The 144179-nt window shown below is 36.9% G+C and overlaps 2 protein-coding genes and 2 long non-coding RNA genes across 4 annotated transcripts; 3 read left to right on the forward strand and 1 right to left on the reverse strand.

Annotated features, from left to right (window-relative positions):
- The first annotated feature begins 17281 nt into the window (after nucleotides 1–17281).
- On the forward strand, nucleotides 17282–24011 carry LOC116724601 (transmembrane protein 230-like). The gene is made up of 4 exons (XM_032570379.1): nucleotides 17282–17414; nucleotides 19612–19726; nucleotides 20568–20690; nucleotides 23363–24011. Exons 2-4 carry the CDS (start codon nucleotides 19646–19648, stop codon nucleotides 23501–23503), a joined length of 345 nt encoding a protein of 114 aa, XP_032426270.1. The 5' UTR covers nucleotides 17282–17414; nucleotides 19612–19645; the 3' UTR covers nucleotides 23504–24011.
- A 1338-nt stretch (nucleotides 24012–25349) lies between these two features.
- igsf9a (immunoglobulin superfamily, member 9a) lies at nucleotides 25350–89674 on the forward strand. Its single transcript, XM_032570137.1, has 21 exons — nucleotides 25350–25576; nucleotides 36459–36553; nucleotides 36651–36851; nucleotides 52813–52959; nucleotides 55336–55484; nucleotides 57654–57765; nucleotides 60401–60542; nucleotides 64688–64833; nucleotides 66911–67053; nucleotides 70450–70590; nucleotides 72323–72433; nucleotides 74607–74757; nucleotides 75671–75782; nucleotides 77117–77307; nucleotides 78989–79215; nucleotides 79460–79544; nucleotides 81013–81174; nucleotides 82494–82530; nucleotides 82753–84816; nucleotides 85637–85710; nucleotides 86748–89674. Exons 2-21 carry the CDS (start codon nucleotides 36493–36495, stop codon nucleotides 86909–86911), a joined length of 4620 nt encoding a protein of 1539 aa, XP_032426028.1. The 5' UTR covers nucleotides 25350–25576; nucleotides 36459–36492; the 3' UTR covers nucleotides 86912–89674.
- Nucleotides 44741–61419, reverse strand: LOC116724700 (uncharacterized). Its single transcript, XR_004340255.1, has 3 exons — nucleotides 61316–61419; nucleotides 60211–60218; nucleotides 44741–44755 (listed from the first exon to the last, which is right to left on the reverse strand). It is a non-coding gene; the product is annotated as an uncharacterized LOC116724700 (long non-coding RNA).
- A 6792-nt stretch (nucleotides 89675–96466) lies between the features above and the next one.
- On the forward strand, nucleotides 96467–111229 carry LOC116724691 (uncharacterized). The gene is made up of 3 exons (XR_004340246.1): nucleotides 96467–96504; nucleotides 110102–110106; nucleotides 111150–111229. It is a non-coding gene; the product is annotated as an uncharacterized LOC116724691 (long non-coding RNA).
- The last annotated feature ends 32950 nt before the right edge of the window (nucleotides 111230–144179 follow it).

A 144179-nucleotide genomic window follows, 5' to 3' on the forward strand; every position in this document is an offset into this window, starting at 1 on the left:
TTTTTTCTACAAAATTCTTGAGATTAGTCTAAAAATTTCTGAGTTTTTTTTCTCTCAAGCATAGAAATGTTCAAATTTTCTCGAAGATTTCAGATTTTTCTCCTGAAAATCTTTTATTTAAAGCCCAGAAATTTCCTAATTATTTTCTACAACATTTCTGAGATTAATCTAAAAACTTTTGACTTTTCAAACTTGGAAATTTCCAAGAGATGAACCGCAAGTATTTTGGTAGAAGTTTACTCCAGTTTTTTTGTTTTTGTTCTGTCTGCAGCGACCCCGATGCTGCGTTGAGGTGCTGCGCTGAAGTGGGCACCAAAACAATGGTGTAAATATTATTTCTCGTCAGCATTTCCTGTATTTAGCAGCTGTTTGCGTGTGTAAATGATGTGTACTTTCTGCATACACCTCAGAAAGTACACAGTTGCGCTCCTGCGTGGAGTTTTCTGTTACATTCTCCGTCTGAGTGTCGGTGTGTTAGAGGGAAATGAGGGTCAACTAGGAAATAAATGAACGCTGAGCAGAGGAAAAGCAGCATCAGTGATGCTTCGCTCCTCCACAGCAACAGGCTGTTTGCTCTCTGGTTTAGAGGCGATTCATGGGCGGCGCAGTAAGTCAGCGGCAGGCGACATGTTTATGGTGAAGCGATTTATGCTCCTGCTGTTGTTGCAGGGTGATAGTTTGGTGCACACCTGAATGTTTTTGCAGAGTAGTTCACCTCCTTACAAAATATCGCTTCTATTCACCAACTAGAAACTGCTTCTGATTTTACATAGTTGTTCTTAAAATTAAATTAATATCAACAAGACAGTGTTTTAAAATTTTACTGAGGCTGTAAAATGACTGTTTTCTGGCTGGAGTTGTTTCATATTTCCTAGCATTTTTCTTTTACTTTCCAAGCTCATTATTTTCTACAAAATATTTTAGATCAATCTAATTTTTTTTTCTAGGAATTCTTTGACCTTTCAAGCTAAGAAATTTCCAAATTTAAAAAAATAAAATTCTGAGCCCAATCTCCTTTTGTTTGACTAAACATGTAATTGAATCCAGATATACTTTATTTCTCCCAAAGGAAAACTAAATGTTGTCTTGACAGGATCTCCGGTAGCAGTCAGTCTTGCAACCCATCTGAAGAGGCTTCTGACTGAATACTGTTTCTTTCTTTCTCATGATTATTATGACATGCTAACGGCATTCATCTGAAATAACCCCCAAAATTTCAGAAATCTCCACAAAAATAATAAATCAGAACTGCCACAACAGATGAATCAATCAACTTCATTACTTTCACAAGTTTCTAATTCTAAAACTAGATGCAAAAGTAAAGCAAGTAAAGATAGTTTGCAAACAACTTAAAGTGTAAAAAAAAAAGTCAATATTTATGTAAGTCATAGCCAGAAAAAACGATTTATGCTGCAAAATGGGCAGATTTAATGACTTTGTGTTCCAAACAAAAAAATATTGAAGTTGTATTTAAAAGCTTGTGTTTAGTCTCCATAGCAACAAGCGGTTTTAACCCTTCAAGTCCTAAGTTTCTGGATATTTTTGCTTATTTCAATTGTACGCAGTTCTTTAATTGTCCTGTGAGTAAATATATTTGCACATTTATTCATAACAACTGGAACTTTCCATGTCTAGTAAGTTATTTTTGCAATTTACCGCCTATTAAAAGAGTGTTTCATCAGATTAATATCCCTTCCTGCTACGGCGGGAGTGAAACTCCTCCCGCCATAATCTGCCTCCGATTCCAACCAGATATTGGCTGGAAAGTGCAACGTCTCCCCTTTCAGAAACCGTTGTAATTTTTCAGATAGCCAAAGATTGGTGGAGTTACGGTACCGCAAATTTGTCTGGATCGTCACCAATACATTCGGTCTGGAAGGGTTTTAAATTGTATGCCATTTAAGATAAAAAATTTGCTAAAATAAAATGCGCAAACACTAGAAAACAGCCCCAGAAATTGGAGAAAAACTGGTGAGAATGGCCGCCATCTTTTAAAACTTAATGGGCGGAGTTTCTCCTCCTCCTTCCTGCATTTGCTGCTATCTGCTTTGTGAATCTGGTGCATAAATGAGTCAATTAGCATAAGCAATGGAGCTGCACAACATTGAGGAGATTAAATGGCTTCATTAATTCCCGGCTCAGCACGGCGGCTGGTCGTGATGCAGCCAAACTCTCTCCAATTCATGTTTCATTCATGTACAGTGAGATTGTTGCAGGGCAGCAGGCGGAGAGCAGTACACAGATGAAATGATGATGGGTTATAATGTGCGAAATGACCTTTTCAGGCTGGTCATCGCCTCCCTGCCCTCCCAACCTTCATCGCTTCACTGGAAGCAGAATCACACTGCCTTTCTCTGCAGACACTTCGTTCTTTCTCTTCAATTTGTGCTGCAAAAACACGACAATAATGGAGATGTTACAATGATACCGCCCAAGAAAACAGCGTTTTCTCTGCTAGAAACTGAACACCTGCTCTCGTCCTCCAGAGATGAGATTTGATTAAAAGCCAGCAGCCAGCGGTATAATTTACATGTGAAATGTAAAGGCGGATCTGCTCTCGTTGCTGCATTGGAGGATGTAATGGACTAACGGTTTGTCCTTGATGCTTGGAAACCATCATGGGAAAAACACCGTTCAGTTTGAAACGGATAGGGCATCAGGGGGGTGTTAGTCGGACTAATGTGGCTTGAAAAAAGCCGAGGGAACGTCGTTATCACACATGGTATGGATGTACTGTAAGGCGGCCATGTTTTTTAAAGGCTTTCTGAGAGATTTTCCTCTAAATGTCATAGAAGTATTCATATTTTGTTAGTGTAGTAGCCAAAAAATAATAATTATGTTTTAATATTTCCTGGACTGTCGCTTTAAGTCTTTCATGCATGTTTGAGAATTTTTTCATCTCCATGGCAACCATTCAGCTGAACAAAACACCTATGTGGACCTAGCTCCGCCTTCAAAGCGCAGCTCCTCCTCAGAGCTGCAGTGTTCAAGCTTCTGCATTACGTATCAGCTCCTTCAGACTAGTCAGCAGCAATTAGCAAACCATTGGTGCTCTCTGCTTCAGCATGAGTATTTTTCTGAGAGATTATCCTCTAAATGTTGCATGGGGTCTGGTAGAAGTATTCATATTTTGTTAATTTGTGCATTTCAGGTGATAATTGAACAGAGTTGTATAAAATGTTGGGATCTCATGATAAAGACCTAACTCAGCTTTAAACGTCTCCAAAACCTCATTCCTGACCTTCTTCATCAATGTACAAGACTCCAGCAAGGGTTTTTAGAGAATACTTGAAAGGTTGAGGGAATAAGTTGCTTTGTCTTCAAAGAAATAAAACTTCTGAAAGTTTGACATGCATTTGTGTTTGCCCGTTTAAAGATGCTGTATGTAACTTTCATGAAAAATAGGCCTTAGCGATGTCAATAATGCATGTGTATATGCTGTTCACATCCTCCTCAATGCTCTCTTTTATGCTGCGATGGCAGAGCATGTTTTCCTTTAACGATACGTTGTTTTTCCACCATTAACACATTTAGCAGCGCATACATAAGGTTGATTGACAGCATTAAGACCATCCTCCTGGCTCTGATTGGTTGTTTTTGGATAGAAGCGATGCATTTCCTCAGATTATCTGTCTTATACCATACTGTCAGGGCCAGAGGTGCTCAAGTAAGAGTATCACTACTTTAATATATTTTTACTCTAGTGAAAGTAAAAATTAGCCGTCCAAGAAATTACTCAAGTAAGAGTAAAAATGTAGAGTAACTGTTCAAATGTTTCAATCATTTAATATTTAAAAATGACATAACCTGCAACCTGTATAAAGTTAAGTGGAAATGTTGGTATTTTAAGGACAAAAATGAGAATAATTCATATAATAAACAAAAAAATAACAAAATCGGGCAAAACAAATGTTTCCAAATCAGTTTCTTTCTATAAAAATCTTATGAAACTTTAACAAAAACTGCAGGTGAGTGTCTGTGTCTGGTGAATTTTGGTTAAAACATGTTTGTTTTTCATTCAGTGGGTAGAAAATCCCAAAATTTTACTCAAGTAAGAGCAGAAATACTCAGTAAATAAAAGTAGTTGGTAAAAAAGTCTAGTCAAGTACTGAGTAACTGAACAAATCATGTAATATTTAAAAATGACATCATCAGAAGGACCAAAATGTAAAGTTAAGTGAACATTTTTTGGTTCTTAAAGGAACAAAATTACAATAATATTTAAAAGTAACAAAAAATTAAGAGAATTTTTTCCAAATCAGTTTCTTTCAATAAAAAACTTTAATAAAAGCTGCAGGTGTGTGTCTGGTGAATTTGTTTGTTTTTCATTCAGTGGGGAGAAAATCCAGAAATTTTACTCAAGTAAAAGTAAAAAGTACATTTAAAAAAAACTAAAAATGTTACTCAAGTAAATGTAATGGAGTAAATGTAACTTTTTACTACCCAACTCTGGTCACGACTTAACAAACATGTAAAAGACAAACATATTTCTGTAAAACTTAAACACTGCAGCTTCATAAAAACTCACTTTAGGGTCGTCGGCGCGTCTCCAAATTCTGTGATGCTAACAGTTGTTGAATTGTCTGCAGAGCGAAAAGCACTCGAGCGATGAATTGCATCAGAAGAAGTCCATTTCCTAAAATGTTGGCCATTCTCCTCAGGGATGAGTCGCTGCTTGAAATTCATAATTCAATGCCTGAGCGACATCCGTGATTACGCTGCACTCGCACTGATGGGATGCATCTGCAGGAATCCACTGCTACATTTAAATGAGCATTTTGTTGTAGGGATTTTTAATCTTAATTTCCAACTCCTAAATCAACCCACCTGTTGTTTTTTTTAAGGATTACATTTCATGATGTTTAATCATCCCAAATTACAAGCAAAATATTTAGAAACTGGAAGATTCACTGCACTGATTGGTAGGTTAGTACAGGAAGGAAGCTGCAGGATGAAAGGAGAAAAACAGGAAAAAGAAAGTCTTACCTTTTTTACATTTTTTTTTTTTGAGAGTGAGAGGAGAATTGAGTTAATTTTCTCAGAGGGCAGCCATTCGTCACCGAGGCAGCCAGAGAAAACCCGGAGAACGCAGTGGAGGAAGTGATTTTCCTTCCTGCGGTCGGTCCTGCTGCCTCTTCTGATGGAAAATACAATCAGAGTGGACCACCAACCTGATCCGCTTTGGCTCCGCCTCCCACCGGCGCACTCAGACGCTCTGAGGTGTGAGGGGCTGCCTGCATCCTCACACACCAACAACCAAAGTACCTCCTGTGGAGTGCTGCTTCTCTGGTTTTGCATGTTTAATAAGAAAATTATGAGCTTTATCTGATAATTATGGTTCCAGTAATGAGGCTAATAGAGATAAAAAACAGATTAGAAAACGTCTTGATTGATACTAAATAGTAGCAAAACATTACAACCACTTAAAAGCCTAAATAAGCTCATAAAGTGCCTCACATCTCATTGGATTATCTTTTTCCATTGTAACAACTTGTTTGTTTGAATAATTAAATTGCTTCACTGTCAACAGAAATAATCAAAAATATCTACATTTCTTTAATTTGTTGCCTCTTAATCTTTTTTTAGGTTCATTCTTCGTTTTTATTGTTTCTACAATAAAGAAAACAAAGTTTAAGCTAATACTTGCTTTACCAAGTTTTTTAGTAAAAACTTGTTAAAACTGTGCAAGATTTTATCATTCTATGGAGGACTGATGATGCCAAAATTGGTGATAAAAATAGAAATAATAAATGTCTTTCTAGAATAATTAATGTAGCAAATATTTCATGCAAAAAATTAAAAATAATAACTTTCCCAACTTAGAGCATGAATCTTGATGTTGATCCCGCCTCCATATCTCTGTTGGAGGGCAATAAGCTGCTGGTTGACGATGGCTAGCATTGGTTTGAGCTGTTAAGTTGTCAATATAATGTGCTAAATCTCTAATATATGCATGATATATTTAAGAAAAAGCAATGCTTTATCAACCCTATGACAAGGTCAGAAAAAGAATAGTCAAGCTAGCATAGTTCAGTTATGCTAGCTTGACTATGACAATCTGATATGAAGATGTGATGTGGGATTCTGTGTTTCGGTTCAGTTAAAAAGTTTAGAAACAGGTCGACCTGAACACCAGCTCTGGCAGATCATCAGTAGATCAGGTGTTTAAATTAGCTAATCAAGCTCCGCAGTGTTAGCTCAGCTAATAGCAGCGATAGCCAATCTGCCACAGCGATCACTTATTACTAATCAAAAAATAAACACCAAGCCTGAAAACATAAAACTATAACTGACTGAATGTTCTGTACTCTTTTTGTGGGAAATGTTTGAGTGTTTTTCGGTGTCGAATCCTGAAACATAAAGTGGCGTTGTTGTCGGTTGCTATGGCAACGAGCCTGCGTGTAGCGTAGCCGACACGGAGAGTGAGAAAAACTGTGGTTTTGAATTGTTATTTCCACATTAAATCTTTTGCAAGACGCTCTTCATCTTTTAAATGTTGACGCTGGCCTTGAAACAGGATGACACATTTTCCCGGAGATCTGTGAAGCTGACAGTTTGTTTTGTGCAGCGCTGCATGGGTCGGCGGTTTAGGAGAAACTTTAATTTGCGTCTGAAGCGTTCGCCTCCGCACTAATGTCAAGAATAAGAACCTGACCGTGGCGGCTGTGTTTCTATGAAAGCTTGGATCAAAAACAAGGTTTGAAAAGGAGAAATTCACAAATGAAGCCGGAAGCAGGAGCTGCAGAGGCAGAACTAAAGAATCCAACAACTGAATTAGGTAAAAGGAAGAGAAGTGAACTTTACATTGAAGCAGCAGTAAATGGTTTTAAATTTATAGGGGTGGAAAAGCAGATAGATAAGATTATTTAAGGTCAGCTTTCAACAAATTGTATGGTTTTAAATATTTTAAAATTAAAACTAGTACAATAAACCTTGTACACATGCTAACTTTCTTTACATGCTGGAAAGTGTAGATCCTTTGTTTTCTCACTCGACATTTTCAGCTCCAGCCAAATCTAAACGAGTTTACCTGCACAGTCTCCCTTACGAAACGGAAAGCAGTCTGTAAAATTCAATCTTACTTGTCATCCCTTTTGATTTGGGACCAAGGAAATTGCAATTGCAAGCTTCGCTCAACTGACATTTTGACAAATGATGGTTCCGAGAGTAATAACTGGAAACAGGAAACAAAGCTTTTGGGTTTTCTTCAACTGGTTGCTTTATTGTCCATGGCAAAAGAAATGACTGTTACCTATACGCAGAGTGGGGTAGTAACTAGTTTTATTTACTCAATTACATTTACTTGACTAACTTTTTTAAAACAAATATGGAAAAAGAATTATTTGAGAGTTTTGGGGCCTTTTTCCATCTATAGAAATAGTTTTGTTGGGTTCTTAGAGTTGGTTATATTTACTTTTTTTGAAAAAATTTACTTTTTCAGTATTTTTACCATGCGGTATTTTCTTCTTTTACTTGAGTAATATTATTGTGAAGTATTACTACTCTCACTAGAGCAAAATTTCTGGATTTTCTACTCGCTGAATGAAAAACAAACATGTTTTAACCAAAGACTCACCAGACACAGTTTTGGTTAATATTTCTGGAAACATTTTATTTTGCGTGATTTTGTTATTTCTTTGTTACTTATGTGAATTATTGTCATTTTGGTTCTTAAAAACCAAAATTTCCACTGAACTTTATATTTTGGTTCGTCAAATTATGTAATTTTTAAATATTAAATGATTGGTAACTTGATCAGTTACTCAGAACTTGAGTAACTTTTTACCAAATACTTTTTTACTCTTGAGTAAAAATATGTTGGAATAGTGCTACTTTTGCAACACATTTACCCATGTAGCTGCTATTCTCTGTTTTTAATTTTGTATAATGTTATAAAAATAGGTTCAGTTTATTCATGGATGGTCTCTCTAAGCGTCTGTTTTATATTGGTGATCCATGTCCGTTCGTTAGGTGATGATCATCTGTTCTCAGATATGTCGGTTGTAAGGTAGTGACTGATCAATTAGACGTTCGGCTGATTGGAGTGTCTAAATCGCCCTTTACTGTGAGTGGCTGTGATTGAATGGTGACCTCTGCAGAGTCTTTCCCACTCATCGGCTATGGATCATTTGACTCAGGCTTCATCGTTTTCTGTCGTCTAGCTTTGAAAACATATCTTCCTTCTCAATAAACAAGCACATTAACGGAAAGTTGAGTGGAAGGAGAAAGTGTTACTGTGTAGCTCAGCAGACACCTTCCACTGCAGGAGTCAGTTACAGACATAAAAGATCTTAAATGAAGAATTTGGCTCTTCACAGTGGGTTGTATCTAGGTGTATAAAGCAGGAAAGTTGAGGGGAAGGAAAAACTGTGGTAGTATAGATGTAACTTTGTGTAATGAGTTTTCACTTTTTAATTAAATTAATTAAGTAAATTACTTTTCCATAATATTCTGTCTTTCTACAGGAATTTTTGCATTTTCTTCAGGCATTCGTAGTTTCTGTCTCTGTTCTTCAGCTTCCTACAGTCCTAAAACATGTTAGCTTAATCTGTTTCTAAACTGATATCAAGGATTCACATCAGCCCGGTTTAGTCCACTTTAATCCAAATCACCGGTTCATTTGGTGAGGTGCGAAGCAAACTCAGGTTCGCCTAAAACTACTACTGTAACTAATCAAAATTAACCTAAAAGTAAACAATGTCTAACCAATAACTAATTAATATAAACTAGTAAATAAACTCTAACTAAAACTACTAAGACTAACTTTTTTAACAATTAAATAAAACAAAACTATAAACCTTAGTTTGGTTGAAGTGAATTTTGGTGTGGTTCAAATGCATATGTGAACGCCAAGCGCTCCAAAAGCAGGAATTGGACTACAACGCAGGGCATTTTGGGTAAATGCAACCAAAACAAACGTGTGAGTCTGGTGCTAGCTGGAGAATTAGCTTGTAGTCTTTTTACCAAAGACAAAAGATAAATCCTAACCACTAAAATCTGACTCTACTCCATTTTTGTTTACATTTTGTGAAGAAGGAGTTTTTGTGTCGTTTCCTTCAATAGTTCTTTGTGCAGCGCCCCCACAGGTGAGGAGGGGAATAGCTTTATTCAATTAATTTGGATCGTTTCTTGCATTACGGTGTGAAAGCGAACTGCAGCAGCTGAAAATGTAACAAATATTGCAATTTTGGTTCCCAACCCAATCAAATCTACCAGACTATGAGGCATGAAAACACCCACTGTACCCTGTGCATTCAGGGTTGTATGGCATATGAAATAAAATGAAATTATTTCGAACAAGAAGAAAACATTAGCAACAATTAAACAAAAACAACACTTCCATATCCGAAAAGAAGCACGAAGAAGACAACACTTATTAAATCCAAATTACCAAATATGTCCCATATTTTACATATTTACACATCTGATTTTTCACTTATGTCACAATTTCTACTCTTTCCAAATTATATCTGTTGCCTTGGCAACCATGTCTCCCAATGACTGATTGAAGTTTCCTGTATGTTAAAGGAAGTCTACTCTATTAGATTATCTGTGGCTCTTTCTCAGAATTAAAAGTGAATAAAATATTATGCGAGTAAAATTTCCCCACAAACACAAAAACTGCTCTTGAAAAACTTTCCCATTTGTAATATGCTTCCTTAGTTCTCACGTATTTTCAAATTTATTCATACTTTCATTGAAAGAACAGTGGAGAAAATAGTACAACTAACAATCCTGACAATACGGACAGTTTTTGGAGTTTTTTTCATGAAAATAATAAATCAAAAGTCTTATCTTGATCATGATAAATGATAGGCAAAATGATAAATTCCTACCCTTAATTTCCTTTTAACTTGATGTTCATTGAAAGACAAATCGTCTCTGTAAAAGGCACAATTAGGTGCTCTAATCTCACCAACACAAGCCTTTACCTACCTATGAATAATTTAGTATTTAACCAGCTGATAGCAACAAAACATATTTCTGTGCCACGTGGAGGCTGTGTGTTTGTCTTCCCCTGGCAGCAGAAGTGGAGAGAGAGAGGAAGACTCTGCCGAAGTGTAATCGGTTTAATGCCTGCAGTCGGCCAAAGCGAGACAACATCAGTTATGAGTGGATGCAGTGGGAATCGTGGCGCAATAATGCTTCTTCCAGATGCCCGTCTGCCAAGACGGCGAGGAGTCTGACCTTTAAGGAGTTCTGATATTTGGTTCTAGAAAGGTAGCGAAAAATACGCAGGAACTCCCCAAACAGCGGCTCGGCTGCAGGTTATGTAAAGTTTATGGTTTCAATCGTAAAATCTGCAGAGAAATGGAAGGAAAACGGAGGATTGATCAATTAAATGTAACACTGAGTCGTTTTTTTTAAACCACAGGAATACTGTCTGAAATCTAATGGCAATAAAAGTTTGACCAGTGGGAGAGTTTCAGAAAAATAAAAACAAAAAAGGAATAATATTTAAAACCCAGTAATATTTAAAATTTTCTATAAACATAATTTAATTTGTATTAATTTGTTTAATACAGAAACACGGAGGACCAATTCGGTGTCTCGACCGTCAGGATTTGCATCACTAACCTGCAGAAATATTTTCATATTTATTGATACCATAATTGTAAAAACAGTGGAGACAATAGCAAAGCTAACAATCCTGACGATTTTAAACATCATTAATTGGAATTCGAGGTTTCCCCCAGTGTACTATAAGCCTGGCGGGCCACCAGGCTTTAATTGTGTCCCCACCAGGCTAAGCGTTGCTTATTTATTTAAGATTTAAAAAATGTTTGCATTTTCTAAGACTTTGTAGTTGGTGTTCAGGCATTATTCTTCCAATAACATAAATTATCAAGTGATATTTTCAAATTTCCTGTCAATTTTAAACGTTTTTTTAACTCAAAAACGCGGCGGGTTGCTGGATGTACGACTGCCTTTGAATGCATCACCATAATAGCAAGTTTTCTGGGGGAAACCCTGGATTTGCATCACTAACTTGCACAAATATTTTCATATTTATTGATACTTTAATTGTAAAAACAGTGGAGAAAATAGCAAAGCTAACAATCCTGACGATTTTAAACATCATTAATTGGAATGTTTCATGACAACAATAAATTAAAATTCTTATTTTGATCACGATGAATGGTAAATGATGCAATAAATGCCCACCTTTACTCTGTCATCTAGTCAGAAATGTTAACACTTAATATGCAAACTAAAGCCTGTAGAGTCTCAGATGGACATCTTGGGTTTTTTTGCAATTTCAGAAATCATTACATGCGGGCGACCTTGGAGTAAATTTGCTGGAACGTCCAATTCTGAGAAAATTGGTCGCTGTTTGAAAAGCTTTCTATTTGCTATCCTAGACTTTATAAACCTTCCCAGATAGACATCAGTCGCTCTTAACAATTATACGTCTGCTTCTTAACAACCATCCCCATCGTTTCCCCCATTTTTACGCAACTGGAAAACACAATGCAGAGTTCAAGGAGGACGATGTGAGAAAAATGCACAACAAAAAAGTTGCAACAGAAAACCACACAGCAGGAAGATCTATAACTTGGATCGATGCGGCCAGAGGCAGCAGACACACGAGACATTTCTGTCACTGAAGATAAATATATTACCTCTGCGTCTGAGGCAGAGCTGAAGGAGGGGAAAGTTTGATCACAGGTGCCTCAGACACCTGTGGTAAAGCTACTGACCCGTCGAAGAGTCTATAAATAAATCAGCCTGAACAATAACCCGAGAGAAGAAGTAGCCTGTTTATCATCCTCTCCATGTTATTGATGCGTTCGGCGCGTCCTGACCTCCGTTAACGGTTCACATCGTCACGCCGCTGGCTCAGGAAGAGGGGAACCAGAACTGGGTAGTAACGAGTTACATTTACTAAATTACATTCAGAGGTGGGCTGAGTAGCATTACCTCAAAATGTTTTTAAACGTAGAGTAAAACGTATTTGGTATAAAGGCGACTCAAGTACTGAGCAACTGATCCAATTATTTAATTTTTTAAAATTACATCATCCGACGGACCAGAATTTAAAGTTAAATGGAAATTTTTGGTATTTTAAGGACAAAAATGACAATAATTCATTTAAGTAACAAAAAGGAACAAATCAAGTCAAATAATTTTTTTCAAAATCAGTTTTTTTCAACAACAACAACAAAATTATGAGACTTGTAAAAGTTGTACTCTAGTAGTACTTTTACTCAAGTCAAAGTTTAAATTACTCAAGTAAGAGTTAAGAGGTATTTGGTAACTGATATAATTATCAAAGATTTAATATTTTAAAATTACATCATCAGACAGACCAAAATGTAAATTTAAGTGGAAATGTTTTTATTTTAAGAGCCAAAATGACAATAATTCACATAAGCAACAAAAAATAACAAAATCAGGCGAAATAAAATGTTTCCAAATCATTTTCTTTCAATAAAAAACTTATGAAACTTTAACAAAAACTGCAGGTGAGTGTCATCGTTTGGTGGATTTTTTATTTTTCATTCGGTGTGAAGAAAATCCAGAACTTTTACTAAAGAAAAAGTAGAAATACTTCATAATAAAGTCAATTACAGCGTAGTAAAAATACTTTAAAAAGTAAATATTTTCAAAAAAGTTACTCAAGTAAATGCGATTACTTAACACCCAACTCTGGTTACATTTACTTGAGTAACTTTTTGAACAAACTTACTTTTATGAGTATTTTTATTACTCTGTACTTTTTACTTTCATTTCAGTAATTTTATTTTGAAGTATTTCTACTCTTAGTTGAGTAAAATTTCTTTATTTTCTACCCAATGAATGAAAAATAAACATGTTTTAGCCAAATATTAACCAGGTACACCAAACTCATTTTCATTTTGGTCCATATGTAAAACCTGACTGTTCTTAAAGGGCCGGTTGTGCCAGAATATGTTGATAAACCCAATGAAACTTTAAAAATACCAATAAATAGCTGTTCCTCCAGGATTTTGTGATTGTTATAGTGGTCTTTTCAATCAAAATTACAGATTTTGTTCCAGTATAGAAATGTTTGTAAGGAATTTTTACAATATTTGCATTAACGTTTGATGTTAAATATGACTTTTTATTACTTGCCGTATCGGTTATGGACATCAAGTCACGTAAACCCAATGTTTTTGACCAAATCTGAGAAAATTTCCATTAAAATGAGAGAAAATGATTTTGTGTGACTTTTGCAGATTTGTGAAAAATTGCAAGGACTCTTTGGTGAAATTTGAGCCTCATAAAAAGCTACAGCTTGACCTGGAGTTTGACACTTGCGAAATAAAAATAAATTTGAAAAAATATTCTTGTTATTATTGTAATTTTTGTCCTTAAAATACCAAAATTTCCACTTAACTTTATATTTTGATCCGTCTGATGATGTAATTTTGAAATATGAAACAATCAGTCACTCTTTTGCTTTTACTTGAGTAAAAATATGAAGTTGAAGTAGTGCTACTCCTGAGTATAATTTTTGCGTATTCTGGCAACGTTTCTGTTTATTTCTCTAAAACCGTCTAAACTACGTAAATGTTTGAGGCGTCTGCCATCCGTTCCTGCATTTATTTGATGATGTTGGTGCATTTTAATGCAGTCAGTAATAGTCATTCTCCCACGGCAAGCAAGTCAACCTTCAGCAGAGTAGAATTTATTTTATCTGCGTCCAAATACAAGAAAGAATAAATACCACCCTGTTAGCAGCTTCCAATGCTGCTGGTTGTTTTTCTCAGCGATGAAATCCACAAGGTTAAAATGTGGGAATGGAAAAAAAGGAAGAGGGAAAAAAAGAAGAAAAACTGAAGGAAAACGGGAAAATTAAGGATTTTTTTAGCAAAACATTTATTTGTACATTTATTTAAGAAGGCACCGTTAAATACATAATCAGGACAAACTTAATAAATAAATAATTTAGAAAAAAGGATAAAAGAAGAAAAAACTGAAGGAAAAAAAGAAAAATGAAAATAGTAAAATATGGGTTGGGGAGCCAACTTACACATTTCATAATATAATATAAATAATCAAGTTTATTTGTACAGCAGATTTCAGCAACAAACCAGTTCAAGATGCTTTCCATCATAAAAACACAGGAATCCTCCTGGACGTTTCCTCCTGCGCCGCATTTCAGTGTTTTCCTCCCTGCAGACGCGGCTAAATGTATTCCAGAGAGATTATATCGATCCTAATTTAATTCCCTGAGATGGAAACATCTCTGGAGAGAAGTACGAGCATCTACATTATTATTTAACCTGCTGAATTAATGCGTACTATGTACCCAATTATTCAACAAATGCATTTAGAGATGAGCCACACAGGATTTGAAATGAGCCCTTTGGTTTCATTAACTTGTAAAGACTCTGGGGTTTGCTAAAGACAGAAGTAAGTAAGAAGGAAATGAAGTGGAAACAATGCTTAAAGCCAGATGCTAATGGCTGGGATTTATCTCAAACGTCCTCAGGATTGTATTAAACTCTGCAAACAGAGGGATTATGTTCATGCTAGCAAGCTAGAGCGGTTCCTTCTAATCTCACACTGCAAAACATTAAAGTATAAAACTAACCTGTTTGCATGGAGTTAGTTTATATTAAGCTTAATATTGGGCCGTTTTGATTGGTTTCAGATTTGTTAATTTATGTTTTAGGAATATATTTCACTTGATATTTTTGCATGGAAACACTGCAGCTCACAAAGACAGGCTGCACAAACACAGAAAATGGCTGAAATGAGTGAAAAAGCAACAGAAAGAAGGAAATAACATCGAAGGATATTCAGAAAGTTTGGATAACCAATTTTAAAATCTAAAGAAATTAGGATTTTTACTGAGTATATATGGAAATAAAAAAAATCTTGCTACATTACGCTGATTGGATGATGTTTTGCATGTTTAAAACAATCAGTTTTGGTCTTATTTGACATATTTTGGCTTCTTTATTCTTTACCACTCTTTTGTAAATGGCAGATTTTTGGAGTTCATAGCTAATAGTTGTCGTTTCAACAGGTTTCCACCCATTCGTCCAGAGGAGTTCATGCAGTTTAGGTCAAATCTGATTTCCTAGACGCAGAATTCCTGCAGAACTCACATAGAAATGTTTGTTTTACTTCATATTGGGTTACAAGTCTCTAACATGATCTCTGAGAGCTAAAATGAGACTGAGGGATGCTCAGATAAATCAGAAACGCAGCAGCCTGGACTCTCCGTGGTGAGCCGAGTTTCCTGCCAGCCCTCCCGCAGCGAGAGGAGCCTTTCTGCCTCACAGAGGTTTTTATTTTTAACCGTCACAGCAGCAGGAGCTCAGGTTTTGTCAGCGGTGAGAATAGGACCTTGCTAGACATTTGATATTTTCCATACCAGCAAATGCGGCTTGGAAGAAATGCAGGGATTCGATTCCAGCAGCCACTTTTTAGGGAGCAGAAACCAGAATGAGATAATATATTGATGCCTTAATGGGGCAGCAAAATGTAAAGTTTATTTCTTTGAGCTTCAGATCATGTCATAATGTAAAAAAAACCTGGAGAGTTGCTTTGATTCTTTCATGCATGTTTGAGAAATCCTTTAATCTCCATGGCAACCATTCAGCTGTACAAAACGCCTGATTTTACCTAGCTCCGCCTTCGAGACGCAGCTCCTCCTCAGAGCTGCAGTTTCTAAGCCACAACTCCCCCACTCATCTCCTTCAGACTAGCCAGCAGCAATTAGCAAACACCTGGTGGAACCGCTGAGCTCATTAAATGAGATACTTCTCTGTGAAACGCTGGTAAAAATTCACCTAAAGGGTTAAGAGAGGCGGAGTTTCAGGAAGAGCAGGAGCTTCTTACAGAGACAGAGGCCCAAAGGCGTTAATTTACAAGGTAAATTTTCTTTTAAGTCAAATTTTATATATAGCATTTTTACAACAACTGAAGGTAACTTAGTTACTTAATTGTGCTATAAAATGGCACTATGTGCCTGGAAAACACATAATACTGCCCCTTTAAGAGGTTTAGTTCATTTACTTGTGTCTGTTTTATTAATTGTAACAGCGCGGATGTTAAATAACAAGTATCAGCTCGTAATTCAGGAATAGGATTACTAAACATAGACTGTCATGTCTCTTCATAAACCCTCAGCTGTGCAGATGTTGAGTCTGATGTAATATAGAAACAAAATGCTGACATGCAGTTTGGAGTCTGCAGTTCTTCCTTCCTGCAGTAGTGATGGTCAAAGCTTTTAACATTACATTTTTTTTATTTTTTTTTGTTTGTGGTTTTCACAATGATTAAAGTGTTGCTGCTTTAACTGTGTCGCCTTATTTATGACGGTAAGGAGTTTGAGTGCCGTTCGTTTTATGGGACTTCCTTGGTTTCCTGCCATGTGCAGAGACAGACGGTAAATTTTAGATTGTTCCCTGCAGTCGGAGGTGGGAGGCTTGTTCATGGAACAAAAGTCAGCATATTGTTTCCAAGCATGCAATAGAAGTGTCTCAGTAAACAACGCTTTAAGCTGAATGAGCAATCATTTTTCTACACATCATTCATCCATCAGCAGATGTAAAAAAGCAAATAACTACATTTTATTACTACTGACATTCAATGAGATTTAAATGTCCCTGTTTAGTAATGTTTATATTCAGAAACCTCAGGAATAACATCCAAAATAACTAAATCAGCATGTCCCAATTCAAAGTCCAAAAGCCCTTCAGAAATGCTAGTTAAAGAAGCTAATATTGCTGACAACACAAGCTAATATAAAATATTTTTCTCACTATTTTGTAGTAAATCTATGGCAACAAGTGTATTTGGGGCCAGATATGTAAAAAACTAATTAATTTCTGCAAAAAAAATATCTGAGACATTTTTCAGAAAAAACACAGACATTTCTGGGTTTCAAAAGTTAAAACATTTGCTAGAAAAATCTCAGAAATGTTGAGATTAAACTCAGAAAACGTGGAATTTTCTGAGTTGCAAAAGTGGAATTTTTTTTTTTTACTTTTGAACCTCAGAAAATTTACAAAACTAGAAAAATAACGGTACAATTTACGGTATGGTAAAGTACCGTACACTTTACCGTACTTTACGGTATCTATAATCAGCTGTTCATCCACGTGTATTAGTTTATGTAGTGGTAATATTCAACCTTAAAAGACATTTATTTAAAAATATATCTAAAAAAAATTAGTTTTATTCACAATAACACCGTAATGCTGATAATTATCTTTCTAAAAACTAATTACAGATTACTCTAAATGTTTACTTCCTCTTTAAATCACGGCTCGACGTGACCGCGACCAGGCGAGAAAACAAACGGGATTTGCATGTGCGCATGCGCCGTGAAGGAAAAACAAGGAAGTTTTTCCCCCAATGGAAACACTGTGGATGGGACAGAACTTAGCAACAGAGCGACGCTAATTGGGTTTATTCTGCCTCATGTGAAGGTAAGAGAGTCACCCGCGGAACCAAAGCAGTCGTGTCCGTCTGTTTTTGTACTTCGTTTATTTCTCCCAGCAAAGCTTGTTGGAGGCTAATGCTGGAGCTAATTAGGCAATTAAAACGGTAAACTCAACCAAGAGCCTTTTAATTGAGTGAATAACCCTTCATATATTAGCTAAGCGTTTTAAAAATGCTCCTAATTCAGTATTAAAAGACCCGGGGGCCTTTTAAAAATATCTTTAGTTTGACGACTGATTAAACTTGTATTAAAAATCTCATCTTATACTGTTACGTCATTTTTAAGACGATTTGCAACTTAAAGCTGCTACTCAGATTTATTATTATAACCAATAAAATGTACTTTAGCTTCAGCTCCTACCTATAGAACCTGCCTTATTCAGTTTTCCTGCTAGTTTTGTTGTAATTATTTGACCAAGAGATAAACCACCTTCACAAGACAAGCTTTAACGATGACATCACAAAAGGGACAAGGCAACTAATCCCCTTATTAGTGATCTTAGTAAGCTAGAAAATAATGAACAACCCAAGTTTTAGCATAAAAACGCACAAAGATGTAACTTTGCCAGCACACAAACACAATTTGAGAATATTTTCAACCCATTGGGTATAAACTAGATCCCTGTTTTTCCATTTAGATGAATGAATGGAGTCCTAGATATCTCTGCAGACACAACACATTAAAAAGCCCGTCAGTTAGCTACGAGGGTTACTTTTTTTCTCCTGTTTACATCCTGGCCTTTTCCAAAATGTTTTTTAACATATTTTTTTAGCAAAATGTTTTTTAAGGATTTAAGCTCAACAGCTTCAGAATGTTTTGATATCACTTCTTAAACTGCAGTTTCCTTTGCAGCCTTGATAAGTGTGATATTTTACTTCTAGAAGTTTTTATATCTGCCAAAAAGGTCAAACTGTTAATGTTTCCACACTTTCTCTTCTGGGCTGCACAGTGGCGCAGTTGGCAGCACTGTTGCCTTGCAGCAAGAAGGTTCGATTCCCAGCCCGGGGTCTTTCTGCACTGAGTTTGCATGTTCTCCCTGTGCATGCGTGGGTTCTCTCCGGGTACTCCGGCCTTCTCCCACAGTCCAGAAACATGACTGTCAGGTTAAATTATCTAAATTCTCCCTAGGTGTGGATGTTTGTCCTGTCTGCTTCTGTGTTGCTCTGCGACAGACTGGCGACCTGTCCATGGCGACCTGTCCATGGCGACCTGTCCATGGCGACCTGTCCATGGTGACCCCGCCTCTCGCCCAGAACGTTAGCTGGACATAGGCACCAGCACCTCTCCTGACCCCACTAGGGACAAGGAAGTTAGAAAATGGATGGATGAATTGACTTTCTCTTCTGTCCAGTTATTTTTGGAAGTTAAAAACTTGAATTTCGTGAAATAATTTCTACAATTAGTTGTGTAAACTACCCTAACATGGTGCACATTAACTTATTGTCTCCAACTTGGTTTAAATATGTCTATTTAAAGTAGAAACTGGTAAAATCCAAATGCATTATTCACCTTTTCAAGTCTTTGTCTAATTGGGAACCCAAACTTGTTCCAAATTCTGTTCCTTTTTCTTTTTACTTCAATAGAAAATTTGGATGTTATAGAAAAATGTTTCAATAATGTTATTTTACTCTGAAAAGAACCTTTCAATCTGTTCATATTTAGATTTTAGATGAATGGTTTAGCTGTCATTGTCTTGTTTTGTTGTCCTGAGAACTTAAATAAATATGGAAAGCAGTAAATGACCATTTAGATAAGGAATTATTATTAACTGAATTTCATAATGAAAATGTTTAAAATATTGAAAAGGAAAATCTGTAGAAACCTCGTTGTGTTTAGTAAGAGTTTGCTTTTTTTTTCATTCAAATTTCTGGAGTCCTCCATTCAGGTTTTTCCGTTTTATAAGAGTTAATATTTAAAAAGTTAAAGTTTCAAAAGTTAAACTTTAAGGAGGTGGACGGTTGAATTCAACGTTTAAGCAATGGAACAGGAAATAAGCGTTATAAATACAGATGTACTTCCTGATTTATCCACACCGGGATGTTACTAAACTACTACTAAACTTTTCCAGACTTTATATCGACCTTGTTCATTTCCCAGGTTTCTATTTGTTTGGCTCAATCAGAACTTGTATAAAAAGCTGTAAGTGACTGGGACTACCGGCCTGCGTTTCTCTCCCCAAACAGCTGTTATGCTACGCTAACGGCAGCTGGAAGCAACATGTTGACAGCTGGATTATCCAACAACAAGGCCAAGTATTCCAGACTGGCAGCTGACGACGATGGCTACATCGACCTGCAGGTCAGCGCCTCATCGTTAAGTTTTTAACATTTTTATTGATTGATTATGCCGTTAGAATTGGCTCTGATTCACTAATTTCACTTCTGATTCAATATCTGAGGTTTAGTATCGTCTGATACCGAACAGACACAGGAAAACAGCCTTAAATTGACTTAAAACGTCTCTTCTTTTTTTACTTAAATGTATTAAATTACAAATTTATTTGATAACTTTACACCATTAACTTAACAAATTTGGTAAAACCAACTTTAATTTGTTCAGTCAGTGCTATTATAACTATAATAGCCAATTAAAATAAATAATAAAAAATTGAATGTGACAAAATCAATAAGTTGATCATTTTGGTCAAATATGTAAAAATAAACTAGAGATATGATATATCGGCATTAACATTGGTATCGGCTGATATTAGTCATTTTTTAGTATATTAGTATCGGCTAAAATAAAACTAAGGATATTAACAACTAATATTAATTTCCATCTTGTTGCTGTTTTTTCCCCTGAAGGTGTCAAAATGATAAATATATATAATATCAATAAATATTGTGTATTGGCAATAAAAGCAATATTAATATCAAATATCGGTATCAGCCATAATATTCGTATCGCCGCATTCCTAAGATAAACTGCAACAAACTTGTGTTAAATGGTCAGAAAGTGTAATTAGGAATTATAAATATAATGTAAAATAAATAAAGCATAGCATCAGAACCGATACAGATATCGATATCGGATATCAACTTTAAGGGCAAAATGTTTAATTGAATTGGTGCCAAATTATATGCTGATTGAAAAGCTTTTCTGTTTTACTGCATAATAATTACACTTTCTGTGTTACTAGTTCAAGAAGAGTCCACCAAAGATCCCTTACAAGGCGATTGGCGTGGCAGTAATCTTGTTCCTGATTGGCTCCTTGCTGATCATTTTGGGAGCCCTGTTTCTGGCCGGGATCATCAATGTCGAGGTGAGTTTGAAGTTTCTTCTTGAGTTATTCGGCTCAATAACTTGAAGTTTTTCACATTTAAAGTCTGGAAATTATGCATTTTTAGCACTGGTTCGTTTTAGTTTTGTAGCATTTTTATGCCTGCATGATTCCTATGTCAACATTTGCCTAAAAATGGTCAAATATTAGGAAAAAAATTAAGTTAAAGCAAGTAGAGTACAAAGAAAAACCCTAAAAGACCTTCAGAAATAATTTAAACAAAATTATAATTACATGCACTTGTTAAATAAAACATATTGGATGTTTTAATAAATTATTAAATACAATAATTAAATAGTTAAATGTAAAAGTAGTTAATGAAATGTGTATACATTTTACAGAAAACCAAATAGTTGTATTTTTATTTAATTTTATCATTACAGTCCAGTGACGTGTACAGGTTGTTGCTAGTAGCAAGGGGAATATTAAATAACAAAATTTTATTTCAAAATACTTTTATTTTACTGTATAATGAATTCAGGTTTAAATATGTAAATATTTAACAATTATATATTGAATTGTTGCACTTGTGGCCCCACAGAAGAGTGAAATAATTAAAATATGCTCTTAATCATGTTAAAAGATGACAATCCTTAACATATCTATTATCAGATTAAGAAATTATTGAAATATTTTACATTTTATATGGATTTTTATTGGATTGTGGCATTTTTGAACCATTTAGTGAAAGTAGAGTCTTTTATTTTATTTAAACAGCTTCATGGACTAAATAAAGCAGTAAGTCAGGTACCCTAAGCTACACATTAACTGTTTTTATAATTTATGCCACTGGGTGCTACAGATATTTTTACCGTATCGTAGCAGGAAAAGCCCAGGTGGAGCAGAACTTACCGCTGGCTTGGTCCCATTAGTCGACCCGGTGAGCTGTGAAACCTGACGATGCTTCAGCCGCCTCACCTGCATGAAACATGGCTACTTTCAGACTGATCATTGGTGCCACGAGTGACGTCTGCCTCTGTTTTTGGACAAACGTTGGAAATGGACGCTTCGCAGCTGCAGCTACAACAACCAAACCTCAGATTGGACAAAGAAAAAGCTTCACTGATGTTACAAAAATGACAGAAATACATTTATTATTCAGGATTTGACAAATATTTAAATTAGACACAAGTTGCTCCTTCAGCTGCCTTTTTACTCACTCACTCACTCACTCACTCACTCACTCACTCACTCACTCACTCACTCACTCACTCACTCACTCACTCACTCACTCACTCACTCACTCACTCACTCACTCACTCACATTCAGTCAGTCATTCAGTCTCTCACTTGCTTATTAACTCATTCAGCTGTTTGCTAACTCCCCCGGTGACTCACTCATTCACTTACTATTAACTCGTTCACTCACATTTACTCACTTGCTCAGAATCATTCACTCACTTGGCGTCTCACTCTTTCATTTGGTTAGTCATTCAGTTTCTTACTAACTCACTCAGTCACTTGGTAACTTGGTAGCTCACTAACTTTCTCACTTACTAACTCACTTGCCTTCCTTTGCTCACTCACTCACGACTAACACTTTCACTTATTTGCTCACTCGTTAACTCAGTCTCTAATTCAGTTGGTCTCACTTGTTAACTCACTCAATTACTGACTTACTCGGTTGCTACTAACTCTTCTACTCACTCGCGTAGTAAGTCAGTCACTAACTCATTCAGTTGTTCACAAACTCACTTGGTGACTCACTCTCTTACTAACTCACTAACACCTTCACTCACATTTACTCGCTCACTCACAATCCTTAACTTATCTATTATCAGAGTAACTTGCTGAGTATTAAGTAGTTAGCAAGCTAGCAAGTATTAAGCAACTTGCTAGCTTGCTAACTCACTCACTACTAACACATTAATGCGTTCATTCACTTATATTCACTCACTCAGTCAGTAAGTTGCTAATTTGCTGGCATGCTAACTCAGTTACTGACTCACTCAACTACTACTAACTCTTCTACTCACTCTCAGTAACTCTCTCACTCGGTAACTCAGTTGTTTGCTAACTGACTCAGCCTCTCACTAACTCAGTTACTCAGTAACTCGGTCATTCGCTAATTCACTCACTGACTCACTAACTTGCACCAAGTTTTAATTTCTTTAAAAAAACGAGTAAAGGAAGTAAATCTACCAGCATCAGATTACATGATTACAGTTAAAGTAGAAGTTCTGTTTGGTGAAAAGTTGTCAGAGTTGATTGATGAATGAGTTTTGTTGTATCTGTTTGTTTTTTTTTTAATTAATCTCAATTACAGTTTTTGAACAGCCAGCACTGAAGGAAAGAGTTTGTCTACCAAACAAGATCAATTCCTTTGTTTTTAGTCAGGATAATTAAAGATGTAGCGTTAACGTTCTGCACTGCGGCTTTAGTTCTGCACCAACACAGAAAACCAGATTGTTTTAAAGCCTTAATGCTGCAGTGATGCTGCAGTGCACCTCTGAAAACCAGCAGGGACACCTTCCTGCTTCGACTCGGTGCATGATGCTGCCATCTGGTGGTGGAGCCCAGCGCTGCACCTTGACTGACTCATGGTTTACATAAAAGCAAAGCCTCCTGCTGTGCTTCTGTTTCACATTTTCCTACCTTGCTTTTTCATTTTCACCTTCTCTATTTGATGTTTATTTGTTTTGTTTGGCTCCTAGAATCCCGACCGCACCATCCCTGTCATTGTCATAGGCCTCCTGGTCTTCCTGCCCGGCTTTTACCACCTCAGGATCGCCTACTACGCCGCCAAGGGTTACCGCGGTTACTCCTACGATGACATCCCGGACTTCGGCGACTGACCCGAGCGACTGGTTGCTCTCTGAATCGAATGTAGCAGAACGAACGGAGCAGTGGAGGCCGACATGTTGGCGCTTTGCTGAAATGTTGCAGAAATGTATAACTGAGATGTTTCTTCTTTGCTCTGTTTGCTTTTGTTTCTTCTTCGCTTTATTAGCCTCCACGCCGAAACGCGACCAAACTCAGAGACTCAAGCTGCTTTAGTAGCAGCAGAGGAAGCTGGCCTGCAAAAACTCGACACAGAAATCATAATGTATTTCTTATTTACCGTCGCTCCAAAGCTCTATATTCTCAGCCTTACTGGTTCTTCTGGGACAGAGTGTTTGCATTATAATCCAAAGTAGATTTTTTTATGGTGTGCAGGTATATTGTTTTAAAGTGTTTGTACTCTTGCTCTGTGTTTAGGTTGTTTAAAAGCAGTGTTTCTTTTTGTCATGCTGGAGTGACAATAAAGAATGTTTTGACGTTGCTGCAATGAAGCAGGAAATAAAATGTTGGGTGTTTATTAAATGTTGCGAGTTTTGAACTTCATCAGTATGTCAAGAATATTAGCAAATGTGGTTTATTTAAGGTTTTAATCAAAGCTGTGATAGCACGTTAGGGTAATTATAGATGTGTGGGAAATAAGGGAGTAAATTTCTGCCAAAAAATCTGAGATTTTCTAGAAAAATCAAGTTTAAAAATTGGAAGGTTTGCTAGGAAAAAAATCCAAAAATTTTGAGATTAATTTCAGAAATATTTGGGAAAAAACTTGGGAATTTCAGAGTGTGTCAAAAATTTCTGAGGTTAATTTAAAAATTTATTTCATTTTTGGCTTTTCAAATTCTGAAATTTTTCTTGATTTCTCTGCTTTTGGCAGAAATTACTCATATGTATAAACAATGGCCATAGTGTGCTGTTTTACGTGATATCAGTATTGCTAATAATACTAGTTATTATATAAAATACACATATACTGTGCTAATATTACTGTTTATTTGTTACATTTTGTGTTGAAAAGTGTAATTTGTGTTTTTTTTCTTTTAAAATTTTTTAACTAATAATTTGGAGTTATTTATAATGTAAAATATAAATAAAATGTGATTCTAATCTTTAAAATACCAACATTAGTTGGTATTTTAATTAAATACCAAATTAATTAAGTTGGTATTTAATTAAATTAAATAAATTGGTATAACATGTAGAAAAACTTTCTTTTTTGTGTCCAATTACATCATTAATATGTCTGTCGCCTTTTTAACAAATGCTCTGTCGCTCAATTATCTGGATAATTACTTTAACTTGAGTAAAATTGTGTTGAAGTATTGTTATTCTTATTCACCTTATAGTTAATTTTACACTAAAAATAGACGAAACGTTTTTTTCTCACTGTCTTACGTAAAATCAGACTCATTTTTTCAACTTTTTAGGCCAGCTGAGATAACCAAAATTATTTGAGTTTGCTAAATCTCAGAATATTGTTTGCATTTTTATTTATTTATTTAACAAACAAGCGAAAGAAAGTTGAATTTTGTGACAAAATGTGGGGAAATTTTCTCAATGCGGAAAGAAACGTGTTTTTAGAAAAACTGCTTTGATATTTTGTGACATTTTTCTTCATAGCTTTTAACGGAAGCCCAGCAGTTTGGCCTCCACCAGGTAAAGGGCGCCCTCTGGTGGTTGCAGCTGAGACGGACGTCATCAGGGGATTGGAAATGCAAAACGTGTCAGCTTGAACAAACAAACCCTGGATTTAAAATTCAGGAGCTTCCAGAGTTGGGATGTGCTCTCTGTTCATGATGATGATGATGATGATGATGAGTTGGGCAGAACAAGGAAGCAGCAGCGGTGGGAGGGACGGAGAGGTAAGAGGGGAGGCGTCACCTGTACGTGAAGCGAACACCTGTTGCCCGGTGGGCTCTTAAAGACTCATGAGAAAAGAAAAGGTTCGCGTTACAGCTGGGGATCCCGGTGGCTTTTGTCGCTTAAAGGAACAAAAACCTTCATTCTGCTCGGTTTCAAACCGTCGCTTCAGTTGGACCGGAGGGAACATGTAGAGGATTTATTTTTAAAGGGAGTCCACCAGCGAACCACAGGTAAGGTTAAAAACACGATCAAAAAGTGTTTAAATGTCGATAAATTAACCATACTGAGCTGTGTGAAGCATGTAGACCATTTAAACTAAACTAATGAACTTTCTTTGGGTTATCAAATGTTAAAAGAGACAGTTTTATATATATATTCTTGGTATAAATCCACAAGCCTCCTGTTTTTTCTCCTTTACTAACTGGGTTCGCACTTTGGACTCATAAAGGCCAGACAAGGTGCCTAATTACTGATAAGGTGGATCATAACATCGACTCTTTCAAAATGGCTACTAAGAAGTGTCGACGAGTCGCAGCTAGCTAGCATTTAACGTTGGGCGAACGTTAGCTAGACGTTAGCCTGATATTCTTAGATTGTTTGATATTATAGGAGGGCGATGTGGACGTTTTATCGCGATATTTTGTGGTACTGTTTTGATAAAAGATAAATGACACTATTTCTTTTTTAATTCAAAAAGAAATTGTGAATGCATGACAACAATCGTACATCACAAACATAAATACTGTTCTTAAAAATATATACTAATTTGTAATTAGCTTCTTTAGGACGCCATAAAGAAGTGTGATTTGTGTCACTAAAATGCATTTAATCGTATTTATTTGTCCGAATAAATTCGTCCGAAAGTTGTTAGCTTGATATTCTTTGATTGTTTAATGGTTTGGGTGGGCGATATGGACGGTTTATCGCGATATTTTGTGGTACTATTTTGACAGAGATAAAGTCACTATTTCTTTTTTAATTAGTTGCATGGTTTGGGTCTGCATGACAACAATCGTACCTCACAAACTCAAATACTGCTCTTAAAAATACATACTAATTTGTGATTAGCTTCTTCAGGATAGTGTAAAGTTGTGTAATTTGTGTCACTAGAATGCATTTAATCATATTTATTGAACAGTGGAGAAAATAGAAAAAAAATAATCAAAACAATACTTTGCTTTTTTTAAACCTCACAATTGGAATTTATGTGACAAAAAAATCAAGATTCTTATCATGACAAGAAATTTATATTGATAAATTATAAATGATGCGATAAATTCCCACCCCATTTATCGTATTTCATTTTCTGTCTAAATGTCGTCTGCTAACTAAATAATTACTTTAACTCCACTTTACCAAATGACATCATCAGTGAAACTTTTTTACTTGAAAAGTTTAAGTGGTATACAGCGTTAATTTTAATTAGTGGGTTGTAATAAGACATCCAATATAAAATAATTAAAAATATAAAGGAAAACGTCAGAATTTTATAACAATAGTGCTTAGGATCAGAGCTAATGATCTCTACTTAATTTTTTTTTTAAACTTAAGTAATAAGTGTCCATCAGAACATTTAATTCACTATTTTTAAAATAATATCAGATGGACAAAAACTATGTAATTTAACAAACAATCTGTAAAGTGCCTGGAAAATACCAAATTTAATTACTATCACTTAATTACCTAAAAATATATTTTACAGTGTTTAACTATGGTTTCATCAACGGCTGAAACCTTTACGATGTGTTATTGAGCACTTCGGACTTTCTGATAAACTGAACTATAAAATGTTCAATATAAAAGTTTTTTAGGTAGCAAAGTAAATGCATATAAACAAAAGGTACTTTCTGGATTTTTTTTTTGCTTCCCAAATAAAAAAAAATATTTGCATTAATATGCATTTGTCTGTAGTGTTGAGTCTATCATCATTTATCTTCGTTTTCCAGCGTTAATTGGACAAAATGTCCATAAAGTCCCCAGATGAGCCCCGTTGAACAATTTCAGAAACTCTCGTCGGTTTTTATGGAGCCTCTCGACGCACCAGCTGGTCTCCCGGTTTAATGGATCATTTTTCCCCCTCACCAAGTTTACGTCATCAGAAAAACGAACTCAGTGGAAATTAATTAACCTGAGGAGGAGAAGAGCCCGTATGGTGCCTCTTGATCTGCAGCAGTACCGTAAACACTTCATTTTGACAACTAAAGCAGAATGAAGTGGAATTAAGTCACCGATATAACAAAGGTCACATTAGCCCATTAGCTGCTGGTGTCAAAATATTGACAGGGGCTCTTTAAAACCTTGAGAAACTGGAATTAAGGATTTTATAAAAGCTTCACCTTGCTTCTTGGGCTATAAAACATGGCTGTTCAAATATTATTTATATAGAAAAAATGTAATTTTGGGCATTAGTAAAGCTTTACAGAGATGAGCTTGTTGCCTTGAGCAGTTTCATATTTGAGCTCTCAGGATCTGAAGGAGGCGGCTCTGACTTTAAATTAAAACCAATTAATTTCTGGGTTTCTTCTCAAACACCCTTTGGCTGAAATATTAAAATCCTAATCGTAATAATCTCTTAATATTTCATGCAACAGCTTCGCCTTGAATCACTTCTGAGGTGAGTTTTGCAATGCAGATCAACAGAAAGACAATTATTTTATTCAAATGATGAGATACTGTTGTTGTCCACACAATACAAATGGGAAAAAGCAAATTTATTTTTTTTTCTATTGATAAAAACAATCATTAAGGTCAGAAACGTTGATTTTAGCTTAATCAGACACAGGGAGGGGCATTTATAGTATCTTGTATCATTTATCGTGATATGCTACTTAAAAGAACTTTAACTTATCGTTGTGGTAAATTTCAATTAAAATTTACACTTCAAAAACACAAAACCTTACCAAGTATTTTTGTCTAGTTTGTAGTGCAAATATCTTAGTTTTGTCTTATTTTAATTGTACTTACTTACAAGTAACTTTTCAGCTTGTTTTAAGAAAAGCTGGACGTTTGTCTTAATTTCCAGAAGACTGTAAATTATTTATTCCTTCGCCAGATTATTTCACTTATGAGAAAAATGTCTTGTTATAAGTGAAGTAATCTACCAATGGAACTAGAACTGGGTTGCTAGGTAACGGTCTGGGCTTGTCTGGGGTTGCTAGGTAACGGCTCAGTGGAATAATCTACCAATGGAACTAGAAGTTTTGGCTCAAAACTAGCTTCTAGTTCTTGCTAAAAAAGTTACCTGTATGTTATTTTTGTCTTATTTCAAGTGTACTAAGATATTTGCACTATAAACTAGACAGAAATACTTGGTGAGATTTTGTTATATATATATATATATATATATATATATTGCTGTGTAACCCCCCAAAACTATCCATATTGTCTGGATTGTTAGTTTTACTATTTTCTTCACTCTTTGTTCAAATAAAGCATCAATAAATATCAACAAATTTGAAAATATGACTAGATGCAGTTACTCTGTGCAGCTTGGTGATACAAATAACTTTTTAAATATAACTAGTGTTCTAAAGAAGCATTTTACAAATGCAAATTTTTTTCCAAGAGCAGTATTTTTTGTCACAGCCACACAGTTATCTAAAAAGGTGTAATAAATAATCACCATTTTACCACAAAATATTGTAATAAAACTTTAAGTCCATGTTGCCCCAGATGAAAGTTTCAAATTGAAATCTGTTGTCTGCTTTTTAGAGTAAAGTCGTATTCTGATTGGCCTTTCAGCTCATGTTGGTACACGACTCGTTTCACTGTGGGTAAAGACACTATGACTAGCTTTCAGATTGTTTTTTATTTTAAGGTTTATTAAAGGTTGATAAAGAAGACACTGTAAATGGGGGGGAAATGGAGTAGCGTCAGGTTTTAGCAGTTGTAGGATTTCTCTTTCGTCTTTGGTAAAAGATTACGAGCCATTTCTCCTGCTAGCGTAGTTTGCTAGCGCACCAATTGTTTTGGTTGTATTTACCCAGAATGCCCTGTGCTGTAGTCCACTCCCTGCTTCACATACACATTCCAACAGCTCCAGAGTTCACTTCAACAAAATCGAATCAAGACCGAGGTTTGTAAGCGGACCGGATTTTGCTTTTTTGAGTTTGATTACGTGTTCACACCTCCCCAAATGAACCCAACTTTCTTGGCAAAACAACTAGACTCTGATTGAACTGGCCGACCAGACGGGGTCGGTGTGATTGCACCCTTATTGCAACATTTAAAGAAGCAATTCGTGACCACTGTGAAGTTACAGACTGACTTTGTGACATTGGTTTGACCTCCATATTGCTGCTCTTTACTTTCTACGCCAGAGCTTTACAGTAACTCCATCTATGGGGTCAACAAGAGATTGTGGCGTTCACCTTCCCAGAAAAGATGCCAAATATTTGCACTCCAAGCGTTTGTATGGCCACTAAAGTGGAACCCTCTTTATTTCGCCTGTCCTATTTTCCCCCTAAGTGCACATCAAACCGAGCCAGACGGAGAGTACCCATTGTGATGGAAGGAGCGTGTTTGGATTTATAAAAACCAGCCTTTCTGACACGTGCAAGGATGGGGAAAAAAAAATAAGATGTAGATTAACAGGAGCCAGGCTGAATAAAGTAAGCTCCCTGGGGAAAACTCTTATCACGGTAACAAAGACGAACCGGGTTGGAGCAGGGTGAATGCCAATGAAGAGCATTTTATTTTTTATTTCTTTCTTGAGAGAGATGGCTGACAGTAGATGTTCCAACATGACATTTTACAGCCTCAAACGTTCTGGTGATGGAGAGTCTGGCAAAGAACGACATGAAACTTTAAGTACAAGCTGGAATAGGAAGCTATAAAAGATAAGAGAGGAATTTGAGGCCAAATTTAAAAAATGTACATTTTGACATTTTTGAGTCTTTGACCTTTCATATGAAAATCATGTGTTAAACGTTTTGAAGTTGGATGCTGTTGGTTCTTCAGATTCATGATTGGCAGGCAAGGTCAAATACTGAAAAGTCTCTACTTTCTTTTTTTTTTTTTTCCTCGTCATTAAGTTCTCTCCTAAAAATAGTTTTTCAATCTGAAAATACATTCTTTGCTGCACTTTGTTTTGAAATTGGTAAAAATTAACCTTGCATTCCCTTAAATTGTTTGTTGCACGATCAAGATTTCCTTAATTTAAGGGAGGAAATCTTCCTTGAAGGAAGATTTTAAACCTTGTGAAAAGTTTTATTTGGAGAAGTTTTAAGGTTACGCTGATATAGCGACTACTGTATCAGCAAATTTGCTCCGATATAGCGAGAGCAATTTTGCTCCAAATTTGTTCCATCTTGTGCAAAGTTTTATTTGCACACATTTTAGGAACCTTCAATTTGCTCTCGCTGATATAGTGAGAGCAATTTGGAGGAGTCCTAGGATTAAGCCTTGTGGTACTCCAAGTTGTCTTTACAAATTATCTGGCATCTAATAAGCCATTTGTGGAAAGTTTGTTTTAAATCAAACTTGTTTTAAATCAAACTTTGCACAAATGGTTTATTAGATACAAGCTAATTTGTAAAGACAACTTGGAGTACCCCAAGGTTTAATCCTAGGACTCCTCCAAATTGCTTTTTCTCTTTCAGGTTATATCAAGAAAAAATAAGATTAGTTACCAAAACTACGCTGATGAAACACAGCTCTACGTTTCAATGTCACCAGCTGACTTTCTGCAGCTGAAGAGAAACAGCTGTTCACATTTTTCTTTGTATTTTCATGTAGAATTTATCTCCAAATTATTTGCAGAAAATCTTCCTATTTGTTGTCTAATTTTTGTGGAGTGTGTCCAAAACAAATTAAACTAGAAGATAATTTTCTCCAGCTTTCTTATCATTCCAGGTAATCAGAGAAGCGGAGTAGGAAATAAAATCCAATCGAGTGATGAGGCGAATCTTTCATCTTTTCCTTCCCTCTCTAAAAAGAGAGTTTGCTAATGGCGGGTTTGCATTTGGGACATTTAGTGATCACGAAATCAGCTCCCAAAATGACAAACAGCAATAGCTTCAGCGCCTTTTCTGGCTTATCTGGTGGAATATTTGGGTTAAAGACGATAATCCTTAAAAGCCACAGCCGTACTTTGCACTTGGTGCTTTTCAATCCTTTCTTTTTCTTTTTTTTTAACACAATTGTGTCAGCACCATTAACATTTATGAAGTGAAATCTCCTGCCTAACAAATTAGCAGCTCTATTAACTCGTCTTCTACGTTGCTGCTGATTTCCACATTTTAGAAAAATAAAAAGAGGTTTTTACATCTGCTGATTCTCTGGAGTAATGAATCAAATTCTCAAACTCTAATTTTCTTTCTTACATTTGAGCTTTAATGTTGAACAGAGCAAGCTATGTTTAATTTAATTAATCAGTTAAAGTACAATCTATTCACCATTGATTTAATTAAGCTAAAGAAACAAATCTTTAAAAAAAACCCATTAACACCAGTTTCACCCTCAGTCTCTTTGCTTTCCTGATAATGGTTTTATCTGGCCCAGTTGTTTTTAAATGTTTACATTTAAGACTTTTAAACATTACATGAAATTAAGTTAAAAATGTAATTAAAATTAAATTTTAACCATTAAATTTTCCTTTGGTATTAATGAAGTATTTTTGAATTTGAATATAGATTCAAAATTATGTTCACCATGAATGGAAAAACACCCTCATAAAAAGATAAAGTGACAATAAATATCTGGAAAGAAAAATTAAAAGCAGTTTAGCGTTTAATTTATAGAAACACATTTTGTAATTGAAATTTGACCCTGCGATCAGGAGAGGAGGCGTCGGTGGGACCTGATGGACCAATCAGAGGTGGAGTTGGGAGAATGATGTCATGCTTACATAGCCAATCATCAAAATTAGCCTTTTGGTTTTTAAGTAATTGTCAGATTGGCCTTCAAGTTCTTTTTAGTCACAGGGTTTTTTGCATTGGAAGTCTCTCTTTTTATTGATTAATCATAAATATTTGAATTATGCATGTAGTGAAACGTTGTTCTGGTATTTGGAGTATTTTTTGTAGACTGACTTCTCTTTTGAAGGTCACTGCTGTGGATAATGGCTCTGATTGTGGTTTTCTGGACTGGATTTGTAACCGTTTCCAGGCTCATATATCTTAATGATTTTGTTTCTCATTTGTCTGTAACATTTTTTAAGATCCAGACGTGATATTTACTTAATGATTTTAATGATGGGATAGCTTTTTTTGGGAATCTTTAAGCCTCCTTTGTGTTGTCTGACAGGCGCAATTTAATTCAATACTAACCTAATTTCAAGTTTTGAAATTAGCAAAGCATAATTCAGCAGATTCAATAGGAGACACAGGAATGTTAATAAAAACCTCACGTCATCCTCCAGCTAATATGCTAACAGGCTATATAGCATAAGCTATAAAGTGCGTTATGAATAAAATCTATTTTTATTATTTGTCTGTGAAGTTTAAAGCACATCTGGATGCAATGTTTTTTTATTTTAGTTTGTTTGCTAGGAAAGCAGAAAAACTTCATTTTAGGGGTGAGCAGTTAGCCATTAGCCTAGCTAGCATTCATCCAGCAGCCCGCCATGTTTTTGAGTTAAAAAATGTTTAAAGTTGACAGGAAATGTGAAAAATATCTCTCAGTAATTATGTGTTATTGGAAGATTAATACCTGAACACCAACTATAAAAATGCAAACATTTTAAAAAGACTTGAATAAATAAGCAATGTTAAGCCTGGCGGGGGCACAAGTTAAGCCTGGTGGCCCGCCAGGCTTATAATGCACTCAGGGAAACCCTGGTATTTGCTTAATGATTTTAATGACTGCATTTTTGCAAAATATAATTATGTTTTATAACTAGTTACTGTATTACGTTTTTATAGTGTGAAGCAGAGTTTAGATCTTTTAGATGAAAAGTCAAAGTTGACTATGCTATATGCATATTTCAGACTTTTGATCTTGATTATTTCTAACGTTTCACCCGAGTTGTACATATTTTTACCTTTTTCCAAGTGTTTTCTGTTTCCGTATAGAGGTTAACGTCCAATTCTGTTTCTGGTAGACAGAAATGCTGCACATCCTCTGAGGAAAAGTTTAATGCTTCGTTTTCCTTAAAGGGTACGGCCGAGTAAAAATCGATAATCTGGCATGGCGTAAAAAGAGCTGGGAGAACTTTTTCCTGGAGGAGAAACTCAATCTGATGGGAAAAACATTTGTTTCTGTGATAAATCTGAGCTTCAGTCCTGATTATTCAGCCTGTCTCCTTACGCAGATGGAGAAGGCCGCAGCAGAATCTCAACAGCATGCCTGTCACTGACATTTCTATTTCTGTCAGGTGATAAATCAGTGAGAGACAAGCTGCTTTGCTTTGGGAGCTACCTGCTCATTCATTATGTCTTTAGAGCGAGTGCCGGCGCCGCAGCTGTGCTATCGGTGTCAAGACGGAGGCAGAATACGTCTGAGGGAGACGCTCGGAGTCACCATGGCGTCCAAACAAAGCCGCCGTGCGTTTGTTCGGCAGCTCTCACAGTTTTTAGTTCTGATTTAATGACAGAAAATGTCCTGCAGCTTAATGAGATTTTTTTGTGCCTCTTATCTTCCCTCTCGCTGTGTTTGCCTCTCTGTCTGTCCCTCGTATCTTCTTTCTTTTTTTTTTTATTGCTTTCTGTTTTGCCGCAGACACACAGTTCTGACCAATAACGCTGCGAGAAACCGATTTATTTATCTGGAGCTGTCAGTTGTTTTTCCTTCTTCTCATTATTATGCTTCCTTACAACTTTTATGTGTAGTTGTGTGTTTGAAAAAAGCAAACTGTAACTTCACAACACTTTTAGTGTTTGTTGAAGCTGGCTTTTCAGAGTGATGCGTTCAGGCATATTTGTGGAAAGTTGAGTGGAAGAAAAAGCTGTGGTGGGGTAAAAAATCTGCAAAATCAACAAATGAAGATCTTAATGCTGTATTTATAAAGTACTTTAAAAGCAACAAGCACCCAACAAAGAATGAAAAAACATAATTTCTGATACCTTTTTTGTGTTTAGTATTTTGGGCTTTTTCTCTTTTTTACCTTAAACTCCAATAAAAATTCCATCCAAATAGTTGCAGATATTGATAAAATAACACAAAAACCCAGAAAGCTTGATGTTTGGCACATTAAAACCAACTACTATTACTTTCAATGCTACTAGCTATAGTTAGCCTTGTTAGCTTGCAGAAACAATGGCGTACTGTTTGGGTGCTCCGGCTTCCTGCAGTCCACAAACATGACTGCTAAAGTGATCGGTATGTTTGAAGCCCTACCTTTTTCCTTCCACTCAACTTTCCATTGCAACACTCCATTATCCATTTTTATCACTCCTCTTTAAAATAAAAACTTCAGAGAAATTGAATTTTGAGTTTTCAAAAGCGGAAAGCTGCATTTGTGAAAATTAACAGAAATAAATGAATGATTGTCGGAACTACATTACCGTATGAAAGTTTTGCTTTTTGAAATTAATTACTGACTTATTGTCAAACGCTCCAAGCTGAAGAAAGACACTAAGTGATGGACTGCCAGGCTTGGAGTTGCAGTTTTTTCTTCTTCTTCTTCGAAGCGTAAAGTTGCGGCTAATCTCGACTGCCTTTGTCCACTTTAAATCAAATGCAGTTTGTTCAGCATAAAGTTTTTCTGTGAGGCGGCGAGAAGCCAGGCAGGTGAAGGACTGTGGATTGGTGTGTTTACGCTCCAGCTGACGGTGATGAACAGAACGGCTGCAGATTGAGTTTTAACTTTCACATTAATTCTGGGGAATGTCTCGTTCGCCGTTTGCTGAGGCATGGGAGCGGGTTGAGCGGAGCACGGCGACTGTTGACAGCCGGCGTAATTGTTTTGCACCGGTTCAGACTTTGCCCCGGCCCTAAAGATGAAGACGGCTATAAAAACTAGCGTGGGAGTGGGGACTGAAAATGGGATCTGCACGGCTACTGCCGCGGCGTTGAAGTTTGGCTGATCACAATCAGAAAGTGGAGAAATCATTGAGAATGTGACAAGCTGATCGTTCACATTTATTTGACTTTAACTCATGTTTATGTCAATTGATTTTAAGATGCTGTCCTAAATTAAAAACAAACAAAACACTAAATTTGACACCTTACCTGTCTAGTTTACTCTAGTTCAGTTCCTCTTACCCAACAGGGGTGAACATTTATCGTGATAAATTTCTTATCTTGGGTATTTTTGTTGTTACAATAAATTCCAATTAATGTTTGTGTTGGTTAAATAAAAACTGAACAGAAACTCTCCTTTTTGGTCAGTTTTTCTTTTGCACAAAAAAGACAAAAACTCTCCTTTTTTCAGTTTGAAAATCAGTCATCAATTTTCCAATACTGAGTAAAATTGAAGCTGTTATTGACGATACCAATTCAATACCAATACTTTGTGCAAAAACTTTTAGTTTGCCTGTTAAATGACAAAACTGAGATTTTCACTAGAAATTACACCAAAATTGAGTGTTTTTGCAGAGTAGGACCCTGAAAACCAACATCATCTTCTAATTTTGTACTAAGAGCTGGAACAGCTGGTGGTACGACCTTTCATAGTGGGAACAGATGGTAGCTTACAGCTGCAGCTTTTATTTTTCTAACAACATCACAAATATTCAGGATGTGTGACAAGTATGTGCAAAGCTTTGCTGTATCCCAATCTAGACGGAATGAAAGAATGTTTTAAATTAAAAATTCATCGTACATTTCAAACACTGAAGCAAAACTGAACCCTTTGTTGAACTTTATTGATATGGTTGTCCCTGTCCTTGACTGCAAAGCCTTCAGCCAAACACCTTTAAATAAAACACGTGACTCCAGAGATTTATTTGGCATTTATACCATCAGGTTGTATAAAAAGGAGAGTCAGGCCAGGCTTTCTGGCTGCAGAAGCTGCGCTTTCCATTTGTGTAATGATATGGGATGAGTTCCAGTTATCGGAAAACTATAGAAAAACCCCCGAGTTCTCTTCTCTCCCCTTCCTGTAAAACGATGACAGAACTGACAGCTCGGTTAGAGTCTTCTTAGGTTGGAAAGCTGTCACAGATGGCTGTCATCTTATGTGCAGCCAAGGAAGTAATGGGAATGTGACAATTGTGTGTCTTTTGCCAACAGGCTGAACATGCTGCAGGTTGTTTGACTGACAGATATGGGGTCAGGAAGATCATACTGGCAGACTTTCGCTGCAGTTGTACTCATTTGCCACTTTTGTAAGTATCTCTTTATTGATTCCAGTGGAAATATTGTAGCTGTAATACCTGGATACCCTAACCTAGCCTTTCATTTCGCTGCTTATGAACTCTTTAGTGACCACTGATGGTGGGAAGTCAGAGGTCCGTGGAAAGGTTGGAGGCTGGGTGGATCTGGAGTGCAGTTTTTCACCAGCAGGGCGGCAGTCTGGGTTATCTGCAACCCAACATGTGGTGGAATGGGTGCGGCAAGGCGTTGACATTCCTGTCCTGATGAAATTTGGATCCTACACACCCCGAGTCCATCCAGGGTTTGAAGGTGAGTGTCACTTATTAAAGCAATTTGTTGCTTAAAAAAGGACAATAGACACAAAACAAATATTAGAAAACTGCTGAAAGAGTTTTCAGACTGAACATCTGAACCTCATCTTTGACTGAAGAAACAGCAATTCTGCATGAGAGATTAGGTTTCTCTCAGTTAAATGTGGTACATTAAGCTCTAGAGAAGTGTTTTAAAGAGAAACGTTCAGAACCAACAAGTTTAATATAGTGATACAACATGCTAACAGTTGCTTGGTGCTAGCATGTTAGATATAACCTACTACTGTACTATTGTTAGCTGCTAACATTAGCTGTAGTGGTAATGTTGGTATGGACCCCTTGCGTGTTATTGTTTACATCCAGAAATTTTGTGCATGCGCATGATGTTGGAGGGTGAAAAGACGATTCTTTCCCTTGAAGTTCATATCTGCGCTGCCGCGATAGAACGACTCCGTTAACCAAATAAAACCTGGAGATGTAAGGATTATTAATTAATGCAGTGTGCCACAGCAAAATGCAAAGGTAATGCAGAAAAACCATTAAAGAATAACTGAAAACCCCTGTTTTCTCTCTCTCTATCTGCTGCGCTATACACAGACTCGTTGCCATAGCAACTGACAAACAACTTTGTTTCAGGATTCAACACCAAAAAAGCACTCAAACATTTCCCACACAAAGAACAGAACATTTAGTCCGTTACAGTTTTGTTTTTAGTTTTTATGTTTATTTTGCGATAATAAATGATCGCTGAGGTAGATTAGCTTCTGCTGCTATTAGGTAAGCTAACAGCGGTGGTGAGTTAGGTAATTTAAATACCTAGTGATCTGTCAGAGTTGGTGTTTAGGTTGCCTTTTTTTATGTTACCTGAACTGAAACACACAGAATTACACCACACATCTACACGTCACAGTTGTCATAGTCAAGCTAGCATAACTAGCTTTCTTGACAATTAGTAGCAAAGTACTGTGTTCCTTTTTCTTTTACATATCAGACATACATTTAAGATTTAGTACGTTATGTTTACAACTTAACTAAAGTAAAAACCAATGGTAGCCATTGCTAGCGATCAGCTTTTTGCCCTCCGATAGAAGGATCGGGCCGGATCTTGCTCACTTGACGTCATATTGCAAAAGGTCCATATTAGTTGCTAACTGGTAGCACTAGCATGTAACCTTACGTGAGCTATCTATAATACTAGCACCTTACAGTGGACCTGTACTTATTCGCGGGTTAATTTCCTGTGTGCTAATGGTTGTCGTTTTGTTTTTGAAAATAAATGAATAAATAATTTCCTAATAAACGTCTGAACATTTTAGCTTTTAGAATTTTTTTAAATTCTCAAATATTTACACTGCTTTAATATAACAGGGTGACTCTTTTTACCAACCAGATGGAGACTTTGTGCTTTATTTAGCTGTAAACCATTCATAAGTAAAAGCTTAAGATTTGTCAGCCATATAATACATAAAATTATGGAATTAAATGAAACTATTGTGTGATATTCTAACTTTTAGAGATGCACCTGTTTGAAGAAATGTGTGTTAGTTGGAGGTTTTTAAACTGTATTGCAATTTACTGCCCTTTAAAAACAACCTGTGGACAGGTTTTGAAATCTGAAGAATGTTTATTGTAATAATCTCCATAGGCAGTTTTAGAAACTGAAATTTATGCACGACTGTAAAAACGGCCATAAACCCTTCTACAGAAAAACCCGAGGTTCCCTGAGGAACGTTTTTCTGTTTGCCAGCACGCTGATGTCTGCACTTAGCACCATGCCTGAAATATAATTATTCCTGCCAGCATTATTATAATGTTTATCTGTGAAAATTTTCTCTCATTAAAGGCAATACAGGCGGTGAAATGAGTGCAGCTCTGGCTGGAGTCAAAAATGAAACGAGACTCTTGTTCTCGGATTTCATTCTGCGCCACACCTTGGTGGCCTTTCAAACAAACTCTCGCATTGCATCACCACTTATTGTTCACGATCGAAGCCGCGGCACGGCGAACAAAGACGGTCGGAGGTGAAAAAAGAGCCTCAATGGGCGAGGGCTACCTTTGTTTGGCTTTAAAGTCACAAACAATGGGACAAATGTGGACAAAAAGAAAGCTTGTCTGGGTGGCTCAGATCTTCGCTTTTGTTCAGGTCCAGTTTTTCGCGCTGTGGAGATTCCTGTAGAGATTTTCACTCTGAACTTGTGCAGGGTTTTTGTTTTGTATATCCAACAAAAACACAAATCTTACCAAGTAATTTTGGTCTAGTTTCTAGTGCAAACATCTTAGTTTTGTCTTATTTCAAGGGCAGTAACTTTTTAGCAAGATACACAGGTGTGTTTTACGTCAATAATTCCTTTATATTGATTAAAAAATTCTAGTTGCACTGGCAGATAAATTAACTTATATGGGAAAAATGACATGTTATAAGTGAAATAATTTGCCAGTGGAACTAGAACTGGGTTGCTAGGTGATGGGCTGGGCTTGGCTGGGGTTGCTAGGCAACGGCGCAGTGGAATATTCTACCAATGGAACTAGAACTTTTTCATAAATTTTAAGAAATTATTTACTTAAATAGGACACATGACACTATTAGATATCAAAAGAAGGTTTAGTACATAATTAATGACAAAAGGTATGACTTTAGGAAGAAAAAATTACCAGTACACTGCAAAAACACAAAATCTTACCAAGTAATTTTGTCTAGTTTTTAGAGCAAATATCTTAGTATACTTGAAATAAGACAAAACTAACTTTTCAGCATGATACAGAAGCTCGTTTTAAGTAAATAATACCTTAATATTGATGAAAAAATATTAGATCTATTGGTAGAACATTCCACTGCACCGTTGCCTAGCAACCCCAGCCATGCCCAGCCCGTTACCTAGCAACCCAGTTCTTGTTCCATGGGCAGATTATGTCATTTTTCCTATATTATAAATCAAATAATCTGCCCATGGAACTAGAATCAATGTTGAGGAATTATTTACTTTAATCACTATATCATACTAAAAAGTTACTTGTAAGTTAGTTTGTCTTATTTCGAGTTTACTATGATATTTGCACTATTAACTATACCAAAATTACTTGGTAGGATGTTGTGTTTTTTGCAGTGTATGTTCTGCCGCATCAGGCAAAGTTCTAACCAAAGTGCAATTTTTTTTTTTCTTTTTAAAGCCTGAAGTTTCTTGGAAAAAAACATCAAAGCGTGAAATTAATTGGTGCATTTTAACTCTCAGGTGGGAGGTAAGCAGGCCGCAAACTGGTAGTAAGTTTAGCTTTTAACCTAATTCGTTTATTTCCATCAACATGAAAACCGAGGAGGGGTAGCCAGCGCCGATTAACATTTGACTGCATAATTACGGCTCTCTAAATTTTCTTCAACACCCATCTTACTCCCTGTTGCATCACTCATTACATGCTGTGCAACTAAAGGCGGTTCTCACCCACACCGATTGATTTTTACATCCAGCTGAGACATCTGATATGTCTAAGTTTAAGAGAATTTCTTCAGAAGAATGGAAAACAGATCTAAGGTGATATAATCTGATGGACGTTTAAATTTTTTATCCCAACTGAAGTTGTCTTTGACAGCAAGTCTGCCTGGGTGAAAAATGTGCATGAACTGTGCAAAGATGTAGTTTTATTTTTTTCTGTTATTTTCCAAAATCAAACCCGTCTTTGAACTATGTAGTAGCTCAAGAATGGTAAATAACGGTGGGAATTTATTTTTAACCTCCTTTCTTCCAATCTTTTTTTCTCGCAATTTCTATATTTGTTGATGTAGTTGGTATTAATTGGTAATCAATTATTGTATTTGAAATAATAAAAAAAGAACTGTCTAAATTAGGAATGCACTGATCCACTTTTCTTCACTGCTGAGGTTTAGTTTTGACCGATATCGATCAGATACAGATAAACTCTGCTGAAACGAATTAAAATGTTTATTTTTTTTAAACACAGACATAAATGTACTGAATTATAAACGTATTTGAAACTCTGCACCAGTGCAGCACATTTAGATACATCAATAACTTCACAGACATGTTAAAACAATGCACTGCAATTAGGAGAATAAAATAACAGGCAATGTGAAATAATTAAATATTAAATAGTTTGACTACTTTGATCAAACATGCGAAAATACAAAAACAAATTTCATTTATTTCAATGGTTTAGGAAGCGCAATTAGAAATTGGAAATATAATGTGAAATAAACCACAAAGCATGACATTGTTCAGATCAGAAAGCATAGAAATAGACTGAATAGATCTGCCCTTATGCCTCACAAAGACTCAATCTAGAATTTTTGTAAATAACCTCTGAAATTAAGAATACTTGTCTGAAAATGTCTAAGTTTGGACTCTAGTGGGCTGCATACAATTGTACTTCACACTTTTATTTGTTAAAATATTGAAAACCTTTCACCAATTCCTCCCATATCACAGTTATGCATTATTTTGCTTTGGCAAATCAAACTAAAATCCCCCAAAATTAGAGTTTTACTGCTTGTAAAATGTTAAAATGTGAATAATGAATAATTTTGCAAGGCAATTGGAACAAGTGGAGTCCATTTTTAAAGAATGTTTTCAAATATTTCAGTATTTAGATCAAGATATTTCACTTCTATTGCATATCCAAATTTCTAGTATATTGTAACAATATTCTCAGATTCATCTCTTGTGCTAACAGAGAGTAATGTGCTGTAATCTCCGCCATTAGTTTTGTGTGTGTCAAAGGATCAGGACCTGCTTTTAGTTGAGTCACAGCCTTTGCCCTCTGAGTGGGGAGCCACTCCCACTCCCACGCCCAGCCTCAACCAGGAAACCCGATGCTGACATTTACATAGCAGTAAAGTCAGGGTGAACCTTAGCTGATTGGCTGAATTATCAAAAGTGGGAGCAGTAGCCACTTTAACACTAGGACTACCAGGATTTTGAGAAATTCCTATCTCTACCAAGAGGGGCCAGATTGGGTATCTTCCTAGAGCTACCGAGAGGGGCCAAACTGGGTTATTAGCATCCAAATGTGGCCAAGCTGACGACTCTGAATGGTCTAATTAGCATCCCTGTAGATGAGCAGGGGGGAGGAGAGCCAAACTCACTACATCAACTTTCACGCTCAAAACACAGCAGTTAAAGTCACCTTCTCCCCACTCCCCAATTCAACATTTAGGCGTATGCTCACATTTTATACATATAAAAATGGCTGCAAACAGACGTGCAATTGCACTGTCTCTCTTAATTTTAAAAAATTTCAGTGGATAATTATGTAAATGGAATAGAAGATAATTTATTTTTAAGATTTTTTACTCAATTTTTACCATTTGCATGTGAAAAAGGCAGAATTTTGTGTTTCATAGACTCAAGTGTGCTCACCAAAGTGTTTAATGTAAACATTTTCATCAAATCCAAGGTTCTTTATTGCATTTACATTTTTATCAACCCTGATGGAATTGAGTTACAGAGACCAATACCTTTACCCAAGCAATTCAGAAATGTTCTTCTGACATTTTTACTGTACCAGCTTACATCTTATTCAGGCCCAAAAACTGGATACAGTTATCTGTCGATGATAGGCAGAATGTATCTAAAGGAGAATTTAAAGTTCAACACAGGGCTAACACAGAAACACACCAAGATGGCTACTTAGATGTACTAAATCAAGGTATTTTGAATATTATTAATATTTATGCTTTAGCACTGCTAGAGGAAGTCCAAACACTAGGGCACGAGAGAACGCAAACTCTACAGAATAAATCCAAGGCTACGATTCAAACTGGAGATCTTTTTTTCCAAGGAGACATTGGTAATTACCACACCGCTGTGCTGCTTCTGTGTAACTTTGTATTTATTGATATTGTACATGAAAAATGTTTGAAATGTATCTTTGTTCAATGCATTTGTGATTTTTTTTTCACAAGTGAATTGGATAAAATACACAGCAATCTTCAGCATAAGATAGCTCATCTTCTCCACAAGTTGAAAAAAATTGCATTTCCTTTCCCACTTATAACACATTGGCATGTGATGTACAAGATATTGAGAGTGGATTTGCACACATCTGCCACAGGTTCCCAAAATTTCAGGAGAATTGGGGTAAATTCACACCAGCCCTCTTTAGCCCACGTTAATACTCTTTTTCATTTGCCTAGAAAATTTGGTTGATTTAGGGAGGTGTGAATGTGTACTCAAACTCTAATGCGGACCAAAGAAGTGAACTCTGGTCCTCCTAAAAGCCTAGGTCTCGGTTCAGCTGAAGTGAACTGTAGTGCGGTTTGAATGTATACGTGAATGCCAAGTGGTCCCGAGACCGCTCCAAAAGCAGGAAACGCACTACAGCAGAGGGTACTTGTGTGAAAAACAACATTCTCCATAGTTTGATGCCTCATCCCCGACTCATGCTGAGCAGATTTTGTTGGATGTTTATTTTGTCTTTGGGTAAATGTGAAAAAACAAACACTGTTCAACAACAGCTAAAATCTGAGGCCACCCCACTTTTGCTTACATTTTACATTGAAAGGATGTAGATGACCTGCATGGAACAAGTACGCTTAGTTTTCCTGCTAATTACTCTCTGATTCCAACTGAACACACCTGGAAGATGGCAGCTAACATCCTTTCATCGACATCATTAAATTGACTTTTCACCATAGTGTGCTGTGAAACCCCAGTCCTCTATTGCAATTTCAGAGAAGAAATTATAGAAAAGACCATAACCATCCACCAGTCACTACAACAGCTTATTACTAAATAATTAATATAGGCTAGTGGACAGACATTTCTGCCTATAGTACACATTTAAAATCAATTAAATGGTGCAGTTGTTGTTGCTTGTTAGGTTAACAACTGACCTAACAAAACGTATGCAGTAGATCATGAACAGTTTATTAGCTGATAATTTAACCACTAAGAAAAGACATTTAATTTTGTTGTAAAGTTTGCAAAAAAAAAAAAGCCGTAAACAAAGGATGCAAAATATACAAAGTTTTAGAGCGCATCCGCTATTAAACTGGTTAACATGTTGTTTAAAAAAGAAAACTGAGAGTCAAGACAAGATACTAGAGCGACAAAACTTAGAAAACAACATCAGGATTTGTTGTAAGAATTACCATGCAAAGAGAAACTATGCATGGGACTTGAAATATACTGCATTTGGTGAGCAGGGGGGAGGAGAGCCAAACTCACTACATCAACTTTCACGCTGATTGTCCTTGGAACAGGATAGTAATGGCCGTATTTACATAACAAAGGCGCCTCTTCACACCCTCTCTTGGAGGGCCAAACTGGCCCCTCTTTGGTAGCTCTAGGGACAGGGCCAAACTGGCCCCTCTCTGGTACCTGGACGAAGATTCCCATTTTGGGAATCTTTGGTAGTTCTAGTGTTAATTCCAGCGCAGGCTCGTAAAAGACAGTCGGCTTTTGCTGCTGATTCAGGCGACAATCTGCAGCATAAATCATCGTCCATGTCAGAGGAAGCAAGGCAATCTGCTGGTTGCTTATAACCTTTAAATTTGCCTACCTTTTGAATGACAAATTACACGTTTCTGCACACCTTACTCATTCCTTGTCTTTAAATGGACAAGCTTGGTAACAACAAACAGAAAACCGTTTCTCCCCCGATTCAAAGGGCTTGAAAAAGATGCTTTGTCCTCGCTGATGCGGAGCTTGAGCTTTCTCACAGGTGCAGCATGGGATACCTGGAGTCTTTAGTGTAGAAATGAGCAGTGTGCATTTCAACCCCTCAGGCGTGTTCTCGGGTGTCGGAGCAGTTTGGCTTCAAGAGCCAAACTGCCTCCAACTGATGTTTGGCTGCTATGACTCAAATGCAAGTTATCCAAGTGAATCAGTCTGCAGAGGCTGACGTTTCGGTTCCATCTCTGCCCCACATTAGTGGTTTTTCCATGTTTTTCTGTGAAGTGGGTTTGTGTAGAGTAGTAATGAGAAGTCAGTACCTTAGAGGCATTAGGCAAGAGTCTCGTAGGGAAGTCAAATAGTGAAACTGATGGATAATCTGAGTCAATAAGTCAAAAATGGATGATTGAAGTATTTTCTTCAAATTGAAGCTGTATGTCGATGAGTTCATCACTATAAAAAGATAGAAATATTTATAAAACTTCACAACTATCTAGTACAATATGCACTTTTTGATGAAACTGCTAGGTAAATTTTATATATTTGTTCTTCTACTCTCTGAAATTAACCCACTTCCTATGATGCTAGCTTGTACATGTTGTACAAGCTAGCATGTACAAGCTTGTACATGTTAGATGTTAGCTTGTACACTTTTTAGCTTGATTGGCTGTCGGCTTAATGGTCTGTGAGCTCAGGTAGCTGTTAACTTGGCTAAATGTTAGCATCAGTTGCTCAATTTGAATACTTGTTGACTCATGTAGCTTGTTAGTTTCAGTGACAGCTTGTACACCTGCAGCTTGAATTAATGATATCTCAAATAGCTGTTAGCTTGAGTAGCTGTTAACTTGGCTCGAATGTTGGCATGAATTGCTGAATTTGAGTATTTGTTAGCTCAAGTAGTTAGCTTGCACACCTGCAGCTTGAATTAATGATAGCTAAAGTAGCTGTTGGCTTGTATAGCTGCTAAATGAAATAGCCATTATCTTGAGTAGCTTGATAGCTTCAATGGCAGATAGCTTGCTCCAATTAATGATAGCTCAAATAGCTGTTAGCTTGAATAGTTGTTTGGTTGAGTAGCTGTTAGCTTAACCTAGATGAATTTCTCCCTGGTTTATGAAAATGGTTGGATATAAAGATGAATCTCTCTCTTTTTTTGTCCCTCAGTGCCAATTCAAGCTTATTTTATTTCGATATACTCATAGTTTTTTTTAATATATATATATTTTTTATAAAAGGATTCGTTGGCGTTCCCCCTGCGTTGTGAAAACAGCTAGCAGAGGTCTAAGTGTTTGTTGTTGCAGAGCAAGTGATCAAAGCATTAATGTCAGCTCTGTGGACAGGAAATGTAGTCCCAGGTTGGCACCGTGCTTCTGCTGACTTTATTAAAAGCAAATACAGCTGTATAAATGCGCTGTCCCACTGGAAGCAGGAGCAACTTAAAACACTGTTAAAGTGCTTCCTTCCCAAGTGGACAAACATGATAGCCTGGCGCTGGGTTGTTCAGCGGAGCATCAAGCTAGGCCTCTTATTTAGATTTAGATGAATTGCTTCAATTCAGATTTCCAGCCGTAACACGGTAACCCTGCGTAAAGCCACAAGCAGGACGGAGCGTAACCCGAAACCTGAAAGCATCTCCTCGACTTGCCGAGAGCTGACGACATCTCTTCGAGATGATGTGGGCTCTCTGCCCGTGGATATCACATTTTCAGGGACATAAATGTCTGAGGCGCTCAAAATGGTATTGAATTGAAGTAATTTTTGTCTACAGGCTCTTGTCAAACCAAACAAGACACTTTGTGGATGATTTCCCTAAAGGCTTCTTTTTATAATTTGAAAACTTCATTTCTGAAATGTTGCACATCCATTTTGGAAGATGGAAAATCAATATGTGTGATGCGTCTTTCGCTCTCAATAAAATGTTATAAAATCACAAGCCGTGGTCTTTGCAGATATTCCTTTTGTCAGCGTTGTTCTGACTCGTTTGGATGCTTTATGAAGGGCATCAAACTGGAACTGAGAAGAATGGGAATATTGGCTTTTTTCTGACAGTCACCCCGTGATAAAAAATGTCTCAATAAGTTACACAGATGATGATGATATTCCCTCTGCTAGCTTTTGTCTTTTAAGAAAGGACATCAATGACTTCGTGTTATAATTCATGCTCTAATCTTTAAAAGCAGTTCCTTTCTGAATTATTTTCTTTACTTTTGGAGTTTCACTCCATGGTTTTCTGTTTCAGTGTCACCTAAGAGTATGGGGGAAGGAGCCTTAAGGGGGATTCACTCAAAGGCAGTTTGACAAATAAATGCATTGTGTGGTTGAATTGTGCTGACAAAGGGTATTGTTTGGTTTAGGCTTTTGAAAAACCCACATAGCTGCTACTTTTGATGGCGAGTGCTGTGCGCAAACAGATTAGCATAAAGAGAAGAAGTGAATATTGTTTTGAAAAAGTTTATTTGTAGAAATGTTAGGCCTTGTTGTGGTGGTTTTGATGATATATTTAGCATATTTCTGTCCCAAAAGAACACGTTTGAAACATCAATGTTTGCATATAACCTGTTGTTCCAAAGTTATTTTATGTATTTCAAAGTTGGGTATTAAAATGAAGTCAGTAAGAGATTGTGTGGACAAAAAATTCCCAGTTTCACAGCGTTCGCCATCGTCAAAAATATTCTAGAATGATACATTCTTAAGTTTTTACCTCAAAAACTTTAGAAGAGATGTATAACTGAATTTTAACACAAAAACGGCTTTTCAAGATGTTAAGTTATGCCAAAGTGAGAGCAGGCGCAACAGAAACAACAAGGACACCAGAGCAGAACCTTGAGGAACTCCGTAATTTAGTGAACTCATAGAAGACCTGTAAACTGAATGAGCTGCAGAGACAGATTGGTCCAATTCTGTAGATGTGAAGTGACCAGAGTAGATCCTGATAGACTGACCCAATACTTCTTGATCTCTACAGTAACCATAATAATGACTAATTATGTATTATGAGATTTTAGTTGCAGATACCTTCTGGTATTCATACCATGACTGCGTTTTTAAAAAAAATTATTTTTATTTTTACAGTAATATAAAATATTTTACAGAAATAAAGTAGACATTATTTCTGCAAATTCAAAAATATTTTATTGATTCCAAAGTGAAATTAAATGTTGTTGACTCAAAGTCTTCAAAGCCTTGTTGTAGATGGCGATGGCTGTTGGCAGGTAGCAGTCAGTATTACAGCGAATCTGAGGAAGCCTCTGACTGAACACACTCATGAAAACACTGGTCAGGATTGTCCATTATTTTCTTGATTTTATGCAGAATCCTTCTCTATATCATTCCACAGTCGTCCCCAGAACAGAACCAGCCTTCTCCATCAGGCTGTGTTCACTGCAAAAACACAAAATCTCACCAAGTAATTTTTGTTTGGTTTCTAGAGCATCTTAGCGACAAACTAACTTACATGTCATTTTCCAGCAAGATAAATAAGCTTGTTTTACATAAATAATGTTGGCTCAAAATTCTGCTTCCATTGGTAGAACATTCCACTGAGCTGTTACCTAGCAACCCCAGCCAAGCCAGCCCGTTACTTAGCAACCCTGTTCTAGTTCCATTGGTAGATTATTTCACTTATAACACATTTTTCCCATGTTCTAAGTGAATTATTTACTCAAAACAAGCTTCTATGTGTCCTGAAAAAGTTGCTTGTAAGTTAGTTTGTCTTATTTCAAGTGTAATGAGATTTTCAGCAGAAACTAGACTAAAACTACTAGGTACGATTTTGTGTTTTTGCAGTGTTGAGCCTTTTCAGGCCCCTGGTTCTGATGCTGCAGGAGAGACGACGCTCTCAACAACGTATTTACAGAAGGGCTGAAGGATAAAAGTTGTGCGTTTTCAACAGTGAAGTTGTAGTTTGGGCAAAGAAGAAAATGGAAATCCTGATGTGTGTTTTTACATCAGTAATGCAAAACTAAAGCCATCTCATTTTACTACATTTGTGATCTGACAGCTTAATAAGTTTCTTCCTACGTACACACAGACTTTACCCTCTCAGGTTCACATAGTCAAAATTTACTTTTAGTGTCATGATGGGGAAACATAATTACACCCAGATATACCAACGTAGTATTTTGACCCACTCTTCTTCCCATCATTTCTTCAGTTCAAATTTTTGATTCAGTTTTAAAATTTTATCTTGATTTTTTTTCTCTTTCAGTCCTTCTGTTGTGGATTTGCATTGGTAGTTTTGATGACCCAGTTTGGACCAAAAACGGCATGTTTGTCTATAGTACTTTGGTACGGAGTGGAGTTTTTAGTCGGGTGAATCAGTTAAAGGTGCTGAGTCTCCAGAGGAGCCAACAGTTGTGTGTTTGTGCCAAAATGTTTCTGACCAAACGTTTCTACTTAAATCTATGCAAAGGACAAAGTCAGATTTCAAATAGACTGAAGTGGCGTTACAACCCTTCCCAGTAATTGTGTCTCTAAGATCATTACTGATGTTTTTCTTTTGCGTTTTGTTATTGTGTTAGCTCACTTAGTGTAGCAAAGATTAGGGTTACTCTAAGCTTGAATTTCCCCTCTCGGCCTGAAAATCCTGGATTTAAATGTTATCTGTGGTGTTTCTGTTGGAAGTTGGCAAGTTTCCCTGTGTATCCTCTCAAAAACCAAAGATATTTTAGCTTTGAGAAAGTTTCTGTTGATTCCTGATTCAACCCAACCTTTTGTCTTAAATACTGAAGATGATTTCCAACCCTAAAAAATATAAAATTGCAATTTTCTCTTTCTATTTTGACACCTTTTGTTGTTCATTTTGTATCATATCTCCTTTGAGAGTTTTTGTAGTAACTAGTTACATTTACTCAATTACATTCACTTGAGTAACTTTTCTGAAAAAATGTACTTTTTACTTTTACTTGAGTAATTTTATTATGAAGTATTTCTACTCTTACTTGAGTAAAATTTCAGAATTTTCTACTCACCGAATGAAAAACGAACATGTTTTATCCAGAAATTCACCAGACAGAGACACACACATGCAGTTTCTGTTAAAGTTTTATACGTTTTTTTATTGAAAGAAACTGATTTGGAAAAAAATAAATCTTATTATTTTTTGTTATTGATATGAATTATTGTCATTTTCGTCCTTTAAAATACTTAAATTTACACTTTATATTTTGGTCCTCATGTAATTTTTAAATATTAAATAACTGTTACTCAATACTTGAGTAGACTTTCTACCAAATACGTTTTTACTCTTACGTCATTTCTTGGATGGCTTCTTTTTGCTTTTACTTGAGTAAAAATATGTTGAAGTAGTGATACTTGAATACTATTTGTATTCACTTTAGTACCTCTGATACAAAATGGTGTCGTCTGCTGTGGATGTTTGGTCGTGACCGTCTCTCGGTTTGGATTTATTTATTTTTTTTTACCACTGCAGCCTGGTGTGAAGCTCCTGCCTGCATTCAAATTCAACCACTAAACTTTCTTTACTTTGAATATTTTATTGTCTCCACCTGTGCTCCAATGTGCTGCCGACGTGAAGGAGGAGAAACAAGGCGAAGAAACATTTTCTTTTGCAAATATACGGATGTTTTTCTGACTCTACATCACGCGGAAAGAAACGACGCTGCTTTAAGTCCTTCACCTCCAACCGTGTCGCCTCTTTTCAATCCGCCTGCAGACAAAACCACGTCGGTTAACATCCAGCTGGATTTCTGCTCCATAAATTGTCCGTTTAACTTGTAAAAATGTGTTGGACAAGCATGTGGTTGAGGTTCTGCTTGCATAAAAGTTTGGGTTCACTGAAATGTAGCTGGAAACTAACTAGTATAGATGTTATTAAATTATGTTCTTAAAGGTGTAGTGTTATATAAAATCAACTTTTTTGAGCATCGTGTTATTATATTATTTCCTGGAGTGTTGCTTTGATTCTTTCATGCTTGTTTGAGAAATCATTTACTCTCCATGGCAACCATTCAGCTGAAAACGCCTCGGTGGACCTAGCTCCGCCTCCTCTGAGCTGCAGTTTCCAAGCCGTAACTCCGCCTCTCAGCTCCTTCAGACTAGCCAGCAGCAATTAGCAAACGTCTGACAAACATCTGATCTCATTATAAGAGTTTCTTCACAGTGAAAAGCTGGTAAGAAAGTTGTTGAAGGGTTAATGGAGGAACCATGTTGTGACAACATTCTGAAGGCATGAGTTTCTTAAAGAGACAGAGGCCAAATTTCAAGCCACAATCAAGTAAATATCTGCCTAGAAAATACATAATGCTGCCCCTTTAACTAATGCTCTCATATTGGTTTGCTGTTGTTCTTGACTCGGTTCCAGATTAGATAGACTTGGCAACAAGAATACTTACAATTCGACCTAATAATGGCTTAATGAGACAATCTGTGGGCTCACCTAAAGATAGAAGGTGTAGATAAGAGATGATATTTAATTTTTGTTTTGTAAATTTCATATTTTGTAAGTTCATCGGCTCTTATTCAACCAGGCAACCCGACCTTTTGTATTTATTTTTCTTTTAACAGATTTTCTTGTTTGTTTTATGCTTTGTACAATTTCAAGGTTGATTTTTGTTATACGGCGCTTTGTCATATTATGTCTGTGAAAAGCACTTTATAAATAAAATACTTGCACTGTAAAAAAAAAACACAAAGTCTTACCAAGTAATTTTGGTCTAGTTTCTTGGAATAAGACAAACTAGCTTAAAATTAACTTTTCAGGAAGAAATGTGCACTTGTTTTGAGTAAATACTTTAATATTGATAATAACGTTCTAATTCCATAGAACTGCGTTGCTAGGTAACGGGCTGGGCTTGGCTAGGGTTGCTAGGTAACGGGCTGGGCTTGGCTAGGGTTGCTAGGTAATGGCACAGAGGAATGTTCTACCAACGGAACTAGAACTTTTTCATCAATATTAAGAGGTTATTGACTTAAAACAAGCTTCTATCTCTTGTTAGAAAATGACTCATAATTAGTTTGTCTTATTTCAGGTGAACTGAGATATTTTCACTAGAAACTACTTCAAAATCTTGGTAAGATTTTGTGTTTTTGCAGCACTCTTAATAGATTTCATGTTTTGTAGCTGAATTGTCATATTAGTGATGGGATAAAAAATACAGAAACTTCTGAGAGCTCTTGTATTTCAAGAAATTACTAAACGACAACAGAAAACAAACAAATCTGGAAAAAACTTCCAGAAAATTTCAAAACAGCCGAAACACTGAGTTCTTTTAAATCAAGACTAACCAGTTTAGCTTTTCTTTTGACGCATAATAAATGAATCATTGACCAACATATTTGATGATGTCACTCAACAAAATGTTAAGTTTGTTCCTGGTTTTTAATTTGTGTCTGCATGTTTTTATGATGTAAAGCACTTTGAGCTGCCGTGTTGCAGAACAAATAGTTTAATACAACCCAGTTTTTAGTTTCATTCCTGCTTCAACACCCTGAATGGTTTCTGCAGAAATTGTTCCTCCATTTGATGAAAGTTGCTGGATAGTAGCTCTGGAGGGATTTTACAAATTTGATCACTTTTCTGTTCTGCATCTCGTCTCGCTCAGATTTTTTTCTTTTCCACTTCTGTCCATTTTCCCCTGCTGAAATCCAGCAGCGTTTCTGCCTCTCCCGCTCAGCGCTGCACTGACCTATATCACAGGAAGGCAGCGGAGATAAAAACCAGAGGGGGTCAAAGGGCAGGGTTTTGAAACAAGCTAATCCCTTGAATGTACGCTGATGTGTGTTTTGCTCCACTTTCGCTCCCACTTCTGTCCCCCTCCCTGTGGATTTGATCCACTTTGGTGGCGAGGAAAAGTAAACAGGGTGTGTTATCTCTAGAAGCATACCTGGCTCAAACTTCCTGGTCTATTTTTTTTACAGTCAGGCCAGTCCCTCGCCGCCAGGCTCCCTCCAATCCACTGAATCTGTTAATAATTACCATCACAACAGTGGCTTCCCTGTGGTACAGAGCAATCCTGCAGTCTGTTTGATGCTTTCACGTTTTATTTTCTTCCTGAGGAGGTGCAGGTTTTTTCTTTCTTTCTGTCGGATCTATCCGTTAAGGTGTGAAATCTACATGGACAGTTAGTCTGCAGCCTCCGAGAGATAAAGGGTTGATGTTACAAGCGGCGCTGGCTCGAGGGAGCCGTCACCTGGCAACCAGCAGATCTGGTTTCCAAGTTTGTCTGTGCAGCGCTCGTTGAGCGTCTGTTTCTGTAACTGAAAAATAAAATAAAATAAAAAAGAAAAACTTGAACCTTTATTTTTTGTTTGTTTGTTTTCTCCACAAATGAAAAGTTGAAGGATGAAAAGTGAAGTCTGCCTCTGTCTCTGCAGGGAGGGCGTCTCTGCTCAGCAGCGCCACCCTAAGGCTGGAGCGCCTGCAGCTGGACGACCAGGGTCCCTACAGCTGCCGGATATTTCAGCTGGACAAACTGGAAGAGGAAACGCAGAGCAGCAACTGGACTCTGCTTTCTGTGACTGGTGAGCTGTATCCTGCTGGATTAATAGTTCATAGTTTTAGCTATTAGCTATATGTTTTAGCTACATATTAGCTAAAACATATAGCTAAACACACGTTTGTTTATAGCTAAACATATAATTTTAGCTCTGTGTTTACAGCTATTTTTAACTATATTTTAGCTAATGAATAGCTAAAACTACATATTAGCTAATGTTGACAACACAAACAATGCTCAGCGCTTAAATAAAAGGCCACATGATCTATTCTTTTGTTTCTTGAAGATGTTGCAGCTTCTTCATAACATAGTTATTTCTAGTCATTATAAAACATTTTCATATTTGAAAGTAACTCTGAATTTTATTTTGAAAGAACACAGAAGCTTTTATTATTCCGAGTTTGGTTTATCTTACAAAGTGAGCTTTTATTGGTAATTGGATGTGAAACCTAATTTGAAAGTCCAGATTTGTAATTCTGTTGATGCCTAATTTAGGCTAACTAATATTTCAAATGTAGTTCTACAATAATTGCTTAAGAACTCTTTTAGTTTTGGTTTTTAGATTAAATAAAAATATATTTTACATGAAGACACAACCAAACCTCTGCACAGCGGGAAGCTGGTCTCATTTCCTGGTTAAAACTTGCATCATGTTGCAGAAATCTCGCCCCATTCAGTCAGAAACAAAACAATCCTGACCCTGACAGAGCTGATCAACGGGGTGCAGCTGCGGCAGAAAAACACATTAAAGATGCATTTATCCAGAATTTAAATAAAACCTTAAACTCCTGTTCCACTTGGTGGGATTACACCAGAGCCTCCAGCGTTTGCTTGTATGAAATACCCACCTAAACGTAGTTCTTTAGTTATTTATAATGAGCCGTAGTGATTTAAGGGAAAACATTTTACCAGAAGATATCCGGCTTCTCTGCTCCTCTTCAGAGGTACATTGTTTTGATCCAATTTCACAGTTTTCTGTTTTTTCTAAACACATCAAAGTCTAAATTTTATTTATTTATAACCCAGAAAATCAAAAGAATGGTTTATAGCCTCATTAGGTGGTTTCTGCCTCTTTAAAAAGTGAATCTTCCATAATATCTGCACTTATGTTGCGTTTATTTTGCTCTCCAAAATAAGCATTATATGACAGATGCTGTAAATAATGTAACTTCTTTAAACTTCCAACTTTTGAATACTGCTTAAAGAAGTTGGACGTGTGTAAAGTTTCTATTTGCATCAGGTAATATTTAATGATCTGTGTTTTCAGGGGTAAAATAAGTAAAGTTATGCCTGTTGATGGGTTTAAATATTAAATCTGGGTATAAAATATGGATTATTATCTTTTTTTCCGTGTGTGTGCTTTGAAGTCTGTTTGTGTTTTGGAAAACCTTTTTTCGATCGTTGCTCAGAAGAAATGATCAGATCAAAGCGAAGCTGGACTGCGGGAGCGATGACGGGTTCTGGCTCTGCTGGTGTGATCTTGACCCGATTCTTCCTCAACAAATCAAACCGCCTGCGAAGCAAAACAAGAGTCCAGCAGTCAGCAGAGTTTTCTGTAAAGGCTCAAATCGAATATCTGAGAAATATAGATTTTATGATTCATATTATATCTTGAATTCTGTCCGACTTTAAATCCTTCAAACTTGATTCAGAAAATGATAATCAAATGTGTTTTTATTTTTAAAAACAGAACCGTTGGTGCTACTAAAACTGTTTGTATCATATTTGATACAACAGGCATTTAGGTATAGAGTTCAGCTAAACTGCTTTTTCACAAAATCCCAATTTAGTTTAGATTTTTTTTTTTTAAATTTTAATAAGTAAACATCATTTGAAAACTAGTTTGATCTGGAAAAGTAATTGTTACAACTGTAAAGTTGCAGATGTGTAGCTGATTTTGTTTTTCTCTGGGTTTTATTATTTTAAATCTGTAACCAAGTGGCAGCAGGAAAGCTTAATTAAAATAAAATAAAAATAATCAGCTGCATTTCTGTGGAAAAGTTTGACACAGATCAACTTTTTGACCGAAACATTTAAACATTGTTTATTATTTATTATACAGTTATTCCAGTAATTAAGTAAAATTTATTATAAATTGCACAAATATATCAATTGTGATTGTTCAATGAATTTGCAATACTAAATAAATTTAAATTAATTTATTGATTAGCAAAGTATGTCTGTAATCTACAAATTTAAATACTTTCATAAATCCATGTTGAAAGGTTAAAAAATACATAAAATTTTTCTTTTGTAATTATATGTAACTGTAAGTATTTATTTGATTACAGTCAGGTGAAATGATTGACAGATAATGTTTTGAGTCTTTTTGATAATCCTTTGATTACTATCTTGTGGGGGAAATTTTTTTATTTCCAGCTTGTTTATGTTTTCTTTTTAGCCCCGCCCACTTTCACCAAAGCCCCGCCCCCTGTCGTCCAGGCCCTGGTGGGAAGTCGCCTGTCTCTTGACTGCGTTGCTATTGGCAACCCTACGCCAACCATCACCTGGCTAAAAGACGGCAGCGCCGTTCCCAGTGCAAACATTCAGGTACACAAACAATAATTTACTGGATTTCTCCTAAATAAACAGAATAAACTTTAAAAAGTTTCACTCACAAGCTATTAAATAAACTTTTTACTCACTTTTGAAGGTAAAATTTATTGTTTCACTTTGGTGATTCTTGTTGCGGTTTTCTTGTGATGGTTGGACGTTTAGTGCGATTTCAAGGGGAGTTTTCAGGGTCTGAATCGTTCAAATTTCCTGCAGTGAATGTAAAATATTCATCTTTTCTGCGGCGTTTTCCCTCTCAGTCAAGGCCGTGTTCGGGTTCAGCACTCGTCTTTTTCCCTTTATTCTTCTGTTTGTTGTGTAAAACACAAAATGTTGAAAAGAAGCGGGTGCACCTGCTATTTCTTAAAATTTCTCTTCTCTGGATGTCTGTATTGGTATTTTATTTCAAGAGTCTTGTTGCTGGAAGAATAAGAGCAGCCATTTAAACAACACTTCTGACCTCTGACCTTTGTATTGAATTCAAAATGGCTTGTGCTTTGAAATTCACCCATTCATACACTGAGCCACTCTTTTCTCCCTGCTTAAAATTATATTTGTTATTATTTTCAGTTATTCTGTAGGGAAATATTGAGAGTGCATTTAAACTGGTACTATTAAATATATAAATCATTTAAAATATAATTTAATTTATATTGGTCAGAATTAAAATACAAATGGAAATAAATTCAAATATTAAAATAAATATATTTCACATGTCAGTAATTTTGCTTTTTTTCTAATTATTATTATTTAATATTAACTTAAGTTTATAATTAACTTTTTTGTACCTGTATTTGTTTACAAATATTCAAAAAATATTTAGTTAATTTTTTCTATTTTTTATGTATTTTTCACTATTATTACTTTAAAATAATAGTGTAATTATATGTAGCTACGTTAGTTACATATAACCAAAATAAGTAACTATACTAAGTTACTTAAAGTATTTTTAAACAAAATTTATAGTTATAAACAAAACTATTGTCTTTCTTTTTAACATAAAATTATATTTTTAAATAAATAGTATTTGTTTAAGATATTGTTTTTAAATAATATTGTTAAAATATAGATTGAACAATATTTGAATTTTTAAAACAATATTTAAACAAATGTTTGTTCAAAAATACAAAATAAACAATATTATTAAACAAATACTATATGCTTAAAAATAATAAACAAATACTATTTTTGAACAAGAAACCTAATAATTTTAAACAAATTTTACTATAAATATAAAACTATGAAATTTACCGTGTTTTTCTCAGTAGATGATGCAAATAAATATTTGTAGAAACCAGATTGTTTTGACTTATAAAACAAATCATGAATATTTTATAAGTTCTAGTTGTAATAATTGCCTTTAATGTTGATTTCTTCTTCTTCTCTTTTTAATCCATGTATTTTTTTTCTCCTATATGTAGTTAGCTGTGTATTTATTTCAGATTATTTTTGTTTTGTTTTTGGTCTTTTGCATTAATATTTTTTGATTATTATTATTTTTTTAATTGTTTTTTTATTATTAATCAATGAAGTGTGTAGACTGTTGCTACACCTAATGTTGTCCTTATTTAAGAGATTTTATGCTGCTAAAAATAAAAAAATTGCAGACATAAAGGTTTTCTTATTTTTCCCATTTTGAAGAGCATCATGCTGTAGAAATGTCGCTCCGGTCGGATAAAAATAAATGACACTGTAGTTTCTGGTTTTTACTCATCATTGTCAAAAAACATTTATTTTACGGTAATTGACAGGTAAACTGGTGATTTTCTACTTTCTTTTCCTCCAGGAAATAAATGTATTAAAATCAATATTTGATTTTTTTTAATTTTTGATGCTTCTGCTGCTGCAGTAAAATATTGTTTTTTCTCTCCAAGTATCTTTATTTTATTAGAGTTTAATTAGTGAAGCAGGAGTGAAGAACATTGTTTCTTTTGACAGCTTTGTGTCAATTTGTTTGAAATTAACTTGCAAGAATTTCTTAATTTTTCGATGAGGAAACATAAAGGAATGAAGTATTTATTTGCTCTGCAGCCGCTGGCAGAGAATAACGGTGAATATCAGCGAGTTTCTGACGCGAATGTTGCATTTTTAATGTGCGTAACTTTTTCTTAAAGCGCCTCTCATGTCAAATCATCCTGAGTTTCTCCGTCTCGTCGCTCTCACCAGGGAGGAGCGTTGTCTCTGCCGGCGGTGACCGCGCAGGCAGCCGGGCTCTACGCCTGCCACGCCTCCAACGCCGAGGGAAACGCGAGCCGCGTGGCGAAGCTGGAGATCAAAGGTCAGCTTTCGCCGCCTGTCTGTCTTTGTGCCTGAAGACGCTGTGATTTACATTCCTCTTTCTCGGCCTTGCGTCAGATCACACTGTTGTATTAAAGCTCAAACTGAAGTCATCCTTATTTTATTTCACTTTGAAAGCAAGTGAAAGTTTAAAAAATGAAACGGGACTTATTAGTTTTGTGAAGTCTTTCTGTTTTAATTTGAGGTTTTTTTTATGCAGTCATGACTGGCTGTCAGGAAAATGTAAAAATGAGTCAATTTTGAGGACAAAAGCATGAAGAATATGCAAATATGAATCTGTGCATCATTGGATTACACCGACACAGCTCTGCATAACAAACAGTGGGATTTATTTCTGACTTTCTCCTGTACTCCTACTCCAACTCCTACTGCAGATCCCTTTCCTCAGGAGAGCCAGGAAATATATTTACATCATTTTTCTAAAATATTTTACCACCGAATCTCATCCAGGTTTAACTTAATTTGAGGCTCTCGGAGTCGGAGTGGTCACATTACAACTAATAATCCTCATGAGCCGACTGAAATCACTTTATCTGGGCTTTGGCGGCAGCTTCCTGCTGCTTTCCCACAACGGGTGGATTAATCCAGACTAATATCTGATCTGCATGAAGTCGGTCTGAAAGCCGTTAGTGACCTCCGACCTGTTACTCACGCACAGATGTTGGATTACGAGCCTGATGTGTAGCGACTGCTGCAGAGATTATTGTTGTTTACATGTAAAGCAGGTGGAGAGACGCGCTTCTGCTTATTAGCCTTCTGCAAACGGCTGACTTCACTGCAAAACATTATTTTTTTTCTCACATGTTGGAACATTTCCCTTATTTTAAGTGTTTTGCTTCTTAATTACTGCAATATAATATTACAGTTTGAATGTATTGCTTACTATAAGTATAATAGCTACAAAGTAAAGAATTTATGTTTCAAAGTAAAAAATTAATTTTGCTAATAGTTGTTGGCGCTAACTTAGCTGCCAATGCTAGGTTAGTACTTGCTAGGGTCAACGGTAACATTATTTCTGCTAATCCTAAAGCTCTACACCAGTTAATAGTGTTAACTTAGCTTGAAAGTATATGGCTTCAAGGGTATAAGATATCCTTGATGAGACATGATATCCTAGGTAGGTTAGCATCAGCTAGCAATCCCAGCATTAGCTAACGTAACTAGGATAGAAGATATCCTTAATAGGACTTAAGCTAAATTAGCATAACGATTAACTAGTGTAGAGCTTTAGGGTTAGCGGAACCAATGTTTCCGCTAACCCTAAAGATCTACACCAGTTAATAGTGTTAACTTAGCTTGAAAGGCTAAGGCTAACTTAGCTTGAAAGTATATGGTTTCATGAATATAAGATATTCTTGATGGGATATAAGGTATTCTAGTTAGCAATAGCTAGCAAATCCCAGCATTAGCTAACTTAGCTAGGATAGAAGATAACCTTGATGGGACATAAGCTAAGTTAGCATACCTATAAACTGATGTAGCGCTTTAGGGTTAGCATAACTACTTTTAAAGATAGCAGTGTCCATTACTGTAAACGTCAAAATATGTTAGGAAACACGCAGGCAGTTTTAAAGGTGTCTTCGTTTTTCTTACGTGACAGACGTTCACCTCATTTGTTCAGATGTCTCCTGTATTTATCCCCATTTATTTATTTTTTATTTATTATTTATTATTTATTCCCATCCGTAAGAAAATGTCCTCATGGAAGAAACTAAATTTCTGCTCCAACTTTCTTTACCCACTAAACTTTTTACCCCAACAATAATCATTTTAAGACCCCAGAAACATGACAAAACCAGAACAAACCCACACAGAAAATAATTCCTGTCATGTTGCAGCTGTCTCCTTTCTGTCATTGTTTGGGCCCAACCTGTTTGTTTCAAATAACCACTTCCCTCAGGTGTCACAGTTTGATTTTCTCCTTGTCTATGTGTATTTTCCAGCCCGTGAGACTGCCCGATCTCCCTTTATTAGCTTCCACCATCGCCGTGTTTCTCTCAGTCTCGTGTCTATATGCGGAGCGGTCCAACATCTTCCCTCTGTCAGGTGTCAGCTTGTTGTCAAATCTTCTTCAGACCCTCCAGCTTTTTAAACTTCGCCTACTTTAGTTGCCGTTTTCGTGTATTTTGGCCAAATCTGTGAATAAGCACTTGCTTCCTTACTTCCTTAATCTGGTTATCCAACAAAATATGCTGAATAAAATTTCAAATTGATTTAAACTGTTGAGGGGGAAAATAGTTCTTCAAATTAAAAAGTAATGTTCCCCTAAATCTAGTAACCGTCTTTGACTTTTTTTAAGTTGGAAAACAAATATTTGTCCTCCAGAAGTTTGTATCTTCTTGTTTTCTAAAGGTTTTAGGTTGAGGTCGCTATGAAAGAAGGTCAATTAACTGTAACTGTTTTCATTAGAAAAGCAAATGAAAACTGAAAAATCTGAAATTTTTGCATGAAAAAGTTCCAAAAATTGTGAAATATTAGCCTCTTGTTTAAAATGTTGGCACCCACTTATAAGATTTAAATGTTTTTTCTACACAGATTTTAAAGTTGTTCTGAGCTAGTTTTTAGTTTCTTCACAAAAAAGAAGCATAAAAACTCTGTCATTTCCTTCTGTCCAGGTCCGCCTGTCATCATCGTTCCTCCTAAAGACACAACCCTCAACATGTCCCAGAATGCACTGCTGCAGTGCCAGGCGGTGGCCGACCCTCCCAACATGACGTACGTGTGGCAGAAAGCCGGAGAAAACGTCCATCATATCGAGTGAGTGGAGTACTTTCTTATCTCGGTTTTACTCGGGTATCTTACTCGGTTTTAATCTGTATAGATTCACACTAAAGCTGCTTCAAGCTGAATCTATAAAACCATTTTCTAAAAGCTTGTTAGGTTTGGATGACAAACTTTTGAAAATTGATGATTTTGACCTTCTTTCTGTCCCTCCTGTGCTGTAAAAATGATTCTGTGCGAGTAGCAGTAGTGCTTCTTATTCTCGTGAATCATCTATTCTTGTCTTTTTACAGCTTCTAGTTGATGTAAATAAGAGCTGCTAAAAACAGAATTGCTCTTTAGTCTGACTGAAATCTTGCTCTTGTGATGTAGAAGATGTATTTATGTTTTATTTTGTTTTTTTACAAATAACAATGAGCATAAATTTACATTGTAACTACATTTTTGGGTGCGTTTCTACCATGTTTGAACATCTTGACTGCTAAATTCCTGCTGCTCCTCCAGTTATCTTGGACTACGTGGCACAAAACACCAAAATATTACCAAGTATTTTTGATCTAGTTTGTAGTGCAAGTATTTTACTACACTTGAATTAAGACGAAACAAACTTAAAGTAACTTTTCAGCAAGATGTGAGCTTGTTTCAAGTCAGTAATTCTTTAACATTGAGGAAAAAGTTCCATTGGCAGATTATTTCACTTATAAAATATTGTCTTGTTGTAAGTGAAATAATCTGCCAATGGAACTAGAACTGGGTTGCTAGGTGATGGGCTGGGGTTGCTAGGTAACGAGGTAACCTTGTGTAGGAACATTCTACCAATGGAGCTAGTACTTTTTCACCAATATTAAGGAATTATTGACTTAAAACAAGGACATATTTCTTGCTGAAAAGTTACTTGTAAGTTAGTTTTGTCTTATTTCAGGTGTACTAAGATATTTACATGATAACTAGTCCCGAATTAGTTAGTAATATAGTAATATTTTGTGTTTTTGCAGTGCAGGAATTATAGGTGGTCTTTGTGTGGCTAGTTAAAAAAAAATAAAGATTAATGAGACTTTAAACTGTTTTTCATTCACCAGTTTCATTCAGCTGTGCTCACCTCAGTTTCTCGTGTTCAATTTCATTGTAAAAAAGCGAAAATGTGCAGCAAAGAACGAGTTTGTTAATGTTTAACTGGGAGACAGAGGATCTGAGTGTAAATGGTTGTGATTACCAGCGTTCGCAATCCAGCAGCTGCTGAATACGGCAGAGGTCAGACGAGCAGATGGGGGTGAAGAGGGTTGGGTTAATTTCTGTTAGGGCTCCCCTCGTTAGCGTTTCTCTATTGAACGCATCGCGACTCATTATAGTCAAGCTCAGGTTAATTCTCTACACGATTTTAATGAGGGGAGAAATTCAGAGGGGCATTTGGAGTTGATGTGCAGGAAATAGCAGGCAATACTGGAGTTCAAACCATGAAGATGATTTAATTATCTGTTTCTAATTCTGGAAAATTAACTCCTTTGGAAGTTTGGGTGAAAAAATAGTCGAGGAAATCCAGTTTTTCTTTCTGTTTGAATGTTTACCTTCAAGTTTTTACATCTTATTTTGATAAGTTTGGAGTGAAAACCGAGGACTTTTATGAGGCTAAACAGGAAAAGAAGGAAGGAAATATGGGGAAAAATGGCAAAAAACAAAGAAGAAAAAGAAATGGAACAAATGGAAGAAGGAGGGAGTGAAGGACAACAAAAGAAAGAGAGGAAAAGGGAGCAATGGGACAAAAAAGCAGAAAACCAAAGGAAGAAAAAAGATGGAAGGAGGGAACGTAGGAAGAAAAGAGGGGAAAGAAGAACTGATGTAAGGAAAGCTAAAAGAAAAGAAATGAGGGGCATTAGGAAGGGAGGAAAAAGGAAGAGAAGAAAATGATGACAGAAGAAAGGATCAAGGGAGTAAAATGAAGGGAGGTAAGAAAGTGAAAAAAATAAGAGGAAGCAAAGAAGGACGGAGAAATGGGAGAGGAAGAATGACATGAAGGAAAGAGGAGGAGGAAAGAGAGAAAGGATGGAAGAAAAGAGGAAATGCAACAAAAGGAAGGAAAGTGGGAAAGATAGAAGTAGAAAGAATAAAGAAAGGAAAGACTGAAATAATTTGGAAAGAAAACAAAGGGAAGCAGAAAGGATAAAGGAAAGGATGAGAGGAAGCAGGAAAAGTAAAGAAAAAAAAAGAGAATAGTCATTTTTTAAAACATCCTTGAATTAAAGCGTCGTTCTGAGCCAAGGTGAGCAGCTGCCTAAATACGACAGGAAAACCTTGTGTTGTGAACTCTGTTCTGTCTGAACGCCGTAAACCTGAAGGCTGTTTCCCAACGCCGCTGTCGGCACGGCCAGAACCGGGTCGGGCCGTAAATGGCTGCCATTCCTCTGCTGTGGGGCAACGGCACATTGAACTCAGGAGATTTACTGCCAGGCAGGACGGATCCACGTGACCCACACAGTCCTGCTGCTTCTGCCGCTGCTGGGAAAGTAAAACCAATGGGGGAACTGGGACTGGAGGAGCTGGGGGAACTGGGAAGGCTCTGGTCGCACCTTTTCTTCTCTCCATCAGATTCTTGCTGTTTGTTTCCCTGGAGAACGTCTGTTACTGTCTGACGCAGATTATCCTTAAAAAGTCTTAAATTCATGAATGAAAGATTAAGACATTAAAAAATCTTAAATAAATTTCACATGTAAAATTAAATTAATTTAAGATTTTTTTAATGCCTTAATCTTAATCAGGCCTTAAATTCACATATGTAAACTTAAGGCCTGAAATGTGTTTAAAAAAAAATGTGTTTCATGAATGAAAATTAAGGCCTTTAAAAAAAATCTAATTCACCTAAAATATTTTAAAGTCTTAATTTCATGCTTAAAAAATTAAGGTCTCAAAGTCTTTAAAATGGGTATAACTTCATATACCTAGAATTCAGGCCTCAAATGTCTTTAAAAACTTGAATTTCATGTGTAACATTAAGGCATTAAAAAAATTAAGGGCTTTGTAGTCTTTAAAAAGTTAATTTAAATTCATGTAACTAGAATTCATGCCTTAAATGTCCTTAAAAGTTTGTTTCATATATAGAAAATTAAGGCCTTAGAAAGTCTTACAAATTCAATCCACATATTTAAAATTAAGACCTGAAATTTAAAATCCTTCAATTTATTAATGGAAAATTAAGGCCTTAGAAATGCCAAATCCACATACCTAAAATTAAGGTCTTAAAAAGTCTTGATAAAAGAAATTTTAATTTAAAAAAAATGCATACCTTAAATGTCTTTAAGTTTCATGTATAGAAAATTAAGACCTTAAAAAATCTCTAATTAATTAAAATTATGTAAATTGGCCTTAAATGTTTTGAGGTCTTAAATTTTGTCATAGCAGGACTAGATGCTAAGTTTTTATTCTTGTGGGATTTTTCTGTCAAGCAAAAGTTTGAGTCGTGGCCTTGCAACTTAAATGTATTCTGCGCTACCTCACTGCTAACATACTGTTGCTAGCTAGCTAGTTCTTTGTGTCTGTCATGAGTGATAGGTTGGACAAATGACAGTAAAAAACAAAAGTCTGCTTCTCAGGGTGAAATCCAAAATATCAGAGGCAATAGCAATGAAGCGACAAAAGTTTAAACATTTTTCAACTTTCTTTTGTCTTGTCACAGTTCTACATGCCTTAAATTTTGATTTAATCTTGTATTCGTAGCTTCTTCTCTCACTGGACTTTTCTGTCAGGCAAAAGTTTGAGTCCTGCAGACATCTTCATCGTGTTCTGCAACTCGAGGCAGTTAAGACTTCTGGTAACCAGCTGCTAATGTACCCTTGCTAGTTAGCTAGCTAGTTTTTTGATGATAGTCTCGATAGGTAAAAGTCATCGCCAACAATGGCGACGAAAGTTTTAACATTTTTCTGGTATCTTCGTCACGTGTTTGCTTTTATTGTAAGCCCCAAACACTCCTTTTTTTGTCTTAAATTGGAGGTGACATTAAAAGGTCTTACAAGGTCCTGAAAACTTGAATATACCCTGCTGATGAAGTAATATAAAAAATGTTTTCATTAAGGTGTTTTATGTCCACTTCAGGCATAAACAAACCTCCACTGCTGTGTTTTGGTTTTTATTCCCCTCGTTGTTCAGGTAAACTATCTTCCCGCCTGATGTGATGGTTATTTCCTGTGCAGGTCTCTGAAGTCGCGCGTGAGGATCCTGGTTGATGGAACGCTGCAGATCTTCCGTTTACTGCCAGAAGACTCCGGGAACTTCACCTGCGTACCGACCAATGGGCTGCTGACCCCGCCCACCGCCTCCGCCATCTTAACTGTGATGCGTACGTAGCGTTTTAAATGTGTGGCTGTTTGAAATGATTTCCTAATGAAGTGAGCTGAAGCTAAAGGTTTTGCTGCAGGTGATTAAAGACAGGAATTATTTTTACTGAACTCAGCAACATAAAGAGGTAAAGAGGAAAAAACGTCTCGGTTGATTTGAATTTGGGTTCGGTTTCCACTGAGCTGCAACCACAAGGAGGAAAGAAAGGAGGGATAAAAAATGGAGATGAAAGAAAGGAGTGATACAAATGGGAAGGGAAGAAAGAAGGATAGCAGTATACAAGGAAAGAAACTAAAGAAAACAAAAAATTGGGAGGAAAATAAGGAAACTTAAAAAGATGGGGAGAGAAAGGAAGGATAGATGAGATTAAAGAAAGGACACTAAAATGGAGAGAAAATAAAAGGGAATAAGCTCAAATTTGGATAAGAAAGGATGGAAAGAAGAATGAAAGAAAACAAAAAATGGGAGAAGAAAGAAAGTAACCTAAAAACAGAGAAAGTAAGAAGGAGGGAAGACATAAGGAACAAAAGAATAGAAGAAAACATGGAGTAAGAAAGGAAGGGAACAAAATCAGGGAATGAAAGAAAAATGGACAGAAATCTAACGCTGTTAATAGATGGAAACCTTTACAGAATGGCTGAAGTCGAAGTGCCGTTTTTTCTTTTTTTATGTGTTACAGGAATAGCCCAATAATCAACTTATTAAACTTTTACCAGTTATTTTAGAGAAATAGCTAGCTAAAGCTAATCATTTATTTATTGCACACAGTTGACTGAGGCTTTAGAGCAAACTGTGTCCAAACTTTTAGGTGTATTTTTCCATTTAAAAATGATTTAAACAGACATTATTTTCATCAAACAACCCAGAAAAAAAATACTATTTTAAGTCTTAAGAAATTAGTGCAGTTTTCTAACTATTTGGGTTGATTGTTTTCAATTTTGTTGCTCTAGAGAAATGTCTTCACAACCAAAAACTGTAACTTTCTTCTCAAATGTTGCCAAATTTGAAGGTGGTTGCCCACGTTTGTTGCGTTTGTGGTTCACCTTCAGTTACATAGAAGATAGAAGAAAAAGTACCAAACATTTTACATTTCAGAAGAATATTGTAGAAGAAAATCTGTTCAATTCTAATAATGGAGTAAAAGTATTGATACTCATTTATCTAATCTTTCTCAACTACAATTAAAAGTTGCTCTGGCAAAAGTTAAGTCAAGTTAAAGTACTTGGGTAAAAATACTTTCTCTTTTAAAATAAATACTCCATTATTACCTTTATGCTTTAAAAAGTGACTAAAAATGTGCGTGTTCAAAAGGTTGCTGGTCTATGCAATAGGAAATGCCAAGTTTTCAGTTTGTTTGCTTGTTTGTTTGAAAGGTAGCTGTTTCTCTATAATTACCTGTTAGCAAAGAAATGCTCATATTGTAGTATAATTAATCATATCGTTTCCTTGCGGCTTCAGCGTTTTCCTCTTGCTTCACTCGGAGAAAATACATTATCCTCAGCTCTGCTGGATGTCAGAATGAACAAGTTATAGTCTGCAGATTCTCTCTGCACATAAACAGCAAGCTGCATTTAAGATTACATTATTGATCCTAAGGGGAATTTAAATATTGTTTTAACTCAAGATTCTTCAAAAAAAGTTATGGCAGATAGTGATGGCTGGGTATTTCATAATTTTCTTGATTTTATGTAAAGACCTTCTTTACATCATGCCAGAAGTTTATATATTTGGCTACACACTCACGCATGACTTTCATGTTCTCTCCATGTGGCTGGCAAAGAGCAATCCGATCTGTTGCCTCAAATAAACCTTGTACGCCTTTTTCAGCAGTTATTTTTATTCAGGTTGTCTCTGAACAAGGAGTTTATCTCCTGAGCATAGAAAAAGAAAAGTGTGACCTGATTTTTTTCCCCAGAGGAAGTCTTTGATTTGGAGATTAATAAATCCTCGACATTTTGTGTAAAACAGATCTAATATCTTGTTTTCTTTGGTAGAACTGTTGAAACATTAGTAGGATACTGAGACATGATTTAGCTTAAGACTTTAATAACTGAGATTTGTGCTTTAACTACACTTAGACCCAGCCAAGGCTTTCCAACTACCCGAGGAAACGTACCTTCCCACAGGTATGGGCGGCGGGATCCGATGCCCGGTGGCAGCTCAGCCTCTGCTGCTGCGTGTGGATTGGATAAAAGACGGAGCGCCTCTGGATCTGTCTCTGGTAATAAACGATAATCTCACGATTAGGTGAAATTTTCCTGAGCAGTGCTCAGTTTAAAAGATAAGGAAATTTCTGTGCATCATTATGTTGTCAACAGCAGTTTAAATGATGGTGGTTCCAGGTAAAGTGGCTGAATCTATTCATTTTCCCTCAGCAGAGCTGTATTTTACACTCCAGTAGATGTGTTTTGTAGGATTTGCAGAAATGAAGTTATTGACATGTCTGCTTCATGCTGGGAAGGTGTGTGTGTGTGTGTGTGGAGAAAAGAGTAAACAGCCTTGCTTTTTCAATGGGATTTAGGAGGAAAGTAGCAGCAACTAGGATCCCCTACCAGGCTGTAAAAACTGTTTTGTCATAGATTTTTTCCCCTGTTTTTGCTTTTTCTGTCACTTAAATGTTTCAGATCAACAAACATTTGAGATAAAAATCCACTTTTAATGATGATTTTATCTGTTATAAAACTTCACACTTAGTTACTTAGAACCTGTCTGACTTCATGAAGTAGATTAAAAGAGTGCAAAAACACATCATGATACATCGTGTTTATGTTCGTTATCATCTTAGACTCAAAACTGCAGAATTAAAACGATGTACTTTCTATTCTGAGAGTTTTTACTCTGGCAGGGACTTATACTCAGGCAAGAAGCTTGTTTCTGATAGAAAGATGAGCAATACTCAAAAGATAATAAAATTATGTAAAAGGATTATCAATAAAAATTGTTAATTTATTTAGCATTCATTCACATCAGCCATTTTTAGTCCGCTTTAATTAAACTCTGTTTTGTTTGTCGAGGTATGAATGCGTAATCAAACTTTGATGCGAACCAAAACGGTGAAATCTGGTGCGATGTGAACTTTGGTGTGGTTTGAATGCATACCTCAAGGCATTCTGGGTAAATACAATGAAAACAAACGTGAGTGTAGCGCTAGTGGGAGAAATGACAAGAAAAATCCTCCAACCACTAAAATCTGATGCTACTCCACTTGTTTACATTTCGTGAAGAAGAAAGTTGCGATGTGTGTCTTCTTTTGACTTATTTTCATGTTGTTTCCTTCTGTAGATATTGGTGTAGCGCCACCACAGGCGAGGAGGGGAACAGCTTTTTCAATTTGTTTGGTTCTATGACAGTCTAATTCCTAATTTTTCTGATTTTCTGTGTTATGATGCTGTTTATACAAAAGTTTATATATTTGGCTACATACTCACTTATGACATTTATGTCCTCTCCACATGGCTGGCAAAGAGCAATCCGATCTGTAACCTAAAAAAAAAAAAAAAACCTGCAGGGCTTCTTCAGCTCTGTACAGGTTGTCTCTGAACAAGGAGTTTATCTTCTGATCACAGAAAAACAAAGTTGTGATCTGATTTCTTTGCAGAGGAAGTCTTAATTTTCTTCTCCTCTAATCTTTTTCTCTCTTTGCCAATTGAGAATTAATTCGGGACTCTGGCTGAACTGCTCCATATTGTTTAGAAATAGAACTTTAAACATAAATCTGCCAGAGATATGAACAATTCTGGGCTTAGCTGTGAATAAATATGTATGTAAGGGAAGGATATCCTCTCTGACATTCCCTCTGCTCATGATGGAAATTTCCTGCCGGCTTTGCAGTGGAAGGCCATTCAATCACATACATTTTAATGGATATGGGTAATGTGTTCAGTCTTAAAAGCTCTGGAAGCAATCCCTCAGGAATTCCTCACCTCTGTCTTGTCCCCGACTTTCCCTTCGATCTTTTTCCCCCCTCTTTATTAGAGGAATGAGTGGAGGACCCATTACAGATTAGAACTTCCCTTCACTTCCCTTTTACTTCTCCTGATTGGAAAACCGCTTTTCCTCTTTCTGGTTTCTTTCTTGTAAGGTAAAAGTTAAACTTTGGTTTTTCTTAAAAAGCGTCCAGGGTTTCCTCCCATCTGTATTTTTGACACTGGGAGCGATGGATGTATCAGAGAATGAGATGCACCGCAGGAGATTGGTGCAGAGGCCCGGAGTCGGGCTGTTATTCTGCCAATTATTCCGATCCTGCCGCTGTTTTCACGCGCCGCAGTGATACTTACGGCTTCAATCCGCGGAGAATAATGGCACTTTTGGCTTCATTAAGCAGCCGAGTGGAGAACTTTTTGAACACAGCGAAAGCTTTTCACTGAAGGCGTAATGGAAAAAATTACTTTGAGTGCTTTTAATTCTGTTTCTCAAAAGCTGATCATGAAACCTGAAAAGAACATTTGTGCTTTGATTGAAATAGCCAGAAAGTATATATATTTTTCAGTTTTATGTGATTTTTATTGGAGGTAATGTTTCTTTTCATCAATGCCAGGTGGATAAAAATGCATACCATAGGAGAAAAATAAACACACACACTGTAGATTTGTGACAGAAAACACTTCTCAGGTCAAACACCTCTTCGTAGTTTCTCACATTTTTGCTCTTCCCATACATTCAGGTGAATGTGAATGAATTATAATATAAATAAAACACATTTATGAAGTAATTCAACTGAAAAAGGGAAACTTATACATTATATTGACCAATTGGACAAAGATAGATACGTTTTAACCATTTACAGCAGTTCATTTTGATGACAACGGCTAAATTTGAATATTAAATTAGACACGAACGCACACATAATCTACATGATTGAAGCCATGCAAAAACAGATTACCATTATATCAGCTTGGCTTTTTTTGCAGTGACACATAGGCAACCAGTTTCTCTATGTCACATGTGTCAAACTCGAGGTCCGTGGGCCAAATCTGGTCCACCACAGCATTTTATGTGGCCCTCTAGATTCTAGATTAAACACAAAGTGTGCTTAAGTATCATGTTATCAATCAAATCAATGCAGTTTTTATCTGTTTACTGCCAAATTATGTCAATTCCTCCAGTTTCTTGATAATTATCACGGAAATTCACTGAAAATCAACAAATTCCCACACTAACAAGTGGGAGTTTATTGCAGATTCTTTTCAAAAATTGTCAAAACTTTCTTACTTGTGCTAAACAGCTGCCTCATCTTTAATTGATATCAGATTATAATAGTCCATGATCTATACAGCGAGTAATAAAAAGTCACATTTGCTTTCTATAATGGGAAAATATTTCCAAATTAGTACCACAAACATTTGACTTTTATTGCAGAAAATCACAAAAAGAATCACGAAATCCTGGAGGGACTGAAAAGATGTTCAATAATATTTAATTTTAAGAATTCATTAATTTTTTAAGAGTTTGTTAATGTGTTTTATCAATGCATTGTGGCACTTTTAGCCCTTTAAGAGCATTCATGGTCTTGATTTGGCCCAAAACGAAAATGAGTTTGACACGCCTGCTCTATACGTTGAAATATCGAGACGGGGCAAAAAGAAAAATAAAGTTAAGTTGTGCGCCTTTCTTCCAGTATCCAGGATGGACTCTGAAAGCCGACGGCTCTTTGGTCATGGCGACGGTCAACGAAGACGCAGCAGGCACCTATAGCTGTACTCCATACAACAGCTACGGTACCATGGGGCCATCTGGACCCACCAGGGTGGTTCTGCAGGTCGGTACGAACACAAAGCAACGTGGGTCACCTGCTGAAAGGTCACACTTAACGAGAAACAGCTCTAAGCTCATTTCACCCAGCAGTACATTTAATAAATCCTGCAAAAATAATTTTTTTTACCAAGTATTCTTTGGTCTAGTTTCTACTGCAAAGATGGGTAACACTTTATTTGAAGAGGTGTGCATAACACTGACATAACACTGACATAAACATGATATAACACCTGTTGTCATGAAGTGTCAGTCAGTAAATAATGACACTTTTAATGTACGTTTTCATAGAACTTTATGTTGAAAGTGTCATTATTTACCAAATAATGCAAACTTGACACTTTTAATTGACTTTTAATGCAACTTTTAGTGCAGCTTTTTATCAAAAGTCTCATTATTTACTAAATTACACTTCATGACAACATTTATAAAGACTCCTTCAGGTTTATAACAGGTGCTATGTCATGTTTATGACAGTGTAATATCAGTCTTGTTCACCCCCCTTCAACTAAAGTGTTATCCAAATATCTTAGTACATTTGAAATAAAAATAAACTAATATACACATAGCTTTTCTGCAGAAAATGAAAGCTTGTTTTAAGTCAGTCATTCCTTAATATTGGTTAAACTTGCAGATTACTTTACTTATAACAAGATATTTTTACCCATATTATAAGTTAATTAATGTACTAATTCACTTTTTATCAAAATTAACCAATTATTGACTTAAAAACGCAAATTTCTTGCTGAAAAGTTACCTTTAAGTTGAAGACATTTCCATTAGAAATTAGACCAAACATTTAGTTTTTTTGCAGTGTGGTAATGGTTTACCTTCCTCTTGTTTACGCTGATCGATTTGTGAAAAACGTTAACGGAGATGTCATTGATCAATCTCATCATTTGGCTGCACATTCATCAAACATTTTCACATTTATTGATTTACTTCTCTTTTTCTTGTGATGAAATTTTGAAATATTCAAATATTGCTGCCATAAACTCTTTAGTATCTCATTTTTTTTCACTTTTTGACATTTTGTTACATCATAACCTCAAACTGGAATCTATTTTATTGGGACTGACATCGACTGACCAACACAAACTTGTGTAAAATTGTCAAGTACAGAAAACATTTTCCTACCTAAAATACTGGCCTTAGACTAGGCCATTCTAACACATGAAAAGTTTCGTTGCAGCTCCTCTAGACTTGCTTTGAGTCTCTCGGCTGCTTCCTCAGATCAGTTCAGTGTTTTAAGTTGGCGGCCATGTTGTGGTAGTTTATGCTAATTAGTTGCTATGGTAATTAGAGGAATACCAGAGAAAATATGGACATAATGAGTTTTATTTGTATAAAAATGTGTATAATTACTACTAGTATTAACTGTTTACCATCTTTGTGTTTTGAATGAAAAGTGTTTGGTTTGAATTGATGTGTTTTTAGACTTATTCGACACTGACATTAAATCTTTCTATTCAAATCAAGCATGAAGACTTTTCTCACTGTGTATTAAGAAGAAACATTTTCTTGACCTTTTCCCGCCGACCTGCGAGGCCCTCCCACATTAATAGAAGTCAACTTCGCCCGACTACAACGATGTCACTTAGCGGGGGAGTTAATTGTGTGGCTAATCCTCTTGTTATTAAGATAATGTAGTCCAAGGCGGCGGTAATCCAGTCTGGAAATCCCTTGTTTTGCATTGCTGCGATGTCCTTGATTCAGCTTACTGCTTTGGCGTTTGGCAGGACCCCCCGTCATTCAGCATCACTCCAGCCCAGGAATACAGGCAGGACGCCGGGAGGACGCTGCTCATCCCCTGTCAAGGAAACGCAGCTGCAACAGCCACCTGGAGCAAGGTAAATCTGACACAAATAAAGCAAAATAAAAATATTCTAAATGAAAACTTACATTTTTTTTCTTTAACCAAAGCTGCTTGTCTCTCTGTGAAACAAAAAAATGTCTCTCTTTTGGGAAATGCTTGGGTTGGCATTGTGAGACCAACCCTTCACTGGCGGCCATATTGATAGGCTGTTGCTGATTATCCACAGAAAAGGTTTTATGTTTCTGTGGATAAAAGTGTGTCAGATTAAGAAATCACGATGTATAAACATTGGGCCGCAGAATAGTAATAACTGCAAAATCTCTGGCAGTACCAGAGATAACCAGGATCCAAACTTCATGACCGCATGTGACGATCAGAACCGGATCGGTACATCAGGAGCTTTGCTTTCGGACTCGGGTCGCTCTTCACCACAACAGAACAGCGTAGCGCCTGGATTACTCCAGCCCGATCCTAATCTGTAGGCCCGACTCCCGCTTCATCCCAACATCACATTCTGATACTTAAATTCCTCGATCCGAAGCAGGGAGCAACCCGGACCTGGAGGGAACGGGCCGGAGTTTAGTGGAGATGGCCCGGAAGAACCAGAAGACTTAGAGTAGCTGAGCGCTTCACACTCATCCGTCCGTCCGTCCATCCGTCCATCAAACAAGTCAATCCATCCATCTGTCCATCCATCCACTTGTCTGTCCGTCCAACCATTTGTTTTTCCATCCATCCCTCCCTCCCTCCCTCCCTTAGAACAGTAACATTTCGGCGTCGTGTGTTTAAATATCATTTGGCTAAAAGGTTGTCTCCTCGCTCCAAAGCTTCGTTGAAGGTTTAATAAACTGATTTCTAAATCCTCCCAGAGTTTCTCTGCTGCGGCCGAGGAAATGACGAGGAGGTTTGGAGTGTTGGAGATGAAATGTTCCCTACAGCAAGACGCAGCTCAGTCATTTCACACACTCGCCTTTGGCGATCCAGTCAAAGCCCAAAGGATTTCACACAATCCCCTGTGATCTATTATCCACCTCGTCCATTTCACCTGGATAGGAGCCACATTATCGGGATAAAGGCCGAACTGCCTCCAAGAAAAGAGCAGAGAAACACCATCCAAATGCTGACGAGTGGAAGCATGACTGTTTTTCCACAGCAGGGATTTTGGAAGTGACCAGTCTGGAAACAGTTACTTTAACTTAAACGGTTTAAATTCCAAGTTGGGCTAAATTGACCCATGTAGCTCACATGTAATTATCTTAATTTGCGATGTTGTCCTGAACTTTCAACTGCAGGGAAAGTATGAAAATATTCTAAAATCTGACATCTTAAGGCCCCGCTAAGCTCGTTTTATTCTGCCTGACATTTCCACATTTTCTTTAAATCTGTTATCTCAATCATCCCTTTGGTCAGATCACTACCACTAACATTTGTGTTTTATTGGGTTTTTAGGAAATAAACCCATGAAGTTACAGAAAATACATAATTTTAAAGTATTTAGCATCTGAAAATTGCAGCATGTAACTTTTATAAAAATATTTTTCTATATATTGAATCTATTACTGTGTTTTTACAGTATCAGACAAATAATCTGTGAAGAAATCGCTTTCTTCCTGTGCCTAACTAGGAACAACCAATCAGAGCCAGGAGGCGAGTCTTAGCGCTGTTAATCACCACTCTCCCTTTTCTCTCTCTGTTAACACAGGCTGTTATTAATGCTAAGGCTAATTAGCATGGGTTTTCTGTAACGGTAAGTTGTTTCTCTGCCTTTAACACATTCTTTAGTGTGTGCACTAGATTGATTGGCAGCGCTAAGACCCGCCTCCTGGCTCTGATTGGCGCCAGAAACAACGGCAATTATAGCTAAGGAAAGAGGTGGAGGAGATAAATTTTTTAACAGATTATCTGTCTCATATTATGATATCAGCACATGGTGACAATTTCAACGAATATGTAAAAAATAAAAATGTATATACTCGAGCTTAAGGCACCACTGAAGTTGTATTTTGCTTGAAAGTGGCCACGTTTTGTCAGATCACAACCAACATTTATATGTTTTTCTGGGTTTTTAGGTGATAAACTAACAAAGTTGCAAAATATCGTCAAGTGAAAGTAAAAGATACATAATTTTGTGAAAACTGAAAGTATTGTAAGATTTCTGTTCGATGTAAATTACTTTACTGTTGGTTTTTTTGGGGTTTTTTTTTTAGGTTGACCCGGTTCGTTCTGTTTCCTACTCCATCGAACCCAATGGGTCTTTGCTGCTGCAGCCTCTTCTGAAGGACCACCAGGGGGAGTGGGAGTGCAGCGTGTCCAACCGCGCTGCGTCCATAGAGACCCGCACACGAGTCTTTGTCCTGGGTGAGTCCCTCCTTAAAGTGACACCACGTGTTTCAGGTGATCAATAAAATAAACAGCAAACATGCTAACATGACAGCAGAAACTAACACACACGATCTCTGGTAATGAAGCTGGATGTTCAAAACGCAGTAGGCAAGTATTCTGATGGAAAGTTTGGTGGAAGGAAAAAGTGTAGCAGGGGAAAACAATGGCTAAGACCCATGTAGCAACCCTTCATTTACCCCCTTTTAAGTAAACTATTATATTTGCTGAACAATTCTCACATGGCTGCTGTGCACCTTCTTCTACCACATTTTTTCCTTCCACTAAACTTTCCATGAGTGTATTTGCATCCAGCGCTCTGGACGATCATCTTTTTTAGCAGCAGTTTCCTCCCAAAAAAAAGAAAATGCTAAAAAAATATTTTTTTAAATGTTTTTTGAGATGGTGTATCATGATTACATGATCTACTGCCACATTTTTTCCTTCCACTAAACTTTGCATGAGTATATTTGCGTCCGGCGCTCTGAACGGCCACCAGGGGGAGTGGCAGTGCAGCAGTCTTCTTCTTTAAGTAATTTTTGACATGGTATATCATGATCACTTGACCTACCACCACTTTTTTTTTCTTTCCACTAAACTTTCTATGAGTGTATTTGCATCCAGCACTCTGAGCTGCCATCTTTTTTTTTTTAGCAGCTTTCTTCTTTTTTGAGACGGTGCATCATGATTACATGAGCAGTTTCCTGTTTTTCTCTTTTACTAAAATCTCCTCGGTCCACCTGGACCAGCCGGTGCCTCCGCTCTGCTCCGCCTCCGATGTATAAATGCAGAACTTCAATAGATGCACCTCTGACCTTCTGCTCCGTCAGGTATCTGGAGCGCTGGCCGGTTTCCACCAACTCCTCTCCTCTCTTCTCCGCTCTCGCTGCAGGAACCAGTCCCCACGCGGCCGCCGCGCTGTCCGTCTCTCCTGGGCCGAGCCGGGCCAACCTATCCTGGGAGGCCGGCTTCGACGGAGGATCAGTGCAGACGTTTTCAGTCTGGTGGGTGTAAAGCCGCCCGCTTTCCTCTCGGGCCGTAACCATGGCAGCCATCGACGGCCCCGGTATTGCTCTATTGATCGCCGGGATGAGGAATTCATTTATCTGCCATCACCTCTTGGCGGAGTGGAGTGTAACTTTACGACGCTTCGGCCCTGAGAGCGAAGATAGAGAGCGACCGATAAAAGCCGACATAATAAGCTTGTTTCTTTTGTGTGTCAAGTTTTTATCATCCAACCGCGGCTTTCAGGGAGTTTATTTGGGGTTTATGTGACAGAATGAAAGTAGAAATGGATTTGGATTCAGACAAACTTCACTCAACCAGAACAGGAATAAAACTCATTTTTGTTTTGGGCCAATCCAGATCAAAAATGCTCTTTAAGGGCCGGTTGTGCCAGAATGTATTGATAAAACCGGTTCACATTTTTAAAATCCTTAAAATTTAATATTATTGTTGAACATCTTTTCAATCCCTTCAGGATTTTGTGATATTTTTTTATTAATCCCAAAGATAAATTAAGTTGTCTCACAAATTTCTTAAGAGTGGCTGTAGATGCTCCTGTAGCAGTTCGTGTCACAGCCAGTCTGAAGAAGCCTCTGACTGAAGACACTGTTTTCCCAACGGCGTCTGAATGTTCAGCAGATGTGTTTTGTTGAGCTCAGACTCATTTTCACATCATAATTTCTGTTATTTTCGCATCGAATATGACTAATTTTCTGATTTTTTGTTTATGTGACCTGACATGGACAGAGTTCAGTATATAAACCGAACGGAAAGTATTTGGCAAAAAAAGACGATAATGGCAGCTTGTTTTTGTATTTCCTTCCATTTACAGTTTCTTTAAAAGGATCGTATTATTCTCTGACAGACGGTTGCACTTTTCACATGTTTTAAAAAGGTGAAGAGGGTCAGATAGTTGTTAGTAAACAAACACAACAACTTCACCGTTTGCATGAAGTTTTCTTAAAGAATCAAACCTCTTCACTTGCATCCAAGCTCTCTTTTTTTTTTTTATTTTCAGACTGACTTGCATACTTTCCTGTCGTTCTGAATAGGTTAATGATTATTTTTTTCCTCTTAAAGCCCTGAAGGTCAGATAAAAGCTTCATCTCTGGTAGAAACATGAAAATCACACCTAATTGGAGTTGCGTGCGCTCTGTGCAATATCGGGGATCCATCAGAGCTTGTCTCTGCCGCGAAATCTCGAGCAGATGATGAGCATGAATGATTAATGAAACCTACTTTCCTGTCATGTTTCATACAGCCAGACTCCCAGAAGCCTCGCTGCTGTTTTGTTCTCACTCCTCCTCCTCCCTCCGTCTCTCCGGCTCTGCAGGGTGAAGAGAATTTCGGTGAGCGATGGCGACGGGAGGCAGGACTGGTACTCCGTACCCGTTCCCCCCTCATCCGGCACCAGCCTGCAGGTTTCGGGCCTTTTTCCCGCCACCGACTACCAGTTCAGCGTCTTGTCTCAGAATAAGTTTGGCACAGGGCCTTTCAGCGAGATCGCAACTGCACGCACTTTGGGTCAGTTCAGTTTTCCTCGTTTGCTCAATTTTTTTTTTATCTCTGCAGAACTGGAACAAGGACTCTACTGTTGGCTAAAACCAAATATTTACACACAACCTGCTTCTCTCAGTAGCTGTAAAAGCTACAAATTAGAAGTAGGAAGATAAATTTGCCAGTTTTGAAAAAAGCTTTAGGAAGAGGTGGTTTAGAAACGGATATATTTCACAAAACTGCAAGTGAAACATTTTTTTTTGCATCACATAACCAACAGCCGGATGTTACTACTGGAAGAAACGCCAAAGATAAATAGAATGCAAATACTGATTGTTGTACTCAAGTAAAAGTAAAAAGTAGCTGCCATGAAATTACTTAAGTAAGAGTAAAAAAGTGTTTGGTAAAAAGTTACTCAAGTTCTGAGTAAATGATCAAATTATTCAATATTTAAAAATTACACCAATAGAAGGATCAAAATGTAAACTTAAGTTAAAATTTTGTTTTTTTGAGGACAATAATTCATATAAGTAACAAAAAGTAACCAAATCAGGCAAAAATAAAATGTTTCCTGATCATTTTCTTTCAATAAAAACTTTTAATACTTTAACAAAAACTGCAGGTGTCTCTGGTGGACTTTTGTTTGTTTTTCATACGTTGGCAGAAAATCCAGAAATGTTACTCAAATAAGAGTAGAAATACTTCATAATAAAATTACTCAAACTAACAAACTAAGTAACTGAGTAAATGTATCTAGTTACTTCCCACCTCTATGTATTTACTGGTAATATTCTTATTTTCAGCCTGTGCTGAAATTTGTTGTAACTTATTGAAGTGACAAACATTTCCAGCAGCAAATACGTGTGAACTTTAACAAACTAAGAGAAATGTTAATATCTCGGCAGCTGTGACCTCTGACCTCTAGGAAAGATTTCACTGGTTTTCTCTCTACAAATATGTACAATATTCATATTACTACTTTCATTGTTGTAGTAACATAAAACAGAATATGTGTACATCTACAGAACCTATCTACACTTGGTTTCAGGTTTTATGTGCATGTCAGATCTTTGAAAACACTGACAAATCCTTTAAAGGACCATATTGTGTATTTTCCAGCCATGTGGCGCCATTTCATAGCACAATCAAGTGGCCATAATACCTCCAGTTGTTATAAAATGACTTCCTAATTTAATGCCTTGAAGTTGGGTCTCTGTCTCTTTAAGAAGCTCCTGCTCTTTCTGTAACTCCACCTTCAGGAAGTCATAACACCCTTACTAATCCTTTAGCAACATTTTTTACCAGCGTTTCACTGAGAAGTAGCTTGTTTAATGAGCTCAGCAGATCCGCAGTCCCACCAGGTGTTTGCTAATTGCTGCTGGCTAGTCTGAAGGAGCTGAGTGGGGGAGTTATGGGTGCAAAACTGCAGCTCAGAGGGGGAGCTTTGTCCTCGAAGGCGGGGCTAGCACCACCCAGCCGTTTTCAACGGAATGGTTGCCATGGCGATCAAACATCAAAGCAACACTCCAGGAAATATTAAAACATGATGTAAAGTGGTTTTTATGTAATGCTGCCCCTTTAATTGCTTTCTCCTCAGTGGAGCTAATGTTAGCTTCTCTTCCTCCTTCGTCCCAAACTCTCGGGGTTCTGCGTTGATTTAATTTCTTCCCTCTGATTGACTCAAAGTCTCTGATTCTCCTCGCATCAGATCCTCCAGAGAGGAGCATCAAACCGAAGCCCCCCGCGTCGCTGTCAGCTAATCAGAACTCAGCAGGTGTCATCCTGCAGTGGGCCCTCCCTGACGCCCAGCAGCCGCCCATCACAGGCTTTGTCCTCCAATCCCGCTCCACCGCCGCCGCAGCAGAGGACTGGTTTAATCTGGAGGAGAACATCAACGCCAGCAGCAGCCACATCCTGGTTAGGGGTCTGCAGAAGGTAAAGAGCCGACCCCCCTACCCTCTGGTTCTGCCTGTGCTGCAGTGGTTTCACTTTGTAGACTACATGACAGTCGTCACTTCCATTTTTTATTTTTTTTATTCCCTCCCTGTGCCTGTCTCATCTCCCCCTTCCCTCTCCTGTATGGGTCTACATGAATTCAAATGAACTTCATTAGCATTGCAGACAGCGCCATGTGTTGACAAAGTGTGGTTTCATCCTCTGTGTGTGTGTGTGGTTTCAGGGCCGTGTGTATGAGCTGCGGATGCTTTCTCGTCGGGGGGAGCTGCTGAGCGAGCCCGGTCCATCAGTCAACGTCTCCACCACAGGTAGGAGTTTGAGAAAGAGCAGCCGCTCCTCTTCAAAGTGACGCCGTCTCTCCTCAGCGAGGGGAATCAGAGCGAGACCCCTGGGAACGCTGCCCATTTGAAGCACGGCCCATAGAAATAGCTTCACTAATTTTTTTTTTCTTCTTCTTGTTCTCCTTTTATTTGTGTGTGACATGAATGTTAAATCAGACGTAGGACTCAATCAGGGCTCGTCGCTGCAGCATCAACTCAAATCTCTGTTTTTGTTTAGACAGCTGCGCCGAGTTTCGGTCATCTGGCTGCAAAACAAACATGTTCAAGGTTTGATTATGATGATGAGACTCCATCAGGAAACCAGATTAACAATTAAATTAAAAATAAAATCTATACCCAAATCATTATGATATAACAATGACTGTTCTGTTAAGACATTTAAATTGTAAAGAACGAAATGAAATGAGGAGTTAATCTGTAGTTAGCTTTCAAGGATTGTAGAAAAACAACTGTGTCAATGAGAATAATTAAGAGGTAGATATAAAAATTAAATGAGAAAGATGGACTCTTTCTGAAAACCGGGCTCACAAAACGATACAAAAAAAGTTTCAAAAATAAATTGGTAAAAGATCAAGTTGACTAATCAACATTTAGTTTGAACAATTGGTTTAAAACTTCCTAATTTGAGTTTATTGATTTATATATTTCAAAATGTTTTTTAAAAACGAGGGAAAACATATGAATACATAACCAAGAACAAAATAATTAGCTTAAAACTACTTCTCTGTTCGAAAAGGAGCAAAAAGATGTGAACACTAATTTAGCCCTATTCTTTATCTCAATTTAATGAAATATGTCACTTACCGACTCAATAATTATTAAAAATTTGTAATTAAAACCATGTTATAATATTCACTGGCGAAAGAGCCAACAAATAAATTACATTACATAGACAAAATTATTACAAAATAACTCACAAGACAAGAAAAGCCACATAATGATGATAATAGCAGCAGTAGTAAAGGTAGTAGTTGTAATGACGGTAGTATTAGCAGTAGTAGCAGTAATAGTAGTAGTATTAGTAGTGATATTAATAATAGTAATAATAATAATAATAGTAATATTGACAACTGTAAATAACAACCGGACATAAAGCATCAGAATAATTACCAACTCTTTGCCAATGTACGCCTATACTTTCTTCTTTGTCTGTGTTATATAACAATAAATCAATGAAAATAAAATATTTAAGTAAAAACAAATAACAAAAGCCAAAATTTGTTTCATTCAGGTCAAAATCAAGGTTTCATGTTTAGCAGTTAAGATTTGGACTTAAGCAGCATTTAAGCCACAGATTAACAATTAATCTGTGGTTTAAACTGAGTTTTAGGATTTGAGAATGAAACTTGGAATTTAGTCATTTATTTTTCTACTTGTGGCTAAATTTACAGTCACTTATTTCTTTGTCTGTTTAAACGTATTTGTTTGTTTTCAGTGACGGAGAGCTTCGCAGCTACGTCCACGTTTGTCCCGGAGTCGTTGCTGGCCGGTGTGCTAGCCGGGATCGGCTTCATGTTTCTGGCGCTGGTCTTGCTGCTCGGTTCTGCCTGCTTCGTCAGCCGCAGGAGGGACCGTCGCCGCAGGAAGACGGAGAACGGTCAGTAGTCATCTTCCAATGAAGACTTAGCACATTTTGATGAACTGTATGTTGAATGTGATCATTTATTCAGTAAAATATTGAGCCACTTCATATCTGCGTAATAAATTACTCTTCATGGATTTAGGAATTATCTTGTCCCTTCCTCATCCATCCAGTTGTAAAAATTATGGATGTTGTTCACATTGCTTGCTGATTTGTGTAATTTTTCATTAGGTGGTAATAAATGAAAGGGTAATTAACTTTAGCTAGCCTAGTTGCCTTGAGTCATTAAAGGGATCCAAGATTAGTTGAACATATCAGCCTAAATATGTTGTAATTTTTCTATTAACTAAAAATTGCTGTTTGTGATGCACCAAAACTCATAATTGCTTCAAAAAACATACATCTTTTGTTATGTTTTTCACCCATGGAGGTCGCCATTTTTAAACCTGCTCGGTTGATGACGCATAATGGTCCATTATGAACTGGAATCTACAGAGTAAACACAGATAGGCTAATTTTACCTGAGTAGTTGTCCATCATATTATGTTTGACAGGTGTAATTTCAGATGATGCCACACTGTGTCACTGTTGGCTGTAATAAAAAAAAACAGTGAGGTGAATCTGGATGAATTTCCCACATGAAAACAAAGAGCGCAGTAGGAGAGAGCAGGAGCAAACACAACTTCCAAAGGATGTACATTTGTGCCCTCAACATTTCTCTCCAGAAGACTTTGAGTCATTTGTACGAGCAAAAACTCGGCACTGGAAACTCTTTTAAGTGCTAATGGAGCTCTGTTCAGTTATGTCCGGATCGGACACAGAGCTATAGCAGTACTTACTGGATCACACAGTCCAACCTGAAGTACATGTCACTCATTGTTTCATTTACGAAGCAGCAGCAGCAAACACCAGCTGCTGCAGCCAACTCTGTCCTCTTCCACTGTTTGGTTCTACTCATCTTCATCACCTCTTGTGATTTCTACATTCCCATTGCTTTCCAGTTCAAATTGAAAAGGCTTAAAGACATTACTCATGCTGTTTTGGCTGGACCCAGCCAGGCAGTGGGACCATTAGACGTAATTTACCCAAAATGCATTGCAGCGTGAACAACATGGCAACGTTCCTGTGACAATATTTTATTAACATTTCTAAAAACTAAATGACCTACAGTATTATTACTGTATTGATTTTACATCTAAAATAAATATTTCTCAAACTCTACTGTTACAACTAATCATGAATCCTTCTATTTGGCTCTTGATGGGGTTGATATTGTTTTTCACTTCCTGGTCAGAAAGTCGTGCACCATCTTACACCTCATCCCTCCCTTTCAGAACCCCTTCCTGCCATCTATAAGTGCTCCCCAACAATGTGAGTACCCCTTTATCAGTCCACTGCAATATCAGACAGTAACCTTTCCCTTTTTCCTTCCTTTGAATGTGCTGAAAATGCCAACAGGTTTTTATTTCATCTTCTTATCTCCCTAGCGATGATCTATCCAAGCTGCTGGCTGAGCTTAAATGCAGTCAGTTTTTCTTCCACTTACAAATCTCTCTCCTCTGCCCTTCCCCATCTTTCCCCTCACTCTCACAGTAAGACTTCAGGCTCCAGTAGTCCAGACAGTTTGTTGAAGAAAAGCCTGCTCCCAGCCAGCTCCCACTACCCCACAACGTCTTCCACCACTTCTTCATCTCAGACGGACTGCTCCACTTTGAGCACAGAGAATAACCGTCGGCGCAGGACTCTAGAGCCAACCTACAGCAGAGGCCGCCTTACCAAGACAACTTCTTTAATTTCTCCCTCCATTGAGTTGATTTCTAGAGGTCCGGATGGCCGGTTTGCAGCTGGTGACTATGATACAATAAGTGTTAACAGCAAAACGATTTCCAGAGTCAAAAGATCTGTGTCACTCCACTTGGAAAAGGAGGACAAGAAAGACCTGCCATGTGTGCTTTCTGTTGACGTTCCTCCGTTTAAACTGGAGGGTGATTCAAGTCAAATGCACAGCTTGGGTCAACTCCCGCCACTTCAGGAAAGCTACATTGTTTCGCCTGATCAGAACAACTTGTACTCAAACACCAGTTTTTGCACCATGCCTTGTCTCAACAGAGGACTGCCTTCAGTATTTCCCGTCCTCCCACATCTCCGAGCCAGCATTGGTCAGCCTTCAACAACAGCGAGCACTTTGGTTCTCCAAATGGAACATGAACGTGAGAAAGGGAACCTTAGTCGGTGCCTGAGGCTGGCACAGGAGCGAGAAGAAATGGAAAGGGAGCTTCGATGGTACACACTAGACAGAAACTCCATGAACGTCAAGACAGAGGAAAGAGAAACAAGCAATGGGGACGAAAGTGTTGAGAGTCTTATGTGGGAATACAAAAGCAAGACCTTACCAAACATCTATCGTCAAGGTTGTAAGGAGAGATCTAGATACCTTACATCATCCTCAACCAACTGGGAAGCCCATCCTTATGACTCAAGTTCAACTTTGAATCCATTCAGAGATCATTTGAATACATCTCCCCCTTTCACTCCTTCTTTTTCTCCCATTTTTCTTGAATCATATACTAAGAAACCCAATGGAGTCCGCCACTCTTTTGTTGACAGCTCAACTCTCCCTCACCAGAGGTGTCGAGTAGATCCACCACAAGGCTACGATAGTCCAAGACGATTCTCATCCTTTGACCACCAAACAAGTGACTCATTCCGTAAGCCACAAAAAGAAAACATTCTTAGTAATGGCACAATGTTTCACAGCAACAGAAACTCTCCAGATACAGTACCAGACTCTACAAAATTGGACGAAATGCTCAGTGAACCAATTGGTTCAGTTGGCAAAGAGTCGTGTGTCGAGATGAGCGTAGACGAGCCGGAGTTTGAGTTGCCCACGTTGGAACCTGCGAAGCCCATGTTACACCACAGGATTGCTTCTCATGTTCAACACGGCTGCTCGCTGTCTCAGCGAAGCAGGCATGAAGACATGAGAAGAAGTACAAGCTTCAATTGCAGCAGGAATGCTTCTGTTGGCAGCTTTGACATGGCCCATCTCGGTCAGCAAACCTCAGGACCAGAACACTGGAGAGCTAGGACCCGAGGCTCCAAAACCTTGGACCGCAGTCAGCGAAGTCAGAGTCTAGACTTGAGGAGACAGAAGAAGAGTACCTTTCTCACACCATCCGCATGGGTAGAGTCACTCAGCCAAGAGGACTGTTCGGTTGAATTTTCTCATACAAGTACCAAAAGTGAGCAACATTTCTCAACTGCTGTGGGTCCAAATCGCAGTCGAAAACCTGACGTGCCCCACTACTGCGAACCTAGCCCCTCAGCTGACACTGCCAATCATCCAACTCCCAATCAGGACACAATGAAGGAATCAGGTTATTCTGTCAGCCTGAAGGAGGTTTCCACATACTTACCGCCCATCAGTAACGACTTAGAGGCACTGGAAGTGGACTCAGGAGGCTACGAGGGAGTGGCAGACTCTGGTGGCAGCTACAGCAGCTATGCTAGCAGCGGCCGCGGCAGCATGGAGACTGCTAACGGGCATCTGCCCTTGTCTCACTTGTCCCCAACGCTGACCGTCTCACCTGCGACTGCAGAGGACACTCAGGGGGGATCAGAGGACAAGGAAGGTGGACAAATAGAACCAAAACGAAGGTGATGGAGCACACCGACTTACTGAATTTTGATTTAGTTGAAGACGATGTCAGGGATTTTAGATAACCTCTGTGGTCGCTATCAACGTGAGCCCATTACTCATCTAATGTCTAAAAGTCAATAACTGGTAACTGAATAGAACAAAGTACACTTCAGAATATAATTCAGAAAAGGTTGTGCATGGAGGCTTTACATGCTAATGGTAGCTATTATGCTAAAGCGCCTGTAGGCAACCTAATAATATGTACTAAAGTTAATACATCATGTTCTAAAAAATTTTTTTTTTTTTTGCTTGTTAAATTTTGCCTCCTGGTGTTGGTTTGATAGAGCTAACAAAATGTCAATTTTATCATGCTAAAGCTAAAATTAGCATGCAATATGCTGCATATAGCAGCTTTAGCACGGCAGCATATACAAATTATATTAAATACTACAATTAAATAAGTCACTCCTATAATAGTCACCATAATAAAGCTAACATTAACATGCTAAAGCCGAAAAACAATTGTGCTAAAGTTAGCATTTACAATGCTAATTTTATAGTGTTTAAGATAATATAAGCAGGATAATTAGTATACTATGCACATTCAATCATGCTAAACAAATGTCTTGCATGCTATTGCTAGTATTATTGTGCTAAAGCTAACAGCAGCCAAATTCCAATTTATTATGCTAAAGTAAATGCTAGCATACAACGAAGCAATTGTTAGCAAGCTAATACTAGGGCTGTCATGTTAAATCTATCAAGAGTTCACTTATACTAATTCCCAAGCAAAAAGTAACACTAGCGCCTGCGGCTAATTTTTTTGTTGCTCTTTAGGAGGCAGCCTTCGGTAGATGAGAATTATGAATGGGATGCTGGCGACATCTGCTCACGGCCTGGAAAAGAAGATGGTGAGAATTTTAATTTTCTAGATTGTAAATTAATGTTTTAAAGCAAAATTACTTGTTAAAATTACACAAATGATCTGCTTAATAGATTAGTTAGTAGATTTTGATATTTATCCACACAGTAGCTTTGTTTCACTGTTTTCACCCAAGTTGTGTACTTTACGATATTAATTTCATCTTTATTTTGTATTTTTGTATTATGTAGCAAATTTACATTATCAATGAGTACACATGTTGTTATTTAATTTTAGTTTTATATTTAAAGCCTCACCTCCATAGAAATATCTACAATAAATTCTGAATCAAATATTGACATTTAGATTGATGATCTGGTCATCTGAGTATGGAAAAGAATATAAATTCTTCTAAAAATAAGTCCAAAATGATAAAAAAGAGGGAAAAAGTTAATTTTAGGTGATGTATTTGGATTTATGCTGACCTTTAGTAGTTTTGAGCATGATAATTTAACTATTTTACCTGCTGCTATGTTTAATTTTTACACGTTTTGAAATAGAAACCAAAAAATGTGAAAAATATAAAATAAAAAATTGAAGCTGCATGACGTATTGAGAATTTCATATCAGGGTTAAAAGTGTAAAAAATGCAATTACGGTACAAACAAAGAAATTCTGTCCCTGTAAGTTCCTGTTTAAAAACACGGCTGGCACAAACATAAAAGTAATATTCTTAACCAATAAAAAAAAGAATATTTTAATATGTTCTTTAACTTTCACCGTTTGTCTTATTGAAGTAGTTTTGGATTGTGATGGAAGCCAACATTTAAAAAACTAATTCCTGCAAAACTTTCTTCTGCCTGGGTGACATTTATAAATATATTTCCTTGAATAAATTTAGAGAAAGGTCAGGTCTCTCTTGGATAAGTCCGTTTTTAATATCCAGCCCTTAAACTGTGACTGTTTCTCACACATGGATGTTCACCATCAAGGAGATGAAATTTATACATCAAATACCAGCTGAGGTAAAAAAAAAAAAATCACAGCTTGTAATTTCACAAACTTCTTTTCCTTTTGTACCTGCAGGCGTTCTCCCAACACCAAACCCACAGAAGCCCGCTGCCAACCGGAGTCGTCCCAGCATGCCGCGCTCCGAGAAAGCACAAAAACGTTCCTCTGCGTTCGCGTCGCTGCCGGGGGATCAAAGCAGGCGCTCTGCTGTGCCAGAACCAGACGCCGTGCTGTTCTGACAGCGCCGCCGCTCGCATCGCCTCGCGCCGCGGTGGCGGCGGCTCGGAGCAACCGGGTGACGAAAGCTCACGCTGGAGAAAGTGAGCTCTTCTGCGATCGAGCTCGTTCTTTTTTTATTACATTTTTTTCCAAAAGTGGATAAAAGACGACCAAAGATGAGAGCATTTTGGTGGGTTTGGTCTTTTTTAGCTAATTATGCTCAGCATTTACCACACAGATTACAAATCCCTTTGTTTATTTTGCTAACTGTGGATGAATCAACCAGTAGGATTTAGACAAACTCTCATGCTGTGAGATCCAGCGATATTGAATTTCCAGAAAACGCGTCGCACTGAAACAAAAACAAACTTAGTTTTTTTCCCCAGCTACTATTGGTTTGCTCACTAGGGAGAATGAATAGAGCATTAAAATGTAATTTATTGTACTTAAATATGGGAGAATATAAGTAACATTAGGCAGTAGCTGCGTTTCCGTTACAAATATATGCAAAACTTTGTCAATACTCCACAGAAATGTGGAATACGCTACCATGAATGTTTGTTTAGCTAAAATCTTTTCTTGCCTTGTATATTGAACCTCTGTGTACAATAACCCTAAACAAACTACAACGCAATAGCTCCCAATGAGCCAGGGGAGCCCAAACGTTTGGACTCAAAACGTTTCGAGTCCAAAGATCTACTTTTTCTCTCACCAGCCGGCTGAGATCTACCTCATAACACGAAGATATAAAAATTGTAAATTAAACTTTATTGACTTGTTTTATATGCAAATATCCAAAAGTTATAGCAGACATATTAAGGTAATAGATAATGCAGTTTCTTCCTCAGTGAGATTCTGACACTGGGAGGAGGTTACTGGTTTCACAGGCTGGTTGCAAACCTGAGGCCGGCAGGTATTATTATGGTAAAGGTAAAATAACCTGAACAGGTGATCAATTCGTACCTTTTTACTCTCTTTGTGCTTAAGCCCACTCTCTGCTCTGCAAGACGAGCAGAGATCACGTTAAAAACATAACATTCAGTCCGTTACGATATCATTTTTTCAGGCTTGATATTTATTCCTCTATTATTAATAAGCGCTCCCCTGAACACAGCGGCGGTTGATTGGCTAATTTAAACTCCTGCTCTGATAGTCAGTCGATCTTTGAGACGCCTTTTTTTTTTTTGTTAATGGAACCGAAACGCACTGAATTGCGCAACACCTTGTTGAAACAATAATTACTGAGAATATAAATTTGAACACATTTTGTTGATTTATTTTTTTGTTCTTTAATAAAGTTACAATCATTTTGGATCTTTGAATATTTTGATAAGCGCGTCAGAGGAGGACAGGCTGGTTAAAAATGTAAACAAAACGTAGCAAAATTACTCATGGAACACTGTGTATGATTACATTTGTTTAAAATATATGTTAAAATATAATACTTGTAAAGAAAACACGGAGCTGATCCTAAAACTACCACAGTTACCGACGGCAACAGAAAAAAAAGGGGGGGTGGGGCGGAACTGTCAGTTACTGGTTGCTATGGTAACCAAGAGCAGAACTTAAAACACCAATAATTGTCTGAAAAATACAACTTACTGACTAAACAAAATGAATTCAAAGAATAAATAAACACATTTTTGAGAAACTTCACATAATTTTTGCGTGTTTCTTTGTAATGCAACTCTAAATTATTCAGGGAAAATTTCAAAAACATTTGACAATGCAGTGAGTCACAGTGCTACTTTACACCATCGGTTAGCATTTACAAACCAGCCAATCAGGGAGCGGGATTTATTTTTTTTGCCCGAAAAGCAGAGAAAAGGAAGTAGCAGCAGTGCTAAAACAATTTCCACTGAGCATATTAAAGCACATTAAGGTATATTTGGTGTTCGAACTATTAAAGTACGCAGAGATAAGCATTTTTACAGGAAGTTTAAAGGGTTTGTGGGATCTGTATGTGGTATGAGCTGGATGTATCATCCAGGAATAAATCAAAAATAATTTTACCTGTTTTCAGGTTTTGGTTTGAATGATTACATAAAACTGGTTAAAAAAAGTTATTTTCTTCTCTCTCTAATTCTAATCCACTCACCGGGTTTCCATCCGTCCAACATTTTTTGGTTTTATTGCCTGTGATTTATTGTTGATATATTAAGATTTGAATCTTTTTTTACTAAAAGTATAAATCAAGTATAAAAACTAGTTAACTATACATGAATCCTCACGAGTTTCTGAGTCATCTGCAAAGGCAAGAGCCAATTTGTGTAAAATTCAATTAATCAAGATTATTGTAGTGTTTTAAATATATATTAAAAAATTAAGCTTTTATTGTAATTAGAAGGTAAAGACGTGTGAGAGGCGTAATCCTTTACACACAGGATTAATTATGCTTTTTATCCATTTTTATTTCCTTCTGTTAGGTTGACATCTAAGAAATATAGAATAATGATGTATTTTTTGCAAGACATGTTAAAGTTATAACAGCTTCTTTTTAGAAAGAGATATTGAATTGATTGAATATTACAGGTTTTATTTTCAGAGAATATATTGTCATAGTCTAAAAATTCTGGATAAGAAAAACCTCAAAAGAAATTTAAAACTGTAAATTCAGCATTTTAATTTGGTAGAAGAGACAAATTTGTTGTAAATAAATGACTTTAAAGTATGAAACAAAATGGCTGCCACGTTGTAGGTTGGAGATCTGATCTGACTTTAAAGCTTTTAAATCAAAGTTTCTTTATGTTTGTTAAAAATTAAAGTATGTTTTTATATTTTGATGTCGCTGTGAACTTCATTTCATGTCACAAATATTTAGTAAGTTCAAACAATAACAGAATTAGAATATTTTAAAAATAGAAGAAGTCTGTGTTGGTGATTTGCATCACAATCCCGCCACGTTTAGCTCCCACTGCACAAACCTTTTACTACAAAACGCCATCGCTGTTAGCTTAGCTTTCTTTTTATTAGCTTCCTTCATGCTCTGTTCACACAAAAATCTGATTGTGTTCGTATTTAATTAGTAGTTTGAACAAGCAGTCAAATAAATGCACACATTTGAGCAAAAACAAATCAGAATTAGCATCAACCAAAATGTCGTGTGAATGTAAATGTTCTACTGTTTACTAATTGAGAAATCTCTGCTTGTACGGGATGTTTTTTTAGGAATATCTATCAGAGTAAATTATGTATTCAGATTATTTTTTTAAATATAAATTTCTTTGTGATGTGTATTTTTGCTTATGTTATATTTTGCGTCCTGCTGTTGGTTTGCTGAAGCTAAAAATGCCAATTTTACCATGCTAAAGCTAAAATTAGCATGCTTTGTGCTTTATCATTGAAGTAGTGTATATCAGTATTACAATTAAAAAAGACGTATAATAGTTACCCCGCTAAAGCTAACAAACATGCTAATACTAAAGCTAAGGACTAAGGTTAGAGAGTATATAGCTAATGCTATTGTGCTTAAGCTAATATCCAGCAAATTAGTATACTATGCACATTTAACCACGCTAAAGAAATGTCTAGCATGCTAATGCTAGTATTGTGCTAAAGCTAACATAAACATGCTAATACTAAAGCTAAGGACAATACAGTTGTGCTAATGTTTAAGTATTGTTGGTAGTAGCTAACAATAGTAATGCTAGTTTTGGTATTGTGCTAAAGCTAACACAAACATGCAAAAACTAAAGCTAAGGACAATGCAACTGTACTAAAGTTAGCATTTATAATGCTACAATGAAACCCTTTGTGAGGTGAAGTTTTGCCAAAAACAAAAGTTTCTGCAAATCTTTATAACTGCAGTTTGTTGTTGCACCTGCTGAGCGGCCTTTAATAAAATTCGTCACTGCAAGCATTCGTGACAACGCTGACCTTTTTAAGGGAACAGAAAGAAAAATTCAAATCGGATACTATTACCTGTGCTGCAGCAGGCACTCGGTCACTTTTAGCCATTCAGACGGTGAGGAAGAGGAGGAGATGATGATGATGATGATGTGCAGTTCAGCGTCGCACGGATCGTCATGTTCACTTCAACGACTTTGTGCTTTTTTGTTGGGATCATTTTAGGATTTTAGTCGCCTAATAATCATGAGAGTCTCATCAAAATGGCTAAAAAAGGCTAAACAATTTGTGAGCCGCCTGAATCTTTGAGTAGCACCAGGACAATTTAAGTGTTTTAATTTAATCTTTAACCTTTAACACTTAAAGAAAAGGTTGTTTCAAAATAAAAACATGTTTATTTCTTTTAAGGAGAAGCAAGAGATGGAGTCAAGTGGTATTTCATACACAAAACAACCAAGAGAATTAGATTAAAATGTGTAAAATAATAAAAAAAAAAAAGAAAAAATTTGAAAATGTAAATTTAAACACCTAGAAATGCCTTCAACAATTTAAATGAAATTACATTTAGTTTATGTAAGACTAGTTAGGAATCTGTCAAATAAAATAAAATACTTTTTTGTTGTTTTATCCACATATACATGCAGAAATATAAAAAAAATGACTATATGATTCAATTTTATTTTATTTTGAGTTATGTAATGGAGGAAACGTAATATTCTCTTGTGATATCACATGTTTTACTCACATTGCTCTCACTATTAATTAACTCAGTGCTGCAAAGCATTATGGGAAACCCATTCAATAAGTGAAACTGGCTCATAAAGGCCACATTTAGTTTTAAAAAAAAGTTTTTGTAGGTTTCTCTCTTTAAGGTTGTTTCTGTGAGGATTAATCACGACAGAAATAAAATCTAAAACAAACATAATCTCTTTCTAAAACTATTTTCCCTGACAGTCGAGGGCCGAATGAGAAAAATAAAACGTACGCGACTGATTGTGACGCCGCAGCAGAACGAAGTAAACAGGATTGTTTTGAGGATTTAGCGCGACGTGTCCGCTGGACGGAGAATGAATTACTTCCAAATGCCAGGAAGTCGCTCATAAAGCATCAAACTAATTAAGTTCCTGCGAAAGAAAATATCACATGTAAAACTGTAAAGAGCAGCCATATGGTGCAGGTTTTCTCCACGACGTTTTAATTGAAAGATGGAGATTAGTGATGCCTAAACCTCACCAACTGGAGGCTGTTTGTTCGAAGCGGCTAAAATTAAAAATTAAAAAATGTTTGTCCAGAAATGTGGGATCAGTTTTTGTTGCATCCAAACATTTTTTTCCAATTTGCTGTTTTGTTTTTATTACACCAAAATAGACAAACTAGTGTTTTTCTCATATTTTGTTCATTTTCCACACACATAGCGCCACATTTTTTAAAATTTTTTAGCACAATCACGTAACCGTTACCCTCAGTTGTCATAAAAAACACAAATGAAATTTAGCGCCTTGGAATTGGGCTCTGTCTCTTTAAGAAGCTCCTGTTCATTCCAGCAGTGCTCCTCATTATGCCGTTTACAGCCGTTTTCATGTGGCAACTGCTGCTGCTTTGTGGAAACAGGCGTTGATTTGTGTGTGAACGGTTGCCATGGAGATTCAAGTCAAACAACACTCCAGGTATGTTTTTAACATGATATAAAGCTCAAAAAAGTTGATTCAGAAATTCAGCAAACAGGACTAACTTTGGTTACCCTTACTAAAAATGGCTGACATTTAGTTTGAGTCAGTTTTATTTTTAGTGTTTAAATGTTTTAGTGTGGCCATGCAGGAGTCTTCATGAATGTTCATGGCTGTTGGCATTGTGTTTCATTTGGTAAATAATGACACTTTTAATGCAATTTTAATGTGACTGCATTAAAAGTGTTGTTTATAACTTTTAATGCAACTTTGAAAAGTTTAATAATCTGACTTTGGGATTAAAAATTACCATTTTAATGTGACTTTGGATTAAAATTGACACTTTAAATCTGATTTGGGATGAAAAATTATGCAACTTTGCATTAAAAGTAAGACTTTTTGCGCAACTTCACACAAACATTTTCATTATTTACTGAATGACATTTTGTGACATCAGTCATAAACATAAAGACTCCTCCATGTCAGCATTCAAATAAAGTTTTAACCCACATTTTCTGTGGATCGCTTAGAAATCTGGACACGCATTTTAAAATAAGAGAGAAAAATTAGCTTTTGGAAAGATTTTAAAGTAAAAAAGTACCAATTATGAAACTGGTTTAGTTCATGGTTGCTTGCTGCAGAAATAGACACAATTATTCCTGTTTTCTTTGCACCTTTTACTTGTACCTAGGCAACCAATAATAACTGGAATGGTAATTTTAATCTGAAGGACTCGGTGTGAGCTTCTTCTGTTAATCAAATTATGTTATTTGTTTTTAAATATAGCTGTAACATTAATTTTTTCTGGTTTTTTTGTCTTCTAAAGCTGACTGACATTAAGGGATGTGTTCTCTCCTTTATTTTAAATGCAGTAAATCAGATTGTGCTTTAGTATTTCCTTTTGTTCCAGCAGTTCTGCGTTCGGTGTGATAACCGCCTTCTGCTGAGAAGCTGCAGGTGTGACACAAAGCTGTAGGTAAAGACTTTCATGTTACTTTGACTAAGTGTTAAAATCCTCTGCTTTAATTAACTCCAACTTACTTCTAGTTCACAGCGTCTGATTAGCTTTAGGCTCCTTTATTTTAAAACTTAACCAGTTGAAACATCGAGAAAATCTTTCATCTACCTTCAGCTGTAGAGAGTTCCTCCAACATGACTGTTAGGTTAATTGGTTTTTCTAATTTGTATGTGTGTGTGTGTGTGTCCAGTGTGTCCCCCATGCTGCAAGGACAAACAGGCATAGACAATAGATCAGGTTTTCTTGAATAACTATGGGTTGTCTGCATTTCTTGCAACTGGACATATTTTATCCAGATTTTCTCTCTAAAATGTAAATTTCTTTAATTATCCAAAACTCCAAGTGCAATTAAAGACGGAAGCTGTAAGCGTTCACCCAGTGCTTTACCTCAAGGCCTAACATGAGTGCAATTAAAAGCTGATTATGTTCTTTATTTAAAAAAAGACAGCTTTGATGAGTTAACATTTTTGATTAGACTGCAAGCAAAGAAAGTTTATTTAATCATCCAAATCAGCTGAAACAATAGCTTTTAAAATAAGAAAAGATGTGGGAAAAAAAGCGTAAATGAGGCGACCTTTTTATTTTTCATACAACCTTGCAGGCCGATGATTATTTTTGTTTTCCCGTCCTCACGCAGCAATTTATTTTCCCAGGTATTATGTTTTGCTTGAAAGAGCTCATAAATATAGCAATTAGTGCCTGTAGCCGAGGATACCTGCAAGTATTATCTCCAACCAGGTGTAAAATAAGTGTGATTATTGTCAAAATTAAAATAGAAATATGTTTGGAGGTGGATCGTTTGAAGAGAGACGTTTTCCGTCTTCAATCTGCACATCCATTGTTTAGTCTGAGAGAATCCACAACACGCCGGTGGAGTTAATTACCTCGTCGATTGTCTCCCAGCAGAGTGTGGAATAATATTATCAGGGGAGAGAAGGATTTTCCCCTCTGTCGTACCGGCTGTAGAGAACAGCAGAATCTCTCTTAACCCCCATTTCACTTTAATTACACGTTTGCCCAAGAGGCGGACTTTACGGGGGGAAGAAAACCCAAACATCCGTGTTTCAGTCGTCCCAGGGGTAATATCCTTGCAGTAAGTGTTTCTGTGTTCAACCAGAATTGATGACCTTATTAAAATGGCTGCTTCGACTTCGTCCTCGACAATCCACACGCGACACAAAGACGACAACTTTTCGTGGCGACTGTTTGGATTGTAAAACACTTTGTTGATTAATGGCGACTTTGTTTGATTTGGAAATAGTTTCGGTTTGGAAAAACACACTCATCTTTTCGCATTGCTTGTTTTTATTTCTTCCAATTATTGGTGGCGGTCTTCACTGTGCCTTTCGCTTTGAGGAAAAAGTTATACAACGGCAGAGAAACTCTTCCTCAGCCTCATGTTCAGCTGCAAGATGGTTCTGAAATCTGACCTGGACCTTCAGAGTCACATAGACAGTTACAAAGTCAGCCTTCTGTCAGCCAGAGAACATTTCTAGGATAAAAGGACGAATGTCCCAGCAAGCTCCAGAGAAACTCATTAATTTGTTTGTCTTTAGTCACGTTGATTACGGCAGCAGTTGTAACCTTTCTATATTCGTCTCAGTTCCAGTAGGTTGACGTCACGGTGGAAACATTCAGGTTCATTGTATTTATTCTAACAAGAGGAAATCAAGTTGGTGGCTAACATCAGCAGCTTCTGTCCTTGTGCTTTAAATAAAATATAATAAATAACCACAAAGAAACTACAGAGCAATATCTCCCAGTGAGCATTTAGTATCAGATAGAAGCAGTTAGCAGCAGTTAAGACCAGTTAACATCAGTTAGCAGTTTATGCAAATGTAGACATAGCTAAAATGCACATTAATAACAGTTAAAATACAAAACATTGCAAAATTATCCATGAAACATTGTATGTGGTCAAATTTGCCTAAAATATGTGTTAAAATATAATACTTGTAAAGAAAACACAGAGCTGATGCGTACCACAGTTACCGACGGCAACAGAAATAAGGGGGAGGAGCTGTCAGTTACTGGTTGCTATGGTAACCACCAACTGCCAAGAGCAGCAGAACAGAACGTAAAACACCAAGAAATGTCTGGAGAAACAACTTCATCTTTTCCGAAAAGGCAAAGATTTCCTCCTGACAAACCTTGAATGAAAGTTACTTTTGTTTAGCTTCTTCTGAGTCAACCTGCTGGATGTCCCTGTTTTTTTAGACTTAAGCAAATTCAAAACTTGTGTAACTAGCCATAGCTGAGCATTTTAGCCGATGTTTTGTACGTCGTCTGCTTAAAGACTCGTACGGTCACTGAAATGACTCTTTTTGAATTAGTCTGAGACTCCTTTACGTCCTTCAGGTCGTCAGAAATGTGAAAAGTTTATTTTTCCTCTCAAACACGACCATCAGCTTTTGCGTAATCACCCCATCAATAATAACTCACTCAAGGTCACAGTTACTACATTTCAGTTTAGCTTCTGACAAAACATTTGTTCTCCCAGAAATCACTGACGCTCTTGCAGTCGAGGGGAATTGTTGGCCTACAATTTGCACATCATACATTTTAAATTAGCTTCTAAAATGGGCCACTACTTTGACAGGAAAAACAAGTAAAATGAAACAAATTGCTCATAAATACCTATGTGCACTATCAGTGGGTTGAGTGGGCAATTTTATACTTTCTCAGTAATTACAGGAATGAACCTGCCAGATGTGTCTATTTAATTATAGACAGTGACATATGAGAGCAACTCAAGAGACCGGCTGCACGTTCGAGCTTTGCTTATAAAATAATAAAAATTAAATTGTTTTGATGGTAAAGAGAGGCTGATTGAATTACTTGGCTAGTAAAATTGTAATTGTTTCAACAAGATCTAGTCTAGTTTACTTGAAGTTGAACATCATGAAAAGAAACCTCTTTTCATGCTTACAGACAATTAACTAGTTATGTTGGTTTGTATGATAGAAATTGAAGGAAATATTCAAATTAAGTACAAGAAACTATGCAGATTATTTTTTCTTAATCGAATCTTCTTTTTATTTAGCAAAAACTTAAAATCTAACCAAGTATTTTTGTCTAGTTTGTCTTAGTACACTTGAAATATGACAAAACAAACTCATAACTAAGCTTTTGGGGAAATTTTTTGAGCTTGTTTTTAGTAAAAATGTCTTGTTATAAGTGTAATAATTTTCCAATGGAACTAGAACTGGGTTGCTAGGTGACAGGCTGGACTTGGGTGGGGTTGCTAGGTAACAGAGCAGTGGAATATTCTTCCAATAGAACTAGAACTTTTTACTGACTTAAATCAAGCTCTGATATCTTACCGAAAAGTTACTTGTACGTCAGTTTTGTCTTATTTCAAGTTCACTATAACCTAGACAAAAATTATTTGGTAAGATTGTGTTTTTGCAGTGTAGGAAAATGTGTTAAATGGGAACTATACTAAATTACATAATATCAAGTTTGGAGTTCTACTGGGATCAGTTCTTGGCCCCTTATGCTTTTCCATATCATTACCTTCCTAAAATAATGGCCTTATAGTCATTTTTTGCCAAATAAAAAAAATCTAGGCCGTTATTTTAGGAGAATGACGATGTCTAGATTTTTAGCAAAGGCTTCTAAAAAGGAGCCTTAGTTGCAAATTTACCCTCTCTTTGATGCTTTAAAGTAACGTTTTTAACCACGTCTTAACACAGACTGTAATGTAAGATGTTTTGAACTTTTGTTGTAAACAAAAGAAGCCAGATAAAACAAAAATGATCGCCCTTTTTCTTTGTCTAGCTCTCACATCTGATTTAATGTTAACAGCCTTTTCCCTCCTGTCATAACAAGGCCAAAAATCATCTTATGTGACGTAACATACGCAAGATCCCGCCCACATCTCTGCTGGAGGGCACAAAGCTGCTGGCTAACAAAGATTAGCATTGGTTTTAGCTGTTAAGCTGTCAATATAATGTGCTAAATCTTAAATATTTAAGGGATGCAGTGCTTTACTACACTATGACAACTAGATGAAGTTAGGAAAAAGTTTTAATTCATAAAAAATAGCAAGAGAGACGGTAGTGAGCTAGTTATGCTAGCTTGACTTTGATAACCATAACATATAGATGTGATGTGTAATTTTGTATGTTTTGATTCAGTTAAAAAAATTCTTTTAAAGGCGACCAAAACACCAACTCTGACAGATCATCAGCAGAGCAGGTGTTTAAATTAGCTAATCTACCGTATTAGCTTAGCTAATAGCAGAGGAAGTTAACCTACCACAGCGATCATTTACTAATAATCACAAAATATTAAACATCAAGCCTATAAACATAAAACTGTAAAAGAACCGACTGTTCTCTTCTTTGTTTTTGAAATGTTTGGTTTTTGGTGTTGAATCCTGAAACATAAAGTGCAGTTGTTGTCCGTTGCTATGGCAACGAGTCTGCATATAGCCAACATGGAAAGCGAGTGGTTTTGAGTTATTATTTATCGGGGTTTTCTGTTTTATTTTTCCCTTTGCTGCTCTAAATTAATAGTACGTACATCTCCAGATTTCATTTAGGTCACGGAATCGCGATGTAGGAGAATTGTCTTTTGACCTTCCAACGTTGTGCGCTGGCGCGAAATTTCCAGATGTAAACAAGGAGTCCGCAGACATTTCGGTATTCAGGTTTCTGTATTTCTGAGATTTGTCCCCAGCTGGAGGAGCTCTCCTGATCTCTTTGACTTGCCGCTCTTGTGATGATTGGGCCCCATTAGGGAAGATGAGGGCTGTCAACAGGTGTTCATTTCAGTATCAACACCTGCATAACGTGACACATCCTCTCAATCTCCATGACCTGTTGATTTGTTCCATCTTCCACATTTACCAGAAACCTCAGACGGCTGACGGCAAACAGAAGGGACCCGATTATTTAATCCGTTTAAAAATATAACCTCATACAACAACAGACTTTTATTTCCCTACAGAGGCTTCACAAAATGGCATATGCTAAAGTGAAATGAAACACAACGGGGGAAAAAACCAGCACATTCGTATCAAGGTGAGCTGTCATACCGACACAAACAGAAAGTGAAATGCTTTGCTGGAAATCTCTAAGGAACAGCTTGTTTACATAATCTTACTTTCTAATTGCTTGTCTAAGGATGAAAAGAAACCAGAAACATTTTTTTTTTTCAAACTGCACTGAAATAAATTTGATGCATAGCGTTGGCAGGTGATGATTACAAGGCAACAGATCTGTTGTCACTCGCTGAAAACGGCCGTCTCTGGACTGTTTTACTCAACGAATGTTCATTGCTTCAGACAAATAGATTATTCCATTAGTCAAATTGATTACAAATGGTTTAGTGAGGTCGACTGTGCTTGCCAAGCTATAAATTAGATAAAAAGTAAATGCAATCGGGATTGTGTGCTAAGAGCTATTGAGTTTGTCATGACTGCAGAGTGTTATGTTCTACTTTGTTGTTATGTAGTATGTCATAATCAAATTGTTTTAATTGCTTTGCTAGGTTTTCGCTAGGTAAAATTTGGTATTTTGATGTGTTGGATATTGACATTTGCTGTTTATCCCTCAGAGATTATCTGAGGAGTCAAAAGATTTAAGTACATTTTGGTCTCGAATAAAAATGAAACCAAGAAGAAGATAGCTATATGGACTCACTGCAGCGTGACGTCACGTCCCTTCTCCATCTGCCTGCTGGAGAGCAAAAAACTGCTCGCTAACAATGACTAGCATTGGTTTTAGCTGTTAAGTTGTAATATAACACGCTAAATCTTAAATGTACGGCTGATGTATATAAAAGAAAAAGGGATGCAGTGCTCTGCTACTAATTGTCAACATTGCAATAACTAGATAACAAGGTCAGGAAGAAGTTTTAATTCAGAATAAAATAACGAGGCAGAGGGAAGTAGTTCAGTTATGCTAGCTTGACTATGATAACCTTACGTGTTTATGTGCTGTGGAATTTTGTGTGTTTTGAGTCAGTTAAAAAATTATGTGTTGGTGTTGAATCCTTAAACATAAAGTGGTGTTGTTGCCAGTTGCTATAGCAACGAGTAGCGCAGCGGACCCAGAGGGTGAGGAAAAAAAGTGGTCTAGAGTGGTTCAACGGTTTATCTGTTATTTTTCCCTTTGCTGTGGCGCACTGCACTAAATTAATAATACCTACACCTCCGGGTTTAGTTCTGTTAACTGAATTGTTCTACTGCGGCAGCGCAGAATAGTCTTTTTACCTCCAGCATTGATGTGCAAAATGTCCGGATGTAAACAACAACATACAGGGGTCCATATCAATACTTTGGAATTGAACTCATTGTTATAAGAAAAACTATAATCACACAGTTGCAAAGAAGGGATGAAATCAATTCTCAATTCTGGTCCTCAGAGCCCCAGTTTTTAATTTTATGTGTTCCTCCATTGCCTCACATCTGATGTAAATGAATGGGTAATTAACAGGCTTCTTGTCAGCTGCTGAGGTAATTTAATCATTTGAATCAGGTGTGCTGGAGCAGAGGCTCATCTAAACCAGGCAGGGCAGCAGGCACTGAGAACAACTGGCTTAGAAAGTAACGGTTCAATGCTGTCTCATTTACTCAAGCAAGAGCAAAATATATTTATTATGTAAGCAGAGAGGCTTTTGTAAGCTGCAGCACAAAAACAATATGGTCTAAAACTGAATCTCTGCTAATTGAAGATGAGTAGTTGATTAGCAACAGTTGCTAGATGAAAGTGTTAGCTGTTGCATAGAGGATTATAATTTAAAGTATTTATTTCAAAAACAAACAAGACAAGTCAAGTTCCACTTATTTCTCTATATGTACAAGCTAGCAGTTGTCCTGCAAAACAATTAGCAAAATGCTAGCAACAATTTTGTTAGCTGAGATGCTGCTATACAGCACTTGAATTAGCCTTCATGCCGTTGCTGTGATGTCTTCAAATTCAGCTTTGAAGGATTTGGACGCAGCCAGAAATGTTATTTATGTCTGTTCAAACGTTAGCATTAGCCAGCGTTAGCACGGACCTTAGCACTGTAACACTTTCAAAAAAGACATTAATAACGGATGTTATTAAATAACTGTAGTGCGGCTAGCTATTTTCTAGATGGAAAAATATTGTTGGCAGTAGCATTCTTAAAGAGAAAGACTTTATTGGAAACTCAATAAAAAAATAGAAAATACAGAAGAATGAATCTAAAACCACCCTTTCAATTTGTGTTCTTGTTTATGCACAAGCTAGCATTAGCACTGTAGCACAACTAGTCACTCTAATCCACATGTGTCAAACTCAAGGCCTGCCGTAGCTTTTTATGTGGCCCTCTACACGCCAGATTACATCAATAAATCCCCCCAGTTTTTCACAAATCCACAAAATTTCCAAAAGACAATAAATTTTTCCCCACATTTTTTCAGATTTTTACTGCAATTTTTTTCCTCAAAATTGACCAAAAACATTGGATTTAAATGACTGCTGCCTCGGCGATGAATAAAACATTTAACATCATACATTAGCACAAATATCAAAATTCCTTACAAATATTTCTAAATTAGTGCCACAAAATCAGATTTTAATTGCAAGAAATCGTAGATGGACGGACCAGTGTCATAAGATGATAATTTTTTAATTTTAAGAAACACTGAGTGAATGCTGAAACAAACAGCTTGTTAGAAATATTTAGTATATGTTATCTTATGTTCACTGAATTTGATGTGTGAAGTTGTTGTGCTGTTCTGAGTTTTTCAGTTCCTGCCTTGCAGTTGCAGAAAGGAACTAACAGGAACTGAACGTTCAGGAACTGAGTTGAGATAACAGAATAAGCTGTGCAACCAGGGACCGAACATAAGGAAATAAAAAGAAAGGGTACGGCAGAACTTCTTTTACAGCGCCAAGAAATTGTAACTGAAGCACATTTCTGTCCGTCTCTCCTTGCAAGTAAATCTAAACTCTCTTGTCTTTCTCCTTTTTCTGTGGTGTTTAAATGTTTTAGGTCGGTTGAACCTGACTCAGCCATTTATTGATATTTTAATTGGTTTTATCAATACATTCGGGCACAACCGGCCCTTTAAGAATGTTCAAAAATGAAAATGAGTTCTGCTCTAATTCATCCTTTAAATGTTTAAATACTTTTAAAAAGTGAGAAGTAATACATTTAGTTATTTTATTTACCTTCTAGAGTGGTATAGTCTTATAGCTGTTAGTGCTGTTAGCTTGCAGCAGGTTGATAATCATTGGAATAGTTTACAATATTGGTGTTGCTGAAGACGTTGCTTCAATATATATATAGCTCATTGCTAGACAAACTGTGACTATAAACACCATTTTGTGCATCTATATAAGAGCAAAGGTTTTATTTCTGAATCTGGATTTGTTGACTTCATCTGCGCCTGGGTGATAGCTTTGAAAAGTCTCCTCTTAGTGGCTTTATGCCGTTGTCCTTATCTGCACCGTAGCCTCAAACGGGGACAAAATCCATTTGGACAAGTGGCAGGTAATTCATATGGTGCAGTACTACAGGATTAAACCAGAAACCACTAATGAAATTGAGCACCGAGCTTCTTCAAGGCTATTTTCCAAATGTCCTTGAGTGGCCACGGTCACAATTAAAATGTGATGAGAAAGAAAGCCGGTCTGTGGGAACATGCCGGTTTCAAAGAGCGTCTCACACAAAACACAGCCTTTTATGAAAGCAACATGTTGCTCTGTTAGAGGAGATGTTGTGCAATTATCACAACAATTTCTGAAATTGTTTCATGATGGTGTTGGGATCAGAAGTTGTGTGAGGTCTACCTAATTGGTAGCTGAAAATCAGGAAGTAACCGCTGACCTGGATGTAATGATCTAAATTTAGTCGGGCTTCATGCGTAACTGCAGCTGAGGAAAAGCCAATAAAAATTCATTGAGGAAAGGTTAAAGCCCAGAGGACATTTATTCAGGACACTTGAGTTTGAATAACCTTGGACATCAAAGTCAAGACGGCAACAAGTAGAGAAAATGAACGTCTCCGAATTAATTTGAGGGTTTTTTAAATCAGTGTATTTAGTAGGCTGGTTAGGATTAGCACTAATGATTCACATTCAAATCTATTCTCTATCTAATTAAACTTTTACCTTAATCATTTAGTAAGCCATCCTGCAATATTTGGGTTTTGGTTTATTTTTGTGTTTATATTTTGATCTTTTCCTTATGTAGCCTCACCTACAGACCCCCCCCTGCATGTTATTGTTTGTGCTCGGAAATTTAGAGGAGGTCAAAAAGACACGGCAGAACAAATCAGTTACCAAAATGAAACCTTATTAATTCACAGGGGAAAAAAGGCAGAAAACCGTTAAGGAATAACTGAAAACTATTTCTTTCTCACTCTCTGTGTCGGCCAAGCTACAGGCAGACTCGTTACTATAGCAACTGACAACAGCGCCACTTTATGTTTCAGGATTCAACAACAACCAAAAAAAACACTCAAACATTTCCCACACAAAGAATAGAACATTCAATCCGCTACAGTTTTATGTTTTCAGGCTTGATGTTTATTTTGCGATTATTAATAAGTGAGCGCTGCGGTAGATTAGCTATTAGCTAAGCTAACACAGCAGTGGATAATTAGCTAATTGAAACACCTGATCTACTGACAATCTGTGAAAGTTGGTGTTTAGGTTGCATTTTTTTATTTTTTAATTGAACTGAAACACACCGAATTCCACAGCACATCTACATGTTAAAGTTATCATAGTCAAGCTAGCATAACTGAACTACTTCCCTCTCCTTCGCTATTTGTTTTCTCTTAAAACTTTTTCCTGACATCGTTGTCTAGTTGTTGCAAAGCATTGTGTCCCTTTGTCTTTAATATGTCACCCATACATTAAAGATTCAGCATGTTTTATTGATAACTTAGATGCTAAAACCAATGCTAGTCATTGTTAGCTAGCAGCATTTTGCCCTCCAGCAGGGAGATGTGGTGACGTCGCGCAGCAACAGGTCTATAAGCTGTAGTAATATTGTTATAGTCTGTAGATGTTTGCACTTTGTTTCTTTTTTGTTTATTTTCCTACATCTCACCATTTTAGTTTAGTCCCTGTGTTAGTTCCCTTTTTGTGATTGTTTGTACTTTGAAAGCTAATTTCAGGGGTTAGTTTCCTCTTCATCCCTTGTTTCCCTAACTTTCTTTCTTTCTCCTTCCCAGGTTTTTCACATCGCTTAATTTTTCTCTCCCGGCTTTCTTCCCCAGCTGCCTCTACTTACCTCTGATTAGCCCCTCTGGTTCCTGTGCCACTGGCTCTAGTGGCCTTTATTTGAAAGTAGTTCAACAGGAAAGAAAGTAATGAGACAGGGGGAAGACATGGGGTAAATGTCACCAGGCCGGGAATCGAACCTGCGACCACCGCCATGAGGACTAAGGCCTCAGTACGTGGGTTGTACTCCGCCCCTGCGCCGCCAACCTGATCGCCCCTTTGAGCAAAATTGTACTTTTAAGAAAGCAACTGGACGCCTGCAACAGACATTAATGAATTTCCTCACCTCCATTTTGTGTCACCGTAGCAACACCTTCTGCAAATTAAGCAGCAAGGCGGCACAGAAGCAGCGAGGCATTCATGACATATCCTTAAGTGTTACAACAAGAGCACTTCATCTGCTTATAAATTGATGCTGGCTTTTCTGGGTCATCTGCAATTGAAGGAAAAGTAGGCAACAGATGTAAGCTTGAATAGGCTGCATTCCCTCCCAAATGAGGCACAGCGACACGGTACTGACTGAGTAGCACTGTAGGATATTTAGAAAGTTAATTGAGATGCATTAAACTTTGAAGCTTGAATTTACACAGATTTCTACATGCTTGTGATACTGAAGCTTTGGCATCAGGAAGTTTGGAAATATGTCATAGATTCTCCATTGGAGGTCCAATGTGCTAATAAAATCTCTACTTAACGTTATAGTAGCAGAGCACCGTATGTCAGTGCCATTTGAAAGTGCTGTTTTATGAAGGGTTAAAAGTGGATTGCAGTTATTTCACATGAACGCTGACGTCCTGGTAGCTAAAGGTCATTGGTTTACATCGACAAGTTCAGCTGCTACAAGCTGAAGTAGTCAAGGAAAGACAGAAAAGTGCAGAAGGTAATCAGGCTGTAAGTAATGCGCTCTGATCAATCACACATCCCATAAGATTCGCACTTCACTCACAACAAGCAGCTAAATGGAGCCGGAAGCAAAAGCTAAAAAATGGGAGAAGTTATATTACTAAGCTAGAGGCCTGGAAGTATTTTAAACTGCTAATAGTTTATAATGCTTCCTATTATGCAACCTTTGAAAAGCATTAGTAGAGCTGCCTGCACAACCAACAAGATTGCAGCAAGTGATCTCTGGATGGTAAGTCAACAACAAAACACTTGACTTTTCCAGCAGCCATTGTACAGTGGTAAAACCAGCTGACCAGTCGTGCTGGGCTTTGCTGGGGTTGCTAGGTGACGGGCAGCGCCTGCTGATTTGTGATGTTAAGTTGTGGAAGCCGTCGTACCGCAGCAGCTAACATCCACAGTTTTTCTTATCTCTTCCTTTATGCAGCCAATCGGCACATGAGAAAATAAATGCTGCTCCTGTATTGGCTGCCAATAACGTCTCAAGTAGCATTGGGAAGCTAATCATCTTAGCTTCCTAGGCTACATTTTCTTTGGACTATTTTAGTTAAGCAGTACAAAAAAAAGCAAATAGGTGATTTTTTTTGTTGGAATAATTACATTTCACAGAGAAATCCACAAACGTTGGGGTTGATGGGGTTCACTGTACTGCTGATTTTCTCACTACTCTAAAAATTTTATGATCTAATTAATGCTGTCAAACTCATCTTAAAAAAAGAGAAACATCCAGTTGTGGTCAGTCATTAACCAGAAGTTAATGATTGGTTTTCTCAGGTTAGAAAACCTTCAAGAATCTTCAGCGCTACTTAAAAATATTCATATTTTTGTTTTAGCTTGAGAGTTTAATTATATTACTGGTGGATCAAAAAGAGACAATAATAATATTTCAAACTTATCTTTATGAAAACCTGCAACAAGAATCATTCCAACTTGCTAAAAGGGCTGAAATAAATAATTAAAATCAGTGTTTAATGACACTTTACAGGAAGTATTATTTCTCTGATGAGCGTATTTGATGTAAATCAACCCTCTGATGTTAATTTCAAACAGCCTCTCTGTTAATGAGGCTGTAAACAAGATAAAAAATTAAATATTTTATAGTCATAATTATGGTATATTTCACTGCTGGAGGTGAACCCGAACCTTCCTACTGTAAAACAGAGAAATCAAACCTCTGTGCTTTGTTTGCCGCCCTGCAGACTCCAGCAGTCTCCGCTGTGTTAACCTTTAACCCCGGGTTGTCCAAGCTGCGTTCGCTTCTTGTCATTTATCCCTCACATCACAACTCCGGTCTGCACAGGCGGCTAACTCTCTGCTGCAGGAGGTAATTTACTCCAGACGAGGCGTTTCAGCTCTCATCAGTGAGATCCCTGTTTACTCTTCTGTTCCCTCTCCATCTTCACTTCTGTCCTTCGCTCTACATGCTTAGCATGCAGCCTGACTGACCATGCAAGGTGGCGTCACTGATAATGCTGCAGCAAACAAAGGCATTATTTATACCCACACGCTGTAATTAAAGTCAATGATGCAGAATCTATATAAAAGCAGCCACTTCAGATTTCAAATAAAGTCCTGTGCTGCTGAGAATTAGATTCTCCTTTGACTTGCTTATGAGTGAATAAGACTTAATGTAGCTTTAATTAAAAAAAGGCTTTAGTGGTTTAATTCACTGTACTAGATTAATCAGAAAGAAGTGAAAAGTTTTCAACTCAATGTCTAAAACCCATGTACGTATATGTTCAACAAGTGTACAAAATACAAAATAATTTTATATTTAATATTATATTTTATAAAATCTTACAAAAATGAAGAAAAAAAAACCAATGTAAAAATATGTTTTCATCTCCAAACTGCTCCTAGAAAATAATCTACAAAGTTGTCATGATGTGTGGTTGAATGGACCCAAATGCAGCAGGCAAGAGATAGAAAGTGCTTTTGTACATTTAAGGAAACAATGAAGAATAAAACCTACAAAATGCAAAGTTCAGGAAGCCAGAAAATCCAAAACAAAACCAAGCTGGAGACACAAGAGGAACCAGCAAGTAGTGACCGATGTTGAGGTGCTTAAATCCTGGGAGGTGAATGTTGGAACAATAGACCTGAGCTACCTGAATGCAGGTGTGAGTGGAGGGAGTGAAGGCAGACTGAGCTAGAAACAAGAAATAAACATAACTAGAACCTCTAAGGAAGAACATAAGTGGAAAACAAGGCAGAACTAAATAGAATAAACTAAGGAACACCAAAAATCAAACAACTCTAGATCCTAACAAAAGTAAACGACTTGTTTATTTTTTGTAAAGCATATCTTAATATTTTAAGGAAAACACAGATTAGGAAGAAGAAAGCCTTCAGTGGAACCACTATTGGCTGCCGTTTTCAAAGCAGCCAACCCGGGAGTGCCTTTTATGTTCCTTGTTGCTGATTGGCTGAACCATTAAGAGTAGAAATAAGGAAAACTGTAGATATTAGTTTCTGTTATTGTGCTAACATGGTTTTCACTGTATTAATAGGACAATAAATAGTCCAAGATGTTGTCACGATAAACGATATGATTGTTTTTTTTGTCAAATTTATTTATATAGCATTTTAAAAACAGCTTTAAACCTGCAGTTCATGCTAAGTTTATTGATCTCGAAGATCAATAAACTTTAAATTTCCAGGATAAATAAACAAAACGACATAAACAACAAATAAAACAAATTATGAAATCTGTAAATTAAACTGTCCTTAAAAACTGGATAGTTGAGACCAAAACACCACTGAATAGTTTAATATTCACTTTTTGGTAGAAAAAGAGAGAAAAACAAAATTATTCATTATGTAATTCATTTATTGCTTATTGTGACAGAACTACATATTTCACTAATTTCATTCAGATCTTCGTCAGCTCCAAATAAGAACATTTAGTCTAATTAAATTAATAGTTAGGTATGAAAAATGTGATCCTCTGTTGCTGTGATTGTTTTTTTGTCATTTATAAACTTTTATTTTTGTTTTTTTGGGCGTTTGGATGGAAGCTGCAGCACTTGGTGCAGCTTATCTTCTGGTCTGCTGCTAAATGATCAATTCTGAGGGATTTCTGTCTTTTCCCACTTTCTTGTTTTTAGCCAGACAGGGCAGCAGCAGCAGCTCTGGATCAAAGGGGCTTAATCACCTCAGTTATCGCAGACAGGTAGCTGGATGCTCCAGCTTTGTAGCCCTGGCAACATCATTAAAGAAACAAAGCAGACAGCAGGAAACTTCTTTTGAAAGCTGAGATCTGCATGGCAGCAAACGCGCATCAGTATATTCACGCTGGAGCCGTTTCAAGTCAAGGCTCAGGGAGTTGGAGATGATTATTTTCACATTTTTCTTTTCTTTTAGAAAGTGAAACTGAAAAATTTTCTCTTCCTGTTGGGATGAAACAAAAAGACATTAAATCTCATTTCTAAAAGAAATGACACCCTTTGGGCTTAATGGATTTTTTTTGTAGATATTTTTACTCCTCCTACGAGGAAATGGGTTTGAATTTACAGAGTAATTAGTAGAGTACGGGAATGCACCCTCTAATTCTCTGTCCAGTTCTCCTCCGCAGCGATGCTCACATTCGGTAATGAATTATGAGTCGAGTGCTATTAAAACAGGGTTCTGCTGACATCTCTATAAGCCTAAGATAAGCTGCGCCTAAATCACTAAAAATGCACACTAAGCACTTTGCAGTCCAATGCTTTCAGCGGCAGATAACAGCAGGTGGATTTGCCTTTGCATTACGAAACGCTGGGAAGTAGCTTCAAGTTGAAGGTCGGCAAGAAATGGCTGGAACAGAATGTCCTTATATGGACATGGGAAGAATGGCGTTTTTTTAATTTAATGAGTCCAGCAACAGAGGATAGTCAAGTCCTTTAAGGCTGAGACAATGGTTCTGGAATCCCTCATTGAATGAACTGAAGAGTGTTGCTAATGCTAATTGTCTGTAGTTTTTCACTTCTGTTTGCAGTTGGTAATTTCTCTCCAACGTAGGGAGTTTTCAAACCTCATAGTCCGGTAGACTCGGTTCAGTTGGGGACCAAAATTGCAACGTTTGTTACATTTTTTTTATTCTTTCACTTCACTGTGTCAAACAAACAAAACACTTTGAAGAAGCCGTTCCCCTCCTCGCCTTTGGGGGGCGCTGCACCCAGAACCACTGAAGGAAACTACAGAGTAAACAAAAATGGAGTGGCCATTGTATTTTTCTCATTTGTGTTGGTTGAAAAACCACAAGCTATTTATACCGCTAGCATTAGATTTGTGTGTTTGTTTTGGTTGTATTTACCCAGAATGCACTGCAGTGTAGTCCACTTCCTGATTTTGGAGCGGTCTCTGGTCCGCTTGCCGTTCACATGTGCATTCGAACCGCACCAGAGCTTTTTAAGAGTTTCCAAACAAACTGGACTTTCCAGCCAAACCCTTCATTATAAGAAAGATTTGACTGAAGCTTTTTAGTTGATGATTAAGAAGAAAGTAATTTTTTAAAGGTTTGCTAAAAACAGATTTCTTGGTTAAATGTTTAGTTGTCAGAAATATGATAATTTCTTTTACCTTCATTGTATTTAATTGAATAAGATTGTGTCTACATTGCATGATTGGGTTATATTTGTTTTGCTTGACATAAAGTTGAAACCAAGTGTTTACACACACAATCAAAAGATATACATTTTTTCACTTTCTGCCATTAAATCATACTTAACCTTTCCTGGTTTTAGTTAATTACATTTACCATAATTATTTCAATTTGCTAGATGCTAGAAAAACAAGGGAGAGAAATGAAATATTAAATAAGATGTAGAACCAGTTTAGCTCTGATTGTTGGCAAACCTTCATTGTCTGTTTGAGGTTTTTACCGGATTGTTTTGTACTTCTTTACGATCCAACGTTTAGTGAATTGAAACACCTTTTGGAAATCTGCTGATAATTGTTTTGGGTTTTTCATTATAGTTTTTATTCCATTATGAACTTTTTGTTTGTCAAATTCAGTTATTTGCAATTAGTTTTTAGAGTGTGTGCTAGTTTTTGCTAGTTATGTATTGTTCAGTTTTAATTTGGTTGTTCTTCTTTATATTGGTAGTTTTAGGTTTTGGCATACTTTGGTGAATTTTTAGGCACAGAATTGGAATAGAGCAAAGTGTTATAATGAATAGTCAAGAGAAGATAACATTTTCAAAAAAATGTTTTCAATTATTGTTGAAAAAACAACTGACTGCTGTTTTATTCCAACTTTTGTTGTCACCCCCGCAGGTCTATGGAGTGCCGTAATTTCACATCTGTTTGAAACGCTATTAAATAGATTCATAAACACAAAAATCAAAGGATATTATATTTATATTTTCAGTATGTTTTAGTTAGTTGTATTAATGCACAGTATAGTTCCAGCTATTTATGGTTTTCCCCCATTAATCGTTTTTATTAACCGATTAATCTGAGGGCTGTATTGTAGTTTTAAGGTTTCGCCAGTAGGGGGCGCGGCTGTTTTGTGAGCAATGTTTTGTTCTGATGTGAAAATGCTGATCAGAAAGCATTTAAATCGACATAAATTGTGTTTATAGGATAGTTTAGGTAATTTTTTTTATCAGCGTGTGCGTTCATACGACTCGGAAGTTGCAGTCTATTTATGCCTAAGAAAGATAATATGTATTTTATTCATCATTTTATTGCATATTTTCCCAGAAGAAGCTAAGTTTTACTTTAAAATGGTGAATTCTGTTATGTTTAGTTGCTCTGTTTTACTGTATTTCACTTTGTCAGTGACTGAAACACAAGACTAGAGTAATGAGAAGAAAGTTTTATTTAATTTACCAAATATAGCTAAGTTATAAAGGCCTTTGGGCCCAGTAGTAAGGCTTTAAAGACAAGTATATGATTATAATATGGTGCTATTGATGTTTACGGTGGATTTAACCACCTAAGCCCACTTATGTGGTTATCTGAATGTCCACAAAATAATCACCTGCCCTTGTCATTTGCCTCGGGGTCATCATTGATTGATAAATCTGATTTTATACACCACTTCTACAATCTACCATCAATACAATTTGAATTGATTGTCGTGTTTTGTTGGAGACATTTGCCTCAGAGTTTTGTCCGTTCGTCCTCCATGTTTGCTCTGTTCATCCAGCTGTATGAACAGATGCAGAGAAGACTGCTGTCCAGGAGGGAAAGTTAACGAGCATCTAAGCCGCCCCTCCTGGAGTCGATGGAGATCTTTCAGATGGACAAAACTCTATGATAAATGATACGTATTTTCTCTCCACGCCTGGCTGACTTTTACACCAGATTATTGTGTTTACCGCATTTACGTGCCGTCTGTTTGTAATAAACCCGTTTAGTCTTTGTGAGGGATCCGCAAACTAAAGGTTACCGTTGGGAGACGGAGATTTATCATGTTTGTCACTGACAGCGGGGAAACTTTGCTTCCTGAGTTCCTGCAGGTTCCAGCAGCGATGACCGATGTGTCGTCAGGCGGGTGATAAAGGGATTTTCTAGGGATCACATCATCCTCTGACGGTTCTGATAAGGTTTTCCGGTCGACTCGAGGCCCTCTCTGGAGATTGATGCAACGCAGTACAGATTAGCCAGTTTACTCACCATTTCATTTCTAGTGAAAATATCTTATTGCACTAGAAATAAGACAAAACTAACATACAAGTAACTTATCAGCAAGATAGAGGAGCTGGTTTTATGTAAATAACTCCTTTATATTGATGAAAAAGTACTAGTTTAATTTCACTTTTAACATGGGGAAATTGTCTTGTTATAAGGGAAATAATCTGCCAATGGAACTAGAACTGGGTTGCTAGGAGACAGGCTGGGCTTGGCTGGGGTTGCTAGGTAACAGCGCAGTTTGAATATTCCACCAATTGAACTAAATTTACTTCTAACAAGACAATTTTTATTTTTGTTTTAAATGAAGTAATCTGCCACTGAAACTTTAACTTTTTAATCGATATTAAGGAATTATTTACTCAACACAAGCTCCTATATCCTGCTGATGAGTTACTTGTAATTTCATGTGTACTAAGATATTTGCAAAGCTGAGATTTATGACATACTTTTGATTGCTTTCTAATAAAAAACATCTTTATTGACTCTAGAGCAGCATTTTAAGCATTTATGTGCTTTTTAAGAGGGTCAAGACTCGTATAAAAATCTGATGTAATATGATACTAAAGTCAAGGAAAACCTCATCTACACTTTCTGGCAGGATGTAATTTGTCTGTCTTTAATTAAAATAAAACCAAGTCACTTTACGGGGTAAAAACATAAAAATTAAATATAAAGAAAAGACTTTCTGTAATGTTCAGATTAACCGTGAGACTATAAAATGTTTCAGGCGTCAGACAGGACAGGCCAGGCAACTCATAAGGCAACTTTAATGTCAACACATGTTGACAAAAAACACTTTTGAGAACATTTTCACATAATTAATTGCTGATAAGTTTCTCCGGCAATTAATTACATCAGAATCACATTCATCGTCTGCAGAGATGAAGAAGACGTAACAGAAGTCGGCAAACAAAATTTTATTTCTGTAAACCTTTAGATGCTAAAATGATGATACTTGGGCCTTCATTCTGATGTGTTTAAGACTTAATTTGTTTTCAAAATCTTTTCAAAAAGTTTCCTTCCCCAATAAAAAAAAAAGAAAAATAGAAAAATGATTCCACATTTCCAACCTCAGTCAAAACTCACGCCAGGCCTTTTTCTGTAAGAAACTTTCAAGGTTCAATGCTATCCTTTTACAAAGATGGATACTGTCAGTGAAGCTTTTTGTTGTAAATCAAAGTGGATGGCTGAGCTATGGTGTTAGTGCCAGCTTGTTGTCATGGTAACCTGTGCTATAGTGTTTGATTTGACTTCCCGTAACAGTTCAGCAAATAATACAAATTTTTCAGAAAAATCTTTAGCATGTGGATACAAAAACCTGTCCAATGCCTATGTTTGGGGGGGGGGGAGTTAGCCACTGAAAAATTCAAGATGGCCACCACGGTCATAAATGAAAATGTCTTTTTGCACAAAATCTGGCAATATTTATTACAGATGATCATTTTTGGTGTCAAATAAATCATTAATCGACCCATAAAAATCATATTTAGTGACAATTTTTTTTACATTTTTTTTATCTGGTTGCCATGGAAAATTAACTTTTGCACTAAAATCACCAATTGGATGGTTCTGTTTGGTATCAAATCATAGCCTACAAATGTTAAACCAAAGAAATAATTTTCTTGATTTTGCATTTCCTTTGTTTGGTGGAGGTATTACAAAATGGCTGCCGTGGCTGTAAGAGAGAATGTATGTAGACACTAAAATCGACGATAGCTACTGCCAGTGATGGGCACAGCTAACCAAAAAGCCACTTTATTAGCCACTAATTCACTAAACAAGAAGTTTAGCTATGCTAGTGCTAAATTGCTAACCACATAAAAATATTAACACTAAACCGCTAAACGTAAATCACTGATAAACACCGCTAATTAGCTAATTAGAATTAGCTACTTAGCGGATTAGCTCATTCTAATCCACTAAATACAGCAGAAGATAACGCTAACCATTAAAACACAAGAACTTATTTGGGCCATTTTAGATTAAAAAAAATTAAAAAATTTCTTAGTTATTTGTAGCAAATTTTCAACTTTTGAAACTCAAAAATTTTCAAAATTTTCTAGAAAAGTTTTGAGATTAATCTCACAATTTCTGAGTTTTTTTACTTGCAAACTTTCAAAATCATCTTCATATTCTCCCAGTTGACATCTGGTGTTAGACCCTCAAACAGCAACCTCAATCATTTCTGATTTTGCTACATATTATCACGTTAAAGGTGTATGAGTAGGATGACCAAAGTTGAATAATATGATGACATATGAGGTAATTAAGATGGGCAATGTTTTAATAACTGGTTGAAATCTTGAATTTGAAGTGGCTAGTGGGAAATATGGAGCATGCTAATGTTTATGCTTGTTTCCACACTTGAAATGTTTTTACAGTAATATGCTTTACTATAATGGCTACTTGTTCTTTTCTGTTGCGTTAAAGGAAAAGAAAAAACAGAAATAAAGGTTTATATTTGGTGTTGTAGATGTAAGTTTGAGAAATGTAACCTATTGTTTTGGCATTTTGTCTGCTCAAGCAGAAATGATGGAGGTTTATGAGGCAAATTTGTGAAGCCTCCTTAAGATCCAGACCTTCCGGTTCTCTTTATTTGATTTCCACACCAGTATTTTGTACGTTTTCCAGTGCAGCTTTATTTACCAGAAGCATTTTGTGGGGAAAAAAGGAGCTGACACAGACGGAAACAGAAACTAAATTTGTTTCTAGTCTCTTTTTTGACGTTGAGTCAACAGAAAAATGTCTCAAAAGTTGCAGCATTGAGAGAAAAAACTGCTACGTTAGCAACAGAACAATACATTTCTGTTTTTCGATAGCATGCACAACCATTTTTCTCCATTTTATGCACAGCATAGGCTTTGTGTTCTTTTATTAATAAATGTTCACTCAGATATTTTTTGTTTCGTTTCTGTCAGATCCAGACTTTTGGGATTCTATAGGATACAAAACAGCGACACTTTTCATTTGCATTATGGATTTGTGAATAATTTTATTGCTCAGAGACACAAACTTGCAGCCCGTTGAGGCTCAGAGATGTTGATGCGCTTTTTAAAAAAACGTTTTCTCCTTTTAACAAAACGCTTTGTACTGAATGAGTGTAGACACTCCCTGAGGTTTCTGCTCTGTAATCTAAATATTTTCTTTGAATATTTTCAGTTTGGCTTCATCAGTTTCATTTTTTCATACTTTTTCTATTTTTGCTTGTTTGGAACCTTTAGCCAGAAAATCCTTCAGTATATTTTTCCTGCAGCTAAAACACCAGCCAACTTCACACCGACTACATTTATGATGAACCTCATTCCTCAGTGTTTTCCTCTACGCCTACATTTATCCCTTGACTCTTAATTTAATGCCAGAAAGCAGAGCTGTTTAAATATTCCACTGTGAAACAGGGAAATGCTTTAATTATTATATTTGTTGCCGATTCCTTCACACCAGTATTCCCGCCATTTTGCTTTATAAAAAATATTTTCCAGCTTGTATTTATTCTGACTCTGAATTCAGGTCAAAGCATGTTGATTTTTTAAAAATATTTCCTGTAATTGTAATTTCTTTTGAGGAAAGACAAATTTGATAAAAATTGGAAATAGGATATGGAAATTCATTTAGGCAACAGGGTATATTTTTTCACCATGTCGCCTAACTTATTGAATAAAGTAGCATAAAAATAAACAAAACACATTATTTAGCTACATTTTTAATATTTAAAATATTTTCTATCACTTGTAATTTCTTTGAGGAAGTACAGATTTGATTAAAATTGGAAATTAGATATGAAAAATAGCCCAAAATGTTATTTTTTTAGCCATATCGCACAAATTAAAAGTACATAATTTTGTAATAGTCTAAGTTATCATTAAACAAAAATAATATGAAATAAATAAAGCACATTATTTAGTTACAATACCTTTTTATCATTTTGGTAGTTAGTTGTTTCTAATATAAATTTAAATATATTTAGTAATTTATAAGACATGTTTTATTTTCAATTCTCTGGCTTTATTAGTTTTTCTCTACATAACTGGAGTAAATTTAAATTAATATTTAGACATTTTAAGGAGGATTTAACAAAATGCATCTGGGAAAGTTCTGTAAAATAGTTTAGAAATTTCTGTGCGACAGCAGCAAAGTAAGTTTAAAAAAATTTTAAAAAAAAGAAAGAATACTGTAGAAAAAGGGCAACATTTCAAAAATAAATAGTGTAGTTATAAAAGTTAGTTTCACGTTCAAATTAGTTTGTTTTTGAAGTGCAACAAATGTGATTCTGGAGGACAGTTGAGAAAAGAAAGCAGAATAAAAAATTGCAGGACTTTGCCCTGATATGGAGACTTTCAAATAAAAAAACAAAACAATTATTAACTCCTGTTTCTACAGAAGAAAAAAAAGTTTTTGTTGCAACTTTATCCTTAGGTTACAAATATTATGACTTAATATATTCTCTCTTCTTTAGAAACGTTTCACTTGTTTGTCTCACATTTACATCATCATTGTTTCCATTAGAGCGCAAATGGACGCATTAAAACTCAATCAGCTGAAAACACAATCAGGCCTCGTGCTTCTGTGAAACCTTCTCGTTTTTCTATTATTAGACATGATTTTAATTTTAATTTGCGAACCTTATGCTTCCTCTGCATGAGGCCATGTATAGTTTGTGGGAATGAGAGGAAGATGATCGTTTGCTTCCCTCAGGGAGATTCAAACATTATAAACAGATTGGTGTTTGTAATGCTCTTCTTCTTCTTCTTCTGATCAGGAATAACCAAAATATAACAACATGCTATTGTAAATATGTTTTTTTTTGACTTGACTATGTAACAGTTTATTGATAAATTATTGTACAATAAATGTTTTGTTAAAATATTTGCACCAGGATGACAGAATACATGTAGTAAAACTCATCCTGAATGGTGAGAATGGAAAGCAGTTTGTTCAGTTTGTTTTTTCTTCTTTCTTTTTTCCTGCTTGGCTCCATCTGTTGAAAGCTCATGCAGAGACGGATCCTGCAGCATATCATTAGTCCATGACTGAGAGTACATGCTTCTGCTAATGGCAGGGAAACGAAGCCCTGGGCTTATCTCGCTGTCACCCACTTTAAGATCTGCTGATTTAGCTTCTTCTGTCAATGTTTTCCCTGTTTTCATGACTTTTTTCTCCTCTCTCTCTCCAGGTATGGAGCGGCCAAAGAAGCGTCTCTATTCTTGCAGCAAATCAACGATAAGCTGCTCAGGGACTTTAGATCACCTTCAACAGGTTTTATGCTAATCTGCCCTAAAGAAACCATCTTATTGCCGTCACATTTCCAACTGAGACATTCTGGTGCGTTCAAGGTTTAAACAAATTGGCCAGCAACACTTCACACCATGTTGCAAAAATATAGTGCTTTGCAACAATATTAAATTGCCCCAGAAGTTTATTATATTTCCCTTCCCAGCAGCCAGACTTGCTCAGTGTTTAAAAATAGCTTAGATCAGGAGTTCTTCAGGTCCTGAAGACTTTATTTTTCTTCTCTTTTCATTTCTGGTTGTTTTATCTAATATTGTGACATAACTACAAGGATCCGATGAAGATTTTTCATTTGGCTTTTCATTTCTATTGAAAACTAAATAATTTATTTTACAAAAGAACTCAGAATTCTCAGATTAATGCCAGAAGTCAGACTTCTGATTTGAAAAAGGTCCAAATTCTGAGATTAAAGTCAGACTTCTTAACTTAAAGTCAGAATTATTGTCTTAACAACAAATTCTGAGACTAAAGTCAGACTTCTGAGTTTAAAAAAAGCTAATTTTTTGACTAAAGAGTTTAAACAGTCCAAATTTTTTGATTAAAGTCAGAATTCTTAGATTAAGGGCTAATCCTGAGATTAAAGTCAGACGTCTGATTAATAATAGTCAGAATTCTTAGATTAAAGTCAGAATTATTATCCTTTCCAGGCTAAAGGGGTAAGAAAGTCAGAAATGTCTTTGCATGTGTCGGGACCTTGAGAGAATAAAACAACAGCAAAAGCAAACAAAAGCATCTGCTGCAAATATTTTACAGCTTTGAGATGCCTGACGCTGGAAGCTGGGCTCACAATTTCAGAAAATCTGTTCCTAGGAAAACAGCTATAAAGAAAATCTGTATAATGGCAAGGATTTAATGAATGCTAACGGAGTCCAGCTCCGTCCTTGAACACAAGGAAGAAGTTTCAAGAACGTTTCCCAGTAACAAAAAGTTTTTAATTCTTAGGAAGATCTGAATAAACACTGAATGCTTTTCGAGATTGGAGAAGAATACTGGAACTTGCATACTGTAAAAAATGTTGCTCAGTTTCTGCTATAACAACGTGTTTACACAGACGTTTGTTTTGGTTCGAAGGGCTTTTGCCTCGTACTCAGCACAATATTGTCAAAAGTTTTTGCTCGTTTCCTTTCACTCACCTGAACTTGAATGACATCACACTGCAAAAACACAAAATCTTACCAAGTATTTTTTGATCTTCTAGTGCAAACATCTTGGTGCATTAGAAATAAGACAAAACTACGTCAGAAGTATCAGAAAAACACAGGAGCTTGATTTAAGTAAATAATTCTTTGATACTGATGTAAAATTTCTAGTTGCATTGACAGATTATTTATCTTAAAACATGGGAAAAATGTCTTGCTATAAGTGAAATAATCTGCCAATGGAAGTAAAACTGGGTTGCTAGGTGACAGGCTGGGCGTGGCTGGGGTTGCTAGGTAACGGCGCAGCGAAACATTCTACCAATGGAACTAGAACTTTTTCAACAATATTAAGGAATTATTTACTTAAAACAAGCTCCTATATAATATTGAACAGATTCTTGTAAGTTGGTTGATTATTTCAAGTGTAATAAGATATTTCTACTATAAACAAGACTAAGAATACCCACAATGCATTTCTTAATCGGTAAGATTTAAAATGGCTGCTCCTCGTTTGCTGTTTGGTAGACGTCCCGTTAGCGTAGCTGTGTGTTTGGCCGCCGCCTCCCAAGTTACAAAGATTTGTCGTCTCTTCGCACTTAGTTAAGACGAAATTGTGCCCAAATCCAGATCCTGCATCCTTCCAAGGCCGATTACGTCACAACAAAGCGATGAAGGAAGTTCAAATTTGAAAGCAAAAACATCCGACAGTTTGGTTTCTCCTTCGCAGTCCAGCCTGTTCAGAGATTCACTGTGGGTCCAACTGGAGATTTTTGTTTTTGTAATAATGGAGGACAAATCTGGAGGGAGAAAAGGATTAATATTGGGTTTAAACACAAGTATATTAAAATATGGTGGTTCAAAAATGTAAAGATTATAGTGAGAGGGCTCCTATCTGTATCTACTAAAAAAAATAACTAGAATAAACTCATGTGAGAATAAAGTCATATTATGAGAGGAAAGTTTTACATAAAAAATAACTAAATAAATTTGTTATATAAGTCATAATATTATTTCTACTTTCTCATATGACTTTATTCTCTGATTTTATTCTTGTAATATTTTCACTTAAAATTAATGAGCTTACTCTCAATTTTTATGACTTTATTCTCACAATTTCATTATTTTTATTGTGACAATAAAGTCATGAAGTCACACAAGAATAAATTCCAAATAATACAAGAATAAAGCCAATAGACATAATAATATGAAAATAAAGTTTTATTAGTTAAAAAATAAAGTCTTTATTTTGAGAAGAAGGTCGGAATATTTTCTTTCTCTATTCTCGTATTATTTCAACTTTCTCGTAAAAGTTTATTCTTGCAATTTTAGCATTTTTAATTTTCTTACCATGGCCTTAATAGTCAATTGTAATAGAATGTAAAATACGAAGAAAACTGATTTTTAAAAAAAGATTAAATAAGAAAAAAGAAACTCAGAAATATAGCAGTCTTCCTTTTAGCCAGTTTTTTTTCTTTTTTGGTCACGGTTGCTAGGCGACAGGTCTTAGTCCAGGTTACGGTTGGGAATAAATCTGAAGGCCAGATTATCCAATTTAATGCCTGAACTCGTCGACAAATCAGAAAAAGGAGCTGAAATTATTCTGCAAAGCTTTGAAAGAAAAAGTCTTGAACAAATCAAATAAAAATAAAAAAACTAACGCAGTACATAAAGACAAAAAGAAAAAAATCTTTTTCATTTTTAAGTGTTGGTTGTCATTAGAACACGTCAAACTGAAAAATTAATCCCTATTTTTGCAGCTACCGTTTTTAGAAGCCGATCAGTAGGGCGAACCAACCGCATGGCTGCTTTCCCTGCACATCTATTTTTATTTCACTGCCTTTCAAAACACAACGTGAAAAGGTATTTCCAGTCGGCTTGATGAGCAGCAACACCTGTTAGCGAAACCCACTCCTTTGGCAGAGAAAAGGGAACAGCATGAAGGGGAGTGATGGTTGGCTTCATTCACCACACGGCAACCGCAGAAACTCAATAAAAACTCTCTGATGTCGTCTTCTTGTCGTCGTCTGAGCAGCATTTTCTTCTTTGCAGAGACAAATTACTATAATAAAGCAGCAAAACAACAATCGAGTTTCGGTGGATGCAGTTAAAAGTGCCAAGAATCAGAGATGATTACTTGAGTTTTGCTCTTGAGCCACAAAAACAGACTCAAGTCTCATTAACAATCTTTATCTCAGGGGGAAGTAAGCTGGTGAGTGTAGCTTAGTAAATAATTATTGTCTCTTATAAATTATGAATATTGGATCATAGCAGCCTCTCCTGAAGAATGGAACTGGTCCCTCAAAGATTTGATTTAAACTCACTCCTCAGAGACTTGAGACTTGACTTGGAGACTTGACTCCTCAATGATCTGACTGGAAGTTGCTCCCAAAAAACTTAGTTTTATCCCTTAAAGTCTTGTTCCATGACTCGGACTGGGCCTTTAAAGACTTTATGTGTGACTTGTATATTCCCTGGAAAGATTCAAGATGTTACTTTGACTTGTCCATAAAAGGGCATTACTTAAACTTGCCTCTTAAAGACTAGTTTAATGACTTGGGCTTAAGATTTGACTTGAACTTTCCTCCAAAAAAACTTGACTGGGTTTGGACTTGGCTCTCAAAATTTTACGTGGACTTCTTAAAGACTTGTTCCATGACTTGGACTTGGCCTTTAAAGAGTTTGTAAGTGAATTGAATATATCTGAAAAGACCTGAGACGTTACTTTGACTTGCCCCTAAAAGACATGAGTTGACTTGTCCCTTAAAGTCTTGAAATATGACTTGGACTTGGCTTAAACATATTTATGCGTATTTTTTTACATTCTCTGAAGTCATTACTTTGACTTGTTTATAAAAGACATGACTTGAACTTGCCTCTTAAAGACTAGTTTAATGACTTGGGCCTAAGACTTGACTTGAACTTGCACTCAAAACACTTGTCTGTACTTTGACTTGCTCCTTAAAAACTGCCTCCATGACTTGGTCTATGAAGAGTTTATGTCTCACTTGGACTGGAAAGACTTGACATTATTTCATTATTTGACTTGTCCCTAAAAGACAAGTCAACTTGCCCCTTTAAGATTTGACTTGGACTTGTAAACAAGTATTTGTCAACGTCTCTGCAAAGAATATCATCTGAATATTTGGGATTTTTTTATTGCTCACTAACATTTTCATAAAGAAAATAATAAGATAATAAAACATAGTCTAATTTTTTGTAATTGTAAGAATCCGCCCTCAGATCTAGATTTTAGTAATAGATGTGCATGTCGGGACAAATAGCTCCGCAGAAACTAGACCAGCTGCACCATAATATGATCAAAAGACCAATACTCTAATTATTGTGTGTTCGCTCAAGCTTGTTTCATTTTCAAGGTCATCTGTGATGCAATAATTAAATTATCCTGGATCAATAATCAATTCTGTAAAGTCCAAAGTTTATTTTGGACTCTACAGAAAGTGGCAGTGTCTGTTTTGGACTATCTAGGAGTTCTCATTTGAACAAAACCTCAGCTTTGAAGAAAAATCGTTGCTTCCTTTGTTTTGCAAACAATCGCCGTTGCTGCTGCAGTGGCAGGCGCTGCAGTCTGGTGACACAGATAATGGGCTGGCAGTGAGACTCGGCAGGCATCACACCGCAGCTGCTATCCTAACAGCTTCCTGTGTTTATGCATCTCCTGAGAAACTCAGCAAGGTCTCACATTCAAGGTAGACCGGCCAGGTGACGTTCACAGGGCTGAAAGTGTGAACGCCGAGGCTGCGGAGGGATGGAAGTTGTTTCAGCTCCAGTTGTGGCATTACTAGAGAAAAGTCTAGACAGATTGGCTCTACGGTCTGTGCTCCATCGTTCAAAAATGTTGGATCTGATTTGATTGCATTAGCAATTTTTGAGGAAGTCAGTATTTCAATGAACTGAACGGATCGTGTCTTTTGTTGGTAAGAGCTGAACGGACAAGAGTGCTTATTAGGACTGGTGGTTGTTTGTTTTCATCTGATAACTTTACCTCTTCCTAACAAGAGGCTTTGCTTTGATATCGTCACTCTGTGTTCCCACTAAATCCTGTTCAGGGTCACATGAGTCTGTTTCAGCAGGAGGACCTTGGACAGGTCAATAGTCTGACTCAGGGCCAGCACACACCAACACAACCCACTGTCTCTGACTTGCATTTACGTCGTCCGTCACACTTACCGGCGCCCCCTGGGGAGCCAACGACTAAGAATCTGTTCACGCGACAATGCCGGGTCAGTAAAACACAAATGTTTTGTTGCGTTTTTGCCTCTTGTTAACATGCTAGCAGCTTTCGAGTTTTCTTTTATAGTGAAAGTCACGTACAAATGTGTGAAAAGGTTTGTCGATATTCTGCTTATGTTGTTAAACACAATTTCGCAATCGTGGTGTTTCCATTGATTAAGAAAAGCAATTAAAATTACACCTGAATAAGTTTGATCACATGATAAATCCTTAAAGAAATATGCGGCGCCATGATCCTCCTACCACTTCCTGTCGTCTTCTTCTTCGTCTTTTCCAGCAGTAGTAACATCCGGTTATTGATCACATGAAGATCTGCTGTACTTGACCAGCATGTTCTTTCATCTTTCCCATTGAGACCAGAGGTTAAGAGAAATTATATTCTGTGTTACATCATATTTATTCCCCCTGGAAACAGGATATTATGTTGCTGCAATAAACACTGTCAGGTGTTTGAACACATTTTGCTGCTTTAATCTAAGATGGCAGCTACACTATGAGGTCGGTTTTACCTCCTATTCTCACATCTGACTATTTTTTTTATTACACAAACTCATTTTTGATTTATTTAAGCTTCCTGTTGTCTTTTTTGACACCGGATTAGTTGTGATTATTTGCTTTTAGCTCCTCTCTGACTGCTTCATCTCGTGCGACCTCTGTGTGCAGACTGAAGTTTCGGATCCTTTCAGATTTATTCCGTCTTTGGTGCTGTGCACTTGAATCCCCACTTCAGAGAAGTCATCACAGAAGGAGGAAGAGAGATCAAAATGTGAACTCCTTCCTGCAGTGGCCCTCAGCTGGAAATGCTTTGCTATTTTGGCAGGAGGCAGTCATCCTCAGCCAAAAAATCCACCAAATCAAGCCGCGCCCGCCATCTTCTCACGGCTTCTGGGAGTTCCTCTGTCCTGTTTCCTTTTTTTAAAAAATAAAACGCAACGAGATTGTGCATGTTCTGCCTATCCTAACTGTTAATGTGGAAGTTAAAGCTCCATTAGGTTGTTTTACTGCTCATAAATCAACCTCTCAAATGGGAAAAAATTAAAAATTTCTAATAGCTAACTTTGATATGCAGCTAAGCACATAAATATTCATGTTGCCACTGGCGAAAACCACAAATAATACCACAGGAAGTAGTTGGAGGAAGATTGTGCAACGTGTTCTTTAAGGACTTATTGTGCGAACAAACTTATTTATATGTGATTTTAATTGCATTTTTAATGGGAACAACTCAATTCACGTACTATCAACTAATTTTGGCACACATTTGTAATGGGAACGCAGGTTCTAAATTCAATTATCATCCGGTAATCTAAAGAATTTAGTCTCTTAATCGAACAAGATTTGGCACAACATGCTGTATGATGGATTATTTTAAAGCTGTCTAGATTTCTAAATGAAACAGAAACGTTGCATAAACTCTTCTGTCGAACAGTCAAATTAAAAAATGCAGTAATGCCAACCTTTAAAGCTCTTTTGCTCCTCGTGTTTTGAAATATGTTCTTCTAAATGCTTGGATAAGAGTTTGCTTGGACTACATCTCTGGCTCTCAAGCCCATTTGAAGCGGCCCGTGAAACGACAGTTCAACAGGTTTACATCTGAGGAGCGTGTGCTTCTCTACAGTATGATCCCTACATCTTCAGAAAGGCTTTTTTTTTGTTTTTGTTTCATGTCTGAGCAGCTGAGGGGGAGCTCTGAAGTGCAGTTTAGCAAGCCTAATGTTTGTTCAGCAGCACCATCCAAGAGAACAAAGCTCTCCTGGAGGCTGCAGCCTGCACCTCTGCCAATCACCAGTGACAGGCAGAAACTGATTCCACCCCACTGCCCACAGACGCACTTTCTTTCCGTCACTGCAGGGATTATGCTTTTATCATTTGCATGTGTGCAGGTGAGTCTGCTGCATTAGTATGCATTTATCCATAAACTTCAACAGGGCCGTGCAGAGACCTTTGGAGGGGCGGGGGCCCCAAAGTTTAAAAGAGCACATTGTACTAGATCTTAACAACAACACAGCAACAACCCATATTAATCAAGAATCTAACTGGATCCTACTGTATCATTGCCATCATGCGGGGAAATGCAAAGCAAATATAATCTATATTTTCCCCAACAGGTATAAAGTTTCTGTTTCTGCTGCTGACAGTCCTGGAGGGCTGAGCTGATCTGAGACTGTAGCTGTTAAACAGACCAGAGGAGAGAAGGTCAAAGGTTATAAAGTTATGAAATAAGCTAATTGCTGCCATTTTACTAATGAAGCCCTAATAATATTTATTTAACCTCTAGAACACAGGTGTCAAACTCCAGTCCTCGAGGGCCGCAGTCCTGCAGTTTTTAGATGTGCCACAGGTACAAAACACTGGAATGAAATGGCTTAATTACCTCCTCCTTGTGTAGATCAGTTCTCCAGAGCCTTGCTAATGACCTAATTATTCTATTCAGGTGTGGTGCAGCAGAGGCACATCTAAAAGTTGCAGGACACCGGCCCTTGAGGACTGGAGTCTGACACCCCTGCTCTAGAACAACCTGGCTGCAGACTGATCTATAGATCAAAAAGCTCAAAGGGGTTTTAACTCTATATAATAGTTTGATGTTAAACCTCTAGATCTAGAATTATAAGACTGAGATATCAAGGCAAAGAAAACTCAGTAGCTGCTGGTAGGGGCCATTCAGGGGCCTCCAGACATTCAGGGGCCTCCAGACACTCAGGGGCCTCCAGAGATTCAAGGGTTGGGATGGGAGCAGTTGTGGTGAAACGAAACCTTTGTTTGGGGGGCGTTGCTTTCGGGTTTTTTGGGGTGGACTTCCGGTTTGCCTCACACACAATCTGGATGCTAATCGCTTCGGTCGTCTTTGCTGATTCCTATTTTATTATCCTTCAGGTCAATAAAAACACACTGAAACTCTGTAAGATGTTTACCTCTTATTTGACCAGTATATAACCAGTATTTGACCAGTCTATAGCACTGTGTTCCGGTTTCTGTCCTCCGTTTTGCCAATAGTTGGCAGTTTTATCAGGTGAGGGTAAATTTGGCAGGATGCCGACCAGTGCTGGGAAAAACCCACGGGGGGATTAAAAGGCTGCGATATCTTACTAACTCTGGATTTTAGGAGTTTTATTTTGGGTAGGGTTAGGGTTAGGGTACGGTAGGCTTAAAAAATGTGATGTCTAAAACAAAGCTTGAGTCAAATCTACTGCTTCCCAGAATCATCTTGGGATCGTTTATTAGCAAAGATCGACCGATGTGAGTTATTAGAAGACTGTCCACGTTCAATTACGCAGAAATTATGGTCAGTGTGGCCGAAAATGCAACCTTAATCTGGTGTTGGACACATAAATCAGGCTCGTTCCATTTAACTTGGTGCCACGTTTCCCCTCCCTGTCGTTCACAGCATGCCGGTTGGCAGGGTCGACGCAGGCGTCCGTCCAGAAACTAAAAAGTAGATCGCTCCAAACGAGACCCTCCCCACAAGCTGCAACCCGCGGCCAAAGGGTTTCTGCCTTCCTGGTCCAAAACAAAGACAAAAACAAAGCAGTAAGTTTCAAAAGTGGCTCAGAGTCGGCGCTTAGGTAGCTTCTCTTCCAAATACAAGAAAAACACATCAGGACTCATATAAAACATTAAAAGCACACAGAAATGCATGCATTGTCCATTTTCTGTAGATTACGCTTCCCCTTTAGTGAGGCCGCTGGAGGATTCACAGCTGGACTCGCTTTACTTCAACTTAGAGAAACAAAACAGAGAAAACGTGATAAAGAAGCTTTTTGTTTCCTTATTTTATCTCAAATGTTTAAATTGCAGGAGGCAGCAGGAGTAGAAAACATTTTCACCTGACTGGAAAATTGTAATTTAGAAAAGTCTCTTGAGTTGTTATTATTAGGCAGACTGACCTTTGTTTTTTTTATATTTGACCTTTTCCTCATTTTGTTGAGTTACAACCTCAAAATTAATATTTAATCTGAAAGTTATGTGTCTATAGAACATGGAACAACCGTTTACTTTACATTTTTTCCTATTTTTTCTTTGTGAAATCGCTCAGGTTTGGATGAAGAGTGTCTGTGAACATCAGTTTAAAGCTTCACATTCTTAGCTGGATTTATGTCTGGACTTTGACTGGGCCATCCGTGTTCCCAAGTAACTGTGACCAGATAAATTAAGACAAATATAACACTTAGTTGTATTTCCTTCCTACAAAAGGTAGCAACTGCTACCAGTAATTTTTTACTTTTCTTTAATGTAGAAAAAATGAATTCTTCTGCAGCTGCGTATTCATTACAAAATGTTCGCAAAATTTTGTCGATATTCTGATAATGTTGAAACCCCCCCACAAATTTGTAATTACATTGTTTCCATTAAATAAGAAACCAAATTAAAATCAGATTGTTCACGTGATAGGTCATTAAACAACACGCTGTACAATGAGCCTCAAACTACTTCCTGTCATTCTCTTGGTCATGGTTTCCCGCAGTAGTAACAGCCGGTTGGTTGTTGATCATGTGACTCATGTGATGCGTCATAAAAGTGTTTCCCCTACAGTGTTGTGAAATAACCCAACACTGAAACGGCCAAATAAACCCCAACTTATCCTTGAGCCGAAGCCTTTTATCAAAGAAACAAAAACGTTTTTCAAAATTAAGCAAATTTATTTCCAAAATGTTAAATGTTAAACTATGCGGTGAGTGGAAACACATCTACTGTTTATTTTGTTTTGTGCTTTTTCTGTCTTCTCAAACCCGCAGCTGGTCGTTCACACTGAGCAGGTTCTGGTTCTGGTTCTCCTTCCCACTGTCGCTACATGCATGCTCACTATGAGGGCTTGCTGCAATGAAAATGACTCAATGAAAATGACTCAGTGAAAGTGACTCAATGAAAGTGACTCAATGAAAGTGACTCGATGAAAGTGACTCGATGAAAGTGACTCAATGAAAGTGACTCGGTGAAAGTGACTCAATGAAAGTGACTCAATGAAAATGACTCAGTGAAAGTGACTCAATGAAAGTGACTCAATGAAAGTGACTCGATGAAAGTGACTCAATGAAAGTGACTCGGTGAAAATGACTCGATGAAAGTGACTCAATGAAAGTGACTCGGTGAAAGTGACTCGATGAAAGTGACTCGATGAAAGTGACTCAATGAAAGTGACTCGATGAAAGTGACTCAATGAAAGTGACTCGATGAAAGTGACTCGATGAAAGTGACTCAATGAAAGTGACTCGGTGAAGTGACTCAATGAAAGTGACTCAATGAAAGTGACTCGATGAAAGTGACTCAATGAAAGTGACTCGGTGAAAATGACTCGATGAAAGTGACTCAATGAAAGTGACTCGGTGAAAGTGACTCAATGAAAGTGACTCGATGAAAGTGACTCGATGAAAGTGACTCAATGAAAGTGACTCGATGAAAGTGACTCAATGAAAGTGACTCAATGAAAGTGACTCGATGAAAGTGACTCGATGAAAGTGACTCGATGAAAGTGACGGGCTACTATTGAAACAAATATATCAAGCCAATGATTTGAATTGATCTTCTGTGTATCTTTATATAACCAACTAAACTTGATTGCATTGTTTAATAACGAGTATCAGACTCGAATGACTGTAACTATATTTGAAATTTATCTTTATTGAATTGGATTGAATTGACTTGACGCCATATTTGTTGTGAATTGGTGTTATATAGGCCTGCCACAATAATCACATGATAAACTAAAACAAACTGATTTGCTGTTTCTCTTGTTTTCTCTCTTTCTGCCAATGACTAAAGTTTTCTGTTTGGTGCTTTTGTCTCAACAGGCCTTTTTTTTTGAAGGACAATTTTGTTTACAAAGACATAGTGATTTATTTTATTTGTTGTTTTGTTTGTTTATTTTTAATATTTAGAGTGTCTTCCAGCTGCAGCGTTAAATGTTCATAAAATTTTACAGTTTACCGATATTTTGGAACGTGCTCCTGCAGTATTATTTTGCCGTTACCATTAAACTACTTAAAAATGGTCTCAAAGCAACAATAATGTTTATCGCAATACTTTCTGGAACAATTTATCATGGAGCATGACAGGCCTGGTGCTACATGAACAAACTGACTTAAACTGAATTATTTTAAATCATTTTCTTTGCCCTTCAGTTTCGCCTCCTGAAGAAAAACAAATTTCTTCCTCTAGTTCAAGTCGTCGATCTCGTCGAACGTTTGCCTGGCGAAGACTTTAGGTTTGTGTTTCCAGACGGAAATCTAAAAATTCCCTCACTGCTTAGAAAATGTAATCAAGGTTGAGAAGGATGTTAACGAAGAGGCAATCACAGGGTGAGTGCATTTTGTTGTCAGGGCTCTCCCTCTGTGGTATTGACATAACCGAAGTGAACAATCTAACACAACCCTTTTTAATGTATCCTACTATTCTCTACTTGATTATGGGCGACGGTTTGATTAAGAAGACAGTAAAACATATACATGGAAACGGGAGAGAAGGAGTCGCATGAATGATGCATGCGTACCAGTGAAGTAGTGGGTATAGAGTTGTTTACCCCGTCCACGTTTCAGTGTTTCTGTTGGTGCTGTTTGAGAGAATGAAAAACAAGGGAGCAGATTTATTCCAAATGAAGTTTTGAGAGCATTGATTTGTCAAAGCCCACAACATGACAATGCACTCAGGCCTCATTACTTTTTAAAGCGATGAGATCCTGCGCTCCGCCAGAGCAGAAGCTCCTCACAAGGCTTGGTTGCGGATATTTGTCGGGAGTTTTGTTTCGGAAAGTTTTGCTCGTGAAATCACACAGACAGTTAGAAAGACCGTCTACCAATCGTAAAGCGCGACTGACTAACATTGCATTGCCCAAAGGTGTGTGTGTGTGTGTGTGTTGCAGAGTGTTAGAGTGGAAGTAGGGCAGAGCCGAAGAGGCAGAGGCTTCCTCTGCAGCCTGATACTTTGTTTAGAAACTTTGACGATTGAAACGAGTTCAACTGCATCGAAAAAACTCAATTTTCTCCAAACTACCCAACATGAGGTCTGGGTTTCTTTTACTTTCTCTGGTTAACCACGCTTCATACTTAAGTATTTATAAATAATATTATTTTTGTTTCATAAAAATATCTTTAATACTAATATTTAATCATTTTAAGCATTATTGATAAGTATTATCATGTTGTGTCTGAATTCAAAGGCGTCCTCCTTTTCCCCAGATTTGAAGGACGGGTTCGGTGTGTCCCACACCGCCCACCATATCCCATGATTCCTTCCGGGTCCAAACCGGGCGTACAGGCAAATCGGCAATGAAGAGCGGCAAATTAATTTGCTTTATTACACTTTAAGTGACCCAACATGATTTTTTACAGCGTTTTTGGGTGAGAATGTGGATGTATAGATCTCAGATATCTGCTCGGTTCATCAATACGTCACCTAATTGCAATATTGCTCTGATATTTTCGGACATGTCTGCTCCCGCTGTATTAACGGCCAGCTTCCCTCGCCAGCTGTCAGCTGGCCGGGCGCTCCAAGTTCGCTATCAATTTCTGTGTAATTAATCTCTATGATTTTTCACTTGGCGATAGAAATGTGATTTTCAGTAATATTCAACATTTTTTGTTTGAGTTTGTGGGTTTAAATCCAAGTCAGAAGGATATGCGTGTGAAATTTGTCTTAAAATGTAACTAATCAGATCAGATTCTGCTGTAATTTTGTCATTTGTACGTTTCTAGAGTATTTCTGTGTCTTGTTTTATCACCAGTTTAAACCATGTTGAATTATTGCTCTCCTTCTGCATGTTGAGATGCAGAACTTTCATTTATTTTCCGTTACTCTGGATTTTTCGACATGGCCGGACAGTTTTTCCAGGTGGACCTCTATTAGTATGACAAGCGTGTTTCCCCTCACCGTTCGTGTCAAAAACAAATCAATTTCCCCGGCCGTAAAACGCCATAAATCAAAACCGTAACAGCTGCCTTTCAGCCGCCGTGCAGACGCGTTGGGAGGAGGAGATGTTCAAACTCCCGTCTCTCTCTCTCTCTGCTGTGACAGAATCTGACTCTGACATCTGAGATCAGGGCTGCCGCTCGTCCTCCGTAGCATGCTTGTGTTTATGTTTTTCTCTTTTCATCCGCTTCTTCCGCTCCACTCTGGGGATTTCATGATGCAGGAGAGCAGCCAGAGAGAGAGGATTTGAAGTCTCTTCATCCTCCAGCCCTCGCAGGACTCTGTTCAGAATTAGATGACATTAAATATTTCACTGTCACTTCCACCGCCATTGACGCTGATTTATAGCTCACAGGGCATCATGACACACTGCTTGTTTAATATTCTTCCAGTTAATTTGGCTCTCCCTGCTGTATTAGACTGTGTCAGTCACAAACCATGAACAGGAACGTCCAGGGAGAAACAGCTGGATCGTTCAGAAAAGGCCGTACTAAAGGTGGCAAGGATTTCAAAACAACCCTCAGGCTAAAAAAAAAAAAATCTACTTTTTTAAAAAGGGAAAGCATTGTGTAAAATTAACCTTTTTTTAAGTTTACGTCGTGTTATAATGTTATTCCCGCGTTAAAAACATACCTGGAGTGTCTCTTTGATTCTTTCATGGAAGCTTAATCACCATGGCAACCATTCAGCTGTGCAAAACGCCTGAGAGGACCGAGCCCCTCCTTCAGGTCGCAGCTCCTCCCCAGAGCTGCAGTTTCTAAGCTGTAACTCCTTCAGACTAGCCAGTAGCAATTAGCAACCACCTGGTTGAACTGTTCATCTGCTGATCTCATTATACAATCTACTATTCAGAGCAACGCGGGTAAAAATGCACTGCAATTAAAATATAAATACTTTTTTGTAATAAACACTACCATGGATCAAGATTTTAAGTTGTAATAAATTTGGCTCTGATTAAATAAAAAATGTTAATCTGCATCAACACCTGTAATATTGGAATCCTGATTTTTTTTTTAATCAAATACTTTGTTCTTTTATTTGTTTTTTGTTAAAAAAAAAAAAAGTATTTATGCAGATTTGGATAGCAACTGGTTACATTTACTTGAATAACTTAAAAAAGTACTTTTAGGAATATTTTTACCGCACAATACTTGAGTAATTTTATTATGCAATATCTCTACTCTTACTTGAGTAAAATTTCTGTTTTTTATTTTTTTATTTTTTACTCGAATGTAAAACAAACCAAAAATTCACCAGACAGACACACGCCTGCAGTTTTTGTTAAGTTTTTTATTGAAAGAAATTGATTTGGAAACATTTTTCTTTAATTTCACTTTGCTATTTTGTAATTATTTTATTTAAATGAATCATTTTGCTTCTTAAAATAGGAAAATTTCCTCTTTTTGGTCCGGCTGATGAGGTAAACTTTAAATATTATTGATATTTTGATCAGTTTCTCAGTACTTGAGTAAACATTTTTACTCTTATTTGAGTCATTGTTAGGATGTCTACTTTTTACATGAGTAAAAATAAGTTGAAGTAGTGCTAGTTGAGTATTTTTGGATTCTCTACCCACCTCTGTATATATGTGTCACATTTTTTTGTATTTATATTTGAACTAATGATCTAATCCAGACCCATTTGAAGTTGGAAGATGAAAACTCTTTAAATAACAGAATTACTTGAGTGATTTTGAGCTCTGACAGCAACATTAGGTCCTTTATAGGAGAATCGTTCTGGAAAGCAGCTCCAGTCGGTGCTGATCTGTCTAAAACAGCTTTCTACTGATCCATCTTGTCATATTACTCAGACTAAGTGAATCTGCTCTCAAACTGACAGTCAGCTGATGTTGTTCAGCTTGCGCAGAGGGGAGGTGACTCACTCTGCTTAGCTCTGTCAACAAGCTCTGTCTGTAGGAGACAATCAAAGCATAAAATTACACCATATGGTGAATAATTCCTCTGATGCCGCCGCTGCTGTAAAACGCGCCCCTTGTGTTGCAAATAATCGCGATAATTCTGGAGGAAAAAGCAGAAATGCATCTGTAAAAATCTGTTATTAATACTGTGAAATGACGAGTTTTACTTTAATAGGATTATATATGATATAACACAAGAAATCAACACAAAATCAACAAATTGAGTTTATCAAAAATTATCAAAAACATTTGTTTTAAGTGATGCCAACTCCAACCTGCAGGTGGCAGTATATTTCACATCTTACACTAATAAAAAATTGCATTATCATACCTAAGCGCAAATATTGCAACATTTCTTGCAAATATTTTTAAATTAGCAACAGACTTTTTTTTTTTGATTCTCATACCAAATAAAATCACAAAAAAACCATCAGATTCTGTGAGAAGATGTTTGATATTATTTAATTTTAAGAAGAAGTTATAAAATGAAGAGACAGTTCTAACAGGTCATCGGGTTTATCGACACATTCTGGCACAACCGGCCCTTTGAGAACATTCAAGGTCTCAATGTGGCCCAAAATAAAGACGAGTTGTGATAGAAGAACAGAACCGGTCCATCATTATAAAGTGGAATTTGATTTTTCTCTAATAAAAATCTATGCATGATTTCAATTCACTTCTGGAGACTAAACGTTTTGTCAACGTTTTGTTGCTCTCGCTAAACTTGGATGGAAATTTTTGCGAGAATTTAATATAAATTCTCACATATTCCCAACTATGTTTAGGTCAGGACTTTGACTAGGACGTTATAACACATTGATATGGTTAGATTTAAAATTATGTCAGGACTTTTCCACTCTGGATTTTTGTTTTTTTACACCATATAGCAGCTTTTTTTCTACATGTAGACTAAAAACGTTAATATTCGTCCATAAAACATGAAATGAGCAGTTGATCTCTGCAGCTCCTCCAGAGTTTCCTGGAGCCTCTTGGATGCTGTAATGAAAGCTCTTGTTTTGCAGTAGCGCCTTAGTTTTTATATTTCTGAATGATGGGTTGAGTGTTGCTTCATTGCAGTTTGCTGAAAACAGATGGATGCCACATTTTTCATGTTCTTAATGTGCATTTTTGCTTCCATTTCACAATTTTACTCACCACTTTTTGTTGATCTGTCACATAAACTGAATCCTAACAGACTAAATTTTGGTTGCACTTCATCATCCTGAGTGTTTTTGACTATATTTGCATCCTTATTCAGTTTATAAAACACAATTTTCTGTTTATTTTCTGTCATTTTTGTCTTCTAAATTGCTGAATATGTTTATTCTGATTTGTAAAGTGATTTATTCTGCTGATTATGTTGAAGCAGCAGCGTTAGCCTCTTGGATTCAGTGCAGCCTTGTTGGGAATTATCCCTCTGGGGATTTATAAGGTTGCCTGATTAAATGGTTTAGTCATTGTATTCATCAGCTTGTTACTTACTGACACTTAGATATATTAAGTCCGTTGCTTGATGCTTTTATTCCTCATTTCTTTTCGCAACAAGAAAAAGCCCATATCTTCTCTTTTTCGCCCTTTAAGCCATAAATTTATCAACATAGGCTTCCTGCTCAGTCTACCAAAATCATTCAGAGTCACTGCTGAGCCTTTGAACACCAATCGTTTGAAATCGCTATCTTCTAAAGGGATTACAATCGTACTCCTCAAATCCCTGACCATGTACCTCCCCTGCACGCCTCTGTGCCGACTCAACAGCGGCGTGAGAGAGCAAGTCAGGCTGCAAATCTGCCAGCTACAGCACAAAATTACAGCAAAATGTTGTGGGAAGATTGTGGAAGAATTCCCACAAAACGCCTGATCTGGGTCAAACTGTTTAAAGGCAGTTTTACAAAATACTAAAACATTTACACAAGAAGACTTGAGCCGATAAAAAAGAAAAAATAAAGAGTTCTGACTTTAATCTCAGAATTCTGGCTTTTGTTCTCAAAATTAAATTAAGGTCAGACTTTAATTGTGAAATTAAGGTCTGAATTCTGAGAAAAAAGTCCAGATTGTGAGAAAACCCCCTCAAAATTCTGCAATTAAAGTTTGAAGTCTGAGACAAAAACTCCGAACTCTGAGATTAAAGTCTGAATTTTGACTCTGAATTCTGAAACTAATATCTCACAATTTTAGTTTTGAAAATACAGTAAGACTTCCGAGATTAAAGTCAGAATTCTGAAATTAAAGTCCAAATTCTGAGAGAAACATCAGAATTCTGAGAAAAAATTCCAAACTCTAAAATTAAAGTCAGAATTCTGAGAACAAAAAGTCTGAATTCTGAGATTAAAATGTAAATTCTGAGAGCAAAGGTCAAAGTCTGAGAAGTAAACTGAGCAGTAATCTGTGATTAACGTCGGAATTCTAAGAAAAATTACAGAATTCTGAGAAATATTCAAAATTCTGAGAAAAGTCAGAATTCTGAGATTGAGGACAGTAGGCGTCTTCCGTAGAAATTGAATTTCAAGATGGTAATAAAACATTATAGAAGTATTTTTATTCTTCTTTATTATACAATTTGACTAACAGACATAACTTTGCTCATCCTAATCTTCCTACAACATGAATTGTTTAGTCAAAGTCAAACAGTGAGAGGAAAAAAAATGTTTTACAGTGTAAGTATCTCCTTCCAGCTGCGTTGTGTTTATCTGAGTGGATGAACAAGAAACGCATTTAAAACACTTAGTGGAACCCAGATGAGGTTGTAAAGGTGATGTATAAGTGTGGCCCATTAACCATTTAACTCCATAGTGCCGGCTCTTAATGGGATCAAATTACATACCTTCTCCACTAAACAATTATATTCCTTCTCCACTAAACAATTATATTCCTTCTCCACTAAACAATTATATTCCTGCTCCTCTGAACAAGAAGTTCACTCAACAGTGCAGCTGAGTCGAGGAGGCTTCATTTGCAGCAGATGAAAACAACATTATGACACTGTTAGCTTAATTCCTGAGTGTATCGTTTCATGTACGGCTTTATTTCATGGACACTATGACTTATTTTTGGTGTACAGCTGCAGCATTGTACCTATTAATTAATTACTTTGTGTTTCTGGTCGCCTATTCAGCAAAGGATTAACTTCCTGTTACATTTACCTTTATTGTAACAAATCCCTGTTGAATTCAGGCTTCTTCAGGTTGTTTGTAGCTGAAAACAGACAGTTTTTGCGTTGCTTTCTTCATTATTCCAAATAATTGAATCCATAACACATCTCTGGACATGCATAGATGGGGAAGGTGACGCACGAGTCGCACTGACGTCACAACGCGACTCACTTCAGACGCATATGTTAAAATATGTTTTCAGTTTCAAAACATATCTATCTACAGTTAAAAATCTTTATTTTTAGTTTTAATTTTGTTCAGTTTCATTTTATTTTCTTTTGACCAAACTTTATTTAGCTTCTGACGATCACTGACGTGCACTCTGCAGTCCAGTAGGTGGCGGTAAATGCACCGTAAGTTGGTTTGACAGAAGAAGAAGGTAAATATTTAGCTCCGTACCTGTGCGCTCCTGTAAAGCCTGACTGTATCGTTACATGTAAAAAAACAAAAACAAAACAGAAATCTGGGAGCCTAATGTCGCTTTTATTTAGTTGATTTTACGTAAAAAATGTTTTTAGGGAGCTGCACAAACCGAAATGGATGCAAAGCCAACATCATTTTTATCGTGCTGCAACTTTTAATGAGGAAAAGATACGGCAGCCCTCGCTGTGATCACGTTTGTGCAACGAACACGTTTTATAAGGTAAGAAGATTAACATTCGTATCTGGCAACTTGATCAACAAATCATAATGGAGGAGATATGGGTCGCTTTGGACGCCATGTCTTGCTTTTGTAAATAGTGACGTCTGACCCCAACCAGGTGTGTTGCGTTCAAAGACAATTTAGCTGGACTTGGACAAGTAGAAGCTGGTAAAAATATTGGTAAAAACAACTTAGTAATTGTATTTTTCCAAGTTCAATGCTGAAATCTTCACCAGTTGGTAGTAACTAGTTACATTTACTTGAGTACCTTTTTAAAAAATTTACTTTTAGGAGTATTTTTTTTAGTACGGTATGCTTTTTTACTTTTACTTTGAGTACTTTTATTATAAAGTATTTCTACTCTTGAGTAAAACTTATGGATTTTCTCCAGATTGTATGAAAAACAAACATGTTTTAACCAAAAATTCACCAGACACAGACACACACCTGCAGTTTAAAAAAAAAAAAGTATTTTTAAAGTATTCATGCATTTTTTTATTGAAAGAAACTGATTTGAAAGATTTTTCTTTTGCATGATTTTGTTTTTTTTTAATTATTAGTATATTATTGTCATTTTGCTCCTTAAAATGCCAAAATTTCCACTTATTTTTATATTTTGGTGCATCTGGTTATGTAATTTTAAAATGGTAACTGATTGATTAATTTGATCAGTTTCTCGGTACTTGAGTAGACTTTTTACCAAATATTCTTTTACTCTTATTTGAGTAACTTCTTTTGCAAAAATAATTAAGTATGGCATTGATAATCAGTAAGTCGGAGATGTACGCTATAGTTTATAATCTACAAGGGACCCCCAGTTTTTGTTTGGGTTAGCTTTCTGCGAATAGAAAAATATTCCAATACTTGAAATCCCTTCCAAAAACAGTTATCACTACTGAAAAAACACACAATCTTACCAAGTATCTTTGTCTAGTTTTAGTGCAGATATCTTCCTACACTTGAAATCAGACAAAACTAACTTAAAAGTAACTTATCAGTAGTATGTAGAGGCTTGTTTTAAGTAAATAATTCCTTGATATTGATGAAAAAGTGTTAGTTATTTTGGGAAATTATTTCACTTGGAACGTGGGGAAATTATCTTGTTCTAAGTAAATTTATCTGCCAATGGAACTAGAACTTTTCACCAATATTAAGAAATTATTTACTTAAAAAAGCTCCTATACCTTGCTGAAAATATACTTGTAAGTTAGTCTTGTCTTATTTCAACTGCAATAAGACATTTGCAGTAGAAACTACTCCAAAATACTTGGTAGTATTTGGTGTTTTTGCAGTGAATACCCTAATATGCATAAGTACGCATAGTGGAAACTGTGGGTATTTTCCCTAGGCACTGTTAGAGATAAAACATACAGAGTTATAGGTGGAGGATATTCATCTAATGTAGTCCCTGAACTGCACCACTGCTTGAGTATTTAAAACTAATGCTCATTTTCCATGTTTCTGTGAGAAGAAGCTGCATCAGCAGTAAGACGGTCTGCATGGCGGCCCCCTGCTTGCTCTTTAGAAATGGCACTCTTCCTCCTGTCACCAACACTTCCTGCATTCGCTGCTCAGCTTCACCTATAGCAGAGGGTGTTTTTTTTTTCCAAATCCAGCAAGTTTCTGCAGCTGCAAACAATAAAGGACTGTCAGGCTGTGTCCATACTTATACAAATGCTGCTTTACTTTTTCCACTAACGCAGCACTTTATATGACTTGTCGCTCATCCTTACACACACACACACAAATCTTTTGGAAAGCACAATATAAAATTATGTTTTATTGAACAAGTGGAATAAGGTGCTGTTACGAATGAGCAATTAATCATCTCCATAACCAGCCTCCAGGCTCTGTCACCCTGTTGACGTTCAGGCTTCAAACTTTCCTTTTTGATCACTTTCACAGCCGAGTCGCTTGGCTTTTCCTGAATTTCCTCTCTAGTTGTCCTGCTACAGGCTAGATCTGCCGACTGATGTACAACAGCTTGGTTTTTAGGGCTGTTGTAAACGAATATTTTAGTAATCGAGTAATCTATTGATTATTCTTACGATTAATCAATTGGATTAAAAAAAGAAACTAAAACATTGGTAAATCTAACAGCAGTATTACTATCGCATATCAACATCAGTCCAATTTTTCACATTTGAGCTTCCCTAACAATAACTTTTCTGTAGTTTAGAGAATCAACCTGTAACAATAATAGCTCACTTTCCAAGTTAACCTGAAGAAAAGTTATACAAAGATCTGAAATTATATTCAATTCAATAATAAAGAGACAGACTCACAAATCCGCTTATGAAAAAATGTCTATAGTCCAACTTTTTGTTGATGTCTTCATCTTCATTGCATTTAATAGATGAACTCTCACCTTGCCCAGACATTTATAGCTTTTGTGTTCATGTTAGCGACGGGATTTGACTCCTTCGCTCGTCACACAGAAACTCCTCTGCCAGCGCCGCGCCGCCACGATGAGCTCCGCCACCCATTTGTTGAGACCGGGATGATATGAAATAAATTTTCCAGTCCGTCCGTAAAGCTACACTTGCGCTAATCATCTAATGCGCAGCCGCCCGCAGTGTTCGGCCTATCCGCTCACCTGTATAAATACACCTGCAGCGCTGTTCCCCGCCGTTCGCTCTGAACCGCCACCAGGCAGCAGCTCCGGGAGGAGAAAAGCTGCCGTACTCCAGGCATCGCGCCAGTCATTTTAAGGATGCTTATTGGTCCCCCGAAAACGACAAAGACCCGGACATTATCACCAATCAATAAAATCCTCCCAGGCCGAACTTGAAAACTGGCCGTTTTGCTGCTAACACTTAGCTTCCGTCAACAACTCAGGTGGAAGTGAGAGCGCTGCGCAGCGCAAGTAATAACCCGGCCGAAACACGGTGCGCTAAATAATAACATATAATTTAACTAAGCTTCGAGGCAGATACATTTTCCTCGAGGAATTTTAATAATCGAGGTACTCGAATCACTCGAGGAATCGTTTCAGCCCTAATTGTTTTCATTACAAATGTGTGCTAATGTTAAAAAAGCACAATTTTCTGACTGGTTTTTCCAAAAAATAAGAAACATACATGTGAATAAGTTTGTTCACGTGATAAGTCATTAAAAATCACGCCATGCCATCATCCACCTACCACTTCCTGTTGTCGTTTTAGTCTTTTTCACCGGCAGTAACATCCAGTTGTTGGGGGGGAGGGGGAGCATTTCCATTGCAATTTTACAAAATATACAAGTTTAGATAAGATTGAAAGGCCACAGCATGCTAGCACCAAAACTTATTGAAAGACGATCGGATGCACGATATTGGATTTTTGGTTGATGTCCGATATGCCGATATACTAAAACTCATTTGGCCAATAACAGATACCAATATTGATGTTTTTCTTCCTATACCTACTTACTGAAACTACATGGCTTTCTCTACTGTGGAATTAAAATACTGCATTATCTTTGTCAATTTAGTCTGCTAGCAAATGCAAATCCTAAAGAGGAGACTTCAACTTGCATTATGTTTAATGTCAAATTTATTCATGACATTTGCTCTTTCTAAGACAAAGACGGCACTCAAACGGTGCAAGTTTGATGTTGTGCTGTGCTGCAGGTATCTTTGCCAGTGGTTTGTAAAAACAATGCCTTTTATATCAGTGAGTTATTTTGACAGAATGTCCGATATCTTGCTGATAATATTGTGCATCCCTAGAAAAACTAGATTTTTAAAAAATTGGCATGTTTCCATTAAGTTCATTTATTTTCGTAATTCCAATGTGTGCAATTTTATGGTTAATGGAAAAGCAGCCAATGCCTCAAAAAGTAAACCAAGTCAGCTAAATCTCATGTTGCCCCTCCAGCCTGTGCTGGTTGCTGATTGCTGCTAACTGTGTCAAACTCTGCTCTGCACAGTGTGAGATAATCCGCCTGATGAGCATCGTCTGATTTCCTGATTGTGTTCCTGACCTGTTTCCTGTTTTCTGACCATCGCCTTTGCCTGATCTCTGACTACTCTCAGTGTTTTTCCAGCCTTCTTGTTCTTCTACCTGGATATCGATTACTGCCTCCCTGACTTTGGAATCGTTCTGCCTCATCGCCCTTCCTCATTGCTGATGTGAACTCTTTACCCAACCATTGAACTTTGAGTGAAAAATTGGCAAAAACTTCAGTGTTGATGTGCAAAACTTGCACAGACATTCAACTAAAGATTTGCGACTGAAATCATGGAGAAAACTGAGTGCACTCCATACTTTTTAGATTTTTATTGGTAATAAATCTTTAATTCCTTAGCTTTGTACCACTTTATATTAATATCTGATATAAAATTTCTGGAAAACACATTGAAATTAGTTGTTTCTGACTTACCAAAAATGTAACAAGCTTTGCTACATCCAAATTAAGTCATTTTCTTTTGGTGCTGGACACAATCCCATTTAGACCAGTATTGAAGTTGGCAGCTTTACTGCAAACCCTACTGTTTATGTTTTGCAGCCAACTGGCAAAAACCAATAGTTTTGCTGCAGAACAGCAACAGCTGAATGTTTCTCACCATTTGAACAATGCAGCTCTGGTTTCCACGGGTGTTGGATCGTATAGATTTGAGGAATCTACTGACTGAGATTCCTGACTGATGGGGAGACGAGAGAGCAAGGGTGAAAGTGAAGTTAGGGGAGAAATGATGGGAGATTTAAACCTTTCCGTCCAGCTAAAAGAGATTGATGAGGTGCTCTTTCTTGGTCAAGACCTACAGGGAGAAACGTGAACACAGATTTATGTGCTTTCGATAACCTTTGCTACAAGGTTCTGCTTCAGGCATCATGATCACTCCCAGGAGTTTAATGTATAGTAAGTAAATGAGCTGTAAAAGTATACGAGGCACTTTTTCTGTTTAAGTAACAGAGTATGCATACATCTCCATCAATGTTCCTGTATAAAATCAGAGCAGGATCCGTCTCCACAAGCTCATCTTTCCTGTGCTTCATCCTCTCAGCAGCAAAGCAATATGCGAGATGCATTGTGGGGTAAAAAAAGGAAACGTAAACGGTGCATTAGTGTAAGTTCTTTAGTCGGTGACATCATCAGCTGCTCTTGTGATTGGTGGGAGGAAAAAACAGCCCACTCAAGGCCATCCATGAATATCGATTAGATGTAAGCGCTGAACGTGACTAAACACGCAGGAGGTGTGAAGATGAGGAGGCTGTTAAAGACACTTAAGTCATGACGAAGGTTCTGGTCCCGGCACAGAACTGTGGGGTTTTTCACTCTGTTTGATGGAACGGTTGAGATGGGCAGTTCTGATGGTAGACGTCTCGGTCAGTGGTGGTGTAGACTGTCCTTGCTGTGGGCAGGGACACTGGTTGGTCCTGAACATTCCAGCCAATTTGCTTCTTCTGGATAACAGTTTGGATCTTCTACCTATCACCAAGGTAGAAGAAGTGGTGATCACTCCTGTTAACGTAAGGACTTGCACACTAGCCAGGTAAAAACCAGCCCCTTATTGCTTCATCCAGAGGGTCTTGACCCTTAGCTATTGAGAAACGATTGCTAGCTAGAAGTGTAGACTCTTTCACATTTGTCTGTGAAGTATTTAATACGCCAGTTTGACGCGATGCAGCTTACCGGAAGTTGCCTGCGCTGTAAACAACCATTCTCCGCTGTGAAGAGAGAAGCGCAGCTCCGAACTGTTGATGCTAAATCAATATTTGGCCAACATGGACTGAGCGGCTTTGCTCGTTTCTACTGCTGCTGTTGCTAAAGCTACAGAAAGATTACAATTTTAAAACAGTGCAGCAAATAAATGTCATTGTTCACAACTTATCCTTCTGATTTCAGTAGAAAATTTACCAGAGAAACCAAGTTCAGATACTCCAGAAGTAAAAAAAACCCTGAGCATAAAGCATAAATGATTATGAGCCTATATCTTTCCATATGGTCTCCCACTGATTGTAGAAAGACCTAATGGCATTACATGGTTGAAAAAGTCCAATAAATTTTGTCAGGAAGTGTTACTTAGTAATGTGTTTGCTTATTTTCGTTGTTTTGACCCTATGTAGACCCAGGAGGATGAATAATATCACTGACATGCCAAATTAAGCAATATCTGAGCAGCACAAGCTGTTCTGAAAACAGACGCATTGTGTGCCAGGAAGTACACAGAAAATGCAATTAGCCCCAGAAACCAGGAGAGTGAAACACAGATTTTGGTCCAAAAGGTTAATAGGAGTCATAAAATGAATTCTGAAATGACAACAAAACGGCTCATTTTTCTCCTGTGTTTTCATGCTTATGACAATACACATCTTACAACAAACCGAAGATAAGCTAAAGTGTCAATAAGATGTCACTTGCGACCCTTTACCTAATAGGCTATTATTTAGGTCGTAATATGCACAAATGGTAGGTTTTAAAGATTGTGACTGTCATGGAGGGAAAAGCCTGACATTCATGATGTTGCACCATCCTAGCAACCCACACTGGCTGATTTAATCCAGGATAAAAAGGAGGCTATAACCAGAATGCTGGTATGAAGGTGTGGGAGCTGCGTGAGTGTGTGTGTGCCTTTCTGTCAAAACAAGCCTGACATTTACCTTCAGCAGTGGTCAAATATGTGTACAATAACCTTACATTATTACAGTACTTGGTAAGTTGTATTTATATTGCAGCAGAACATATAAAATAACAAACTTTAAGCTTTGCTTTAAAAGACCAACATTGCAAGCTACAACTGCTTCGATATAATCAAAAGTTTCTAATTCTCAGTGTGTACACAACAACTAGACTGAAAGGTCTAATGTATTGCTGAAATTTTAATGTGAACCACTTTTGTTTCTGTACTCATCAAGTCCTGCATGTTAAATCAGTGGCCTTTAAAAGAGAAGTTAGTCATTTTCCTACCAAACCCTGGCTTTCAGTAACACTCTGCTGTCCCTGCAGGAGTTATTATTACAAACCATACTTATCCAAGCCATCATCTATTTACTACATTGTTATCATGTGAGGTTTTGCGCGTTATCGAGTCCCACACACACCATCTGCTTTCAGAGGATCTTTTTTTCCCCGCAGCCAGTGGGACTCATCACGAGGCGGGTCACAGAGGAGAGAAGATAGTCCCCTCTGATTATTCACGTACAGAATAACGAAGCATGTTACTCTTCATCAAATGGTGCAATTAAATTGTTAGGGCTTTAGTGGGATCCACTTCTAGCAACAATTTTAAGAGTATTAGGAACCTAATGATGAAAATTTACCTTTAATTTTATTAGACGAGGTCAGAGGACCAGATTTAGTTGAAGTACCTCAATGCCTTGTTGCTAAACGATGGTTGGTTGGATAGGAAATGGGTAGATGGATTTGGACCTAAAATTAGATTTTTCTTCACCTTGACAGACCAGATCAGTTCCTGCTTTGTAACTCTTATAATTCAGATTTTAGTCATTTTCAAAGCCACAATTTCCTAAAACGATAACCTGTCGGTCAAAAAGCTCAACATGATACCGCCGCACACATGATGATTGGGTTTTTATATCCTACATATGTTGTGATGGTCATTTTGGCCCAACAGTTCAATTGTAAGTTCATCGGACAATGGCGCAAATGTCCAAAGAATATTTGCACCAACTATAAACTGGCTTTTCATGTCACTTTTGGAATAGTGGCTTCTTCTTTTCTGAGCGGCTTTCAGCCCATATGGGTACAGAACTCATTGTGATGTGGATAATGACACAAGGTTGTTTTTGCTTTTGCTCTGAGATCGGTATACATCTCCTTCCTGCAGGATATGATGTCATAATCCCACGTACTTCCTGACATATGTTGGTCTAAGTTCTGTATTTTGAGTTGTTTCCATATTTTCTATAGTTAGCTGTGTTTTTTCATGATGATGATCCAAATTATCTTAGCTGCTACTTATTCTGGTAATTATACTCACTTTGTTTACATGTTATGATCACATTCCCACAGTATTTGATATCATTGGTTTCTTTTACTGATGGATTCTCTTCCTCATATTCTGGTTGTAAGTCAATCAGTTCTTTTATTAAAGAATGTTTCAATGAGGCATCCAGTCTATAATTTGGGCATTTAAAAAAAACCCCAACATGACATATTTTGGTTGGACATTACCAATAAGTCAATCAATTAAGATTTCAGGCTTTATTTCTGGTGTTTAGTTGTTATAACTGAAGCTTTTTGTCGACTCTAGATCGTTCCTCTGTAGGGCCAAAGACTATAGCTTCAGTTTTGTTTTTGTTCAGCTGGAGAAAGTTCTGGCAAATCCAGACATTTAGCATTTATTCAGTAGTTGGATGAGTTCAGAGTCATCTGGTGACATCCTGATGTAGATTTGTGTATCATCTGCATAGTTATAGTCACTAATCTTACTTCCTGTTGTAACCTGAGCCAGTGGGAGCATTTAGTTGTTAAATAAGAAGGGTCCTAGGATTGAGCCTTGGGGAACCCCACATTTGACTTGCTGTTTTTACCTCCAGTGTTACTGAATGTAACACTCTTATGCATTTGACATTTATTGCTTTTACAACACATCCAATATCAAATCAGAAGCTTTATAGGCTTTCACAAATTGTTTAAAGGTGTAGTCAAATATCGGAAAAAAATTCATGCATAACTATTTTTTAAAGTTCCTCCTGACTGATACATTTTGATTCTTTGTAAGTTCTCTTCAAATTGTGGCTTTTACTTTCAGTTATAAGATAGGAATGAGCAAATGTCAGTCAAATCTTGGGGGA

Source organism: Xiphophorus hellerii, chromosome 8 (genome assembly GCF_003331165.1).
Source record: "Xiphophorus hellerii strain 12219 chromosome 8, Xiphophorus_hellerii-4.1, whole genome shotgun sequence".
Lineage (NCBI taxonomy): Eukaryota > Metazoa > Chordata > Actinopteri > Cyprinodontiformes > Poeciliidae > Xiphophorus > Xiphophorus hellerii.

What these genes read in the sequence shown, in the direction of transcription:
- LOC116724601 (XM_032570379.1), top strand. Translation starts at nt 19,646, where the DNA reads ATGTTGACAGCTGGATTATCCAACAACAAGGCCAAGTATTCCAGACTG. An exon ending in ATGGCTACATCGACCTGCAG is followed by an intron (nt 19,727 to 20,567) that starts GTCAGCGCCTCA and finishes CTGTGTTACTAG; the next exon opens with TTCAAGAAGAGTCCACCAAA. An exon ending in CCGGGATCATCAATGTCGAG is followed by an intron (nt 20,691 to 23,362) that starts GTGAGTTTGAAG and finishes TTTGGCTCCTAG; the next exon opens with AATCCCGACCGCACCATCCC.
- igsf9a (XM_032570137.1), top strand. Translation starts at nt 36,493, where the DNA reads ATGGGGTCAGGAAGATCATACTGGCAGACTTTCGCTGCAGTTGTACTC. An exon ending in TGGTTAGGGGTCTGCAGAAG is followed by an intron (nt 79,216 to 79,459) that starts GTAAAGAGCCGA and finishes GTGTGGTTTCAG; the next exon opens with GGCCGTGTGTATGAGCTGCG. An exon ending in TATAAGTGCTCCCCAACAAT is followed by an intron (nt 82,531 to 82,752) that starts GTGAGTACCCCT and finishes TCACTCTCACAG; the next exon opens with TAAGACTTCAGGCTCCAGTA.